This window comes from Equus asinus, chromosome 7, assembly GCF_041296235.1.
Source record: "Equus asinus isolate D_3611 breed Donkey chromosome 7, EquAss-T2T_v2, whole genome shotgun sequence".
Taxonomy (NCBI): domain Eukaryota; kingdom Metazoa; phylum Chordata; class Mammalia; order Perissodactyla; family Equidae; genus Equus; species Equus asinus.
Window position 1 is genome coordinate 54,349,043 of NC_091796.1, and position 144,179 is coordinate 54,493,221.

The 144,179-nt window shown below is 44.9% G+C and overlaps 1 protein-coding gene and 1 long non-coding RNA gene across 13 annotated transcripts; one reads left to right on the forward strand and one right to left on the reverse strand.

Annotated features, from left to right (window-relative positions):
• Positions 1–22,070: 22,070 nt before the first annotated feature.
• On the reverse strand, positions 22,071–56,630 carry LOC123287080 (uncharacterized). 9 transcript variants are annotated; one of them, XR_011504526.1, is made up of 7 exons: positions 53,684–56,630; positions 52,898–53,556; positions 46,344–46,468; positions 27,609–27,730; positions 24,195–24,240; positions 23,776–24,071; positions 22,073–22,967 (listed from the first exon to the last, which is right to left on the reverse strand). It is a non-coding gene; the product is annotated as an uncharacterized lncRNA (long non-coding RNA). The 9 variants fall into 9 exon arrangements; XR_011504525.1 differs by having other exon boundaries at positions 22,071–22,967; positions 23,776–24,240; XR_011504527.1 differs by lacking the exon at positions 27,609–27,730 and having other exon boundaries at positions 22,076–22,967.
• A 951-nt stretch (positions 56,631–57,581) lies between these two features.
• On the forward strand, positions 57,582–93,545 carry GATA6 (GATA binding protein 6). Of its 4 annotated transcripts, none has more exons than XM_070513388.1 (8): positions 57,582–57,855; positions 59,233–60,395; positions 64,829–64,995; positions 68,644–68,769; positions 69,683–69,770; positions 69,864–69,967; positions 85,995–86,126; positions 86,289–93,545. In XM_070513388.1, the coding sequence occupies exons 2-8, from the start codon at positions 59,270–59,272 to the stop codon at positions 86,340–86,342; spliced, it is 1,797 nt and encodes a 598-aa protein (XP_070369489.1). In that variant the 5' UTR covers positions 57,582–57,855; positions 59,233–59,269; the 3' UTR covers positions 86,343–93,545. The 4 variants fall into 4 exon arrangements, with proteins under 4 accessions (XP_070369489.1, XP_044629481.1, XP_070369491.1 ...); XM_070513390.1 differs by lacking the exon at positions 57,582–57,855 and adding an exon at positions 57,866–58,505; XM_070513389.1 differs by lacking the exon at positions 57,582–57,855 and adding an exon at positions 58,517–58,725.
• Positions 93,546–144,179: the final 50,634 nt, after the last annotated feature.

Below are 144,179 nucleotides of genomic sequence, written 5' to 3' on the forward strand. Positions count from 1 at the left end.
GCCACCTCCCCCTCCAGGCTGGAGAGATAAAAGGAGGAGGTGGCATTACTTGAGTGTAGGGGTTGGGGTCATCTGACAGAAGCTGGAGCTGGAGGAGACGCATCTTCTACCGGCAGACCCCAGGAGAGAAGTGCTCCTCCTCTCCACCTCCCGCTGGAAACTCTCACCGCCATTGTTGAACCCAGACAGCAGTGGCTGACACAGGTTCCAGGAAATGCAGCCTGCAAGGGTCAGCAGCTCTCTCCCCACCCTTAAGATTTAAAGCAGAGCAGGGGACAGTGGGAAAGTTCTCTGGCTCCCAGTGTCTGTGAACCTACTTTGGGACCTCTTCCTTCCCTGAAAACCAGAAAGCCAGAGGAGGGGAGAAGGCCAGAGTCCCGGAAGGAGAATGGTATGAAATTCTGCCATGCCTGCGCTCAGGCAGAGCTGCACTCCCGCAGGAGATGCTCGCCAGGCACCAGTGTCCGCACAGAAACACTCGTCCCTAAATAACTTCTGGAGCTCCCTCACCAGTGACTGTGACCCACGCCTCTGTGCTGAGAATGGCTGGCTTAGGCAGGTGGCATTTCCAAGAATGCTCTGGCTGGGATTAGCAGGTTATGAATTCCCTCAGGGGGTCACTGAGAAATGTGACTCTTGCATGCCTTGATAACTAAGAGCCACAATTGTTTGGCTTCTTATGGTAAATGCTGGGTTGTGGTGACATTTTGGGCATGAGGACCTTGTCGATTCTGGGAATCTGCAGTCTGTTCTACATCTCTTATTTGATTACTCTTATACAGCTGTACAGACACTGCCTGCTTTCTTATCTAGATGCGTCCTGTTTGTGATGTGTGAGAATGTATTTATTGAGAGGTTGTAGGGGGCACGGGTTGCCAAGCAACTTTCTAGAAATGCCGGGCTTCAGAGTTTACACTTCTGGGTCACCTTGGGGAAGATGCCCTGCTCCCTGGGCCTCAGTTCTCTCTCTTTGGCAAATGGGAGCTGTAGATGCTTCCAAATAACCCTACCACTCTCGAACATACCCATCAAACACACACTTTTTGATGGTGTTTAACAATAACACATTTTTTCCTCATTTGCAACCATACGTTCATCATAGAAGATTTGGGAAACAGAAATATTTGAAGAAGAAAATAAAAGTTGCCTATTATCCCATAACCCAAAAATAACCATTGCTAATAATTTTGTGAATTTACCTTCAGCTTTTTCTTTTTTTTTTTAAAGATTTTATTTTTCCTTCTTCTCCCCAAAGCCCCCCGGTACACAGTTGTAGATTTTTAGTTGTGGCTCCTTCCAGTTGTGGCACTTGGGATGCCGCCTCAGCGTGGCCTGATGAGTGGTGCCATGTCCACGCCCAGGATCCGAACCAGTGAAACCCCGGGCCGCCTAAGCAGAGTTCGCGAACTTAACCACTTGGCCACAGGGCCGGCCCCATCAGCTTTTTTTTTCTAATTGAGTATACATATTTTAAATTGAGGTCATAACTATATATTTACTTATATACTTTTCAATCTAATATTCAGTGGAAAGGTATATGTGTATTTTATTTTTATTAAAAACCATGTTTTAAAAAGCATCAATGAATAACATTCTAGTCAAATGGACGCACTGCATTTTATTTAGTTATTCCTTATTGCCTTAATGGAAAAATGGACAGGCAAATTAAATAAAAGACTTATCCAGTACCAGTAAATACATGAAAAATGTTCAAAGTCACTGGTAATCAAGAGATGCAAATTAAGACAGCAATGTGACCTTGTTTTTGCCTGTAAAGTTGGCAAAGATAAAACCAAAACAAAAACCAGAAAATGCAACACTGGGCACAGTAGTGATGCGGGTAAGAGAGATAGCAGGTTCACAAATTCCTCGTGGGAGAGTAAATTGATATGACCTTTCTGCTTTAAGAGAGATTTTGTTTATTCACTTACTAGTCAATAATTATCAACATCCAAACATGTTTTTAGGTGCTGGGAGTTATATAAAGATATGTGGGATATAGCTCCGATCTTTATGGAGGTTATGATCAAGTGAGAGAGATCACAGACATCCAATAAAGATAATGCAAAGTCAAGTGTGCTGACTGTAAGAGATTGGATTTGCAGTCAGAAGAAGAGGGTTCTAATCTTGACTTTGGCCTCTTATTAGCTGTGTAACTCTGGAACAGTCACTCTACCATCTTGGCCTTTAATTTTTTCACCTGCAAAATAGGTTGTAGGAGAATTAAATGAAATCAGAGATCTCAAAATATTTTGTAGATTGCTCATACTTTTCACATGTAAAGCCAGTATCTCCGTGATTCCAATGAAGAGGTCATCGTTTCCTGTTGGGGAGACTCGGAAGGCTGGTGGAGGAGGAGAAATCATCCTAAGCATTTTAGGGGGTGGATTTTGACATTATGAGACTGTAGAGAAAGGATGGGCCGAGTGGCAGGAGGCGAATGAGCAAAGCTGGAGTGTAGGACCCTGTGTGAAGAAGGTGTCTGGCTGAGGTTCAAAGACCTATGACCTTGGGGAAGCTGGATGGGGAGCTAATTGTGTGAGAGCCTTGATGCAAGGTCAAGGAGTCTGGACTTCGTTCTGCAATAATCAAAACTACAGAGAATTTAAGTAGAGGAGTTACTGAGAGTTAGGGTTGAGGCCTAGAGCAGGAACAGAATGATAGGTGAACACAGCATGCAGATCTTGATTTCTAACACCCTTCTCCAGTGAAAGGAACGAGAGTTCCTCGGAGAAAAGGTCAATTCTAAGGCTGCAGCAGGGAAACACAAGATATGCCGGAAGTGTCCTGTAGTGCTGGAAAGTAAGAAAGCACTAAAGCAAAACAGAACAAAGTGGGGGTGGCATGTCAAAGGGACACAGGGGCCAACCTGAAAGAGCTCCCAATGGCTGAAGCTGGAACAATTTGAACAACAAAATAAATAATGTAGTACTGGATTATAACCCAAAGTATAAAATAAATATCCATGAGTCCATACTAATATAAATAAATGAGGGGAGAAGAGGCAAATCTTTCTCGTAGAATTCCAAATAATTTACATAGCTACCCCTCCTGCCAGGAGGTGGAGCTAAGTTCCCCTTGGTCCCTCCCCACCTTGAGTGTGGGCGGTGCTTAGTGACTTGATTCCAAAGGATAGAGTATGGCAAGAAGAGGGTAGGGGAGTAAGTTTACAGTGGAGGAAGCTGGCAAATACTACCTTGGCTTGGTGATCAAGGTCAATATCATCAGCAATACATTGTGTTGATAACATGTACCCTTGATGATGTAATGTGATGAGAAGGGCACTTCACCTCTGTGTTGTCTTACCTATAATCCCCGTATAACCATAAAAAATGATCAGACAGACCTAAATTGATGGACATTCAACAAAATACCTGACCAGGACTCCTCAAAACTGTCGAGGTCCTTGACAAACGAGAAAAGTCAGATAACCTGTCACAGAGCAGACGAGACTAAGGAGACATGAGGACTAAAGGCAGTGTGGGATCCTGGATGGGATCCTGCGAGAGAGATAGAATACTGGTGGAAAAACTAGTGAATCAGAATAAAGCATGGAGTTTAGTGGACAATAATGTACCAATGTTGGTTTCTCAGTTGTGACAAAAGCAACCATAGTGACACAGGATGTTAACAACAGGGGAACTGGATGGGGAGTATATAGGAACTCTCTGTACTACCTTTGCAACTTTTTTGTAAGTCTAAAACTATTTTAAAGTAAAAGTTTATTTTAAAAAAATTTTTTGAGTGAATCCTGGAAAATTCATTGTACAAGGTGATGGAAAATTCTGTGGTGACTGAGAAGATGTAACTAGCTAAGTTTCCCTGGACCTTCATCTCTGTAACCATCTGTTTCTTTTTGGAACTGCAGGGATAAAATATGACAGGCACGTTCTACAGGCTCGGGTTAACTCTGTAGCATCTTTTATATTACCTTCCATTCATGTCCTCCTTGAAGCCTATGATTCTTCCACTGAAACGTCTATTTACCATTAAGTTAAGGGTAACTTTTAAAAAATTAAGGTAATATAATTTTTCCCTTAATCCTGCTACCACAACTTTTAAATTTCTTCCTGCTTCCTCCCAATGAAGCGCTGAGTCAAACCCAAAAAGTGTCACAGGCAGCATGAATGTGTTCTCCGCGCTCACCACCTTTCCTTCCAAGAAGAAAAAGACTCACTTCCGCCAAATTTGTATTTCCAGGTATTTTCTGTTTAGAAGCTGGCCAATAATGCAAGGTGACTTGGGGCCTTTTTTCCTTTCAAAGACATTATTTGATAAGCACACTTTGATTTTGCCCTTCCATTTTCTTGTCAATGCCCTGCGCCTGAGAGACAGGACTGCCTACATAATTTGCAGGGCCCAGTGAAAAATGAAAATGCAGAGCCTCTTCTTGAAAAATAGTGAAGAATTTCAAGACAGCCATAGCAGAGCATTGAGCCAAGCATGGGGTCTTTCTAAGCACCTGAATGGCACAGGTCATGTGCCCTTGAAGCTGGCCCTGCTGAGGGGACTTTGGGTTAAGGGGCTTCTCACGTTGTGCCTTGAAGCTTACTCCAGAAGAAAAGGGGAAGAAGAACCTTAGACCCCACCGTCTATCACTGATTCAGAGAGGCTGGTAGGAGTTGGCCAACCAGGAAGGTGGGCTGCGCAGAACCGGTGCCCTTTATCCAGCAGCTCGGCCTAATCTTTGCGATTAGAGAGGCTGGGGTGTTAAAGGAGGGGACGCATGGCCTTAAGCTAAGTGTCTGTAGACAGGTGATGGCACTTTCGTCACTTCAGTGAGGGGAAGAAGAAGGGAGGATGAATCCCACCTCCGACTTGGAGAACACCAAGGCTTCCTCCTGCTCCTCCAAAGACATGTGGAGGCCTGCCGGGACCATCTGACCCGGGGCCTTCCAGGACTCAGACTAAAATTCAGTTCAACAGTTTTTGAGTAGCTACTGAATGCCTGGGACAGAGCAAGAAGCTAGAGGTAAATGTGAATGGATGAATGAATGAACAAACGAATGAATGATTTACCCTCAGGGAGACAGTCTAGTAGGGCAGGCAGATATATAGATAGACAATATCAAAATAAACGTGTTAGATGTTCTCAAAGCCCTCCTAATTGTGCCTTGGTCTTGGGGACCTGAGAATCCTGGCCTGACCAAACTAAAGGGACCCCCAAGTCTCCACATGTCTCTGTTCAGTCCAGGGTGTGGCAGGTGAGAGATGCTGTCCAGTCCGTAACATCAGCCAGGAGAAATCCTCTCCTGGGGGCATACAGCAGAGTTCCCCAAGGAAAAACCCTCGTGTGATGTTTTATGTAAGTTCTGGCTAACTATATCTTAAAGTCTCTAGGTACATATATGACTAATAACCTAACACATGCCAGAGTTTTTAATGGATTAGATATATTTTAAAATTCACCAGTTGAGATGATTAAAGACTTTATTGCTTTTTTAAAATAGCACAGTTAAGAATCTCACGATATGCGACAAAGCATTGCCCATGAGTCTCTATCACAACTTTAAATGATCTTCTCCAGAGTTATCCCCAAATCAAATATTTCTCTGAAGCGACTAGTTGGACATTTCATATCATATGATAGGTTGGGGCTGTAAAAAGAAACTGAGGGATGACTCCACATCAATCATCATAAATTCAGTTGGCTGACGAAGATGCCCGGATCCACAACACAGCAGAAGGATCATCACTTAGGCCGTGGCGCCCAAGTTTCCCCTTGGATACTGATGGATAATGATGATTTTCAATTTGACAATCATTTGACAATGATAAACACACTCACAGGGACAACAGTTCAGAGGGTTTAAAACCAGGACCGTTGCTCATGCAGAACTTCACCTGCCTTCACAGCTGGGGCCACTGGAAATAGTCACCTCTCTCCTCCCCCGTGCCCTTCTCTGACCTGATTGAGACGCATTCGATGACTCGGCAAGACCATCTAAGGTTCAAGGCCCCATCCCATCTCCTCATCCCTGTGTCAGGCACGTCAGGTCAACACCCACACGTCAGGTCCACAGGAAATGCTGATTGAATGAGTAAATGAATGATTCCTGTTTCTTTCTTGCAAGCACTCTTCTATTAACCTTGCAATGGCCCTGAGCTGAGGGTAGGCAGAAAGAAAGTCCATTTTTGCATGAAGAAACAGAAATCCAGTGAGCTAAATGAATTGCCCCAAGTGACACAGCAAATTGAGATGGTGCCAAGCTGCTGACTCAGTCTCCTGCTTCTTCTCCATCGCTCTGGCCTACAGACTGGAGCCATTGCCTCATGTTAAACAACCAAATTATAGTTAAAGTAACAAATGTTGGCTATAAACTCTCTTGATACAACTGGTTAATTATGGAACTTGCTAACTCAGAGTAGCATCAGAAGTATTTGACAATTTACTGTGAACCTCCCTTGAGAACACATTTTTGGAAACAAGATGTTAAAACCCTCAATGAGATAGAGAAGAGAAATACCAGCTGAAACCCAATCTATGCTTAGATATGAAAATCTCTCTTACTACCTGCCCCGTCTCCACTTATCTTTTTTTGTAAACAACACATAAATACCAGGAACGGTATGTCTAGGATTAGTGACTCAATTTTCTATGATTTAAGAAGGGTGTGAAAAAACCAAAAAACCAAAAAACCTGGAAGATAGTTTAAGGAAATCAAAGTGTTTACCTCATGAGAGAAGAGGTCAGTGGTGTCTACGAAAGGGGAACTAATGCATCCTTGTTATAAGGAAAAACAAAAGGAGAACCAAGTTGTCACTGTGCCCTGGAGGGCAGGAGAAAGGCCAAAGCTTGTAAAAATGAAGAGTTGGCAGAAAAAACTAGTCATCACAGAAAACTGTACCTGGGGGGAAAAGAAGGAAAAAGAACGAAAATCTGATGCTTAAAAATTTTTTTCCATCAGAAGACTGAGAGCTTTGGTAGACATGACCCTCTACAACCTTTCTTTGACACCCTAGAGCTTTCGAAAAACCAAAGCTTTTAGACCAAAGCAACTGGATGATCGTGGGGTGACGCCCAGGTAGGTGCTGCTGGCTTTATGCCCGGCAGCTTACGGTGCAGCTGCACGTTCCAGAATTAAAAGTTAAAAATGAAGGTTCACCACATTCTTCCCACCAAATAGGAGAAACAGGCTTGCTTTTCTTGAGTTAATTTTTATTTTCTCGTATCTTTTTTTGTCTGGACATATGAAGTATCTTGTGTGAAATTCAATTCAGATGAAAGGTAGCTCTCCAATTGAAAAAGTGGAAGAGAATAGTAGAAATTCCCCACTTCTCGAGATATATTTGACTAAGTCATTCTGAGCTTTCCAGACTTTCAAAAAACCAACCACCACAAGAAGAATACACCTATGAACCTCCCGTTTCTTGACATTAAACCTGCTGTCTTCTTGGGGTGATTCATTTCAGGTTTGACAGTCCGATTCGGAGCCGCGGTCTTCCCGTAGGTTTCAGGGCACACCAGAGCACGCTATGGAGACACACAGGCCGGAGCACTGTCATCACAAGCTGGGTCAGAGGAGCTCTTGAGCAGAAAGTCCTGGTAAAAAACCCTGCAGGTTTCAACCCTCTTTTCCTAGTTGCAGAATGGGTGGACGGGGAAGAGGTAAAATGTGTGTGGAATGAACGGTGACCTCATGAATAGGTTTAATTTGATCTTTAGGAATTTATTAACTTATTATTGGGGATTGAAGTTCTAACCTGAGATCTAAGAGTCTTCTTCAGTAATATGCATGATTGGGGGCGGCGGGGTGGGATGGGAGGCGCATTAGATTTAGTTATTGAGAAAGCTCAGAATTGGGCTGGGAAAAAAGGGTGGCTCTATGTGCAAATGTCTCCCGCCATCTGTCTGCTTGATACTTGGACTTCCCATTGTTCTCCTGGTGAGAGTACACCTCCCCACCCACCGCCTGGTGCCCTTTAGAGTCTCTCTTCTCAAATTCCTCTGGAAATAAGGCTCCCAGCATGGCAGGCAGGCAGCTATGACATCTGGACAGCTTACTTCCATGCTCTCTTAGCCAGAAGGTGGTGGGGATACTAGCAGTGGCCACCTACCCCGCCCTGCCTTGGTGGAGCCGACCTGACCTTTTTGGCTGAGGGGACAGCTGGCCGGTGTCTGGCAAGAGCAATAAGGAAGAGGGACCTAACACGCAGATCAATTGAGTCACGCAAACTCTGGCCAGCAGGACTCTGTCAATTACTCAACTCTTCCCTTTCTTCAACTCTGAGGGACAAAAAGTTCAGGCTTTTCATGTTAGAATTCTCCTCGTGTGGGTCTCAACCCCTGGACTCCCCTCGTTGCAGCTGCAAAGTCTCAGCGAAGATCCAGACAGGACTCTAGTTTTGGAAGGCTATGACTTGTAGGGATGGTAGAGGCTGCTTCCTGCTGGCTAATCTAGTGCCCATGCTGTGTGGAGGTGAGGGTAAGGATGACAGGGCCAGAAAGAGTCCCCAGGGCCCTGGGAACCAGCTCAGCGACGGCGGCAGGCACTGGGCAACAGCAAGGACTGTCTCCTGTGGAGGGAGCCCTGTGAGGGGCCTGGGCAAGATGAAAGGTGCCAAGTTGAAAGGGAGTTCATCTTCAAGCAGAGTCTGAACGATCATTTGGAGGAGGGGGAGATACTGTGCCAATTAAATCAAGACAATAGCATCTTGTTCCCCCTGCACTGAACCTGTTAAATTGCCAGTCCAGGGGAAGGAAAGTATTTCATTATTGTACCTTTGAAAAGAGATAATCCTTTCTGTATTTCCTCTCTAGGGGAGGGTGTCCTTTGTTCTTGTGCCTCTGACCCTTAGCTACTCCCCTCGCTTAGTTTCGGGGGGAAGGACTTGGTAGGTAAAAAAAAAAAAAAATTGAGTGTGATTAAATGGTCGAACTGTTAGACAAGGAAGGACCCATCTCAGGGACTCTGATCAGCAAAGCAGGAGTCTCCTTTCGGGCTGGGGTCGCTAACACGCGGGAGGCAGCCTCCCTGCTGGGTGGGGATTCCCGGGGGGGCCCTTCATCACTGACTGCTGCGGGGCAGGCACTCTGAGCGCAGCGGACAAGCTACTCTGGGGAAGACCTTTTAGATTCTGGGGGCCACCAGTTTCCACTCTGATGACCTCACTCCAGGAGTGAAAGCATGATGGGGAAGTAATTACTCTCACGGAATCACAAAACTTGGAGGTGGAAGGGATCATAAAGCTCCTCCAGCCCAACGACCCCATTTTACAGCTGAGGACACTGAGGCTGGAGGGGGTGGGTGATGGAGTGAGTTTCACAAGGCGGAGCTATGCGTCTGCTGAAGGAGTCCAATGCGCTTTGCAGCACACAGGGCTTGTCCCCAAAATGTCATTGGCTCCAGGAGCCTTAGAGGACAAGAGGGAAAGTTAGAAACCCTGCCTAACAGAGCTCCCCAAGTCATTGTGTTCTTAGTGGGGCCAAGAAGTTTCAAGCATCCTTTCAGTAGTCCTAAAAGTTGTTTTAATCATGAAGTGTCTCTCCCTGAGGACGAGAGCCTTCCCAGGAGGGACTGAGGAATGTCTGTTTTCAGAGTCCTGCTTCTCCAGGATGACCTTTTCTTTCAGGTGAAATGCAAAGACCTCGCCTTTCCTTGGAGGGGTAAATGATGAAGACTATCTTTTCCAGACTCCGGTCATCACCTTATTGTGGTCCTAACTCCGAAAGAGTGGTGACAATCAGGTTTCAGACTAGAAAGCTAGTGGTCATCCCACTACTGCCGGGGGTGGGGGGCAGGGGGATTTTTCTGGGAACACACTGGGTATCTTCGGGAGACTCACTAATTGATGTGTGTTGGGAGCAGTGGCGTTCCTGGAGGACCTGAGCACAGGCATCTGTGCCAGTCCTCCCTGTAATGTGAAGGTGCAGGAGGGCTGATTTTTGGATGAGCAGCAGGCTACCAGGTTTGACAGTACTCGAGGGTGGAGTCTGGGGGGAGGGGAAGGGAAGCGGATACTAGCTTGGTTCCGGACTAAACCTCTCGGGAAGGACATTTACTGGAAGCAGTAGTGGGATGGCGGTGCGCTTGCAGAATTACCCGTCTAGCAGCAGATGTTCTCTGAACAAGATGCAGAGATCTCCAAGGACACAGGGCTACCCATCGGCTTCAGTGCTGTAGCCAGGCTGGCCTGTTGCTTAGATTCTGGAGAATACTCGGAACCTCTTACGGCATTTCTCCTTGAGCCTCTCTCATCAAAAATCCTACCAAACTGGGGCTGGCCCCGTGGCCGAGTGGTTAACTTCGCGCGCTCCACTGCAGGCGGCCCAGTGTTTCGTTGGTTCGAATCCTGGGCGCGGACATGGCACTGCTCATTAAACCACGCTGAGGCAGCGTCCCACATGCCACAACTAGAAGGACCCACAACAAAGAATATACAACTATGTACTGGGGGGCTTTGGGGAGAAAAAGTAAAAAAAAAAAAAAAAAAAAATCCTACCAAACTATCTTCCTTAAAAACAAAAGGTGGGGGGGCTGGCCCCTGACCCCGTGGCCTAGTGGTTAAGTTCGCGCGCTTCGCTGCCGGCGGCCCGGTGTTTCGTTGGTTCGAATCCTGGGCACGGACATGGCACTGCTCATCAAACCACGTTGAGGCGGCGTCCCACATGCCACAACTAGAAGCACCCGCAACGAAGAATATACAACTGTGTACCGGGGGGCTTTGGGCATAAAAAGGAAAAAATAAAATCTTTAAAAAAAATAAAAGGTAAAATATCTGAGATCCCAGTTTTCCTTTCATTTGGAGTTAATAGTAATTTTGATACTTTTGATATTAAGAGGATAGTAAAGGACAAAAGATGGAGAAATCTTCACTACCCAACAGCTCTCTGATCCCCTTTCCAGCTCAGAAATAGAGCAGAGGGACCCGGAGATGAGGAAATGCACGAGAGTGGCGTAGCACTGCCAGACAGGGTCACGGTGCAGACCACCTGCCACCGTCCCAGCCAGAGGCCTCTGCATTGATTAGACTTCTTTAGAATGAAAGACAGCAGTCCCGGGAGGGGTGGGGGGAAGTAGGGGGAAGCTGGAGAAGGTTGATAGGATTATTTCTCGGCTGCTCCTTGCACAGTGACAGAGCACCAAACTGCTCCAAATTATGGACAGTGTTGTTACCACCTCGGAGAAGCCCGAGTGAGGCCCCGGATGGTTTCTCCCGGCAGAAAGAGCCCCTCCCATTTTCTGAATCTTACAGAATTCCAGGTTGCCTTAAAGCACCAGAAAGAGCTATTTTAAAAGCCTAACGCATCAGCGCAGTGCGGCCGCCGCCCTAACCATCTTAAACCCTCTGCCCTCTGGCATGTGACTAGCCTGCGAGAGGTGAAAGATCAGCCTTTTATTATTTGTTAAAGCACTCAGCAACCCAGAAATAAACATGGACGCTGATGTGGATGTGAGGACTAAAGGATATCTTTCAAGTCTAATAAATGTGGTAAAAATAAACAACATCCTTTCATAAATTTAATGGAGCATGGCCCTGTTTATCTTGTGTCATGTACTTGAGATTACCCCACTGGAAGAAGAAAACGCTTGATTAACGCAGGGAGTCTATTTGTAATCTGCAGTGGTTCGAAAATAGTTGTCTACTTCCTGCCATGCCCTTTTTTGCTTCTCTAAGAATGTTATTAATGGTGTACTTTATAATAATGATAATAATTTCTAGTGAGAAATCCAGCAGATTCGATGTAGACACTCTTCCATTTGGTAGTTGGTTAAAAAAGGATTCCATGTGCTTTTTCATCTACCCTGTGGCTAGAGAGTTTCACTTTGGGTGTTTATGACATCTGAGAATAATAATGACGACAACAAATACATCTAGTACTTATAGAAGTACTGGGTAAAGCACTTTCTACAAATGGTTTAGCCACACAATCCTATGGGGTGGGTGCTGTTTTCATTCCCATTTTACTGATAAGCAACTCAGGTTTGGAGGTTAGGTGTCCTGCTCAAGGTCATTTAGCTGGTAAACAGTGGGTGATGGGATCCCAGACTAGTCCTGTCTGACTCCCACCCATTGGAATGACTGTGTCAGCCCCCAGAGGACCAAGGCATTGAATGAAGGCAGTTCAGTTTATTCATTTATTTACTGAGCTCAAATACGATTACAGCATCTAGTGGGTGGCAGGCATTGTTCCAAGCACTGGGGATGGGGACAAAGGCAGACACAACTCTGCCCTCCCAGAGCTTACGTTCTGGTGAGCTTTTGAGGTGACAGGTAGAATCAGTAAAATAAATTATCAAATATATACTAGTTAAGTGGTGACATATGGAGAAAAATAAATCAGGAAGTGTGAATATGTAGGATATGAGAGCAGGAGTTGCAATTTTAAATAGAGCAGTCAAGGAAAGCTTTTTTAAGAAGGTGAGATTTCAATAAAGAGCTGAAGGAGGTAAGAGTGAGCCATGTGGCTCTGGGGAAAGAACCATCTGGGAAGAAGGAACATGCAATGGCCCTGAGGTAGGACTATACTTGGCATGTTTGAGGAACCAAAAGGAGACTAGTGTGGCTGCTGAAGCACTGACAAGGGGAGAACAGTAGATGAGATGAGATAGGTGCATGGAGGCTTGCCTTGTAGGCCATACAGGGAATTTATCCTTTACTCAGAATGAGATGGGGAGCCATTAAAGGGTTTTGAGCAGAGAAGTGACATGTTCTGACTGGGATTTTAAAATCCCAGGGATCCCTCTGGCTGCCATGTGGAGAAAGACTCAAGAGAGGCAGGTAGAAGTGGGAGCCCAGTTAGGAGGCTCTTGTAAACCAGGTAAGAGCTGGTGGTGGCTTGGACCAGGGCAGTAACGATGGAGGGGATGAGTGGTGGTAGGTTCTGCAAATAAATGGAAGCAAATTAGAGTCTGCCAATGGATTGTGGGATACGAGATACAGAGAAGCGTTAGGATGCCTCTGAGGTTTTCATTTCACGTGAATCCCATGAAAGGAGTTATGAGGCAGCGACTCAAAGTCAAACTAGAAACCTCCTTTACTGTGGAAGAGGTCAGAGAGGGGCTGAGGAAGGAAAAGGAGATTTATGTCAGATCTGAAAACTGGTCTTCTGTGAATAACTTTTACTCCGTGCAGCCAGCTCGTTGACAAGTGGAGCTGCTGAGAGGGGCTTCCAAGAGTGTGCTTGGTGGATGTTAATTGACAGGAGGTTATCCCGTGTGATAGAAAAGTCGACAAAGATAAGGCCTTTTCCGGTCTTCTTTTTTCTTCTTGAGAATATCTTGTCTGACCCAGCCTGACGGAAGAGCATTTGCCACAAACCATCAAGAGGCAGGAACCTACAATTGTGCCTGCAGTGGATTATCGAGGTGCATATGCTGAGGGTGAGGGTGGGTGCCGAGATATGCAAAGCCTGGCTGGTATCAGACCAGGATCTTGGAGGTTCCTAGAGGAAGTAGGGAATAAGGAATGGGGAAGGTTTAGGGGTAGCTGCAGTGGGGCAGGAGGACCTTTATCTACTTTGAGAGGCCTAATCCAGAAGCCATTCAATACTCTCAAAACCAAAGATGAATACTCTAAAAGCCAAGGCGTAGGGTGGGGGGAAGGAAGAGGATCATTTCCACGGGTCAACACAGACTGGGGACGGGAAACTAAATCAGGCTAGAATTTCCTGGAAACGCTCTTCTATCCCCATCCCTACCCTCACCTACCAAAGTGCTCTAGACTGCAGCATGCATTTTAAAATTCAGTCTTTCTCGGAGGGCTTTGGGAGAATTTATTGACACATGGTTGGGGTAGTTGCAAAACTCTGGGGTGTCCCAAGTTGGGAAAACCAGTGTTCTATGGTATAACGGTAACAATAGCTTACCTTTTGGAATGCTTGCTAAATGCCAGGCCCTGTGGCAGGCGACTCAAGTGCATTTTCTCATCCAATCCTCACACAATCTGAGGAGGCAAGTGCCATGATTATCTGTATTTTTCAAATAAAGAAATGGAGACTTGGAGACTCAGGTGATTTGCCCAATCTCCTGGAGTCTGGTAAGGCAGATCTGAGAGCCTAACCTCCATCCAGTTGACTCTCAAATCTGTCGTCTACACGGATCCAGGCGGGGGACACAAAAGGGGGCCGATGGGCTTCTTCTGGGAGGAGGAATTTCTTTTCCCTACATTCTCAGAATCGGACCACAGAAGGTGAAAGCCAGTCCACCTGGATTTCAAATCAAGGAGTCATTAGTTTTCTCAACATTTGACTCAGAAAGAAACACCTCCCTTCTTCCTTCTTGAAGTAATTTAATTTTCACATTACTCTTCAAGGGATATCCTCTATTTACCTAATGCTTTCCCGTTCAGTCCTTTCAGACTATGAATCTTGTATATTTTATACACACAAAGGTGACTTTTCCTTCCTTGAATGACCAGCGCTTATCAGCACAAGCAACCGATACTGAGCTCATAAATATGTCACTCCGAGTTCAGTCTCAGCCTTTCTCTTTCCTAAGAGTAGTTCCCATCGAACATTTCTTCTCCCCCTTTCTTTTCCTACCCCCGTAGAGACTGTGTTTGTGCCCCAGCAGCACCCTTGGAGTTTGTTTTGCTTTCACTCCCCTCTGGCAGATATAAAAATGAGTGACTGGTGCTTATACACCAAAGTCATTTCAGCAGGAGCTGCAGACGGTATAAAACAAGGCCCATGGAGCCAGTGCCTTCCGATTCTAATGAAATATTTCCTGCAGGTCTGTGCCAATCGTGCATCTTGTAAGAACATTTGAAAGCAGAAGTTTGAACTCAAAGAGACCCCGTTGCCTTAAAAACCTGTTTCCTGTTTGACAAGATTTTACTAGTAGGAGCAAAGTAGCACATTCAGCAACAAAAGTCATTGTTAGTGGTTCAGATGTGCAAAGGTGGCGGCTTCCTCTCCCCAGCGCCCCCGGCACGGCCGTGCTGAGCTGCCGGCTTCTCTCTGCCTGATAAACCTCTCTGAACATTAGAACCCGACTCCCAAGGGCCCGAATGACATTTCCAGGATTACAGGAAATACTTGCTTATCTTCTTATCTGTGCATCCTGCCCCGCGCTATCTTGCAAAGTTTGAAAAGCTCTTCAAGACAGCCCTGTAGATGTTATCTCCTTTTCACAGATGAGGAAACTGAGGGTCAGGGTTTGTATGTTATTGAGTTTTGTATAGAGTATTTTATTTTTTTAGGATTTTTTTTTTTTGAGGAAGATTAGCCCTGAGCTAACATCTGCCACCAATCATCCTCTTTTTGCTGAGGAAGACTGGCCCTGAGCTAACATCTGTGCCCATCTTCCTCTACTTTATATGTGGGATGCCTGCCACAGCACGGCTTGATGAGTGGTGCATAGTCTGCACCTGGGACCCAAACCAGCGAACCCCAGGCCGCCAAAGCAGAATGTGCGAACTTAACCACTACACCACCAGGCCAGCCCTTGTATAGAGTATTTTAGGCGGCCAGTGACCAGGTGTTCAAGGCACCTCCTGTGTCATGACTTCGCATGAGTTATGAAAACATTTGCTGTCTCAGTTTCCCAATCCTGAAAATGGGGTAAATGGCAGCAGCAATTTGACATCAGAGATTTTAAATATCTTCAAGTTGGTCATAAGAAAGGCACTACAATAATCAAAAAGTAGTATTATTGTTAGAGTATCATCATCATTATTATTATTATTTTATTTTGCTTGAGGAAGATTTGCCCTGAGCTAACATCTGTGCCAATCTTCCTCTCTTTTGTATGTAGGATGCTGCCACAGCATGGCCACTGACAGATGAGTGGTGTAGGTCTGAAGTGGAGTGCGCTGAACTTAACCACTACACCACGGGCCAGCCCCTCATTATCATTATTAAAAAACAGTTATCTTAGGACTGAAACTCAAAGCACTCCGTGATCTGGCCCTAGTCTACTAGTCTACCAGCCTTTTTACCAGCTGGGATTCCCTCCTCCCACTCCCCCGTCACACCCTCACACACACGTGCACACATGCTACCCTTTTCTTCAAACTTTGCCCTCTGGATCTTTGTCCACGTGGTCTCTTTGAGCTGAGACGTGCAGTCCTCTCTGCTGTGGTCCCACCCCTTCCACCAGGCGTTCCCAGACACTGGGGATCAGGCTGATGTAATACAGAGCATTGGTTTGAAGGCTAGTGTGCTATCAGTGTGATTTAGGGGAGTTGCTTAGCCTCTCTGGGTCTCTGTGCTCATCTCCAAGATGGGCTAGCGCCCTTCACCTCACAATGTTGTGAGGACTGAATGAGATGACCCATGTCACACAAGGGGCCCAAGGCACAGAGTCCACGGGAGCCCCACCCCAGGTAAAACTCCTTTCTCCCTCCCTTGTGCTGTGAATGTAGTGTGCTTGTACCTCTCTCATAACACTCACCAGATTCTAGCTTCTGTCACTGTCCCTTGTGTTTGTCTCTGCCACCCACGTGAAACTGTGGGCTCTTTGATGGCCAGGAAAACGTTGGCTTATTTCTGTGCTCACCATTGTCCTGGTCTCCTGCTGAGTCCTCAGTGCTCCTGACACAACTCCAGGGATGTTATCAACAGGACCTGCTTGCCTTGTGGGGTGGGCCGGTGACTAATACCTGTGGCTAATTTGTCAAGCATGGGAAACTGAGCCATAAATGGGCAAGTGAGTCAGAAACGAGGCTCAAACATTCCAGAACTCGTTCCGAGGCTCTGCCTCCAAACCGCCTTCTCCTACCACGTCAGCTTCACATACAATTAATCAAGTGAATTTTCTGCATGACCATGTGAGGGATAATTTGATAAAGTGAAATAAAAGCATTCATTTAACAAATACACAGTAATACTTTTAATGGACAGGTACTGCATTCCAGGCAGCTAGATCTCTCACTCATAGATCGTAACCTTATGGAAATCCTGGGAGGTAGTATTGTTTTTCTTCATTTTGCAGCACAGTGATGCTTATCCAGTACTTGTGATGCCCTGTGCTGGGTTCTAGAGGTATCCGTTAGCAGACACCAAGTGCCTGTTTATTAAGATCGCAATGTAGGGCCAGCCTGGTGGCACAGTGGTTAAGTTCGCATGCTCCGCTTTGGAGGCCTGGGGTTCGCTGGTTTGGATCCTGGGTGCACACCTACACACCACTTACCAAGCCATGCTGTGGCAGGCCTCCCACATATAAACTAGAGGAAGATGGGCACAAATGTTAGCTCAGGGCCAATTGTCCTCAGCAAAAAAAAAAAAAGGAGGATTGGCAGCGATGTTAGCTCAGGGCTAATCTTTTTCTTCAAAAAAAGATTGCAATGTAGTGGCAGAGACAGGTAAATCACTAAATGCATTGTGAGGTACGTATACTAAGTTGTGAAGGGGGGACACAGAGAGGAGAATAATTAACATTATTGGGAATGAGAAAATATAAGGAAAAGAGGTAATATTAAAACAGAATCCCTAAGGATGAGAGTTCAGAAGACAGAAAAAGGAGAAAGGGCTGTTCTAAGAATAGACAACAGCCATGCTCAAGGTTCAGAACGAAAGAACAGAGCCTGTCCAGTTGCTGTGGAAAAAGGAGGTGACACTTAGGCTGGGGCAGGACTACGTGCCCTGCCGAAGAGCTTGGTCCTTGTTTTGTAGGCAAGGGGGAGCCACTGTGGGTTGTACCCAGGGGGAATTACTTTGATGTTTTCTGACAATCACTTTGGTGGCCATGGAGTAAGAGGAGACAACGAAGATGCCCTCAGCACATAGCTATAAAGTTGTATCAATGTTAGAAGTTATTCTAATGAAAATAGAAATGAGTTGTGATTATTATTATCCTAGGATATAATCAAATTAAACTTCTGCTATTTCAGTGCCATTTCTCCTTTGGCAAAAATTGAGGTGAAATATTTATCTAAAACACCTCCTTACAGGAGCTGAAGATCTCAGAGAAGCTTCTCTTTGTGGAGTGCTTTGACCCAGAGGGTGGTAACGCTGACTCTTCTGAATGACTGTGTTTCTGTCGTCAGTGGAAGTACAGTCTGTCAGAGGGCGTCTCTCAGGACAGTTTCCCGGCAGCCTCTTCCGGGCGCCGCCATCCCAGCCCCTCTGCGGGCAGAGCGCCCCGTGGTCTCCAGCCATCCCGGCCCAGCCCGTTTGCCCGAAATGAATGAAATCACCAGGCACGTACTACGTATGCAGTGTGTGCCCTGTGCACATTTATACATATTTTAAGTGGGAGTGGGGAAGAATGTGTAGGCTGTGGGGGAAGATCATCCAGAAACTTTTTTTGAGCTGAGTTTCCAAAGGTTTCGCTGCCCTGGCCAGGCCAATTCCTGCCCCAGCAAAGCCCCCTATCCACAGCACGTGCAGCTCTCTGTTCCACCCCAGGCTCCTGCCCCTGTCGTCCCCTGTGGCTGCCTCATGTGACCAACCCTGCCCAGGGAAACGTCCTTGAAAAACATTTCTCTTTTTTTTCTTTTAAACAACACCTGACGGATCCCATGTGAAATGTCCTTAATTAAGGGAGCTCACCAACAGATGGTGCTGCTGGAACCGGACTGTGCACACAGCCTCCTCGCCCCTCGGCAGGGCTGGCTCCTCGCCTCTCCACGCCAGGCTGTTCACGTCCCTTCCATTCCCAAGTGCTTGTGTGCTCGCTGACTTGCACCGTCCTGCAGTGACCCACGAGGCAGGCCAGCGTGTGTATTAGGGAGCGCTCCCTGGGAATGTGACTTTCCCAAGGTCACCTGGATAGGCTGTCTCCTCCTCTGAGGTCCCCACCTCCAAACCCCACTTTCCCCACATGTGGCCTGAACAGACCATCACAAAGCTTTAGAGGCTTCTTCCGAGGACACCAGGCATTGGCTCTGGGTCAGTGGAGCTTCCAGAACCTTGGAATTCTGCCCTGGGCCACGTGTCTGGAACTTGCCCATCTCCTGGTGGTTGGCAGATCTGATGCAGGCCTGAGAATGTCTTCACACGGTGGAGGAGGCTTTTGGGGTGACTGACCACTGGGCTGGACATTGCCCCAGGTGTGGTTCCCGTGGAAGTGGTGAGTCACAGCCGTGGTTGCTGGCCTGCTGCTGTACCCATCCGCCTGTCTGCAGGCGTCTCACTTCCTCCTGAGATGGAGAGAGACAAGGGCCCTGGGTGCTGGGGCACCAACTGCTTCGGCCCTGCCTAGTTACTTCATCTTCCTCAACTCACTTTGCTGTTCACCACCCATCACCGTTACCACCTGGAATCACCCGGAGAAGAGTGGAAGGAAACGTGAAAAGTATGTGTGTCATCACGTCAGGCTCAGGGGCTGCCCAGGTGAGTACTGAGATCAAAGAAGCAGGAAGAAGAGAGCCTGAGCCTGGTTTGTTTCTTGCGTGCGTTGGGAGGAGGGAGCTGGTGTGGGGTGGGGGAGGCATGGATGTTGGTGTTGGGCGGGCATAAATTGGAATCCTGGCTTTTCTACTAATGAGCCCTGTGGCCTTGGCAAGTTACTTGAGCTCTCTGAGCCTCAGTTTTCTTTTCTGTAAAGTGAGAGTTACAGTATTTTCTTCATAGATGGCACCAGGTATATTCCCTCTATTGTTGGTCCTGGCTCCAAGTCAGCCAGTGCCTTTGGGAGCATGGACAAGACCATGGGGGAGAGCTCCAACCACCTCTGGTCTGCACCAGAGCTTTATGAGGCTAAAAGGACTTAAAGGTCATCTGGTAAACTTCCCGTACACAGTAAGCACCCAAGGTAACCTGTGAAGGGGAGTCAGGATCCTGTTAGAAACGGGTACCAAAGATGAGTTAGGAGGGTGGAGTGGACCAAGCAGGCCAGGTGATGGAGAGACATCTGTATGATGGTGATGTTCTTGCTGATGTCTCTCTGTTCACCATCCTCTCTAGAATAATTTAGAATAATTACTCTAGTCTTCCTTCAGATTTCTTTTTCAGTTCTGCAGAGTCCTTCTCAACTGCAGTGCCATCTTTTGGATGCCCTTTCTTAAGCTTTTACACATCTAAAAGGCTTTTAAACATCTAGGTATATTTATTTAAATGACAGACATGAATGTGTGTGTAAATGCAAACATTTTTTAGCTAGAAAAGCTAAGTCGAATTGACTGAATAAGGAAAACACTCAATATTGCATTAGATAATTCACTTGATTTCTTAGAAGCCATATTTACTCAAGAGCAAAGATCTAGTGACTGCTTGTTTAATTTTTTTTTTTTTTGCTGAAGAAGATTTGCCCTGAGCTAACGTCTGTTGCCAATCTTCCTGTATTTCGTTTGTGAGCTGCTGTCGCAACATGACCATTGACAGATGAGTGGTGTAGATCTTTGCCCAGGACCTGAACCTGGGCCACCGAAGTGGAGAGTGCCAAACTTAAGCACTAGGCCATTGGGGCTGGCCTTTAATTTTGATTTTTCTAATAAAAGACATTAAAATTATAAGCAAATGAGCTAATAATGAGTTTTTAAAATTAAAAACAACAACAAAACGTTGCAATGCTCTGATTGTATATAAAGAAGGTAACTTAGTAAACACAAATATGGCACAAGAAGGCTGTGAAAATAAGATGTGGAGCCAGGGTGGCAAGATGAGAATGTTTTTACCTAGACGATTTAGGTTTGGGGGAGATATATTTATGTTAAACATTTCAAAGAGCCTGGAGAAACAGTATTTTCTGGAGATATTCTTAAAATTTTTTCTAAATATTATAGCTTGGCTTATCTTGTTTTTACCATCTACCCTATCTGGTAATTATTCTGGTGCTGCTTTCAATTAACCCATTGTTCTGTGAAATTTCAAGCAGAAATCTTGTTCTTCTGATTACCATGCACCTGTCCCGCACTTGGAATGACTTCCGGGTCCTCGCTCATCCTTCTCTGGCTGTGCCGCCTTCCGTGAGCCTGGCTGGCCTGCCCTCTCCCTGCTGTTCTTGTTCTGCCAGGATCTTACCTCTCACTGACTCACAGGGCTCACTTGCACCCTGAAAGGAGGAAATGCAGTGGCTCAGGCCCAGCGATGAAGAGCGTGGCTTTTGTGAAAGATACATGTCCCCAAATTGAAACCAAGTACTCCCTTTCCTACTGTCATCCTAAGGACCCTCACATTATAAGGATCAGTGGGGACTTCATCAAGGGAGGTGGAAGGGGGAGCTTCTTGTGGTTTGGGGGAGTGGCAGTAAGGAGCAATGACGGAGGGGACAGTTCCTACCCTCCAGTGCCTTCAAGGCCAAAACTTGCCTTCAGCACTGGAAAAGTTCCCAACTGGATCCAGGCTTTCTCAGCAACGGGACAGCAGAAATGCCCGTCTGAGTCCAAAGCTGCTGCTCTCCTCCCATGCAGAATCCAAGACTAGGAGGACAGCAAGATCACACAGACACTGCAGAGCAGGGATGGACTCTCCTGGGCTTGAACATTTATTGTTGCACCCTCCATGGATAAGGGTGGTCATTGTTGTGTGGGGGAAATACTGCTAGAACTCTCAATTGCAGGTCATTTTTCTAATATCAAATTTCATAATAAACTGAAGCATGATTTCCTTTTATTTTTTGGCTGAGGAAGATTTGCCCTGAGCTAAGATCTGTGCCAATCTTCCTCTATTTTGCATGTGGGTTGCCACCACAGCATGGCTGCCAGGGAGTGGTGTAGGTCCACACCTGGGAGCTGAACCCAGCTGCCACACCTACCTTAATCACTAGGCCATAGGGCTGGCCCCTTGTTATTTTTATTAAGACCTCTTAGCACAACAAAAAGGTATATTTATGGGATGTTTAAAAAACCCATTGGGTAAAAAAAATCCAAAGGCTAATGAGGATAAAAGAGTAAGCCAGATGAAGAAAGTAAGGAACTCATATTTCTTGGGTGCTCACTACACGTCAGGTGCTCTAAAGGACCCTATTTAAGCCTCAGAGCAACTCGGAAAGGCAGACGTTTGCATCTCCATCACAGAGGAGGGGTTTAAGCCATTTGCATGAAGATGGTGAGCCGCAGAGCAGGATTTGAACTCAGGCCCTCCAGCACTGAGGCTGTGCTCCTCCTCCAGGTCACCTGCTAACCAGGCAGGATGGGCCAGGCGAGGCATATGTGGGCACATGGGGGCACAGGCATTTCTCTGGCCCTCAATGTCCTCCAGTGGGGTTCAATGGATACTCCTTAAACTGTTTTCAAGACATAAAAGTATTGCCCACGTAGGTCCTCAATAAATATTGATTGAATCACACTGTCTCGATCCAGAATTATACAACAGACAGCTGAGGTGGGCTCAGCCCGGGGAGGGAAAGGGAAAGAAGCTGTGACCACACTGACTTGCAGTTAAGTGTCCAGTCACGTGGACCTCAGCCGTAGCGTAGTTGTCAATTTTAATATATACTTGGTCATATTAAAAATACATCTGTACAAAAGTAGAGTTTGGGCATATTTTTTATTAAACAAGTATGGCTGCTCCTTTGTAATACTCCTAAATACATGTCGGGGGTTGATATTATAAATCAAGTTGATTTCTGCTCAGGTGTATATTTTCAGTGGTTCCTACTTCCTCTGAGGAGTGAAAGGTCTCGGGCTGGTGTTAACCTTTACATCATGTTTAACATTACACGTGTGCAGGGCCCGGCTTCCTAAATACACTGGAAACCTCCCCGCATGTCTGGGACGCACGGCTGCTCTGTGGGGAGCGTTTCCTACACTACGCTACGGCTTACTTTGTATGAATTGCTGCCACGCTTATTTTATCTAGAGTTATCTGGAACATTTGGGCCTCCTTGATTTATGTGAGTGAATGAAAGAAAACCACGAATATATCTAAACAATAAAAAGATAGCAGATGAGATAGCCGAGCCCAGGAATGAGGAGACCAGATTCCTCCAGTTTCCTGCCTGCCACAGACACACTGGAGGTGGCCCTGTGCGGGGGGTGACTGGCATGGCTGCTGGTCGTCAGTCCGGAGCCCTCTGGGCATCGAGGCTGAGGCTGGGGGACCTGCTTCCAGCAGAGCTGCACCGAGAGCTTGTGTGGCTTCGTGTGACATGGTGGCTCATTCTCCTTAAGAGATAACTGGTACCTGGCTTCCCTGGGGTCTAGAGAAGATCTCAGAGTTAGCTGGACTTTCGTCATTAAGCTCAGGGGGAAAAAAGATAATATGTCACTTGGAGTGCCAAAGAAAGCAAGAGTGAAATTCTGAGGTTTCTCTTTCTGCATTTGAATTCCTACCCTGCGGCAGCCCAGAAAGGGAAAATTACGGGGTTCCAACCAATGGGTTCCTTGTGAAAGACCTACAACTTAATATACACAGGCTCATCCCACAATAATCAGGACCATGGTCTGGCGGTCAAGGGCAGGAGGCGAGTGCCCCGTGTTCCCCTACACCTGTCGGCTCAGTGCTCTTCTGAGACCTCTCTCCTCCCTTTCGGCCCAGAGCTCACTTGCAGCGAGTTCACCTGTAAGAACATATTCTCGGGAAGCAGGAGGAGCGGGCCCGGGACCCTGCCCGCGACAGCTGCTTCTCTGACACACTGGCTCCAGGGCTGGCAGTGAGTTCCAGATAGTACCTATTTGCATATGCTCAAAGCATGTAGACTGACTTAATGCTCTTTTATCAAACATCTTTAAAAGCCTTTTTAATAAATAGAATGCTTCCTATTTGGTAGGTGTAGACCAGTGGTTCTCAACTCTGCCTTTTTGTTAGAATCATCTGGAGAGCTCAAAATCTCAGGGATTTTATAGCTCCTTTGATGAATTGAAAACACAGAAAAAGAGTCTGATTCTAGCAGACTCTTGCTTTCTGAAACCAACCTCCAGCTCCTTGCTTGCCCTTAATTAATTTTATCAGAGTTGACCCAAATAAAAATGTACTCATCTCACCCGCCGCCCCTGTCTGCCACTCACCGAGCAAGGAAGACGAAGGGCTTAAGAAGCAGATCTGATGACGCACAAGCCGATGTGGATGCTCTGATGAATCAGGAGCAGCCCTCCCCTCACTGCAGAGTCCTCCTGCAGAGTCCACGGTACTAGCACTTCTGGGCCACCCCGTCTCCCAATCCACACACCTGCTTCCAGGCACTTCAGTGGGAAGGAAAGTCAAGAGCAGGAAAACAGCCCCTTTCTCTTTACAGGGCCTCTTGGTGATGGAAGTGGAATTGCCTGGATGTCATTCTGTACTTAGCTACAAAGAAAAAAGAACCCTGGAATGTTCCAGAGAAGAGGGGCACATCTCACTGAGATGAAGATTACGGCATCCTCGCTGAGAAGGAATCTCCAGGGATGGATGACTGGAGAATCAGAAGTAGGGAGAGCTGGGGACTTACTTGTCCTTCTTGGCGGCTGATCTTTAAGTGTGTTTGGCTTGTGTTTCTGGAGAGTAAGATATAAGAAGAAAGGAGGGGAGGGAGAGTTAGTTCTTGAGAGAACTAGAGGCTCGAGCAATCACTCTTGAGCTGTTGATGCTGCGGGCCGTTTCTTTACGGTTAGTCCATAAGAGAAGCCGGGGCATTCACCCTAACCGCTCCGGCTTTCTGAGCAGCCTGGTTGAGTGGAGCTTCCGCCGCTTGCGGTGGAAACGCTCTTTCACATGGGCTTGCGTCTCTAGTGGGTTTTTTTTTTCACGTTATCTGTTGTCATTCCTCTAAATTACTGTGGTTTGACAGATGTCTCGGTGGTAATGTTGTAAAGGAAGATCTGAGAGGCAGACTGCTCAGCTTAATTGCTCACAATGTTCACGTTACTTTGAAAGTGTACGAAATTTAGGAAAATCTTAGTTCAAGTCACACAGAGGACAGTTTCACACCCTGTCCTCTTGGGCAAGGTCGGACCATTGACAAGGTTTGATCTTATCATAGTTACAGATATATTACAAAAAACAAAACTAATTCGAAAACAAACAAAAACAAAACCAAAAGCAACTTGGGAGCGGACTTGAGGAAGGAATATAAAAGGGCTGCAGAGGCTCTGTGCTCCCGTGACTCTGCAGCTGCTGGAGTCTGTGCTGGTGCTTTGTGAATATTTAGGTAGGAAGGAAGGGTTTGGTGAGGCTGGAGGGGAGACCAGAGGAAAGGGCTGGGGAGCTGTTCCTCGCCTGGGAACATGAGAGGAGAACATGGCCAGCGCCTCCCAGGCTGGGGTCGGGGAGCCAAGGCAAGACGCAGGTGCAGGCGCAAGTCTGGTATCCTTGAGACACCTGTACTGTACTCTGGGGAGGGGTGAACTGTGCCAGGCAGGATCTGAAGGTGTGCTGGGGACTGGAGACCTTGGCCTCCTCGAGCTGCCCAGCACCTGCCTCTTTCTCAAATACTTTCCAGGTTCAAACATGAATGTGTTCAGAGGAGTTAACCTTTTTGGGGGACGAATTTGAACTTGCTTTAACCTTTTAGACATGGAAACTTTAAGAAAAGTATCACCATGATCACAGATGCACAGGGAAGGTAGACTTAAGAGTCTTCATGCATCTTCCAAAGTCATCCCTTGCTCCCTGTTTTACGATTGGAAACTAGATTTAATCGGTTGGGAAACGTTAAATAAGGAAACCCATGAGCCTCTTTGAGTGTTTAGGGGGGCAAAATAGAACAAAACAGTCAGCAGCAGTTTCCAAAACCCCTTCGTGTCCTATTAAAAAACAGAGCTTTTCCGGGTTCAGGATGTGTTCCCAGAGTTATGAAGTAATGTAGGAGCACGTGTCCACGTGAAACAACTCCATTCAAGAGAAGAAATAAAAATCTCCTTTAGGAATGGCAGAGGAGGGAAGCTGTGCCGGTGTCCACGCACAAATGGGCAAGATTAGCATTACTAAAAATCACTCCCAATGAGACAGCGTGGCCACCACACATCTGAATAGTTTTCACTTCCACCAGTTTCCTCTTCAATATTCGGATCTTCTAATTCATTTCAGGAAAGAAAATGGAAAGTAGATGTTGCATCTGAATCCCTTTAAACTCACGGTCTCATGTCCAACCAAAGCTCTAATACATAAAGATAAGTAATAGGTTCCTCCAGTGTCCTGACAGCGTGTTTCAGGCTTGACCAGGAGGACTCAGCCACCAGCCCGCCCCTCTGTCTGCCACTCCCTTTAGGTGCTTCTGGTCCCAAGAAGGACACAGTATCTCACCAGCTTGCCGACGCACCTGCCTGCCATGTCGGTGAGGCACGAGTCACTGTGCACCTGTCCATCAGGAAAATGGCGGAAGCTGAGGAGCACATGATGCCCCTTGGACAGGCGTCACTTTGCCTTCGTGTTTCTCTCTTCTGTTCACAGTTTCATCACCTCAGGACCAGTGGAATTTCAGGAATCCTCTATTTATTTATTTATTTATTTTTAATTTTATTTTTTCTTTGAGGAAGATTAGCTCTGAGCTAACATCTGCTGCCAATCCTCCTCTTTTTGCTGAGGAAGACTGGCCCTGAGCTAATGTCCGTGCCCATCTTCCTCTACTTTATGTGTGGGACACCTGCCACAGCATGGCTTGACAAGCGGTGCATACGTGTGTTCCCCGGGATCCAAACTGGCGAACCCCAGGCCACTGAAGCAGAGTGTGCAGACTTAACTGCTGCACCACTGGGGTCGCCCCAGGAATCCTCTATTTTAATTCTTGTTTTTAGTATAAGAACAGAAACTCTTTCTTCATTTCAAATGATAAAATCAAATTGTGGTGCTGGCCTGTGGCTGAGTGGTTAAGTTCGCGCGCTCCACTGTGGCGGCCCGGGGTTTCACTGGTTCAGATCCTGGGTGTGGACATGGCACCACTCATCAGGCCATGCTGAGGCAGTGTCCCACATGCCACAAGTAGAAGGACCCACAACTAAAATATACAACTATGTACTGGGGGGATTTGGGGAGATAAAGCAGAAAAAAGAAAAAAAAAAGACTGGCAACAGTTGTTAGCTCAGGTGCCAATCTTTAAAAAAAATAAATAAAATCGTTTCCTGGATTTTTTTTCCTTCTATTTTACGATCATCATTAGCATTTAATGATTTCATCATTAGAGTTTAATATTACTTTTTAGATATAAATTTTATTTTATAACAAAAATAAAAATTTAGGAAAATATTAAGAAGTAAAAATAAGGAAAATATCACATATATTTTCACCAAAGTATCAGAAATGGTATTTTGAGATTATTTGTGCTTTTTTCCACATAATGATTTTTTAAAAACTCAACATAGACGTAATATAGAGAGTGAAAAGGCAAGACGCAAACATTTTTTGGAAAAGATATTTACAATAAAAGTATCTGTCAAAGGACTCATATTCAGAGTATTAAAAAGTTCCTACAGGCCCGGCCCCGTGACCCAGTGGTTAAGTTCCTGTGCTCCACTGCAGTGGCCCAGGGTTTCGCCAGTTCAAATCCTGGGCGTGGACATGGCATTGCTCGTCAGGCCACATTGAGGTGGCATCCCACATGCCACAACTAGAAGGACCTGCAGCTAAGATATACAACTGTGTACTGGGGGGATTTGGGGAGATAAAGCAGAAAAAAGAAAAAAAAAGATTGGCAACAGTTGTTAGCTCAGGTGCCAATCTTTAAAAATAAAAAAATAAAAAAATAAAAAGTTCCTACAAATTAGTAAGAAAAAGACAATGTAATAGAAAAATGGGCAAAACACTTAAATGGGCACATCACTAAAAAAAATATTCAAATGGCCAACAAACATATGAGAAAGTGTCCAGCTTCATTAATCATAAGGGATATGCAAATTAAAACCACAATAACATACCACTACACACCTACCAGAATGACAAAACTTAAAGTGACTGATGATGCCAAGTGTTGGTGAGGACACGGAGCAACCGGAACTCTCTGGCACTTCTCAGGAGAGGGTAAACTGCCACAACTCGCTGGAGAGCTTTTAGCTGGAATTTACCAAATAAGAACACACAGACACTCTCAAACCACCAATTCCTCTCCTAGATATATACCCATTGCATGTATCTGTGCAACCAGAGGCACGTATAAGAATATTCATTGTAGTACCATTTGTAATAGCCAAAAACTAGAAACAATGAAACGTCCATCAACAATAGGACAGATAAATGTGCTATCTTCATACAAGGGAACAGGACGCAGCAATAAGAAGGGAGTACTGCTAAATGCAGCAATGTGGACAAATCTCGTAAATGTAAATTAAGCAAAAGATAACAGACATGAGCATGCATTCTACGGTTCTGCCTATATACTTCAAAATTAGGCAAAACGTTGATGCTGATGGGAGTTAGGTTAATGATTACTTTTTGTGGGGTTGTGACTGAGAGGGGCTCTGAGGGGGCTTTAGGGGCGCTGGCAATGTTTAATTTCTTGTTCCAAGTGGTCCGGACTTGTCTGTGATCACTTAGAGAAAATTTATTGAGCAATAAACCCATGGTTTTATACTCTTCTGTATGTATAAATGTCAAGAAAGTTTCATTTAAAAAATGTCATTTCAAGGAAAAGATACCATTTTCAAGCTGTTTGTGAAGAGTTAAATTTTTTTTCATAAAATAAATGGGAAAAAAGCAACATTTCAAAATTGCCATATTCTTTTATATAATATGTAATTGTAAACACATGAAACAAAATTAAAATTAAATATTATAAATAAACCTATATAGTCGCAAACCTTATAAAAATATTGTACCCAAGTTATTTTAGTTAACATATAAAAGCATGTTTCATGTTACTGAAAATTCATCATAAATATCATTTCTGATGTCTATTATAGTATCAAAATTTGTTAACCCTTTTACTCCCGCAGGACTGGGTAATTTTAAATTTAGGGATATTGTTAAAAATGCTGCAATGAATATCTTGGTGCATAATTTTTTCTATAGTTCAAATTATTTGCAGATGTGGAATTATTGGGTTAGAGAGTATAGAGATTTTTAACTCTGAATGTATATTATCAAATTGCTCTCCTAAAGGGTTGCTATAATATATGCTCCTACCAGCAACGAGTGATTGGTTGTTCTCACTTCACTAAAATTTCACTGATGCTATTTTTCTATGTTTATTTGATCTCTGCTAATTTTATTTGTGAAAAATGGTATCTCATTGCAAAGATCAACACTTTTTCCAAAAATATTGCATTTGGTGAAAATGTCTTTTGTGTTTGTCTGCAGAATGGATATACTAGCCACATAAGACTTTTACCCAAATAATGTCACCCAGCTTTAAAAATGCTTATGTTGACCAGACATTTGAAGAGTCATTTAAAATCTTTTTGTTTCCAGTTAAAAATTATTTGTAAATATTCCAGTATGCATCCTAAAAGATAAGAATTCTTTTTAAAAAAATACACAGGGAAAACAAATTGTAACTATGTGAGGTGATGGATATTAAGTAAACTTACAGTAATCATTTAGCAATATATATATATATCAAATCATTATGCTGTACACCTTAAACTAATACAATGTTATATGTCAATTATATCTCAATAAAATTGAGAAAAATTAATTAATAAAACTAAAAATAAAAAAATAACCACAATACCGTAATCACATCTAAAAGAGATAGTTATTTAATTTCATTAAATGCCTAGTCAGCATTCACATTTTCCTAATGGTCTTTTTTTTTTTAAACATTTTGTTTTTCCTTTTTCTCCACAAAGCCTCCCGGTACATAGCTGTGCATTTTTAGTTCTGGGTCCTTCTAGTTGTGGCATGTGGGATGCCACCTCAGCCTAGCCTGGTGAGCGGTGCCATGCCCATGCCCAGGATCCGAACTGGCGAACCCCTGGGCCATCAAAGCAAAGTGCGCAAACTTAACCACTGGGCCACGGGGCCTGCCCTCCCAGTTGTCTTATAAATGTGTTTTTTAAAAAAATTCAGGGGCTGGCCCGGTGGCCCAGTGGTTAAGTTTGCATGTTCCATTTTGGCGGCCCAGGGTTTGCCAGTTCAGATCCCTTGGTGTGGACCTACGCACCACTTGTCAAGCCATGCTGTGGCAGGCCTCCCACATATAAAGTAGAGGAAGATGGGCACGGATGTTAGCTCAGGGCCAGTCTTCCTCAGCAAAAACAGGAAGATTGGCAGCAGATGTTAGCTCAGGGCTAATCTTCCTCAAAATAAATAAATAAATAAGATAATTAAAAAAAAGTCAAGTCTAAATCTATACATTGTGATTGTTGATATGTCTTTTATGTCTCTTAATTTATGGTTTTCTGTTTAATTCCTTTCACACCCTAGATTTATTGTTGTGCACAATGTTGAAGAGAGTAGTTGTTATCCTATAGTGTCACTACACCTTGTATACTTCCCTGAGAGGGTACACGATGTCTAGTTGTCTCTTTCAACGGTGTTTGTAGCCATCAGTGGTCATTGCCTGCAGAATGAATTCATTAGGGCTTGCAGAACGGTGATGAGTTCCATCACTCCCTCTTCATTTGTCAGTTGGAATGCCTCAATACACAGATTCTTCTCCCTCAGCTGCTTAGTTACCCTAAGACACAGTTTAGGTAGGAAAGGCAGATTAAATGCTTTGTCTAGCAGTTTTCAAAATGATTTGGTTCTCTGGTATTTTTCACAGGTGAACAATGAGTTTTACTTGTTTTTTAGTATCATTATGACATCAAAGACCTAACCACACTCAATGTGTTTCAATCCAACGCAGTTATCCTTTTGATGCAGAAGTGGTCTCATCTTTGGCCAGTTAGGGCCTCTTCAGACTGGCTTTTATGTCCTTTTAACATGGCCTGAATGTTCCTTGATAGCTTTTTTACTTTCTGATATGACAAGATGTTCCAGGCTCTTTTAAAAATGTTTTAAATTGAACTTATCCTTAAAGGATAAATATTTGCAGCCATTGAAAATACTCAGAAAGGGAACCTTAAAATCTGAGTACAAATCTCACATCAGAATCCCCCCAAATATTCTGAGCAATGGCAACTTCCTCTTCCTTCAGGAGATGGAGAAGGTGTCGATTCGAATGACATAAGCCTCATCAATTCGTAACTTTCAGCATCTGTGTTTTAAAAGCCCTTTACATTCTTTCCTAATTAGTCACAGGCAGTTTATGTGTCTCCCTCCCTTGCTAGTCTATATTCTGAGACAAAAATCTTATCTTATTCATCTTTGTATTCCTAGCACAGTGTTTGTCACTTAGTGAGTACTCAAGAAATATATATTATTATTATTATTTTTTTGCAGAAGATTAGCCCTGAGCTAACTGCTGTCAATCCTCCTCTTTTTGCTGAGGAAGGCTGGCCCTGAGCTAACATCCATGCCCATCTTCCTCTACTTTATATGTGGGACACCTGCCACAGCATGGTGCCAAGCGGTACATGTCGGCTCCCAGGATCCGAACCGGCGAACCCCAGGGCCGCCGAAGCGGAACGTGAGAACTTAACCGTTGCGCCACCAGGCTGGCCCTATTTTTTCATTTTTGACTTTATAATTAATATAAATAAATTTAGAAGAGCTATATAATATGGGGAAGCCCAATAAGGTGAAGAAACGCCTCATTCCCAGAACCACACACACTCACCATCAGCGCATCTGTCTGTCCGGGTGACTGGCTATGCACAAGAAACAGGAGTTTAAGTTTTGCATCAATATAACCTGTGATTTATATAGTAGTATCTATATACATATTTAAAAATCTATACAATTACTTTAGTCTTAAAATACTTTTATAGTTTTTATACGGCTTTTTAATCCTCCAAATGACTAGCAAGATATGTAACACGAATGTAATCAAGGCCATTTTGTCAGTTGGGAGCTAAGGAATAGAAAAATCAAATGATTTAAGGGAGGCCGCAGAGGCAATGTCGGAGCTGAGGGGAGTGAATGACTTGTGCTCAGCCCCACGATTACAGCTCCTGGGCACTCTTAGGCCCAGGGCCTTTGGGGCAAAACTGTGGGGTTCCCCAGCCCTCAGCCTCGCTTGCAGCATTTGGCGGTTTATGGAGCAGCATCGCTGACCTCACCTCTTAGGACAGTATTACCGTTTCAAGAAAACAAATAAAATGTGGTGTTTTTCAAGAGAACAAAAATGCCACACTTTTAGGGGGCTAAATTTTGCCCACTTTTCAACACTATTTTAGAACTCAAGTTACTCATTCCACTTCAAATTAAATTACTTAGGAAAAGGCACTTTAGCATAGTGTATGAAGGGCACAGATTATGGAAACAGAGACCAGCTTCAAATTCTGGTTCTACCACTTGTTAGCTTCTCTCCATCTCAGTTTCCTCATGTGTAGAATGGAGATAACACTCACAAGAAGGATCTATGTTAGGATTCAATGGGAAAATGAAGGTAGCACTAACCACAGTCCCTGTACATAGTAAGTACTCAATAAACATCTCCTACTATGATTCTTATTAGCGCTCAGCAGAATGTCAGGCTATTAGAACTCAATAGACGATAGCTAATAATTTGGTTAGGTGAGACTTCCCAGGGTGAGTGTTCCGATTCCTCACAGGCTCCTCTGTGGCTGCTACTGACAGCCACCAAAGAGAGGCCACTATTTGGAGGAAAGACCGACATTAGGAAGGGCCTGGGGGTGTGGTGGGGCCCAGGTCACAGGGACAAGGTCACCATTTGACATTAAGAGAAGAAGAGGTCGAGTCCTGGGGCTAAAGATTTCTAAAATGTGGGCAAGGACATACTGTGAATTCTCAATTTCTCAAGTGACAAACAATTCAAGCGCTCCCAGTCTCCACAGTGGAGGTTCAGGGGCGAGGTGGCGGGATGGCCAGATCAAGGCCTTGGGCGTGGTGAGATGAAGGTCATGACTTACATTAATAGGTGTAGCCTGGTACCAGAGGGTTCTGAACCTGTGGTGGAGCCGGGCGAGGTGCTGATACCCCTGGTGGCGGCTTCCCGGGGCGGATTCAAGGCCCCCGTTAGCCGGGTATACCGCTATTGCTCCCAGAGGGCGGAGCGGATGGAGCTCTGCATCTCACATTTTCGCTCCTCTTACAATGTCCTCATTCAAAGCTTCCCCGGGCAGACCCAAGGCTAGAGAGGGACCCCGTCCCCTGACAGAAGCTGGGATATTTTACTCCGGGAGTCGGGTCCTCCCCGAGCAGCTCCTGCCCATTCCTCCTGCCCCCTCCAGCGCGCACTCACACACAGACAGAACCACCTGTAAACACCAAAGGACTTTTGGATCCCGGTAGGACCGCTGCTCTTTGGGACGGACTGAATTCATCACACTTAACATCCTAGGTACTGTGACGCAAAGATTTAGTGACTTCCTTTAATTCATCTTGTCACCTCAACTTTTTTTCTTGAAGAATTTCAAACCTACATAAAAGTGGAAAGAATAGTACAATGAACACCATGACGTCCTTCACCTGGACTCCTCGATTCTTTCAGCTGACATTTATTGAGCACCCACTATGTGCTAGGCACTTTGATAGCCTCTGGATAAACAAAAGTGAATGAGTCCTGCTTCCTGAGCTCAAACTGCTCATGGCTTGCTGGGAAAGAACCACCATTAAGCAGAAAACTATAATATGTCCTGATAATGGTGATGGTCCAGGGAAGTGTATTTTGGGCAAAGGGGGCAGCACAGATGAGGGCATGGGAGTTTGACAAGGCCCGGCAGATTTGGGGAAATGAAACTCAATGGTGAAGTGAGTGATTATGACTGAGCAGAGAGAAGCCCAGGGACCAGGGCAAGAGCCATCCACGATGTGTGGCTGGCTCTGGAAGATACTGAAGCCAACTACACTAACAGCTTTAAGCCAAAAATGTTTTCTGAAATTGGTAAAGGGGTCACCTATGCTCCTTTGGGAAAGAAAAGTAAAATGCTTGCCAGGGCTGGTGGCTGTCAGGGATCCTGCTTGAGGAGTGTATTGGCCTCAAAGGCAGTTGAGTTCTTCAGAATTGCTGTGCTGATGTGTCAGCCCTGGTATTGCTAACGCACGTGTTGGGAGCCCCTGGGCTTAGTGAGCTCTTGGGGCCCCTGTCTTCTAGCAACAACTTGCTTCCTATTTCCTGGAATCCATCAGAGATGACCCTAGTAATATAAGTAAGCTAAATTGTTACAACTGAGTTTTGAATGAAAGGGAATGAGCCCTTTTTATTTATTTGAAAAGAAGTGAAGGAAGACACTTGAAATGTAAGGAAGACTTTTAAAAGGATGCTGGACTCATTTCTCCTTCTAAGGAGAACATCATCTTTTAGCTTTTCCGGATGGCTCTGAAGTGATTGATGGTACAGGGTGGCCATGGCTATGGTTTCTCTTCTCTGGGGAAGATTTAACTGCCTTTCTCATACTGCAGTCAAGAAGACTAAGTCTTCCTATGCATGTCCACATTTGCTTTAACTTTTTCATTTATCACTTGAGAAAACAACTCATAAGGACTAAAAGCTATGACCTCTATCACTTTGCCTCAGATATCTAAATTTTATAATCTTATTGTGGAAAGGGCTGGCTTAGCTTGCTTAATTTATTTAAATATACTGCAGCCTTTTTCTTGGTGTCCTTCAGGTAGGATGGCGACGTGCTCTCACTTTAGGAGGGGCTGTGACAGGGAGTGGAGCAAGGGGTGCTGGGAGAATCCCCACTCTTCCCGCTTCTGGGGGTCATAGAGAAACTCAGCTGCATTGCACACGACCTCTTCTCTGTATCTGAAATTTAGGTCCGCCACCCAAGCTTGGGGTCTCACTGTGGCCCTCAAGCTGTAGCACCGGGTCTTGCTGGGCACAGCAGAGTAGATTTACTAGTCAGATGGCAGCTCCATACCCACAGGGAAAGGCTGCTTAGCATTAGAATGTCTGCTTTGAGAGCACAAATCTTCTCTCCTGCACCATGCGTCTCCAGGCAGCAGAGCGGAGCAGCAAGAGATGGAGGCCTTACCTAACTAAAGACAGGCTGGCAGATAAGAACAAAGCATTGTTCTCATTTCCTGACTTGGGCACTGCGGTACCCTGAGAAAATTGAAGTTGCCCTTTATATAAAAAATAAAGAAAAAAAAGCCCCAAACATACTTATTATTGTTTGCATACTTTCATAACTAACGGTATAGTTAGACAGCACTGGATGATTCCTAGCAGGCTTTGTACCAAGAATTAAATAATTGACATTTTTGTGCATGTGGGTTTTTTTTACTTTATTTTATTTTGTCCAGCTTTATTGAGATATAATTGACATATTGTGTAAGTTTAAGCGGTACAACATGATGATTTGATACACATACATATTGCAAAATGATTACCACAATAAAAGTTGGTTAACACCATCACCTCACATACCTACCACGTTTGTTTGCGTGGTGAGAACATTTAAGATCTACTCTCTCAGCAACTTTTAAGTACATAATACAATATTAACTATAGTTACCATGCTGAACATTAGATCCCTGGAGCTTATTCATCTTAATGAGGGCCTGTCCAGTACAAAATACAGACATTTAAAGTATAAATGATACCTTTCTCCAAGTAACTTAGAATCTTACTAACATAAGGCACACCAAAGTTAGAAATGATGTGGTGGGTGCTGAAGGAGGTCAGAAGAAAGTCACAATAGTGATGGCAGGAGCAGTCTGCGAAGGCTTCATGGATAAGGGACAATGAGCTAGCAGGCTTAAAATCAGCAAATATTATAACACAGAAAATGTGTGAAAAGGGGTCTGGAAGATACACACCAAACTGTTTAGTTCTGGGGAGGAGCCTGGGGTTGAGTATGGGGGTTAGTAAAGAGAACAGTTGATTTCACTGTATTCATATATTACTTGTGCAATCAGTGGTGGGCTGGTAAATGTTTAGGAAGCAGCTATTGCTTCTTAAAAATAAAACGTTCCTATTGTAGTGTTGTCGATTTCCACGATGCAAATACTTCCACCATGGCTACTTTCAAGCAACCAATGTAAGATCAACTAGCTCGCAAATTCTTGGAAATTTAATAATTCAAGCCCTTATTACATGCCGGGCTCTGAGTCAAGGGCTTGGGAAAATGGAGAAAATATTATGATACAATCTTTATCTCCCAGGTGACAGAAATATAGTGGGGGAACTCAAGAGGAACTAGAGGAAGGAGAGATTAACTTTGGCAAGGTGTGGGGAAGGAAGAGAGTCACAGAAGGTTCTGTGAATGAGCTTTGAAAGATGGGATAATAGTTATGTAACTAGAGAATGGGGACAGGCCCCAAAGCACGGAACTAATGATACATTCAGGGAATTGCAGGTTGCTTACTTTGCACAAGATTATGGGCACAAAGTGTAGGATGAAGCTAGAAAAGAGGATTGGGGCCATATTGTCAAAGACGATGAATTTCATTGTGTAGTAACGAGAGCTATTGACAGTTTTTGAGAAGCATCAGGTAATAATTCTGATGGCAGTGTGGAGACTAAACTGTAAAAGAGACCATTGCAATGTTTCAAACAGGATCCATATAATGAGGGCTTCAGTTAAGGCAACGCAGTAGAGATGGAAATGAGGCAGATCCAAGAAGCATTTATGGAGGAAGAATTAACAGGGCCATGGGTTGGCTGAAGGGAGTGTGAAAGACTGGTTGCTTGAAGATAATACCTGGAACTTTGAAAAATGATCACTCTGCCTCCTGTGGGAGTGAATGACTTCACCAGAAAAGAAAGGAAGCATTTCCAAGAGACTACAGAGTTTAGGACTTGGGAGCCCAGTTGGTTATTTCCTTTGTATCTTACTACTGACATCTGTAAGTTTGAAAGGGAGAAGGTCTGAGACATGAGTGGCAGGCCTTGAAGATGGTTTTGTTTTAGTAAATTAAGATTTACGGGTCTTGATTTGGGGTAGTTATGCTATGAAAATGAGGGACATTTGGTTTGGGATGGAGGGCATCTCACAAAATTGGGAAATAATAGTTAACCCAGGAGTTTACTGGATAAATAATAACTTACCCATGGAGATTGAAAAGAGAATAAGTAAAGGAAGGGAGGAAAGCCCCCAAATACCTCTGTGAATCCAGTTACTCTGAAGAATAACAGGCATAACATAGAAAGAATAAGGGAGCAGGGGGCGCCTGGTGATTCACAGGAGAAAGCAGCTGGGAAGCAGACCAGAAACAATGCTTAGGGCCTTGGATGCCTGTGGACAAACACACAGGGCAGAGGAACAAGCAAAGTCAATTTGGGATTATAATACCAGGTGTAAACATGATGATCTCATTGAAATCACGTAGATTGGACTCAAGGGTGACACACAGGGATGAAATATAATCTACGCCCCACTGGAGAAAAGCACCTCTGTGAGGTGGGAAGGAGATCGGCGTGTGTTGTGGAGGAGCCCGTTGAAGAGCATAAAGATGATTATTTAGAAAGAGAGGATCAGAACATTATTTATTTATTAAGATTTTATTTTTTCCTTTTTCTCCCCAAAGCCCCCCTGGTACATAGTTGTATATTCTTAGTTGTGGGTCCTTCTAGTTGTGGCATGTGGGATGCTGCCTCAGCGTGGCTAGATGAGAGGTACCATGTCCATGCCCAGGATTTGAACCACCAAAACACTGGGCCGCCTGCAGCAGAGCACAAGAACTTAACCACTCGGCCACGGGGCCAGCCCCCAGGATCAGAACATTAAAACAATTATTACGTACTATTTGGTCAGAGGGTAATAGGGAAAAATATTAATTATCAAATTTGTATAAAACATCCAAATAAAATTCTTTCAAAATTTTTAATGGGAAATCTGACTATTTCATGAATATAAAATTTTTACATTCACTTTTATGCTTGAAATAGCTACACGTATTTCCTCAGCAAGAGTTTTTAAAAAGGATCTCTTCAAATCCTCAATAATCGCCATCAAGAAAAACATTTCTTTGTATAAGTGGTGACAAAAAGATTACAATGTTTTTTGTAACTATTTAAAAATGCACAACAGCTGAGACTATAGAGAATCAAATGGTACTTCCTTTTTTTCATTGACAAACGTAATGTTGAAATTCATGTGATAAGGCAAATAGATTCTTTACAATGGGCAGATACTTGACCATCACTCATGGGGACAGCCCTCCAGCCAGGTTAATAACCCCTGTAGCCAGGGAGTATGAGTCTGTTCAAAGGGGTCTGATAGAACATTCAACAGTGGGAGTCTCTAGAAAGTATCAGACCAGAGGTCTGTGGCTCTATCAGAGGCCGGTGGTCTAACGTCATGGAGAGCCATACTCCATCAGTACCTGCGGATGTGGTGTTAGGGGTCGAATTGTGTCCTCCCTCCTTAAATTCGTATGTGGAAGTCTTAACCCCCAGTACCTAAGAATGTGACCTTATTTGGAAATAAGGTCTTTGCAGGTGTAACCAAATTAAAATGATGGCCTATTGGGTTAGGCTGGGTTCTAATCAATGACTAGTGTCCCTTTAAGAAGATGCAATTTTAGGGGGCGGGCCTGGTGGCATAGCGGTTAAGTTCATGCGTTCTGCTTGAACAGCCCGGGGTTCCCTGCCCGGATCCTGGGTGTGGACCTACTCATTGCTTGTCAAGCCATGCTGTGGCAGCATCCCACGTATAAAGTAGAGGAAGATGGGCATGGATGTTAGCTCAGGGCCAGTCTTCCTCAGCAAAAAGCTGAGGATGGGTGGCAGATGTTAGCTGGGGGCTAATCTTCCTCCAAAAAATACATAAATAAAAAAAAAAGAAGACACAAATTTAGACACAGAGACACACAAAGAGGGAAGACAATGTGAAGAGACATAAAGAGAAGATGGACATCTGCATGCCAAGGAGAGAGCCCCGGAACAGATCCTTCCCACACAGCCCTCAGGAGGAACCAACCCAGCAGATATCTTGATCTTGGACTTCGGGCCTCCAGAACTGCGAGACAGTACATTCCTGTTGCTTGAGCCACCCAGTCTGTGCTTTGTTACAGCAGCCTGAGCAGACCAACACACAGGAAACAGAGTTCAGCTCCCAGAAGAGGAGGGGACACTGGCAAGGACCAGGCACTATGTTAGAGTAACAGACAAGCCGGGGGGGTGAGACTTCAGCCCCAGGGGAGGAATGAAAATGAAAAAGGGGAACTGAGACAATGCCTTGTGAATTTTGGGCAAAGTCAGTGAAGTTACAGCTGTACTCAGGGGTTTTCCCAGGATTCATCCCCCAAACATAAAAGATCTTACACCAAACGCAGGGCAGCGAGAGCCTAGGAAGGCTGGTTGCTTCCATGGGGAGGGGCCCAGTGGCTGGCTCAGCGTGGCACGTGTGTGGAAGTCCCCACTATCTATGGCTGAAGGAGTGTAGGCAAGGCCATTGTGTGAAAGAAGCTTTAGAATTTATCACACAGGAGGATAAATTTTGGCTCACAATTAGAACTTTCACTGTTTCTTTATAACAACATTTGAAATCTAAAATATTATAGGAAAAAGGAAAAGAAAAAAAATCTCCCTACAATCCCACCATCTTAACTACATTCACCGTGCATTTGCTTTGTCTTTCTTCATGTATGTATATGTTAAGTAGTGGGATTTAGAAAGTGTGCATATAATTTGCATCCTTATTTTTAAAGGAATAAAATTATAGTACAAGCATGTCCCCATTTTGCTACACGATTTCTCACAAGGATAACATTCAAGGGTTGCGGAAATCCATGGAGTGCATGAAGCATGATGATTGATTGATTCCCCTGTTGTTGGATGTTAAGGTTGTGGCTGGTTTCTTTCTTATCAATATTCTCTTTAAGGTTCTTTCCAGCACTGAGATTCTATGATTCTGTTTGGCAAAGGGAAACGAAAACCACTTCTCAAATTATCTTCTCCATCTCTAATTCTTCTTAAGAGGGGCACCTTTTAAGTCAGATTTCTGTTTATTTCCTCTGAGTATCACTTTCACAAAAATGGCTTTAAGATATTTCTACCTAGTTACCTATCTTGGACAGTTTTTTTTTCAGATGTACCAAAAAAAAAGAAAAAACGCAAAATTAGTACCAAAAAATTCCCATATACCTTTCACCCAGATTCCCCCAAATTTAACATTTTACCTAACTACATCACAATGATCAAAATCGGAAAATTACCTTTGATACAATACTCTCATCAAATCTACAGACCTGATTGGGGTTTCACCAATTGTTCCACTGTGTCCTTTTCCTGGTCCCAGATCCACAGAGGGATCACAGGTTGCATTAGCTGTCTATGTCTCCTCAGTTTCCTCTAATCTAGAACACTTTCTCCATCTTTCTTTGTCTTTCACAATCTTGATATTTTTGAAAACTACTGGCCAATTATTTTATAGAATGACCGCCAATTTGGGTTGTCTTTTATTTCCTCATGAATTTTTCGTAACCCCATCGTGACGTTGGGTCCTTCTCAGAGCGTCTATATGGGGAGGCACATGATGTCAATCTGTCCCATTGCAAGGAATGTCAACTTTAATCACCTGGTCAAGGAGGCATCTGTCAGGTTTCTCCACTGTAAAGTCACTATTTTTTCCTTAGTAAGTATTGTAGAAACCTACTTTGAGACTACGTAAAATCTCATTTCTCATCATACTTTCAGTGACTAATTTTAGCGTTCGTTGATGATTCTTCCCTGAACCAATTATTACTGTGGTGTTTTCCAGATGGTAATTTTCTATTTTCATTATGCTTTCTATGGTTATTAGTTATAATTTACCTTGGACAGGCTTTACAGATTTCCTTAACCTTACAGCCCTAGATCATACTTCCATTAAAGCAAAAGAAGAGAATATTTATCCACCACTCATTCTGTGTTGTTCCTGTTATCAGAACACATGGAGACCGACACAGGTGGAGCTGCCTAGACAGAGGAAGGGAGACGGCTGAGCATCTTTGCTTATCTGTATTGACTCCTAATTTTCTGAGTCTTCCTCAGTTAATTATGCCTCATTCTGCCAAGGAATCAGAGGCACCTTTTAATATATTATTTATCCTTAAGTCATGTCTGTAAAGTAATAAAGAAGCAGCAACTGCCACTTCCATTCTACAGATGAGAAAAATGAAATTGAGCGATACAGATACACTGTGCCAGATCAGATAGTGGCACAAATGGGACTCGTTTCCAGTGCCTGAAGCTTCTCACTTACTATCTGGGACTGCTCTAAAAATTATACGACTTCTATTCGTGTATGGATAACATGATATGTCTTCAAGAAAAGACGTTGCTTTTGAACGAAATGTTATCAATAGGACAATCTTTCTTTTGGCTAATTATTATGTACATTTTCATCCATTATAATCCAATGTATTACTTGCAGACAACAACAATAATAGTTATTTAAATAGAAACTTCTTGCGACATAAATTAAAAAAATTATTTTTATCTCAAGGTGAATTCCTGATGACGAGTTTAAATTCTAAACGCAGACTCTTCCATTTATCCAGAATAGTTAAGAGGTGCTGCTTGACTGACATTACTATATGTATCTGGATCACCGCCCTTCAAAGAATCCAAATGCAAAGACAAAGAAACAGTATTTGCTTCTTTAAAATTGGACAGTACCTCACATTAGAATGAATATTAACTCTCATTGCGTAATCCTATTAAAAAGGAGGTAGAAGATGAGCTGATTTTTTAAAAAATTCATCTTCTATCTTATTTTGTCATTTGTCTGTTTCTCCTAAAAATAGCACGTAAAAGAAAGAAATTTTCGATTAAGTGGACTTTCTGGTGATTGGTATCTTGGATTTTAAAAAGTTACTAATATGTCTGTTGTTAAACTGGCCTCTTTTCCTTAGGGCACCAGTAATTTGAGTCAAACAATGGGGACAGCAAGCAGCCCCATTTGTTCACACAATTAAGACTCACTGTGAACTCCGAGGGCCTCGGCCCAGGCGACCCTCCGGGCTGGTGTTGCTTTGTTTTATTTTTAAGTCATTTGTGTCTCCACTGTTGGTCCCTGTGCCTGGCACAAAGTAAGCAGTGGATAAATATTTGCTGACGGATCCCCTGGCCCACTGACAGCCAGACTTCACACCCAGGGCGAGGGTCCAGCCTGCGCCTTCCTGAATTCCTGGAACTTTTTTTTATTTCAAAAAACAGTAGACGCTCACTATAGAAAATTGTAAAATAGAGAAATGCACACACACACAAAAGAGAAAATAAAATTCTCCCTATCTTACAAGCCCTAGACAAAATTATGCCATAAACATGAGCATTTTCTCATTTATTAAATATTCTTCAAAAACATGTTTTTAATGGCAATAGAATGACCCATTGTGTGGATGTGCTGTATTTAACCATTTCCTTATTGTGGGGCATATAAATTCTTTACAACATGCCACCTTTGGAGATAATGTGGGAATGTTACACAGTAAACTCTGACTATTAAAGCCGATTAACAAGTTACTTTCCAAAACGATTATATCCATTTAAGTCCACTTGCTAGTGCCCCATATATTTTAAGTGCTGGCAGTTGAGAAATGAGGGTTTTGAAACAACTCGTCTCCCCTGAAACAGCCTCCAGTGTGATGGGAGTGAACTAACCTTTTCCTCCATACTTAACACTGGGCCCCGAGAAGGGTCGGGTAAACCACAGGGGAATGGATAATTCCGAAAACATGCCTGGAAACGTCAACCCAAATTGGGGAGAGAGCATTCGTCCTTCAAAAAAAGCTTGTAAGACAAAGAGAAGGAGCAATGATACCCTAAACTGAGCGATAAGCAACACAAAACAACTAATATAATTAGGCTGATTGCTGTCACTTTATTCATGGCCCAACATTAAAACCTATTTTGTCTTTATAAAAGATAAAATCATGCTAGTTAAGAGGAGAAAATATTTGGGAGAGGAATCAGCCAAAAGGATAGAGTACTTTAAAAAAAAATTAACATTCACTTCTACTCAGGAATATATTTGCCTCACTCTGAAACAAAAACTTCATTTTTACAAATAATACATAAGGAAAATCAAGCTTAAAAAAGTTATTTGCCATTATCACAAAGAAAATCCCATTCTAGTGCTTGTCTTTTCCTGCCACTGTGTATCCCCCTCAGCGAGTGCGGGCCAGGTGTCAGACTGGAAGCCTGCTCGGCACCCACAGCAGACATCCTTCAAATCCTGCAGACAGCACGTGCAGCGATTTATTACGTCAGCATTTCACATGACCGTGAGCCACTACGAACACCTAAAGTGTTATTATTATCGCAATACTATACCTAAACTATTTAAAATTTAACCCTTAATAGGACTGTTATTTCCAGGCTTCCAGTCAAGCAAAGCCTGCATTACTTGGAACTCTGTGGAAAGCTCTAGAGATAGAGGCCTGGGCTATGAGCCAGTCTTTCAGTGGGAAACCACCATTTTAGAAAACGGGATTTTCGGAGTACCGTGGGAGTGAGATTGAAATCAATCTTTATGTGGGACAATTTTGCTGAGAAGCCTGAGTAACTGACCCTTTCTTTATTTTATTTTTGTGTTTTCATTGATTGTCATGAATCCAATTCCAGCTTATTTTCCAATCACGAGTCTATTTATTACATTTTCCAGCTTGATGGCTCATGAATGAACACTGGAATCACTATTAGTCAAAAAGAGGATACTCTGAAGAGAGTTGGGTAAATGTACTTTTATTAATGTGAGGGTAATTGTGAAAGCAGTGTTAATGCCACTTTCTTTGTACATTTGTTTAGATAACCTCACGGTTAACCTTGCAGTTCTCAATGCGTGAGTGACTAAAGGCAGATCATCAAAAGTGGATTCAAAGCCACCATAGTTTCATCCCAAAGCATGCTGGGAAATCAGTGGGTACCAAAGCGATTTTGTCAGGGGACAAAGAATGAGTCATATTTCTAGGGCCTTTAAGTTTCCCTTCGACAAGGAAGTGGGATAGAAAGGAAACAGAAGACATGTAGGCACTTCTAAATGATGCAAGAAAAGGTATATTTTTCTTTTGATATTTTCCTTTCTAGTAGTGGTTGCAGATCCAAAAGTTCTAAGCTGGAGTGAAGGTCTCAGTAGTTAGGACTTGAGACACAGAGTGGGAATACATGGTCTGGGGCTTCTAGAGGATGGAGGTAGCGTGTGCTCTAGGATGGAGTGAACAGAAGTAGAACATTTCCACTTCCTCCTTCTGATCTACACTTGTGTGCCTGCCCCTGCTAATCCAGCTTCCTTAGCTCCACCATGCCACATAATACCTTCCCTCAGGGGCTGGGGCTGGGGTCAACAGGGAAAGATGGTTTAGTGGATATTGTTGGTTTCTATCCATTTTCTCCCCTTCACACATCTCAGTGGACCCACATTTTCCTTTTAGTTTACATCATCACCCATACTTTGAGGGGAGATGATCTCACCCCTAATGCTTGGTTGGCTTAACTGACTCAGCCCATTCCACTCTCAAGCTAAGGCTATTGGTTCAGGGGTGGGCATATGACTTATGGGATCCAATCAAGGTGATCCTCAGGATTCCTGATTGGAATCCTGTGGCCACGGTTTTCTCTCTCTTCTTCTGGATGCCATTACAGGATGTACAAGAACCACCACAGTCCTTTTGCCACCTGAGAGAAGTGACCTAAAGATGAAATCAACAAATGGGTAAAGCACGTAGAAGGGAGTGGCAGAGAAACGGAGCCGGAGATCCTGGGTTAACCCAACTCTGCAGCTCGCCCCACTCTAACTTCCATTTACACAAACACATGAACGTCCTCATTGTTCAATCTACTTAGAGAAGAGTTTTGGTGTCTTGGAACCAAAAATATTCTAACCTTTACAGAGAGTTGGAGGTGTTTTGTATCTAGGCATCAGATGGCCCATTTCTAGGGGCTGTGTCTTCCTTCTGACGTGATGTTATGTCAACTGCTCATATTAACCAGGAATGTAGGTTAATGGTGTACACTTGCAGTGAAGACAGAAAACAATAGTGTCCAAGCATACAGTACTGTGTAATAAGGTGGCGGGGGGGCGAGGTTTTTTGGGCTCTAACCATCATTTATCACATTATTTCTATGAGAAAATGCTCCAAGTTCCAAATAAGCAACTTACAAATCAACTTTTGGGGACCCTCTGGGTCTCAGGTTTCTCATGAGGATGTAATATTAGATGAAGTTTAAGGCAGCTTCTGGCTTTAACATTCTGTGATTCTTTGTTACTGGCTCATTTTAAGTAAGTACAATGCACTAGGGCAGCATTCTCGAATAACACAGCATTTAAAGATTGTTCATTTCCCATTCAGCAAGCTGTATCTTGTTTGTTTTCACAGCAGTTGAGAATTTGCCATCATGATTTTAACCATTTTTGAAATTCTAGCATAGTGCTCACATCGCGCCCCTAAATATTTATACACAGAATACCTTATCTCCTACAGCTAACTCATTTTCTGATTTGTCAGTTTTATGGAAACCTGAGAGATCCAAACAGGCTCACATTTCTAAGCAAAAGCAAATAGTAATTTTCTCCTTCTCCACCCATGGGTTAGTCAAAGTAGGGACTTTTTCTAAGAGTAGAGATATTTGCCATCTTTAGATGGTTTCAACATGAAAATGCAATGGTTCATAATACTTTTCATTCAACTTTTAAGTTGCAGATTGAAAAACAAGTGATCAAGCAAGTGCAGAGAGTGCCTTGAAATGAAAAGTTCCATGCTTGGCACCAAGATTAGGTGAACCCCCCTTACCTATAGGTGTGGTAGGTGGTGGCCTACCTGGCAGGAATGAAATATTACTAAGACTCTCCCCTCCACCCCCCAAATCTCTCCCACAGGTCTGCCAAGGAGTCCGAAATTCCACCTCTCACTCCTTTAAGAAACCGTACTACACAAAGCCTCCACTGAAACACAGTATGTCACCCTGACGAGCTGGTTACTAGCCCATTAACTCCCGGAACACACTGGCTCAGAGCAGCCTGGTGGCCACCTGTCTGCGGGTCAGTTGCCCGGAGAGGGAAGAAGGGAAGGATTGTGTGTGGAACAGACTGATGAGAGTCCCTGTTGGTTACACAGCACCGGCTATAGGAGCAAGGGACCAAAGGCCTTTTCACCTATTTCATAGCATTGCCTTGGGCTTTCCCTCCATATCTTGATTCAAAAGAAGTCAATAGATCTCATTCTCCTTCATGAGTCTCACAGTGGTGCAGATTGGAATAAATCTTCCTCCCACATCATTCCTATTCACCGCCCTGTTGTTCCTCATTATATGGTCACCTACAAGGAAGTTGAACCAGAACCCCTCTGCTATGGCCTGGAAGTTGTTCTGTAGGCAAGAGAACAGCTGTTCGGATGCGGCTTCTCTCCCTGAATGACTGACTTAGGGTTATGTCCAGAAATAATGCGCTTCAGTGAGCCCCGGGTTTGGTACGTGGAGGGAGGAAGTGAGAGACAATTCTTTTGCTTCTTTCTTCAGCCCACAGTCTGTATCAGTGTGAGAGATGAAGCAGATAAGAGAAAGTATGACACTGACCTTTGTTCTTAACGTTACAGAATAGGAGAAGGACAGTTGAACCGACGTGCAGCTGGGTCTGTGCTGTGAATCTCTTTGGGGTGCATCTATTTAGGTAGGATATTTACAGTGACAATTCCGTAGGGCAGAAACTTTATCCACGGTATTCTTGTAAGATCTCCACCTTTGTAGTGTTGTGTGCAAGTGTTTGAACTGAATTTCCTTAGCATGTCTTACCCTGTTTCCTATGTATTTGGGGGCTTCCAGGGAGGGAGGACCCTCGGTGTGGACAGTGGCTGGTTTTCTTCAAATAGGGCATCAATTCTCACACATCCCCCGCAATGAAAAGAAATCTGGATTACCTGGAACAACACAGTGGAAAACATAAACGATAGTATTCTTAAACTGAGTTCAGTAAAAATGAAAGGAACTTGACATTGTATTTGAATGAGCCCTTCAGAGGTGACCCTTGTTTTCTTGTACTCTTTTCCCTTTTTTGGTGTGACCTTATCCTATTTTCAGTAGGTGCAAGTCATAAATCTGTTCCTCTGTTAAACATAAGGGCAAAGGACAATTGCTCTCCATTCTAAAATCTGTTCCTTGGGGCTGGCCCCATGGCCGAGTGGTTAAGGTCATGTGCTCTGCTTTGTGGCCCAGGGTTTCCCCGGTTCGGATCCTGGGCGTGGACCTAGCACCCATCATCAAGCCGTGCTGAGGCGGCGTCCCACGTGTCACAACTAGAAGGACCCACAACTAAAATATACAACTGTACTGGGGGCTTTGGGGAGAAGAAGGAAAAATAAAATGTGTTCCTTGATATTAAAATGCTGGAAACAGAAGAGGAGTGTACCTCCAACACGGAAAATGGAAGTCACCCCTCTGCTTTGTGTTCATGGTGCTGGAGATGCCGTTGATGGTTAATTAATTCTTGCTGATTTGTACTATTAGCTGTTAATTCTTCTTTTAAAGTGCTCTTTCTAATGGACTTAATAAATTATTGGCTAATACAGAATTCTGAATACAGACAATATAGTAATCTTAAGTGGCTGAATTAGGAGGAAAAATGTGAAGAGTATTCTGAGGTTGGAGGTGGCAGAATGTAGTGAAATATAAAGTCCATAAAAACTGAGACAACGTGTGGGAAGCCAAGGCACAATGCCCGGCTGCAACAGTAGTCACAACAGCTCCTCTGGGAGTCAGTTGTACAGCGCCTGGGATCAGCCAACTGCTACAGGCTGTGGTCAGCATTTGTTTGTACTAGGGTTATTGGACCAAAAATAACTTATAAAGACATCATTTGATAATCAGTTCTATTCAATGTAGAATTCCCCCAAAAGTTGACGTTCAAACCTTCTTGTTGAGGATTCTATTTAGGAGGATATAGAAGAAAAAGACCTGAATTTTCAAAAGTCATCTATAGAGAACATTGTCTTTGGTGTAGAATGGTACGATATTGATGATGTTGGAATTCATGCTTCGGGCTTGGAATATTGTATCTTAAAGCATTCAATCTTATCACACTCCACAGTTTATTCAACAACATGAGTGCCATGTGCTAGACACTGGCTGTGTCAATGGGGATACAAAGATGAACGAGACATGATCCGTGCCCCTCAAGGCTCACAGACTAAGGAGCACAGGGATGCAAGAAAGACGAGGCCCCTGTGATCCACCCCCTGTCACAATGACCACAGTGCTGCCTGAGCATAGAGGGGGCAGCCATGATGGGAGTGTGGTGGGGTGGGTGGAGAAAGAAGAGGCCCACTGTGTGATGGAGAAACATTCACAGATCAAATTATTGGCACATTTGTCATTGTGAAGAGAGCACACAAGAAGGTGCCAAATACAGAAAGGGTGAGTTTATGATCTTAAATAATCCCCAATAAGATATGTCTGGCATTCTCAAAGGCTTTTTCCATATCTGTTCTTTATGCCTTTGATCATCTTCCTACCCAACTTTTCTGAGCCCCTGTTACCTCCTCCCTTCCTCTTCATCTCCCTTCCCCTTAAGAGGTGGCCTGAAATAGAAGTTTGTGTTTTTACTTATTTATCAAACAGTGCCAAGAGCCTGCATGTTGAACCAGGCACTCTTCTAAGCATTTTATAAATATGAACTCATTTAGTCTACATAACAATTCTTTGAGGTGGCTACTGTTATTACCACCCATTTTTACAGATGGGGAAAATGAGAAGTAGAGATACTAATTTTATTTTTGAAGATTGGCCCTGAGCTAACATCTGTTGCCAATCTTCCTCTTTTTTTTTTCTCCCCAAAGTCCCAGCACATAGTTGTATGTCCCAGTTGTGAGCCACTGTAGTTCCTCTATGTGGGACGCTGCCATGGCACGGCCTCATGAGCCGTGTGTAGGTCCACACCCGGGATCCGAACCAGCGAACACTGGGCTGCCAAGTGGAGCATGCAAACTGAACCACTCGGCCAAGGGGCCGGCCCCAGAAGTAGAGATATTAAGGAACTTGCATAAGGGCACACAGCCAGAGAGTGAGCGAGCTGCAGAGTTGGGATTTGAATCAAGACTTCTATCCTCTCAACCTCCAAAGCCAGGGCTTAACTAACCTAGCCACAGTGCTGAGACGCAGACAGATTCCACCGCTGGCCCATGAGCTCATCCAGTGGGCAGGCTCCTTGCTATTCACCAAGCCTGTTTCACTTCTGCCCAGAGCATGCTGAGCTCTCTAAGAAAGATGCCTTTGAAATGCAAAGGTTGACAGCTTTATTTGTGGATCCACACTGTGGTTTTTGGCTAGAGTCTGCTGGGCAATGGCTATGTGGTAGTCAGTCTTTAAAAATGGTGAAATATCCACACTGTTTTGGTTGGATAATTGCATGCCTTTAATTTGTGGTATTATAAACAGCAGTAATCTGGCTCAGGAGTAGCCAGAAAAAGTTATTTGATATCCATTAAGTCAAGTTTCTATTTTTACTCACCTCTGTAGAGGTGTATTATTATGGTCAGGAAAAAGCAACATCGTAATATATTCTACTGGGTGTCTCCTGACAGGATAGGTTAAAAAAAAATGCCTTTCAAAGAAGGTAGGCAATAACTTTGCTTCGTTCCCGGTGGTGAATACAATTTTTCCCTTAGATATTATGACAATTTAGCCTTCTTTAGAATATGAATTTTAAATGGAAAAAAAATCACACTGTTTTTAGTTCATGGACTTGGAACAATGATTTAAAGAAAAAAAAAAAGACCTACTTAAACCGCTGCTACCTAAAATGTTTACCTTACTCAGGAAATTCTGACAGTGCCAGATAAATGAAAACATTAAATCATGTAAAATAATTACCTATTTAGTAACTATGAAGTCCCCGTATAGCAACCATATTGGAAATAAGGGCATTCGTCGTCAGTAATTGCTTTTTGTCAGTGTTCTGTGATTTAGTTGGCTTATTATATATTTACAGGCAAGGAATAGTTTATTCAGACAGCATCTTCCTTCAGAAGACATTTCAGTGGCTTGAAAGTTGAGCCTAAGTTAACCGTTTAGTCTCTAGAGATGAATCATTCCTGTCGTTTAGCATATTGGTATAGTATTTAGATTAACTCGCAGGTACGTACTTAACCCGACAGAATCCAATGAGCCAGCTCACACACACGCTAGAGGTCTTCCTGGAGCCCTGACAGAGCTCCATGAGGGGAGGAGGACCCAAGTCATTAGTTGGTGATTAATGCATGTAGAAAGTAATATTTCTACCATTTTATGGATGGAGCAACTGAGGCACTGAGAGGTTATGTGGCTTGTCCTGGACCACAAGGCTATTTAACAGATCCAGGAAAATCAGGCACTCACGCAAGCTGACCATGATTTTGCATCCAGTACTCACCAATTCTAAATTTTGCAAATTACAGTTCCTGTACCTGCCTGCAGGGAGGTTACAACTGGATGGTAGAACTAAAATGAGAGGATGCTTTCTAGGAGGAAGCTCCTAAGGTTCGCTTTGGCTAACACAGCTGACATGGGGGCTAACATTCCCCATGGACTCAACCCTCTTGGACCCCCCCCCCCCCAGGCTCTCTGCTGATTCCCCAGGGCTTCTGTCCATGCAGATTCAATCAGCCTCGGGACCGCGTGCCAGGCTGGGGGGCAGGTGGACTGTAAATTTGGGAAAGCGGCAAGTATTCAGGGTCTTGAACTTTATCAGGTCTGAATGTGTGATTGTGAAAGTAAAGAGCAGAGAAATGACAGCACTCAGTAAATCAAACGTGGAGAAGATCAAGATTGTCCGAGATGAGAGAAACAGGCTCTGGGCACAAACCCGGCTGCAAACCTGCAGCGAGAAGCTTTCAAGGTCCCTCCAGACTCTGCCTTTGAAAAACAAATCTCTTTCCCTGTCATTTTATCCAGAGAACAGTACTCTTTGTTATGTCCCACTGACTTCTTTTTTGAAGTTTTTATGATTGAAGTTTAGATCTTGTTTTAGAAGATGGGGTGCTATAAGAAAAAAAAAAAAGGAAATCAGTTGAAAAATGTCTGAACTGGCCTAGATTTTCCTCTATCAATAGTGTGTTCCATTCTCAATAAAACCGGGAACAAAACAGTGTGTTCCATAGCTTCTCGGAGATCTTTACTTTTTTATTCCCTAACAAAATGTGATTAAAGTAAAATAAGTCTTCTGTATATAGAGTGGAACCAAACTGAACGATAAAAAGCACCAGAAAAGTACTTAGATGACCAGATCAATTTAACTAGTTCTTTTTTCCCCTTTATGTCAAATGCCAGTCCTCAAGGTTGCCCTCCTTCGTGGCCCCATCTGTTAATTCGCTCCTATCTACCGCCAGAAGGAAGCTCCCAGAGAGGGGTGCTGCTGAGGGCTGGGACTCTCCTGGAGCAGAGGATAAGCTCCAGATTACTATCTTGGTCCTGTAGAAGATGTTGGTCTGCTGTCGGCATTTGCAAGGGGAATAACAAGGAATGTTTCCTCTTCAAAGGAACCAAAAGCAAGTAAAGGACCTTTCTGTCTCGACTCCTCCCTCCCCCCCTTTCCTACCATAATGCAATAAATAAAGTCCTTAGGGCTGGTACGTAGAAAAAGCATGGGGCCTCTGGTGAATGCAGTCTTACTAAAGTTGAATGGGTGCTCAAAGAAGTTCTTCCCTGGGAATTAATTTAGCTCCAGGGGACAGTTGAGTCACACGAGAAATTACAATTTGGTGTGGTATATGTGAATCTACTACAATATAGATATTGATAATAACAGTTCACACTTAAATAGTGCTTACTACGTGCCAGGTACTATTAGTACTTTACTTACAAAGTGCTTTACTTACTTTTTAATCTTCTCAATAACCCTATAAGGAAGGTACTTTTTTTCATCCCCATTTTACAGAGGAGGAAACAGGCACAGAGAGGTTAGGCAACTTGTCCTGGTCACACAGCTCGTAAGTGGCGGGGTCAGGATTTAAACCCAGGCAGGCTGGCCCAGAGTCTGGGCTCCTGGAAATCCCCGCAGTGTGTGAGCTAGAGCGACTCCCTTCTTTTCAAACTTACTGTGAAGCCTAGGGGCAATCTGAGCCTGGGTGCTTTACTAAGAGAAGGAAAAAGGCTCAGGCACCTCTCTCCATCTTGGAGGTTGTCTGTGATACTTTGCCTAACCGGCTTTACAGAAGTGCCAGCCTTCTAGACTGTAAACACTTCAAAACTAGGGGCTAACTCTCCAGTTCTTCTTTGTGCCGTGCATGCGCAGTGCTGTTGGGCAAGTGCAGGAGCCTGGAGGGCTGCACGTGGGTAGACAACCCTTTGGTCCTAATTCTCTGCATATTTGCAACATAGCTGAATGGAGAAGTCATATTTCTGGGTGGCAAATGCAGTAATTTTTTATTTCTTGGACACTTTTTTGTTTAACTGACTCAGGAAGGAGTGTTACTTGCTTAGCCAATCTCCAAGGTTATCACCTCCTCTTTCTGCTGCCCCTTAGCACTCCACCCCCTGCAAAACAAAACCAAACTAAACCAGCCAGAAAGGACTCTGAGCTGACAGCTCTGGGGCAGTGGCATCTGGACCCTGACCCTAGAATTGGCATTGCCTGCACACCTAGTGACACCAGCAAAATCCAGGGAAAGCACAGGTCCTGCCTGTCTAGGAGGTTGGAACTTTCTGCCTCTCTTTCACCTGCTTGGGAGCAGAATTGATCCCCTTCCCTCTGACCCATCCCAGAGGCTGGGTGAAGAGGAAGCATGAGATAAGGTGGATGGGTTTCGGAGTTCACCTTATTTGGAGGGGGAGATGAGAAAAGAGAGGCGTCTTTAACTGCCAGAGCCCAGCATGAGGCGGCTGACAGAAGCTGAAGATGCTAGATTGACTTCTGGAATCCAGAGCCCTGTCTCCAACTTCACCAAAGTACAGATGGGGCGGGCAGAAGAGGTGGGAAGAAGCGCCGCCGCCGAAGGGAAGCCAAGGGGGCTTCACCTACCGCCCGCAGCTGCCTCTCCTGCCGTATTCAAAGTGGTGGAGAAGGCTTCCTCAGACCTGAGGTTGGGGCAGTGCTCTACCTACTTCACGGGAGGACGACCCACTCCGTAGGGGAAACTCCAAAACACGGCATCTTACTGCCCAAGCCCACTTTCCAGTTCTGGATCAGGAAACTGGATACTCCCTGCCTCACCTTTGGGGAAAGGGAAGGGATCACGCCCGGGGCAGGGCCTCGGCCCAGCCGGCAGCCCCGGGCTCTATGTAGTCATGCCAGTAGTAATTAATAATGATAATAAATACCACACTTCATAACCAGGCCCAACCTGAGGATGACTGAATGATTGGACTCTGCCTCCCACCTGCACGCCGTTAGCCTGCGAGTCCACACCCTCCGCATTGGCCTCAGTTCCAGCGGCCGCGTTCGAACTGGGGTTCCCAGGAAGGGCCGCTCCCGCTGACCAGGACGTGGAGCAGCACGGCCCCTCGGCAAGACGGCGGGGAGCGGGGGCGGGGCGGGAGCGGTGGGTCGGCTTTGTCGTACTAGTCGTCGCAGAAAATAATCCAAATGGGATGGTGATTTAGGCCCCACTGTTTCGTTTTTCTGCGCAGTGCAGGGGGGCTGCATCGGGCGCCCAGCTCCGGCCTGGAGCTGCCCGGCTCCCGCACCCCGGGCCTGGCGCTCCCAGGCCGGGCAGCCTGGCGACTGCCACTTCCCCGGTGCCGCGGCCCCAGGTCCCGCCGGGCCCTCCGAGGTGGGGGCCGCGGAAGTGGCCGTCTCGGGGGTCAGGGCGCAGCCAGGCCGCGGGGAGGCGGCCGGCGCCGGGGAGGAATGTCTTTATCGGGATTCCGCAGCCACAAGTTTCTCCTTCGCTTCTTTAAGCGACCACGGAAAGACACCTTTCGATCTTTTGTCAGACATCTTGGCCTTTAACAGCTAAATTTATTTGGTTTAAAGCGGCCTTGGGAGAAGCAGGGAGGGAAGATCTTTCGTCGGTCATTGGGTGGCCCAGATAACGAGCTTTAAAGGAGAGAGGGGAGAAGAAAGTAGAAAGGTTAATGGACGCGGGGAGGGCCAGGAGGCGCCCAGCGCGCGGCTTGCACAGCGACCCTCCCCCGGCCGCCGCCTTATCGCGGCCCCGACTCACCCGCAGCCCGTGAAGCGCATTAAGTCACGTAAACAGCGCGCGGGGTGGAATGCCGCCGCGGGGACCCCTCGTGCGCGGGCGGCCGCCGACGGCGCGGGGCCGGGGGGCTGCGGGGCGGCGGGCCCGGCCTCCATCCCGCGCGCCCGGCGGGCCGGCGTCGGCGCTGCCCCAAAGGACCGGCGGCGGGGGAGGGGCAGGGAGCCGGCGCGGGGGGCTGGGGCGACCTCCGGGCTGCGCCGTTTTCGCGCTTCCGCCGCCACCACCTGATGTTTCTAAGGAGTATTTGTGAGTTTTCGAGAGTTAAAAAACAAAACAACAAAAAGCGCACCGTCAAGACTCTGAGCGATGGTCTGCGTCGGATTGACAGCCTCTGAGTGGGGGGGGGGGGAGGGGGGGACACGCCGCCCCGACCCCGGACGCGGGCGGGGATGCGGGGCGCCGAGGTGACCCCGTGTCCTTTGGCAAAAGCGTCCCCGGGACAGGAAGAAATATAGTATGAGAGAGAAGGCCCCATAAATCTGGTTTTTAAAAAACTCAAGTGAAAACTATGTTTTAAATCAGAAATTGTATTTTTTTCTTTCTGAAACGTCGCTGGAGCAGCCAGGAACTTTGTGAAATGACAATCTCACGAGCTGAAGTTTGCCGGGGTGCAGGCGGGCCCTAGCCGGGGTGTCGCGGCTCCTTCGGAAGCAGGGCACGCCTGGGTCCCCAAATATCCTTTCCCGTTTGGCAGCAAAACCCCCGCCCCCTGCCCGCTTGGCTGGTGTGTTCCGGGCTGGATTCAAATCGCGAATAGTGAAGTGGCGCGACCCAAATAAATCAGCCCTGGGGACAGGCCGCGCCCCGGAGCCAGCTCCTGTCGGAGGGTGAGGAGGGCAGCTCGGGGAGGGACAGCTCGCTCCGGAGGGGCCACTCTTTGGGTCTAAATAGTCTGGAGAGAAACGATTTCGTTCTAGATTAGCAAATCCCAAGAGACAGGAGAAAAAGAAAAGGAAAAAAAAGAAAGGAAAAAAAAAAAAACCCATAAGGAAAACAGAACACCCTCTGAGAGCCTGTCTGTCTACCTGGAGCACTATGGGGGCCTTGGGTTTCCCCCTAGTTTGGGGTGCACTTCTTCTTCCGCACCCCTATTCTCCCCGCCTTCCGGGACCAGCTGGGGAGCTTTAGAGGAAGCTCAGAGCGCCCGAGCTAGGGGGCCGGGAGAGGGGGCTTCGAAGATGTGCCTCTCCCTCAGGGTGTTGTCCCCAGGGCCAAAGCCAGATGTGTTGGGAAAACTGCAAACTGGATCAGACTATCTGGCTTTCGGTCTGAATAACTCCAGGGGTTAACCAGTTTTGTTTATTTTTAAGTTAACTGACAAGAAAAAACATTTAACTATCCATTCTCTCCTTTGGTTGGAAAACCAGTTTAAAAAAACCAAAAAAACAATTTGTGATCCTGCACAGGAGCAGTTACCTTTTCCCCTCCTTTTTGTTTCAGGCCATATTATAAAGAGACTGGGAATCTAGAGGGTAAACTGCCCCAGCCCCGAGAGCCCGCACGTTGCGGAGTCGGTGAGCGTCGGTCCCGCCGCTCCTCGGTCCCAGCCGGGCCGGGGCCAGCGCGCCTTCTCCCCGCTGCTGCGGAGCTGCGGGAAAAGCAGGTCCCTGGGGCTTAGCTATCGTCCAGGGAAATTCACACGGACGTCCCGGTCCTTGCAAATATAAAGACACACACACAACAGGAATTAGGTTCACGCCAGGGCTCCGTCTCCTCGGGCTGTTCACAGGCTGGATTCGAACTTAGCCAAAGGATTTGTTAACTCGTCTGCATTAGAAATCGCCTCACTGGAGATGTGAATTTTAAAAAGAAAACTTTGCTTTTAAGAACAAACCTGAGAAACACTTTAAAACAGTTGGACTCGGAGGAAATCAAATGCCCACATTTCTGGAACTGCTTACAAATGAGCTTCTGCAAAACTCAGTCTACTTAAAAATTTGGTCGGAACTCATGTAAAAATCAAAAGAAAGGCATTCGAAAGTCTGGTCGGAGGCAAGTGGACGGCAGACGCAGGGCTCTCTCTTCTGTAGTCGCATTCGATCGAACTCAGGTTAAATTTTAAAGCCCCCGGGATCCTGCTCCGGTCGCCAGTCCCCGTTCCAGAGTTTTCTACCTTCAGTCTTTCGGAACTGCGGCCACATGGAAACTGGGAGCCGCCGCAGCGATTGGGGGAGGCACAGAGGAATGTAATAAAAGTGACTAAATGGGATGAGAACGGTTTATGGACCTTCTCAGTAGCCATTTAAAATTCAGAAGTGTTTGGTAGCAATTCACAACGAAGAATGAAAAAAAGAAAAAGAATTATCGCCAACTTGCTCGATTCGGTGCCCTCCTGCCCCGCGCTGCCAGGCCCTGTCCCCTTCTCCCCCAGGACACAGGTCACAGCTCACAGCTAGACTGAGAGGACGTTCAAGACGGGGGCTTTCCGTCTCTCCACACCACATTTTACGGTGCCCCTGCCTACCCCGTTCAACTCTGCTTAGGCTCCTCTGGCCTCCCCAACTGGAAAAACACAAAAATTAAAAACAAAAAACAAAAAACAAAAAAAAACCAAACAGCCCAAACGCTTTCACGGAGACTGACCTTTAGAAAATCATTTACTTCTATTTATCTGAGAAAAAAAAAGCGTAAAAATCCATTCCCACCAAACAACCCCTCCTGCCGCAGTTAGAATTCTCTCTCGGCAGCCTTCTGGGGTCACGTCTGTCGGAAGAAATTCTCTCCGTGAGCGAAAGGGAAGGAGACGTACATCACGGCTCCCGCTGCGGACGAACTTGCGGCCGCTCGACTCGCCGCTGACAGATCGGCGCCGATAACCCCGCGACGTTCACTTCCAGTCCCTCTGCCCGCTAAGGACCGTGTCAGTTTGTACACAGTTGTGATAACCATTTGGAGGCAGCGAAGAAGGGGTGTGTATGTGAGGGTGAGGGTGGGGGTGGGGAAGCCGTATTTCGCGCTGGGTCCAGGCAAGGTGACCCCCTTCTTTCCACGGACTTATCTGAGACTTACCTGAAGCTCCCCAGGGAAAGCTCAGAGCAAACGGGACCCCAAAACTCGGGGAGCATCTCTGGGCGCGACTGGCGGGGCAGCCCTTTTTCGTTCTGCGCACCTCCTGAACTAACCTTTCCGTACGCCGCGACCCCGAATTGAAAGTTCCCACAGGTTGGCTGGCTGGGGAGTGCCGACGCGAACTTCCCGAAACTTGCCAGGCATTTAGGATACTTCTAAAAGGCAGGGCAGAGAGAGGGAGCTGCGCACGCGAGTTCCTTCTTTCCTGTATCATGGGAGACTCGACCCCCGACGGCCACCACAACCTGAGCCCCAGGGTCTCGAGAGGGCGTCGGGGAAAGTTTAAGGTCGGTCACACACAATTGCAGAACAAAAAGCTCATTTAATGTGGAGGGAGGCACGGGGAAGGCCGGCGGAGCAAAGCACTTTCCCCCTCATTCTGGGGGCGCGTTGACCCCGGAGCTGGCGCGTCCCTCCCGCCGCCGTGGCTGCGCCAAGCAGTGCACAGCCAACTCCTCCCGTGTCACTCCCCCACCCCCCCCCCCCTCCGTGAATGCGTAACTGGAGGCGGAGGAAGGTGCTCCGTCGCAGGATGGGTGTGGGTCGCCAGCCAGGTCAGGCGTTCTGCCACCTTCGCCCCTCCCCCAGCGTCCCCGGGCTCGGCGCCCCCTCGATGGACCTGCCCCCGCTCCCAGTACAGTGCTCGCGGGTCAGCCCACACCCGCAGGCTGCACGGCGCTCATTGTCTGCTGGGGCTGCGCGCTCCCCTCCCCCCACCGCCTGCCGTCCCCTCCCCACCCTCTTTTCTCTCCTCCCCTCGCTCCCTCCTCCTCCTCCTCCTCCTCTTCACCTCCAGCGCCCAGCTGCTCGCAGAGCGCAGTTCCGACCCACAGCCTGGCACCCTTCGGCGAGCGCTGTTTGTTTAGGGCTCGGTGAGTCCAATCAGGAGCGCAGGCTGCAGTTTTCCGGCAGAGCAGTAAGAGGCGCCTCCTCTCTCCTTTTTATTCACCAGCAGCGCCGCGCAGACCCCGGACTCGCGCTCGCCTGCCGGCGCCCTCCGCCGCTCTCCGCGCTCGGAAGCACCCTCCGCCGCGGCCGTTCTCCATGCGCAGCGCCCACCCGAGGTTCGGCTGCTTCCTCTTGTTCATGCTTCCCTCTCTCCTCTCCTCTACCCCCCCACCCGTCGCGGGCCCCTTGGCTTCGGGCTCTTCGGCCCTCTGCGGGCCGCGGTCGGCTCCGAGGGTGTCTCCCTTCTCCATTCCCGGCAGGCTCTAGCGGCTCCCTGTTCCCAGGACACCGCGAACCAACTTCTGGTGTCTTTTCCTCTCACCGAAGCGCTTATCTGTGTGCAGCCTTATCTCCGAGTTATCTCGGCGCAAAGGGGCGGGAGCCGGCAGTCAGGCGGGCAAAGAGACTTCTTTCCTGCTATCTATCCTGGGTCTGTGTGTGGGCATTAATTTTAGTGTGGTTATCTCCGATGAGCCGAAGCGGTTTGGAAAAGCAGCCCAGAGGAGGCCAGTTCGGCTGCATTTCGCCTCCCTCCCCCGACCCCTCCGAGGCTCCCTGTCATTCCTCCTGCTCTCCCCTTTGGGGTGGCCTCACGTCCCCCCTTGCATTTCCCCCTCCTTTTCTCTGCGCTCCGCTCCACCCCGCTACGTCCGATTCCGGAACGGTCTGGCCTTTCCGTGGCTGGGGATGACCGCGGGGTGGGCAGGGGTGGCCCGGCCGGTGTGAGCGCACGCGCTGGTGGCTGTAGACGCAAGCCGGGTCTAAGGTGTGCCAGGGCCGCGGGGCCGCGGGTTGGGCGTGACTCTGGCCCCGCGGGCACCCCTCTCTGTGCCCGGAAGGTCCGACACTGTCGTCCCGCCCCGGCGCCCCACCTTCCTTGGGCTGAGTTGCATTTCTCTGGGGCTCGCGTTCCGTCTCGTCAGCGCAGTCCGGGAAGCTCTGGGAGAGCCAGTATGGGAACGCGGCGGTTTCGTTTTCGGGGACAGGTTGCCTTCCTTGCGCTAATGATTTTCACTCGGGCAACCGTCACTCTGAAGCATTCCGGGCGAGGGACACCCACAGGAAGGCGGGATACGGCAGCGCCGACACGCACAGCCACTTAAAAAGTTCTTTTGTGTGCCATCGGCCACGAGGGAGGTGATGGGGCAAAAGGGAAACCTCGGCCAGCCTCGTAATCACCCTTGGGATCTGGCGCGCGCGCGGATGAAGGATGCTGCGGAGTGGGTGGGCGGGGAGGGCGAGGGGACCCAAGCGGTGCGGGTGAGGGAGGGCGGGTATCCTGGTCCTTGCAGGACCCTGTGGCGACTGCGCAGGCTCCATTCCCTTCCCATCTCCTTCCCCAACCCCCGCGCCCAGGGCAGAAAAGGGATCTTTGAGGAGTCTCCTTAGCTAGAAGAGGGAGTGGAAGCGAGATGTACATCCTGCGCTTTTGGTAACTCCTTTTTATTTCTCCTGCCGTTTCTTTATCCCCCCCGGAACCCCCTCCGTCTCAGGAGCTAGAAGTCAGCTTGGAGTGGTGCCGGACCGTGGATGGCCTTGACTGACGGCGGCTGGTGCCTGCCGAAGCGCTTCGGGGCCGCGGCTGCGGACGCCAGCGACTCCGGAGCCTTTCCAGCGCGGGAGCTCTCCACGCCGCCTTCCCCCATCTCCTCCTCTTCCTCCTCCTGCTGCTCCCGGGGTGGGGAGCGCGGCCCCGGCGGCGCCGGCAACTGCAGGACGCCGCAGCTCGACACGGAGGCGGCGGCGGGACCCCCGGCGCGCTCGCTGCTGCTCAGCCCCTACGCCTCGCATCCCTTCGGGGCTCCCCACGGACCTTCGGCGCCCGGGGTCGCTGGCCCCGGGAGCGCCCTGTCGAGCTGGGAGGACCTGCTGCTCTTCACTGACCTCGACCAGGCCGCGACGGCCAGCAAGCTTCTGTGGTCCAGCCGCGGCGCCAAGCTGAGCCCCTTCGCACCCGAGCAGCCCGAGGAGATGTACCAGACCCTCGCCGCCCTCTCCAGCCAGGGGCCGGCCGCTTACGACGGCGCGCCCGGCGGCTTCGTGCACTCGGCGGCCGCGGCGGCGGCGGCAGCCGCGGCGGCCAGCTCCCCGGTCTACGTGCCCACCACCCGCGTGGGCTCCATGCTGCCCGGCCTGCCGTACCTGCAGGGGGCGGGCAACGGGCCCGCCAACCACGCGGGCGGCGCGGGCGCGCACCCCGGCTGGCCCCAAGCCTCGGCCGACAGCCCCCCGTACGGCAGCGGAGGCGGCGCGGCGGGCAGTGGGGCCGCGGGGCCGGGCAGCGCCGGCTCGGCCGCGGCGCACGTCTCGGCGCGCTTCCCCTACTCGCCCAGCCCGCCCATGGCCAACGGCGCGGCGCGGGAGCCGGGCGGCTACGCGGCGGCCGGCGGCGGGGGCGCGGGCGGCGTGGGCGGCGGCGGCGGCAGCCTGGCGGCCATGGGCGGCCGCGAGCACCAGTACGGCTCGCTGTCTGCCGCGCGGCCGCTGAACGGCACGTACCACCATCACCACCACCACCACCCGAGCCCCTACTCGCCCTACGTGGGGGCGCCGCTGACGCCCGCCTGGCCCGCCGGACCCTTCGAGACGCCGGTGCTGCACAGCCTGCAGAGCCGCGCGGGAGCCCCGCTCCCCGTGCCGCGGGGCCCCAGCGCAGGTAAGGGCGCGCCGCGCGGGCGGGGGCCGAGGGCCGGGGCGCCGGCGGCCGTGCGGCGGCCCCTGGACAGGGTCCTGCGTTCCGGGCTTTCCTGCCTGGGTGCCCAGAGGCGGCGTGGCCCCAGGCAGGATTTGCGGACCCGTGGCGGGGCAGCCCGGAGTCTGGCAGTGTGGATGGGGCGCTTCTATTTTGCGGACTGTCTCAGGTCTTTCCCACCGAAGAGGCTAAACACGCATATCTACCTCGGCGCGGTGGAGAAGCTCGAGGGACTTAATAGACAGTGAATGAGGTGGGCAGTTGGGAAAAATGAGCCCGGGAGCGGAGCGACAGGGCCGGAGCCCGGTCCCAGACCCTAGTTCGCGCGAACGGAGCAGAGAGACTCCATGGGGGGTGAGTTTAGGAGAGTGCTGGGCACTGGATTCGCCCTCTCCTCAGATCGCACACAGCCTCACCCCGTTTAACTCTCCAGAGGTGAGCAGTTGTGTGCGTTTTCCCCAAGGAGCGTATTAAAAGAGCTCCACAGTGGAAGAGGACCTAAGGACCCCGTTGGCATCCGTCCCCTCCCGCGCGTGAGGGGGGAAGAGAGAGGACACCTGGGCTGGTGGTCAGCCTTGTGGCGGTCCCAGGGGAAGCTGGCGGAGGGGCCCTTCTGCGTGGCCCTAGCTGGGCCCGGGTTCTGGGGCTGCTCCTGCATGCCCTGCCAGGCTGGCACCCCGGGGTCCTGGAGCTCCCACATCTATTCTTCCTGGAGTTCAGTCCACCAATTTTTCCGTTTCCAATTCCACACATACTTTCATGTCTGTGTCTGGGGTACACTGGGGCAACACAATTGCCACAGTACCTGGAAACACCCCATTTTGAAAAGCGTTTTGTTCTGCTCAGGTAGGGAGGGAGTGACTGTGTTGTCTGGCCTGACAAAGGCGCTCAGGCTTCTTTTCTCAGCCGCAGCATCCGGCGCCCTTCTCTATGCTTTCACAGGTCTCTCCTTATATTTAACATGTTTGATAATCTGTCTCCTAAGATAAAACTTTCTTGTGTGGCTGTTTGAGGGGAACTGTGGGAGTCACAGAGGTGGCAAGGACGAAGGAGGCACATGGGCCTGAAGTATCCAACCTGGGCTTTTCCTGGAGCCTCAGCCCTCCATTTAGGGACAGCAAGTCTTTTAGGAGCCCTGATTAGTTAGGACAAAGCCCTGATTAGTTAGGCATCGCCAACTGTGTGTTCAAAAGACATACTGGACACACTAGTGGCCTGAAAGTGAGAGATCTGATTTGCCCAGCCCTCCTGGTAACACTGGGAGGGAGCGCAGGCTTTCTGATGACAAGCCCTTCCTTTCTTCCTCCACTGGCCCTAAGATTTGGCTCTCAAAATTCCCTCTTCTCTCCCCTGCAAAGCTGCCTCTGGAGTCGTCTTCACTGTCTGTAAAGTGGGGGTGGGGGCCTGTTGAGGTTTGCCCTCGGGAGTAGAGACTTGAGACAGCACAGCACTGTCACTGTTCCTGCCACAGGAGCCGGGAGCCGGGAAGATGAGGACTATTCAAAGGTGGGAAGGAGCTGGTGGTTAGGGGTGGGGCTTTTGTCCGTCAGGAATCCAGCCGGGAATCCGAAAGGGCGTGTGAGTTGGGTCAGGGCAGCTGCAGTTGGAGCAAGATCCTGCAACTCTGCCTGACCGAGACGCACCCTAGCGGGATCTCTGTATTCCTTCCCCCGTCTCCCAGCCTTTCAGGAACTGAGAAAAAGCAGTAGTCTGAAAGCCATAATTGGAGTCTTTGGATGTTTAAAGTAACTGGTCTGCATGGAAAATCCTTTTAGAGGTAGTAGGGTGCAACTGTAGGCGAGTTATAAATTTCGTTTTAAACTTAGCCTGTCCTTTCACTCATTTCCTCACCTTCTGGGTACGACGCTGCAAAGGTAAAAAAAATCTTCTGTAGATCCAGAGTATGTTTTAAAAAATACCAAAAACCAAAAATGGGAAGGGGTTTGGGAACACCCAGCTTTTGCATAAAGAGTCTTAAAAAGGCAGGAAGCTGCTGAGAAAAAGCCAGTGTGGGGATGGGGGAGGTGAATGACCCTAACTTTGCTTGTCCTCACAGGTGTTCTTATGCTAGAGAGACCTCGACCCCCAACCCCTCTCCTCCTAGCCTTCTAACTGGACTCCCTGGTTCTCCACTTTGATTTTTTTTTTAAACAAACCGTTTTTGGAGGCACTCTTTAATTGATTTGAGCAAACAGCAGGGCTAAAACCTGAGCACGGAGCTTTCTCAACCTGCACACTGTGGAGGCCTCTCCTGATGCTGGTGGTGGAGAGTCCTGGGGCAAGCTTAGGGTCCTCACAGCCCTTCGGTCCCCTCCTAAGCTTCTGCTGAACTGGAGGAGCTTCCATTTTCGGGGCCCTGGGACGACAGACGACGGTGCCTCTCTCCCCTGAGTCTGTCACTCTCTAGGGGCACCCAAGGCAGCCAGGTTAGGAGAGGGATAATGAGTAGGGGAAACTGATGGGTGAGTTTGTAATTTTTGTAATCAGCTTTTGTAATTTTTACTGAAAAACTGTTTTTAAATTTTAGTCAGCTATAGAAGTGTAGCTGCTGAGTGAGGGGTGGGAGAGAATGGGGGCTATAGATTTTATTTAATTAAAAATAAGCAAATTTCCTAAATTTTATTTATCCCAAGAGTTCAAGTTTTGTCTTCGGGTTTTCAGATGACTGGGAGATTTACCTGGAGAGTTCCCACTGTCTTCTCCCGGGAGTCTTTATTGTCCCAGCCTGGGAAGAGGCGGCCCGTGGAGGGCTGGTTCTCCAGGGAATGCCTGGCTCCTCTATGGAGAAGGGGCTCTGATAGGTAACATTTTAAAGTCAACAACAAAGACAAATACCTTGTTTAACTTCAGTGTCCTTGAAGTCCTGAGCATTTTACTGATTACCGTAGTCAATAGTGGCTTTTAGGGCGGAGAAGAATAAATCTTTGTGATGTGTTGTAAGTTGCAGTGTCCCCATGACAACTTTGAACTCAGTTGTGTAGGATGCTAGTTTCTTTTCAAGTTATTTCTTGAGGAGGAAGGAGACTTGTTTTGTAGGGCAAATTGTATTAATGGAATTAAAAGAGTGTTTATGCCAAAGACACATTTAAGTATCTTTCCAACAAACAGTTGATGGTAGAAACAAGTTGCAAAGTGCTCGGGCATCAGAAGGAGTCGAAAGTGTTGCTAGCTCACATAATCTCCAAATTAAACTCTAAAGTGTAATGTTTGTTTACTTTAAGCATTGATTCAGAAATGCTCCTTAAAGAAAGCCAAATTAGAACATTTAAACTCGCTATAATATAAATGCGGCTAAACAGGAGATATTTATTTTTTAAAGTGCTTATTAATAAGTATCTCATTTTAGATAATATTTATTCATTCATATTTAACCGATTTAAGGGAAAGTGAAAGAGTTGTTGCAACCATTGACTCTTAAGATTTTTTTTTTCATTGACAGGTTTAGGTTGTGAACTCCGAAAACTAACCGAATAGCAAAATGACGAAACACAATTTAGATAGTGTAAGTTGAAATTTTAGACCAGGAAAATAGGAAATAGCTTTATTTGGCACGAGGACTATCTCAGTAATTTTCTGAGTCAATAAAGTACCAGCCATTTGTAGAAATTTTGCAAATAGAAGCCATTAGACCCACTTTGAAATCGGAATATTTTAGTGTTTGGTCCTTGTGGTGTGAAAATCACACCTAACATTTATCTCGATGCTTATTAGTGTTAGTGCTTCCCCCCCCCCCCCCAGGAGACCTGAGTCACTTTCTAATTAATTGACAAAAGTGCCCAAGAACAGTACTTATAATTTCATTTGTCTATTTTTTATTGAGGAGAAGGATGACAGATGTAGCAAGTACTTTTAAATATTACTTGAGATAAAAGTGAATAAGGCGGCGTCACTGCGTCCGGGGATGTTTGTGGGGTGGAGCGGGGTCAGTGATCAGTGCTAATAGTGTATGGTCTGCTCCGCTTTGGCAAGTGGCATATTGTAATTATGATGGATTTCAGTTTCGAAAAGCTTGGGGACAGCCGGAAAGAAGGGGTCAGAGGACCCAAACCGACCTCCTCACAGCTCATCCCAACTCTGAGGTCCTTGGAGACACAAGGCAGATGATTCGGCTCGGCTTCCAGCCCTGTCTCCGACTTTCCTGGGGATTTTACTGGGCGCGCCCAGGGGTGCAGAAGTGTCGGACAAATGGTCAGCAGATCAATAGCGACGACATCCACAGCCGGCTGCTGGCGTGGCTGCTGGGCTGAAAGTTCGGTGGGGAAGGGCGCGGGCTGGGGAGCGGGCGGCGCGTCGCCAGCCCAGGGACCAGGGAGGCTGGGGTCTTGGGGGGGGGGGGCTGCGGGGAGGGGCGGGCGCGGCGCGGCCTCACCGGCCTCTCGTCCCCGCTGTCGCCGCAGACCTGCTGGAGGACCTGCCCGAGAGTCGTGAGTGCGTGAACTGCGGCTCCATCCAGACGCCGCTGTGGCGGCGGGACGGCACCGGCCACTACTTGTGCAACGCCTGCGGCCTCTACAGCAAGATGAACGGCCTGAGCCGGCCCCTCATCAAGCCGCAGAAGCGCGTGGTGAGTGCGGGCGCCGCCCCCCCTGCGGCCCGGCCCCGAGCCGCGCTCCTCCCGCCGGCCGGCGCTCCCCGCGGGGACAGGTGTGCGCGGCGCGGCCCGGGGCTGACCCGAGCGCGGCGACCGAGCTGTGCCCTTCACTCCCCGGCCGTTTCAGCGCTCGCCCGCTGGCGCCCGAGCGAGGTTATCCCGACACCACCTTCAGGGGAACGAAGACAGCCTTTCCTCACGTTTACACGTAGGGAATGATGTCCTTACGTGAAAGGGAGGGAAAAAGGAAGGCGTAGGGTGCTACCATTTTTTTAGGTACAAAAATCTATATTTACATACGTCTAGATGTACTTGTAAACGCACTGAAATAATTCAGGCAGGAGACATAAGAAATTAGTAATAATGGTAACCTATAGGGAGAAAACCCGAGTATACGGACCCAGGTCAGGGAAGGAAGATATTTTCACTGTGTACTCTTTGGTCTGGTTTGGATTTTATTCTTGAAAAACCATGCTCCTTTATAACATTCTCCCCCAAATAGGATATGACAACAATAAACCCACATCCCCTTTCTCCCCAGAGCACAGCCTCATTCTGGGCTACTTTGATTCAGTCCCTCTGGGTCCCTTCTAACCTCTTTAGCATGGGACAGGTTTTACCTCCAAATTCCATCCATCTTTTGGACTGCCCTTTAGTCTGGTGAAAATTTATTTACTCTAACCTTTGTTATTTTGAAATCTGGCTGTTCAGAGAACTGCATAGAACTTGAGAAAAAATGCAGCCTGTATGTTCTTCTCCAGTTGAGGATTTTTGCCAATCGAAACATGTGTTACTATGTTTCAAAGTATGGGAATTCTGATTTTCTTCAGGGCTTAATCTCTTATTGTCATTGTTATGTGTGTTTTTTTTAGAAGGAGAGAGTATTTACTGCTGTAATGATTAGAGAAAATAAAGCTTTCACAAGCCCCACTGTAAGGCTGACATTTGTTTAGCTGAGCACTCACGCTCTAATACCTTTTAAAGTAGAATATTTTACAGTTAGATGCTAGACATCTTAAGTATCCCAGTAATTTATTTAATTGTTATACTCTAATTAGCAGGAACAAATGCTACACATGTTGTTTGTGTTAAATAGATTAGAGTGAAATTGCATCACAATGTAAGTCTGACACCTTAAAGAGAAGCAATTAGTTTTATGGTTGTTTTGTTTTTAATGCATTTAAAATAAAGTGGCCAAGGTTAATTTAATGAGTGTATGTGCCTTAAACTTGTTACAACCTCCCACAGCTTAAAATTTTCTTCAAAGGGCATCCTTAACTTTAGTGCCTGACTCCCTATGGTTTTCATTTTTCTTACATGCATCACATTAAAAAAGAAACAGCAGTGGCTAGAAAATATTCCAGGCAAGTTCCTTGCTTTCGTGTATTAGTCAATGTATGAGCAATGATGCTGATTATTATTTTGTTTGGAAAGGCACCTTGAGCTGAGACCTAGCTGAGCTCTCGGAAAGGTAACATTTTCTTGGGATCGAGTGAAAAACTGGTAGAATAGTAACCATTTAGGTTCTAGTTGCATTATAAATTTGCTCTAGTGACATCCATATTTAGCTAGTGCCATTTGTTTTGTGTGCTTACCAGTAAAAATAACTGTTACCAGAAGAAAACAGTTTTTACCATCTCTGAATCTGTTTTCCTTCTGTGTGGCAGGTGTCTTGGCAGCGGCCAAGGTCAGCCAATATGCTTTGTAAATGGGTTATAAATGATACCAATTGAAGGGTGTGTCTATCAATTAGTTCTCCTTGTGGGCTTCTTATTTATAGTTTCGATGGATCCAGCTTAGTTCTCAGAAATAGAATGTTGAACCCCAAGTTTGTTTAGCCAGCAGTACAGAACCAATCACTGTGAATTTGAACTTGTAATACATTGCAAAATAAGAGATTTATGGTGTAACTTGAATTCCTTGTCAGCAATGAATATAACTGAGATCACTTGTTACAAGGAACTTTTATAACCTGTTCACCTTCATTTCACATGTTTATGGGGACTGGCTTCACTTATGATCTGCAGTTGACAGTCATAAAGTTCTTTGTTAATAATGGCAGATTCTGATAAGAAGTTTGCTTCACATTGGCTCCAAATTCCACTGGAAACTGTCATAAATGAGCTGTTTATAAAATGAACCTTCCTGTCCCTAGTTTACTTATTTTATATTTATGATGAGAAAGGAGTGCTCTCCCAGGAAATTATTTTCTTTGAGCCATAAAGAAAAAGAAAGAAAAGAAGCCCTGATATGTAACGTTTTATGTTTTCATCATTTTAGCAAAGCAGTTCCTCAAATAATTCTCCTGTCAGCCAAGCATATTCATTTTAACCAAAAGTCAAATTGATTCTTTATCAGCACTGACTTCTTAAAAGTTGTTGTAGTGCTAAGAGGCTTACCAGGCTTTCTTGGTTTTTATAATTTGTCTGGAAAGAATAATGCTAAATTAATATAACGAGATGTGAATTGTAAATGCAAAATTCAATTTTATATTTTAAATTTACCAGCAAAGGATTTGTAAATCTCTGTCCTTTAATCTGTGAATATTCAATACATGCTCAATTTATATTTTTGTTGTCCATTCTGTACAAGAATTTTTCTTAAATTAAACTTAAACTTCCCTTAGTTCTGTAACATTCAACTTGCTTTGGTCCCTGGACTTTCCCCATAGATTTTTTTACTGAAGTCATTGCATTGTTTTTAGTTGTCCATCTAGGTAATTTAAAAACAAATGTAGATTTTCTGGAGAGGAACTTATACTAGTTTAAATTGTCATTCTTTATAATTCACACATAATAATTTGGAGGAAATAAATTCCGTTAAAGGATGTTAACGGATGGGCATAAAGGGGACATGGAAATCTGAGTGACAGTGGCAGACAGTTGGCCTTTTCTGATAATACCATTTAACCCTTTATAGGACAAAAGTTGAGTACCATACTGACAGGGTAAATAAAATATATCAGTATCACTGTATGTAAGACAATGCCAGTGTTAAAGCAATGCCGTGAAATTTGCTTATCGTTCGTAAAATGAATAATACAAAGATTCAGGCAGCAGGCAATCATGATGATAATTATAGAATGTATTAAAATATATTTCTTTCCAAAAGTTTGATACATTTTCCAAAATCCATTTCTATTAATATATATATATAAGCCCTTCTAAAGTTTCTGGTTTGTTTCTCTGCACATATCTGAGAAGTAGACCTGATTATCTCCAGTTTTCAGGTGAATCAGAGACTGCCCAAAGCCACTTAACATGTTTGTAGGCTGTTTGTGATTGCATTTCATGACTGTTAATACCTGAGACCTCTGGCAGCAGTCAGTTAGTTATTGGCCAACATTGTGACTGCTTCCCGGTTATTCTATAATCTACGCTAACGTGCTGGAGCAAACCAAATGTATGTATGGGATCCAGCACACGCTGTAAAACTCAAGTTGCTTGGTCTAGGAAGGTCAACCCAATTACACTTGACATTTTTTTTATCAAGGGGCCTCTTACTTATAATAACCAGGTACATGCTTGTTGATGACAGGGACACAATACATTGATGTATGTGTGTGAAATATACATAGAAATCACTTATTCTGTATTCTTACTTTCTTGTGCTGCTTTCTAGCCTTCCTCCCGGCGGCTTGGATTGTCCTGTGCCAACTGTCACACCACAACCACCACTTTGTGGCGCAGAAACGCTGAGGGCGAGCCTGTGTGCAATGCTTGTGGACTCTACATGAAACTCCATGGGGTGCGCCACATGTTCTGCTCATGTGTCTACACATTTAATATCTTGTTTGTACATGGTTTTAGTTAAGAAAAAAGTCAGCAAAGGAGAGGGGATGAAAGTGAAAAATCTGATTTTCTAAATGCACATTATTGAATCTAGATTGTTATTAATTAAAATATAAATTATCTTACATACCAGTAAGAAACAAAAAATGCTGCCAATTGAACTGTCACACACAACCACTGTAAGACATTCCAATTTTAGACATACTAAAATGTGACAAATTTGCATTTTAGAATTGATAAAATGGTAGGGACCCCCTTTTTAAAAAAAAAAACTGCACACTCAAAGAGAAAAATAGCATAGAACCAACTAGAAATGCACAATAACTAGTTTATATCTTAATTTTTTGGATACAATCAAATACATTTATACAAAGGAGTAATAATATATTTGATAGTTGTAGTTAGAAAGATTCTATATTTTAAGGGTACCACAAAATATTATAAACATCCATAAATATAGATGTATAAGTATATATTATTGTATATAATAAGATTATAAAAATCTTAAAAAGGAAAATAACCTTGTATATGTAGGAGGAAGAGAATACATGATCTCTTTGAAGTAAAAATATGTATTCATTGGTTTTACTCTATTATAATCGAAGTTGTTTAAAACAATAAACGTTAAGTTGAGTAAATTCTCCCTGGCAAATCACCCCGTTTTCTCTGAAGGAATCTCTGCATTTGATGGGGAAAGCGTAGTCTCTGTGCAGTTGCAATCTACTGAGTGTGTATAAAAATCAGATTGAAATTTATGCCAAGTTCTTTTAAATGAGGGCTTTCAGTACTGATGTTGGTTCAAGTTTGTTTTTTCTTCAGTATAATATTTATTAAACTTATGGCATGGCCTATGTGAACATTTTTTTTAGGTGCCTCGACCGCTTGCTATGAAAAAAGAGGGAATTCAAACCAGGAAACGAAAACCTAAGAACATAAATAAGTCAAAGGCTTGCTCTGGTAAATATAATAAAATGCTATTTGATTGTAAAGTATGCCAACCTTAAGAGCAGAGTATATGTATATTTATGAGGTTAATTTTGACTATTGCAGGTAATAGCAATAATTCTGTTCCTATGACTCCAACTTCCACCTCTTCTAACTCAGATGATTGCAGCAAAAATACTTCCCCCACAACACAACCAACAGCCTCAGGGGTAAGTGTGAAAACAGTAGACACTCTTTCTAAACTAGTCGGTTAATCTCTAGTATACTATCTCAAATTTTATCTTATCTGCTAGTACAATAATCTAAACCAACAGCTCAGTTTAGTTAGCTGATACCTAAGAATAGTTTTTAGAGGAAATTACATTTCAATGTCAATAAAATGACAAACTTAAGTACTTTACAAACCTCTTAATTAAGATCTATATCATTTTTTTATGGTTAAATTAACCCAAGTAAAAGCAAGAAGTTTTGCTTTGGAGTACTTCAAATTGTTTTATTTCCAGGTTTTTATCTGAGTTGCTATATATTTGTATTTCTGATGTAGATCAGAAAAACTACCAGCTCCGTGGTTTCGTGTGTCCCACTGCCCGTGACATTTAAATGGCTTTTGCTTATCATATGAACTCCTGCTTTCTTTTTTCTCTCCTCTGCTCTTCTGTTCTTCCTTCCTTCCTTTTATTTTAACTATCAACCCCCAGCAAAGCTCATCATAATGTCCTGTGCTGCTGTATTTGCTGATCTTCCTTCTTCCAGCTGTCCTCTTGCTAGGGCGCCTTGCCTTCTTCGAATGCATGCCAGTTGTGCCCAGGCTTATTTCAGCCTTTCAACAAACCTGTGAGCAGTTCGGTTTGTGAGCGACTTATGCCTCTGTGCACTGGGATGCCAGGGTCTTCGTGAAGATCCCAGAGTTAGTGTCTGCAAAGCTGTGATTGAAACTCAGTTTTTCTCAAGTGAAGAGCATTTTCCCATCCTAATGCTTCCCAGATTTACCTAGAATGCTCTTTAAAAGTGACCAGGTCTCACCCTTGACCTCAGTGAGATTCAGGGCGGGGCCTGAGCAGCAAGTCTGTACCGCGTGCTCCCTGGGCATTCTTAGGATTACAGTGAGACGAGTTTGGGACGGGACACCAGCATTAAAATCCCAATTTACTTAGTAATTGTTTTCAACATTTAGTTTTGCCCTCTTTGGGGTACTTTGAAATACTGCAGATTCCTGGGCCCCACCCTGGATTCTCTGAGTCGGAGTCTCTGGGGGTGGGGCTTGGGAATTCCTGTTTCTGAACAAGCGCCTCAGGTGGAGTTGAAGCTGCCGCCCCGAGGTGTCTTCCTTCCAGGGTTTGGCAACCACAGAGGGGGTTTGATCCCGTAGTATTTGTACTGGCTTAAACGAACAAAAATTCAATATTTTAAAACAGTTTTAAACTGTGCTTAAAATTATATTTGCTGTTTCTTTTTGTCTTCTGACATTCTTTTGGGCTTTTTCTTTAATGCAGTAAGAAGTTTGTTCAGAGTTTCACAAGGCAAAAAGCCTTTCAGTTGTTTCTGTTTGTTGCAGACGCGTTAAAGAATGTTGCTAGACCTTATAAAGGTGGGCTCTGGTGTACGATGTTTTTTACAGGGGGCTTAGACGTATCTTTAAGGATCTAAAGTGGTAAATAGAACAGTTCCTTGTGGGGAAATGGAAAGGTCAAAATTATTTAGGAATATTCTTTATGATGCCCTGAGTCCTCAGAAGTGATTATGTCGCTAAGTGAGGCAAAGCAGTGTTCTGGTTCCCAGAGCACTGAGGGAGCAGCCAGGTTTTTGGCCTCAGTGTCTGTCTCTCTGGCTGAAGTGAGGATGGCTGCCAGCTCCAAGTCAGTTTTGTTGGTGATACAGTCCAGCTTAAGCATGGCAAAAGCCAAATGTGAATGATAAATGGCGCAGAAATAGAGATGTCAGCCCGACAATGGGCTTCGGGGACTCGGAACCTTCGTGGGTGGAGTCCGTTTTGCTCTCGTGGTTTTGTGATGTAAAATCTCAAAATTGGCTGTTTGCAAGTCCCACCAGTTGCCCTCCAGGGGAGGGACAGTGAGGAGGCAGCGACGGGGTCTTGCCTCGGCCTGTCTGGGAGAGGGACCTCGGGAGTTCTGCAGCTTGTCCGACCGCTGCTCTGGTGTCCCGGCACCTCTCACCTGGGACCCAGCACGCTTTAGGTGGCTCACTGGCTAGTGCCCTTCGGAGGAGTGCTCACTTCCCTCCTAGCGGCCAGGAGGCAAAGCAACAAGGAGTTTAGAGATTGGAGGATAGTTTGAGAACAGTTCCACACGAGCCCCCATCACTCCCGTAGCCCACGCAGCCTCCGCGAGAACCAGCTCTGAGCTGCAGAAAAATCGGGCGGCTCTCGGGGCCCAGGCCGTCTCAGGAATGCTTCCCGACAGCTTTTCCCGGTGTGCTGTGTGTGCAGGGGGATCGCCCGCCTCCTGGCTCCGCAGGCACTCGGCACTGGGTTTGAGGGTTTCCTCCCCATGGCGAATCCATCACGGATTCTCCGGATTCTCCGTCAGCCCCTGGCTGACGTGGCTGTTGTGGGGAGCCAGGCCTACTTGATAGAGCCTGTCTGCTGGCTGCCTTTGGAAACTGTCCGCCTCCAAGAATCACTGTAGTAGACTCAAGTGGTTTTCCCGGGTTAGTACCAAGGAGTGCCCTGTGTGTGCCTGTTAGTTCCTTAGCACTTTACAGAGCCTTCTCTGCGTGCACTGAGTCTTGTGCACGTGGCCAGCATGGCAGCTGAGGAGCTGTGAAGAACATGCTGGAGGAGTTATCTGTGAGCAGCTGGCAGAAGCATTTGTGAAAGGCGGCTGTGTTGACAAAGATGTGTCATTTTCCCATTTTGGTCACAGTTTACGATGTTGGAGGGCAGCTGGTGCTGTGACTGACTGCTTATGGGATTTCATGGAGTGCTGTAGGTGAGGAAAACGTCTCCACAGAGCGAGGTTGTCTCTGGCACGTAGTACACAGCATCTTCGTTGGCTCGGCGTTTAAAACCTCTGATGATGAGTCTGTCCCATTGATCTCCGGTGGCCCCTGTGACTGACGTGGTGGAAATTAGTAGTGCAGAGTTATCCTAGTTAAATAAGGAACAACGGAGCTACCAAACAAAGGGCAATCTTAGGCGTTCTCCCAGTGGAGGACAGGAACTGGGGCCCACATGTTCTTCCATTTAGAGATGTAAGTGGCAACATAACTGCTCATCCTCCTTTCCTTAATGATCCTGAGTTACAGCAGGGAAGTCTAAGACTGCTGCAGAGGTCCACGTCAAACTTACTGTTCGTTTTAATCCTCTCCTGAGAACTCAGCTGTAGGAGATCGCCAGTAGACATTTCCAGCAGCTTCTTTTAAGTCCTGATATTCCTGCCCTGCCTGTGGGCATGGTCACGTGGTGGCAGCCAGCGTGGCAGGAGCTGAGTGTCCTGGAGGGAGGCACTCCTAGTTGTCTGCTGCTGTGAGTGGGTCTCAAGGTCTCAGTGCCCAGCAGGAAGGAAGGTGCACACAGGATTCTTAGCACACGTTATTCTGCATTCTTTTAGAACAAGTGTCTGAGTGTCACAAAAATCATTTTTGCACTGCCCTGAAACCTTGTTTCTTTGACTTATTTGCATGTCTTAACTTTATGTACTTGTTGCTAGTTTGTGTTTTGACTAGACGTCTGTCTGGAAAAAAGGAGACGTTCCTTCTGGTGGTCATCAGGTTGCTGACCCACCTACCTTATGACTCGGTTTCTCTTTGTGGTGAGCTGTGCATATGTGTGGTGTGTATGTGTTGGATGTAGAGGGAGGGCAGTTTGTTTCCTGTATGAGGTCGGGAAGACCTGAAGCCATGCAGCCTGGTATTACGTTAACGCCTGTCTTCTTCCTTTGGAATTCTTTGTGTTTGTTAAGAAATGGGTTGAACTTAATTTCTGATAGGCAATTGATTAATTTTTGTGACTTTTAAACTTCAAGATAAATTTCCTAAATATATTCTTTCATTCTGTCTGAAATTTTCTTATACACACATGTAGATTTACTGAAAAATCTGGGTTTAGTTGACCTAAATAGATCAGATTTTCTTTGGCATTTATATTCTCTGTGGGTTGTAAAAATACTTAAATCTTTCATTGAATTCCATTTACTGACTGTTTTATAAGTTTGTTGTTGTTATTGTTACTTAGGAGGGAAATACGATAATATATTCTATTTCAGCAATTCCCAAATAAGATTTAAGTAGTCTGTAAATGGTCCTATCCTTCCTATGACTTGTAACTAAGAATTTGTGAAATTAGACGGTTCTTTATATATATATGTGTATATATATTACATAGTATGTATACAATATATATAAACTTTATAGCTCAGTTGCCAACTTTTGTAGATAAAAGGTATTTTCCTAAATTTCTTTTGGGACACGAAGGATTAATTTGGGGATGAGATTAGCAGTAAGATAATGTCTGAGAATAGGAAGTCACTTGAACGTATTTTGCCTGCCTAAAAATAATTCCATAAATAATTATTTAGGGACTGGCCCCGTGGCCGAGTGGTTAAGTTCGTGCGCTTTCCTTTGGCGGCCAGGGTTTCACCATTTCAAATCCTGGGCGCGGACATGGTACCGCCCGTTGGGCCACGCTGAGGCGGCGTCCCACATGCCACAACTGGAAGGACGCACAACTAAAAATACACAGCTATGTACTAGGGGGCTTTGGGGAGAAAAAGAAAAAATAATTATTTAAAAAAATTAAAATCTACTTAAGTTTACATTAAACCTGCAAAGATAATGTTGAAATCATCATTAAATGTACAGCCTTGAAATGGAGATGACTTGGGTCTGATGGCCCTTTCTCTGTGGTCGTTGCTCCATTTAAGAAGCATTGTGCTATGAGAGGCCCTGTTTACAACTGAGTAAAGTAAGGTCCCCGACCCCAAATTGTTCATAAAGTGGTGGTAGTGGTGGGGGGCAGGTATAGACAGATCTTAGTGCTGGTCAGATCTGGAAGTGCTTTAAATGAGTGACAAAGTACGTTAGGCATTGGAAGGAGGGAGCAGTGAATTCTGACTGCAAAGTTGGAAATGGATTCAGAGAGGAGAGGAAACTTGAATTAGTTGTGTGGGAGTTTTGCAGAGGGAAAGTTGGGACAGAGGTGTCTGGGAAGAGGAGCATGGGTGTCTACAGTGCTTCAGGGACGTGGTTTTAGGAGTTCCGTGTGGCTGGAGTGCAGGGTGTGTGAAGCTAAAGGCAGATAAGACTGCTAAAATCGGCGGAGGGAGATATTTGAAACTGTTTCAAGTCAGTATCAAGTCAGCCTTAAGCAGGGCCCAAACTCCTTCATTTCTAATTGATGGACTTTATTTAACCCCCACGGCGGTGACAAATGTGTTCCTGTCTTTACGCTGGAGTCCAACAATTAAAACATTCCTAACTGGGAGTATTTTGATAATTGATATAAACAAACGCTAGCCTGCTCCTACTTGTACATTTCACAAGCAGGGTTTTCCCTCACAATCAGTAAGGAAAAATACTTACTCGGAGCTGGTGACGTGCGCTGACCGCTGACCTCATGGCTTACAATGTTGAGTTTTTTGGTCCCCGGGGCTCCTCAGTGTAGGATGGTTTGAGGTAGCTGTCTGGTGACCTTCCGGATGGAAACATTAGGCATGGTGTGTTAGTGATAGGAAATAAGTTTCCTTCCCTTTGTGGTTCGTTGTTGGTGATAGACAGCTTCACAAGGAGAGGCACATGTCCTTAGAGGGAGACAAGGACCTCATCTCAGATTCGCCTCTGCTTTTTGGTGGCCTTACCCACTCTTTGGTCACTTTCTTGCTATTAAATATGTAATGTCTCGTTCCTGCCTCACTCACTCTTCTGGGACGTTCTGTGCCTGGCTAGACCTGTTTCCCTACTGTAGCTACTCTTGGGTGATAACTTTATTCAGTGACTTTGTCAGAAGACGTACTTCTGAGCTGCGTTGTGCTGGATCTTGTGCTGGAAGTGGTTTGAAAGAGTTAATGCGCACCCCTGAGTGCTTGCAGGTGAGGGCAGTGATTAGGGACTGACACCTGTTAGGATATCTGGATGTCTTTATAAGGCTTTCTGAAGAAAGGTTAGGCACATCGCAGGTTAAGATATAAAATTATTTTTATAGTTTTCATTTTATGTGTTAATATTTCATCCTGTGGTGAAAATTGGAAGACACCACTTTAATCATGTAGTTACTTTTTAATTGGCAAATATATGCCTCTGTCTTTTTCTCAAAGTAACTGAGTCGCTTTGGATTTACCTACGGCATTAAGATTGTCACAAAATATAGTTTCCATTCTTATTAACAATTCCTATAACAGTTAAATAGCTGAAAGGTACATTCAGATAAGACTTAGATACAGTGTGGGTTGCTTTTACTCAGAGGAACTTGACTGTGAAGAAGAGCTCTGATTCAAGAGGCTGCTGGAGCCGGGACAAAATATTACCACGTCACTCTTCTCTTGAATCTTCCACGAGAGCCTTTAGGGCACTTGAGAGCCAGGCATTAGTGGATTAGTCTTGCATTTCATCATCCGTACTATTGCTTTGGGATGATTTCTCCTTTCCCGTACTTTCTCCTTTATAAGGTAGTAGACACAGGAAGGCAGGAAGCCAGCTTCTATCAAGTGCCTTTTATGTTCCAGGTGTTTTATGTACGTTTTTTCTTTTTATTCCTAATTATCTCTCTACAAATGAGGTGTTTTTATTTCCAATTTTCCATTTGAGGGAGTGAGACTCAGAATGTAAGTAACAGGCCCATGGTTATCTATCAAATTAGGAGGCTGGGCTTGGATGTGGACCCGGGCTGGCAGAGGCAGACTCAGTGTTGTTATCACTGCGGCATACTAGATTAATATGCGATAGCATATGGGATATTGAAATCTTTAGAGAGAAGAAATAACATTTTCTGAAAGAAATCTGACTAATTTTGATGAATAATTTCAGCCTCAAATATTGTCCCGCTGAAACATTTGGGAAAGTAATGTCAGAGAAGTGATTTGCTCTTGATAAAATATATGTCACATTGTATAAATTCTCTTGTTAAATATTATTCTTATTAATAGAATGTATTATATTTCTAAGACTATGTTAATTGAGTAATAGAAAAAATAGTAAGTGGTAAAATTTGCTGTTGTCCATGTACCTAATGTGACTATCAAAAGGCTCTCTTAAAATATTAAATACAAGGTTGCACTAGTACAAAAATCTTTCTAATGGTGTGATTTAAATCCATACACAGTGAGTGCTAGGTGAGTTGGAACTTTTCAGAATGTTCAAATTGCCTTCATTAATTTTTATGAAATCATTGGAAAGCGTTTCTTAATAGGCAAGTATCCATTTCTTCCCCAGAGTTTATAGTCCAAGGTACTTTTTTCTAAATGAATAAAAAAAGAGTTAAAAAGTCATTAATCTCCCACAAGGGTCTGTGAGAGAGTTGCAGCTAGGTATTGTTATTGCCTCATTTATAAACCAGGACTCGGAGCGACTCCATCAGGTCACAAAACAAGCCCACGTTGAAGCCGGGACTGGAACCGATGTCTCCTACCCCTCCCGGGGAGTTGGCCAATCATCACAGTTATTAATATCCCACTTGCCACTTGCTGCAAGCCATGAACATCAATATTTTGTTGGCGTTTTATCTTCACGCTCCCTATGTGCCAGGCTCCCTTTCTTTCCTCTTTCACAGCCCCTTCTAATAACTCACGTTCCTGTCTGACCACATTGGCCTTCGCTGTGAAAGTCACACGTCACCCTGGCAGAGAATGTTTAAGCGTGTGGAGTTTGCGTGCTTTCATTTTGATCTCAAGGCCTTTTCTAGACGTCCCTCTTCTTTTCGTGTGTGTGTGCGCACTCAGGCTCGTGCATGTATCATGGGGTGGATGGTAAGAAGGAGTAGTTAGAAATACATTGTATTACATTAACATGCAATGTCTTTGTATGTATATTAGGAAACAGTACAACTGTATTGCTCTTTAAATAGTTTATAATATGTATGTCCACCCAATTTATCACAGGATTGTGGTTTGTTTAATAAGTGACTCATTATCACAATCTGAAAGCCAGAATTCTGGGTCAAGAATAAGTGCAGGCAGTATGTCATTCGCCTTTTCCTTTGGCCTCAGGTTAGAAGGCTTCATCTCAGAATGCAACTTTTCTTTGCAGATTACAAATTCTTTGCAGTTTTTTCCCTGCCTCTGTAAGAATATACAAAATTGTCACAAAACATGAAATAATGTTACGGGAAAACATGACCAAATTTAAGAAATCTGGCTTAGAATGCTCTGAAATGTTATTGCTAAATGAATCTTCGAAGAAAATGAATTCCTTTACTGGAACAAAAGTAATTTATTATGCATTTCATGGGTGTCTGCCAAAAGAGTTACTAGCAATATGAAGATCTAGTGGATGTGAATTAAATCCAATCTGTTAGCTCTGTTCACGCTTAGACCTACCTGTTCATTTTCTCTGAAATTTTAATAATTTTAAGAAGCATCTCCAGAGACAGGTGTTGGCTTACGTGATCATTCATAATTCAGCAACCTGTCATATCCAGCCCAGTACTCAGAGTTTGTGAGCCTGAGGACAAAGGCATTATTTTCGTGACCTCAGGTTTGAAGGAGGATTTGAACAAATAAACAACAGGTATGGATTTCAGTGTCCTGTTGGAGTCTTGTGAGTAAACAGTTCCAGGTCAGTAGCTGATAACATTTAAATGCTGATTTATTCCGTGTGCTGTCTGATTTGGTAGTTGATAGCGTGGCTTGGTTTCACCAGAGCTGGGGTACGTGCTCCAGAATCATTGTTTTATCTTATTAAAATATTTATTATAAAGCTCTTGTTAAAGTTAGTTGCTTGATTCGTGCTGAAGCCTGAATATAGTCTGACGTTTATTCTGGGGGTTCATGGATTAGCGGCTGGAAGGAAACAGATTCAGGCAGGCAGGCGCTAGCTCCCGCTCCACGTGTGACTGTAGCATGCTGCCAAGGTTTTGTACAGCCTCTGTCTCCTTCTGCTAAAGGGGAGAAGTAATTCCTACCATCTGATCCTTAGGAGTATTGTGTAGCCTAAGTGGGAGATGCCTGTAGACCTCTTTGAGGCTCAAGAAGAATAGTGCTACTTAAATATAATCTTGAAAGTTAATAATGATGTACTCTATTTGTATGGCATTTTTTTCATCCCAAGACATTAGAAATAAATCCTTACTTTCCTAATGGGGGGAATTTAGAGATGTAGAGCTGTTGTATTAATGAAGTAACCATATTTAAAATGTTTATTTCTCCAACAGCAACAATTTTTCATTCTTTACGATACTTAGTACTTTCATAATACTTTCTTATAAATGCTGCTTGGTTCTTGGACCACAGTATGCTTTCTCTCATTGAGATGGCCAGTTTTAAGATGCTCGTCCAATCTCCTAAAAAGCCAGTTTTTAACAGTTAAGATGAGCGGCTGGCCCCGTGGCCAAGTGGTTACGTTTGTGTGCACTCTGCTTCGGCAGCCCAGGGTTTCGCAGATTTGGATCCTGGGCGCGGACATAGCACCGCTCACCAAGCCATGCTGAGGCAGTGTCCCACGTGCCACAACTAGAAGGACCCACAACTAAAAATATGTACAACTATGTACCCAGGGGCATTTGGGGAGAAGAAGAAAAAATAAAATCTTTAAAAGTTATGATGATAATTCACCAGGTTTTAAATCTTGCCTCATGAGCCTTTACCACTTAATTTGAAGACTGGAATAGAGTCATCCATTTTGATTCATTTTGAAGATAAACTTTTCCTTTAGTATACTTATCACTTAGAGTTGTGGGACAAACCCTACACCCCTGCAATTTGTATTTGTACATCAGCATTTTACTGATAATCCCACGGTACTTATAAACTTTGAGCCAGGCCTTTCTTCACCACAGCATGCTTGCTGTTGGAGTGTGTGCAGATGCATAAAACAATTTGCTCCTTTGCCCAGAGGAGACTGTGTGTGTAGCATGGTTCTTCCTCCTGGAAAAGGGCAGCATCTCCAGGTGTGGGTATAACCTGGCCTTCTCAGGCTCAGAGGGGCAGCCAGGGAGCTCCTCAGGAAGGAATTTGTTTGCAAAGTTACAAAATATAAGAAATTACTTTTCTAATTATTATAATATTATTCTGCTAAAAACTGAGTTAGGTCATCAGCTTGGGTGACCAGCACCCTCCCTTCTTGTAAGAGAAGGTGCTCGCATTCTCCTGCTTTACTGAGCTGTCGTGGGAGATTGGGAGAGTTTTGTTGTGATTGATGATTTTCATGTGTCCCGGTGGAGACAGACCTGTGTGTACTATTGAGTCGCTTTTGTGTCTGGTCTTGTTACCTCCATTCAGACTGAAATGACGATAGCTTTTAGAGTGAACGTTAAAATTTATCTGAAAGTGTTTCTCCTTAGTTGGCACTTGCACAGTTTTTAGTTTTTCTTCTGAGGAAGGCACAGCTATAAGGCCCTGCAAGAGTCTAACCTAGAGGTTACGCAAGCAGAGAAGAGAGCTTTGGCAGCGAGGGACGGCTGGCTTCCCCTCACCCGAGTAAAAGCTGCAACCAGAGACTGACTTGGATGTGTAGGAAGGGCAGATGGGAGGCCGCAGGGGCCGCCAGTCTGAGCTGTCGCTAAGGGAGGCAGTGTGATCCTCATCAAAGTCCGCTCTGGGAATGATCACACATTCACCCCCGTCTTCCCCGGCCGCAGGGTTTCGTTTCTTTGGATCGAGGCTGCATTGAGAGATTACAGCACGGAGGACTGAGCACACCCGTGTCCACTCCTTTTGGATTTTCTTCCTCAAAAATGAAATTCATGTTTATAATTCACAAGCCAGAGAACCTATGTTATTCTTCTGGAAGGACCGCATCCTTTAAGGGTTTCCTTTGCTCGGATATGTTCTTTCCAGAGCCGCCCAAGTGGGCATCCCCTTTGGAAGCTGTCTCTGGGCCTGCCTATTATGGGATATTCGAAGTAAAGGAAAGAAATGAGAACTGACATTGTTGGTGAGCCTACTGTGAGCCAGACACTGCTGGGCATTGGCTATGAGGTTTTATCAAATCAGAAATCCTTGACGTTTCAGATATATGTCTGAAAATGAGCAAAGGCTCCTTCTCACAGGAAAAATCTTCGGGTGATCTAAAGATGAACTGTGCTGACTTCACATGTTAGTGGATATTTTCCATGTCCTGGTCTGCAGCAGCCCGGGTTGTCCCTGAAGTCATTAATTCCTTTAGGAGGGAGATTTCCAGCCCAGCCGCTCTCCCACCTACCCGGGGCCTGCATTAGTGCTAAGCCCAGGCTGGGTCTGGTGCTGATAACACATTCTTTCAACAGGAAGTGCCTCCATTTTCAGTTGTCTGTGGGAGGGTGGAGGGCAGATAAGCTGTGAATGGAAACACAGAACAGATTTCTGCTCCACCCTCTTATTGCACTTTGATCAGGGAAAGAGCATGAACCTCCGCCTGCCTCAGCCGCCCGCTGCGGGCACTCCAGAGTGCTCTCTTTTACTTTCATTCCGGGATGTTTGTTGGTCTGGGTTGGTTTAGCTTAGTGAAGTGCCTGTTTTGCTATTCTGAGGTGTCTGTGATCTGAACTAAAGTCATTGGAAGGATTTAACTAGATGTGGGAAAACATATTAACCAATTGAAATTTATACTTGTATTTGTGTGTGTGTACTATGTCCACATATTTTCTCTGATTTTCTCCCCAAATTGGACTGATTCTCAGTAAGTAGCTCTTGAATATCACCAGTGAAGGAAAAGCCTTAAGATGAGCAATGACGTGACAAGACAGATTGTTGTGCCGATCCCAGACTTCTGTAGTTAGAATACCGATTTCGAGAGCTCAGGTTACACCAATGAACCCATGTAGTGTGTTTGGTGTTTTAGCTTCTGTACAGCTATGTTTCACCTGTGCATGGCTGGCCAGGCTCCAGCCTGCTCCAGGTGGCATGGAGGTGACTTCAGGGGTGCAGGGGGCCCCTTCTGATTCTCCCTTCCCTATGTTACTCTGATTCCTCCTGTTTTTTCATGCTCCTTTATGACTCCGACCAGGTGGCTCATCCCTCAATTGAGTGCTTGTGTTTCATGTTTCTAGTGCTAATCTATGTCTTCTACTCTTCCCCAAAGTTAGACTGTACTATGCCATTCAATGAAAATAGTCAAAGAAAAGTATAGATGGCTAATAGGTTGGGCCCTCTCCGATAGTCCCCTGTCCCCACCTGCTCCTAGGTTCCCTTGAAATACTTTCGCATGTGCATGGGTAAGTTGTAATCGTAAGATTATTAGAATTTATGTCCTGTTTTCCCTTGACAGTGCATTATAGGGCTTTTTTCCATTTTGCTACATGATCTTATTTTTAATAATTGCATAATAGCTCACTGAGCGGATGTCCCTTGCTTTTCCAAACATCCCCGTATCATTAGACATTAGATTATTTCCATGGTTTCCACTATTATAAGGAACCCTGCAATGATGTCTTCCTCTGTGGATCCTTTCCCTTCCTTTGATTTCTTTCCTTATAAGACATTTCCAGAGGTGAAATTACAGAGCTAAGTAGGATATAATATTCTTGATGGCTCTGTGAACTACCTTCTAAGGCGTGTGCCAGAAAATAACCCCACCAGCCGTGGATGAGGGTACCGTGGTCATCATGGTGTCATCACATCTCATCATTATGTATCGTTGCATAAAAGTTTTAATTAACTTTTTATTGAGGTACTATTGACATATAAAAAAGCTCTACATCGCAGTATTTCATGATTAAATAGTGTGTTGTCTTTTAAAAATAGTAAGTTCTCAAGCCTTGGGCACAAGTAGTTGTTCTGTTTTTTTCTTACAGATTCAGATCTTGCTTTATATTTCAAATGAACTGTTTTTTCAGGAGCTTATCACTCATAATTTGGGATTTGCCCACCCTTTGACAGCAGGACTCCTGGCCTGCCATAGAGCTTAACAATTTTGTCTGAAAAAGAAAATATGTTTTTCAACTGGTGGTTTTGGGGGTTATTGTTCAGGAGTAAGAATAATATTCAAGGTATTAAGATTTCTTTAATGTGGCTTATTTGAGAAAGGACCAGTGTCCTTTCGAAGGGCTGTGGACACACCTTGCTTTCTCTTCGCAAAGAGCTGTTGGTAACAATTAGAACGGGGTCCTTGTTGAGGTGGTGTCCCTTAGCTCTGGATGAGTTCCCACTGCTGCTCCACCGGGTGATGGCAGTCGCTCACCTGGGCCCATGGATGGAATTGGGGGGATTAAATTAGGTCCATGCTCCTTAACCTTAAGAGTAAAATAAAATACTAACAGTAGTGTACACTTCTGTAGTCTTCACTACTGTCAGACGCTGTTGTAAGGGCTTTACATGTATCAGCTAATTTAATTCTTGCGACAACCTTACGACATAGGTCCTCTTCTTATTTCCATTTTAAAGGTGAGGAAACTGAGGCACAGAAAGTTTCAGGTCACGCCTTCCAGTTTACCTCGCCCGTGTTGTCTCTTTGACTCGTTTGCTGGCTTTACGAACAGGCCTCCCCACACCGTGCGTGCCTCTGGTTTTGAACACCCTTTCCTCACCAATGATAATAGCTTCCCTTCGTGGAATGTTTAACATGGCAAGGCCTCATGTGGATGCTTTTACAAACATTATGTCATTTAATTGTCACAACGAAACATTGTCACTTAATTGTCGCGGCCACACTTGAGGTAGGGAATACCAGGGCCAGTCACTGAGGAGGAGGCTCGGGGAGGTGGCTGCACCAGGACAGGGTTTGAAAGCCGAAGCTGTCCCCACTGTACAGGCTGCCTATGGCCATTGCGCACAAGACTTCCCCTCTGTGATTCCTTGTTTGACCTCTCGCTTCACCTCCCTGTCCCAGCCACTCATTCATCCTGCAGGATGGGGAGTTGAGCGGTCTTATTTTCAAGTGTGTATGTATCCTGGCTCCCCTCGCAGCCTGGGAGCTCGTCCAGTGAGCGACTGTCTCATTGGGGCTCCTCGTCCCCATGCCTGGCTCTCATAGGTACCTTGCTAATGTTTCTCGTCGCTGACTTGTGGTGGTGACGACAGACCCTCTGTTATGTCAGCACTGCTGGCTGTCCGAGGTGGGCTGCTACCTGGGCCAATGCAGCCCCCTCTTCATTCCATGAAACAGCGCTTGCTGTGGGGAAGTCAGATTTCATCAGATAAACGCAGATGGCAGATGCGCTTTCCGGGGAATAGGTGGATCAAGTCAAAGTTGGGTGTGACTGGAATCATTTATAAGGGAGCTCACATCCTACTAATTGTATGATGGCTCCTTTTGTAATTGAATATGACCCTTTTGTTTATTTCCTCAGGGGTAGTAGAAATTATGGAATTAAGGGCTAAAGTTAATCACCATATTTATACGTGTAGCCAAATCAGTAGCTTTAGTTTGCTTGACAGGATTCTTCAGCTATTTCAAAATTTTGAGAGGAAGCTATTTAAAATATTAGACAACTCAGGGGCCAGCCCCGTGGCCTAGTGGTTAAGTTCATGCGCTCTGCTTTGGTGGCCCAGGGTTTTGCTGGTTCGGATCCTGGGCGTGAACATGGCACCGCTCATCAGGGCATGTTGAGGTAGCATCCCACATGCCACAAGTAGAAGGACCCATAACTAAAATATACAGCTATGTACCAGGGTGCTTTGGGGAGACAAAGCAGAAAAAAAAAGAAAAAAAATTGGCAACAGTTGTTAGCTCAGGTGCCAATCTTTAAGAAACAAAAAATTTAGACAGTTCAAGGACTTTGTGAAATTTGCTCTTTTATGCACCTAAAACCCTCGGTTTAAGTCTTTAAGTTTGTGTTATTTAAAAAGAAATTTGAGTGTGTGTTGGGGGTCCTGTCGTTGCTGGATTTTCACAGCCCCTCATTTTGCTAGGAGACAGAAGGCTTGGTTACCTGTGGAGTGGCTGGGTTGGTCTGTCCGGTTGGGAGGAAGTTGGGATGGGCAGACAGGAAGTCACAGGTCAGACCTCCTGAAGCCCCACCACCCAGCCTCCTGCGGTTAGGGTGAGGATTAGAGAGAAAACCAGATTTTTTCCAGGAAAGAGTAGCATGGCATTTAGTTCCAGGCCCCCAAGAGGAGCCGCGGAGGCTCGGCACAGTGTGCTTCCATTCAGTTTAGCCTGTTTCTCTGAAGTGGATGTAACTCGGCCAGACTAATGGATATTTTGGGGATTTAATGGGACTGTGTATGTAAAAAAAGAATGCTTTGAAAAGTACAAAATGTTCTACCTGTGTCAAAAAACAAGTATCCAGTAATTTATGGGATGGAACCCTGAAAGCTTGGAAGAAATAATGGGCTTCTGAGCTTTTGGAAGGAAAAAGGCATCATTAAAAAGTATGTGATTATGGCTAGATTTTTTAAAAAGTCAGATACAACTGTTTTCTCAAACCATAGTCTAAACACGATTTTAGTTATTTTGGTTTGATTCTACTAAATTATATCATGTTTTCTATATGGTCTTTTTCATTTGGATGGAAGGAATGAATGAAATGAGAGAGGTGACCTTTTGCTTCAAGAAATAATTGCTGAGATCATGACAGATATAGGATGCTAGCATTTTCTTTATAATGTGGTCTGCTTCAAACAGGGCCTGTTCTTCTTGGAAAGAATTAAGGTAAATGAGGTAGATATTAAAACCTGTGTATGCATGGGTTAATTTTCCATGATGTCAGTGCTTAAAAATTTCATTTATCAGGCCTTGCTGAACTGTGTAGCTTTCCTTTTTAGATTTTGACGTAACTGCTAAGCCTTGTGGGTCTGCTCTGTGTGTGTGTGTGTGTGTGTGTGTGCGCGCGCGCAGGGTTCTGCATTTTCTCTTTTGAAATGATTAGATTGTGTGGGCATGATTAAGGCCTATTTACCTGCGTGGTATGGTTGGTTTCACTGTCAGAGATCTGAGAGTTGGGTACTTTTTACAAATAGGCTTCCTCCAGTTCCCCTTTCCTACCTGTGTCTGGCTGCGCATCATGCCGGATGGCTCCTGCCATGAGTCCTCAGGTTAACAGGAGAATGTTTCTAAGAGCTGAAATTGCCAGGTTTAGGTCAATGGCATGCTCTCCCAGGCTGCCCTGCCCAGCCCCTGTGTCTACCTAGCCCGAGTGGGCCACCTGACAAATGTCATCGATAACTGTCTCTCCCATTCTCTTTCTCTTTCTGTCTGTCCCTCCTCCGCCAGGCGGGCGCCTCGGTGCTGTCTGGCCCGGGAGAGAGCACCAATCCCGAGAACAGCGAGCTCAAGTACTCAGGTCAAGACGGGCTGTACATCGGCGTCAGCCTGGCCTCGCCGGCTGAAGTCACATCGTCCTCGGTGAGACAGGATTCCTGGTGCGCCCTCGCCCTGGCCTGAGCCGGCTCTGGGGAGCGGGAGGGCGCACGACCTGCGGTGATTTTGTCCAGCAGTCCAGACCGGGGCGAGTATGCTGACAGAACATTCCTCTGACGCGTGATTTCCGTGCCTTTATTTTGAAAGAGATGCGTTTCCCAAGAGGCTCGCTCGGCCTTACCACCCAGCCGCTGTCTCTGAAGAGCCAGAGAGAAGATGGAGCTTCTGGGAAGGGCCGGTGCAGCCCACGCACGTCGCCTGCTCCCTGGCCACGGCCACTTCCAGCCAGCCTGCCTCTGGGTCTGCCAGAGGATGTGGTGTCCGCTGTGCCGCTGCCAGAAACCGGGACTTGCCGGCTAAAGAATATTGAGAGATTTTTTAAAAAAAGGTTTTATGTGTATTGCCCCGAATCACGTGCTTCTTCTGATCGATTTTGGTTATTCCAGAATTTCTTCATACCTTTTCCACACCCAAATTTCACATGCGTTCACGGAGAAGACCATTTGAGGCCATTTGGTACACACTTCTGGAGGCTGAGTCGGTTCATGAGGTCTCTTGTCAAAAATATTACTCAGTTTGCAAGACTGCGTTATAACTGTAATGTACACTGTGACTGATGTTTCTCAAAGTTCATATTGTGTGACTGATCTGAAGTCAGTCGGAATTTGTAAACAGGGTAGCAAACAAGATATTTTTCTTCCATGTATACAATAATTTTTTTAAAAAGTGCAATTTGCGTTGCAGCAATCAGTGTTAAATCATTTGCATAAGATTTAACAACATTTTTTATAATGAATGTAAACATTTTAACTTAATGGTACTTAAATAATTTAAAAGAAAAATGTTAACTTAGACATTGTTATGCTTCTTTTACAACTACATCCCATTTCTATATTTCCAATTGTTAAAAGAAAAATATTTCAAGAACAAATCTTCTCTCAGGAAAATTGCCTTTATCCATTTGTTAAGAATTTTTATACAAGAACACCAATATTCTCCCTTTATTTTACTGTGGAATATGTGCTGGAAATTTGCAACAAAGCTTTACTACCTAACAGGTAACATTTGTAAATACTCTAGGCGTCTGTACACACCATGATGAAGTCTCTGTAGTGTGACTAACCCACAGGCAGGTTGGTTTACATTAATTTTTTTTTAATGGGATGTCCTATGGAAACTATTTCACCAGAGTTTTAAAAATAAAAAGGGTATTGTGTTGTTTCTGTACAGCGAGTTCCTTCCCTTTCAGTTTCATTTTGATACTGTATGTGGCTATAGATATTCATATAAAACAAGTGCATGCGATGTTTGCAAATTGCTTTATGGCCTTCCTTTCAATGAATTTTCCTTTTGGGGCTGTTTTATACCTTGGCTTGTTTGAAGTTGGTACATGGAGTTCGTTATCATTGTCAGTTTGCATTGGGGACAATTTTTATGAGTGAAAAGGACCCAGTATTATATGACATTATCTGAGATTATAAGCATTCTGTTTAGGATCAATCTTTATAAACGTTTAAAAAGTCCAGAGTTTCTCTCTTTCTCTGAATGAAACATGCTCTGTGACCCAGAAACAGAATGGTTTCTTTTCTGGTCCTCCCTTTTGCAAAGTGCCACGATGTCTCAAAGCTTGTCTGAGGCTGGAGTCCTTATGCTCACCAGAAGATATAAAGTGATCTGAACAATCTCTGCTTTTTCGTCATTGTTGGGTGGATTTCAGGAAATCAGGAGGCTGTTTCGCACGCAACACAGAATGGTGGCATTTCATTTTGGCTCCCTAAGCATGGGGGATTTTTGCCTTATTTTCATGTACTGTTTACAGCCATTCTATCGGGTCCAGTCTGAAACTTTTAAGAGGAGGGAAACCTTCCTTTGTGGTGAGGTGGTGTTGGAAGTCAGACTCAGGGCTGGGGGGTGGGCGTCTGGGGAATTCACCCAAGCCCACATGGGCCCTGACATCATATGGCGGGCTAGATCAGTGGTTAAGAGAGCTGGGTCTGGGGTCAGACCACTCACCTTCGAGTCCCTGCTCTGAATGCATGGGCTCTGTGACCTTGGGCAGTTAGCCAACTCTCATTTTCCTCGTCTGTAAAATAAGGTCAATAACATGTAACTTGGGATTAAATGAGATAATCCATGTGAAGTGCCTGGGGAAGTGCCTGGCTATAATTAGCGTTAAGTGTTAACTTGACTTTGAAGGAGGGTGGCCAGAGCTCCTACCAGATGAGTGTTTTGAATATCTTACTCCCTGTGGAGTATTGGCAGTTTATGGTCTGTGAGAGTCTCATGTCCCTTGGCTCTCCTGTGCTTCTTGACCAAGGCTGGGGAGAATGAAATGAGGCATCCCTCCCAGCCCAGGGGTGGCTGAGATGGAGGGAGGATGCTTGAGAGGTACCAGTCTGAGTTTAGCTGATGGTTTTATAGAATAGGGTTGGTGTGACAGCAGAAGGAAATGATGATCCCCACTTACTCTTGGTTTCCTTCCCTCTTATGATTCTCGTTACTTTGAGCACTTTCTGGCGGGTTGGGAGTTGTTAGAGTTAATATGCTTTGATTGGAAAATGAATTTTTCTTATTGGGGCTTCCAAATGATCTTTTTTCTGGCCATGGTCTCAAATGTTGAGGTCTTTCCAATCCTAAGACGCCGTTAGGTTGTTAAAACCCCTGTTCTTTTGTCAGAACACAAAGGGGAATGAATTTTAGCTTTCACGAAATAAATTAACAAGGGGCAGAAGGAGGGGGAGAGCTGCTTGTAGCCTGTGCTAACACAATGAACTCCGCTAATCTGGGCCTTTTCAACAGGGACTTTCTCACCTGTGATTGTAGAAAGGAGAAGTTGGATAATTTGTTCCAAATACACAATCTCAGCACCCCTCCCCCAAAGTATGACATACAAAAAAAAAGTCATTCCTCACTAAGGAGTGCGTTTAAATAGATGGTGCACCTTAAAGAGCCCGCAGACCCATTACTGTGGGCTGCGAAATTTATGTCCTCTGTCACCCATGGCTGATTTTAGGCCATCTTACATAACTGAAGGCTCTGTCTGGGGTCTCTCTTCAGGGTCACTTCGTGTTGTTTCCTGGTGCCTATGGGAGGGTCAGGAAAGCAAAGGGAGCCATTCATTTCCCCCTGCAAATAAATTAACTTGCTCATGGGAAATGTTTTCCCCAGTCCTTGGAAATTTGATGTCATTTCAGATCATAGATAAATTAGCTGCCGGGAGGGCAATACAGCAAGTCTTTGGTGGCTATGCCAGACTCCAGGCTGCTTTCAATTTTGGGCAGTGTGGTGGCTTCGGTGTGTTAAGTTCTCTCTATGTGCTGGTATTGTCCACGGGGTCTTCGGATCCCCTGGACTGAAAGGGAAACAATAGGTGTGTGTGTGTGGAGGGTGGGAAGGTGGAGCAGGGATCAAACATTTATTCAGGATAAGGCAGCTCTAGCTGCTTAGAATGAGTTTTGTTTCTGGGTTAAAATAGCAAGTCAGTTTGGCAACGCTAGTTATCTCTCTGACAGGTAGTGAGATATGAGTTTGATTATTTTAAATGAGAAACAAATGATAAATTTGCTAGACCAGATCTTTCAAAACGGGGTCCATGCGTAAAAGTTTGGTGCCTGCAGCTCTGGCCAGTGGAGGCCTCGGGATGGATTCTGTGTGGCTGACCCTGTAGCTGGAGCTGGATTCTGAGCAGACCCCACTGCTCTGGTCTCTGCAGGGGGCAGGGGGCAGGGACAAGGTGATAGCTGTCTGCGGGGCCTGCAGAGGAGAGGAATCACATGGTGTCTTCAGTCGGGTCCACTCTAAGATATTAGGCTGAACGCCTAATAAATTCTTAGAAACTTTGGATAAATAAATTATGGTCGATAAGTCCAAACAGCTTCTAAAGGAAAGTTAGGATGGTGCGGGTACACGTCAACCTCTGAGACTCACGTCAGAGCCTGTCACCACGCTCCCACCAAGTGCTCTCTGGCTTTCCCAAATCTGCACTGGGCACTCACGGGACAGCGGCGACTTCACTGTTTTTGCTCAGTGGTTGTCACAGGGAAGTGATTGTTCCACAGCTGATGTCACTATTTAGACAGATAGTTATTTTGCTTGGTGGCTTTTTTTTTTTTTAAAAAAAGAATGAACATTTAAAAAAATGGCTAAAATATAGCAATTAAAGATGAGATCATGTTTAATTAGTAGGAGGGCTTATATTTCAGACATCAGGGGTTCCCTGTGGTAGGATAATCACCTAGATATCCCTTAGCTTTTGGGCACGTCGTTTCTTCTCCCTGGAGCTCGGTCTCCACAGCAGCCATGAAACAGAGAGACCAAGCGGCGTGGTCTTGAAGGTCCCTTCCACCTGCACTTGCTGCCCACAGCCCGTATGCAGATTATGTGCAGTGAGGCGATGGTGGGTCTGCGGTCCGGTCTGGGTCCCCCGAGTCTGAGGGGCCTCCTGAGATGCTTCCACGACCAGGGGGGCTGGTGGGATTGGAGTCTCCCAGCTCGCTTCCGGGTCCCCTTTGACCGCAGGTTTTGATCTGTGGAGGCCGAGTCCTCCTGTTGCCTCAGGCCACAGAGGATGAGGGTCCTGGTCACATTCAGGAACAGAGGCGCTTGGTAAGAGGTGCTGCCACCCGCTGAGGCCAAACCTGCTTGGTCTGGGGCCCCTGATACAAAACTTATGCAGTGATACGGACCCAGACCGGAAAATGGAAATGTCTGGCAGCTGAGCAGTTCGCAGAACAAGGAAAAAACAGCTTTGCTTTGCTTGGCCCATTGCTTCAATATCTTGTAGTTGGTTTTTTATTTCTCGGAAACAACCAACTTTTCATTGTTGCTTGCCTTCTGTGTCTTCTGGTTAGCCACCATAGAGTTTTCCTCCCTGTCTTTCTACCCCTTCCCTGGGTTTTACTCTTATTTTTGAGAATTCTATTCCTTTAACGCTCCAAGACTGGTCTGAAATAATAATAATAGCCAATATTTATTTAGCATTTACTATGTGCTAGTTTCCATACAGAGTGCTGCACAGACATCGATTCATCTAATCCTCATCCCAAGTGAATGAGGTGGTGCTATCTGCATTTACAGAAGTGTCTACAGAGAAGTTAAGTAACTTGGTCAAGATTACACAGTAGCAGAGTTGAGTGAGCCCTGGCAGTCTGGCTCCAGAGCACGTGCTCTTTAATCACTCCACCATATTGTCTTGTCATCTTAATTTAAAGGGGAAGAAATCGAAGAACGCAGATGGGGAGCTGGAACTGAGAGTTGAGGCTACGCCCTTTCTCTCTGCTAGCATCTCAGAAATACACAATTGTGATTTGCAACACAGCTGTGCCCAGACGGAAGAAACCTAGCAAACGTGTGTCTCTTCTACTTACAGGTTTCTTTGGAGCACGTAAGGTAGGGCATAGTTGTTGGCCGGAAAGTACTAAGTTTGCAGGTGCTGCACTGTCTTTGAGCAAGTCACTTCTCCTTTTCATGGACAGCTTGTTATGCTCTTGTCTAGCTCCAAAGATTAGGGTAAAGCATTTTGCAAAGTATAAAAAGCTGGTGAAATTATTAATAGTGGTTAAAACTAAACACCAGAGCGAACAAGGAATACTTGGTTGTGGTGTAAAATCTTTCTATGCTTCGTTGTGCCAAAGAATTTTTTCAGGAAAACTTGTGCAAGATTTTGGCAGTGGTGTCTTCAGCTTTATCTTATTAAATAAGTGTTCATTACTGCTTACATCACTGTTGGTATTATTATTTTGATAAGTGTGCATTACTAATGATGCTGTCTGTCAGGGCTCCTCAAACTTTGTGCATGAGAATCGCACACGGTGCTTGTTAAAATTGCAGAGCCCCTGGCTCCTTCCCCAGAGAATGTGATTCTGTGGGTCCTGTGTAAGGCTGAAGAATCTGCATTTTTTTTGCTTTTTCATTGATTAAAATGTCTTGAATAGTACAAAATTCAAGAGTTACAAATTGGAATACAGTGAAAAACAATTGCCCTTCTCACTCCTGTTGCCCAGCCACTCAGTTCTCTCCCAGATGTAACTTATTTCTTGCACTGATTATATGCGTTGACTATCGATGCATGTACAAGTATATACAAGTATGTATGTTCAGATTTTTTTTTAAACACGTGGTAGCATACTATACACATTGCTTTGCATTTTGCTTTGTTCACTTAGCTTATCTGGGTAGTTCATCTTTTCTTCAGTGTCCCATTGAAGACATTTGTTTCCAAGCTTTTGCCATTTAAGCAATGCTGCAGTTATTATCCCGTATCTGTGTCATTTCACTCATATGCAAATCTATCTGCCTATGAGATGAGTTTCTAGAAGTGGCATCACTGAGTCAAGGGGCAGCTCTAGTTTTAATTTTGATAGATAGTGCCAAATTGTTCTCACAGAGGTTGTTCCACTTTGCACTGCCATAGGCGATGTACAAGGGTAGCTGTTTTCCGTTAGTCAAATCAGTTATTACCAAATATTCTGATCTTTGTCAATTTTGTATCTCTGAGTTTTGTTTTGCATTTATCCTGTGGTGAATGAGGTTGAACATCTTTTCCCGTGGTTAAGAGCCATGTGTAGTTCCTTTTATGTGAACTCTGCCCAATTCTGTTCATATTATTTACCTGTTTTTTCTATGGGGTTATGGGTCTGGTTGATTTGAGTTTTTTGCATATGAAGGAAATTAACCCTTTGTCTGAAATATATTTTAAATATATTTATTCCTGGCTTTTCATTTGACTTTGTTTATACTTTTAAAAAATCATGATGATCTTTTCTTTTTTTAAGGTAATTCAATTTATCAATCTTTTATGGCTTTGAAGTTTTGTATAATATTTACGAAAGCCTTCTCCATTGTTAAGACTAATTTTTAAAACCCCATGTTTTCTTCTAGTACTTTTATGGTTTTGCTTTTGAGGTTTACATTTTGTTTCTATCTGGAATTTTTGTTTTTGGTTGTTGTAACATGTAGAGTATTTTCAACCTTATGTTTTTCCAAAAAACAACCTAATTGTCCCAGCATCATTTCCTGAATAATCCATTTACCTCCCACCGATTCAAAATGGGAATTTAAAAAATGTATAGATTCTCATATGTATATGTCTCCTTGTATAAATTCTTATGTGGATATATATTTAATATAAATTTTTATATATATTTGGGTCTATTTCTGGATTTTTCTATTCTGTATGAATAATCTGTTCATTCACACTTTGATACCAAATAACTTGGGCTATTATACTTTGCAACATATTTAGAGGGTTAGTCCCTTCTTATTAATCTTTAAAGAACTAAGAATTTAATCACTATTTTGCTTATTTATTTTTCCATATAAATTTTAGAATCAGCTTGTTCAGTTTTCAAAAAACACTTTGTTGGTATTTTTATTGGGATAATATTAAAATTTCTAATTAACTTAGGGAGAATTAATATCTTTATTTTGTTAAGTCTTCCTGTCCAAGATGAAGTATGTCTTCTCGTTGGTTTATGTATTTTTCTGTGTCTTTCATTAGCGTTTTAAACTTTTCTTCATGTAGATCTTCTGCATATTTCCAGTTAAGTTTATTCCTAGGTGTTTCACACTTTTTGATGTTAGTATAACTCTTCTAATTGGTTGTTATGTATGCTAAGAGTATATTATGCTTGTTTTCCAGAATCACTCTGAGTTTTCATATCTTTGTTTCAGTCGATTCTCTAGTGTTTTCTGGGGGAATGTGCAGTTTCTATTTGCACTGCTGGTGGCTTGGGTGTTGGTGGGAAACCCTGCTGTTAGTGTTGTCTGATTAAGGAAATACATACCTCCTGGTTGCACTTATGCGCTTAAATCATGGATTCATATAACTTTAGAGCTGGAAGGGACCTTGCCGAGGTCCAGCTGAGGAAACTGAGTCTCGAAAGGTTAAATCCTGCTGATCAGTATGGAACTCAGGTTTCCAGACTCCTGGCTCAACGGCCTTGGCTCTGAGCTAGGCTGAGGGGTCACTGAATGAAACTGAAGACCCAAACACTGTGAGCAAAAGCTTGGCCTTTGGCAGAGGCTAGTACCTTACTGCTCTGAGCACTGCTTCATCAATCAGTTTAGGAATTAACAAGCTACCGAGACTTGGGCCAATATGGTTTTTCAAAGATTGCATATGTCCGCAAGCGCCAGGTCTGAGATACCTCCAGGGAATAGCGCAGATGACCGTTGGTCTCCAGTGAATCATCAGGCTGCATTTGCTGGAATAAATGAAAACATTGTGAGAGCGGGAAATCAGGACAAACACCTACATTTGCTAACTCAAACAGCTTTCCTTTCGGAGCCCCTGGAGATCAGTTATCACCAAATGGATAGATCTACTCTGCAAAGTTTTTGCAGGCCTCACAGCTTGTAAATAAGAGACTGCATTCTTCATGCTCCCCTCTTGTTGAATCTGGCAGAGGGAAGACCTCTGGCTCCAATCAGCTGGGCAGTGACCGGTAGCTGGGCTGGCCTGGAGAGAGTGACGACTCTGGTTGAATGAATTTTGTAAACCAGTGGGTTTAATTCAGAGTACCCTACATTTTGAGAACACAAGGCATTTTATTCATGGAAAATTATGTTGGGAGCACCTATTGTGTACTACTTACCATTTATAAAGCCATACAAATACCAACTGGTTTGTGTGGAACACACTGGCATAGATTACACAATATTTAACATTTCTCTATCTCTTCTCCTCCCCTTTCCTCTGTCTTACACACTTCTTATTCTTTGTACTTTTACTAGGACTTCCTTTTTGTCTATTCTTCCATTTACATTTTGTTCATTACTTGAGTCTACAACAAACATTTCTGACTCTCTGATACCAGTAGGTTCAGTGGTGGAATTTCTAGTTGTGTCCTCCCGGGAGAGTTCCCAAAGGTAGCCCCTCTCCTTTGCAAATGGGTGAGAGGTTCTTTTGTTTTGGAACTGACCACAGGAAGCCTTTGGTTGGTGGTTATATCTTGGATCAGGGCAGCGGAAGGAGCTGCTCCCCAGTTCAACCAACCTCTGAAGCATTTGACATTGTGGCCCACTCTGTTGTTCCTGAAACCTCCCCTTTTGACTTTCATGATGTTATAGATAAATCAGGGATGTGATGAGTGGAAAGACTGTGGACTTTGGAGCCCTGCAAATGTGGATTTGAACCCTGGCTCTACACATCAATGCTGTGACTTGACCACGTTACTTAACCTCTTCAGGCTGCAGTGTTCAGGGTTCAAAAAGGAGAGCAATGTTACCACCTCACAGCCCTGTCATCAGCCTTGAAGGCTTATTCGACTTTAGATTTTTGTTGTTGTTGTTGAGCAAGATTGGCCCCGAGCTAACATCTGTGCCAATCTTCCTCTATTTTTTCATATGAGGGATACTGCCACAGTATGGCTTGACGAGTGGTGTGTAGGTCTGTGCCAGGGATCTGAACCCACATACCCCAGGCCACCAAAGTGGAATGTGTGAACCCAACCACTACGCCACTGGGCCAGCCCTTCAACTTTAGCTCTGAGGAGCAGCATTTGTAACCCTGGCCATGGTGCTATTACAGTGCCTTCACAGGACAGACACTCACTAATTTAGTTGCTTTCTATTTTGCATCAGCAGCTTAGAATAACATTCATTCTCCTTCTATCAGAGTTCTCCAGAGAAACAGAACCATATACATATATATTTATACATAGATATATACATATGTGTATATGTGTCTCTCTCTATGTATACGTATGTGTGTATATCTTTATCTCTCTCTCTCTTTCTCCCTCTATATATATATATTCAATGGTGAAAAGCTTAAAGCTTTTCTTCTAAGATCAGGAGCAAGATAAGGATGCCCACTCTCACTACTTTTATTCAACATAGTATAGGAAGTCCTCACCAGAGCAATTAGGCAAGAAAAAGAAATAAAAGTCATCCAAATTGGAAAGGAAGAAGTAAAACTGTCACTATTTGCAGATGACATGATATTATTTATAGAAAACCCTAGTGCCTCCATCAGAAAACTGTTAGAACTAATAAACTGATTCAGTAGAGTTGCAGGATAGAAAATCAACACATAAAAATCTGTTGCATTTCTAAACACTAATAATGAACTATAGAAAGAAAAATTAAGAAAACAATCCCATTTACAATTACATCAAAAATAAGAAAATACCTAAGAATAAATTTAACCAAGGAAGTGAAAGACCTGTATATTGAAAACTATAAGACATTAATGAAAGAAATTGAAGAAGACACAAGTAAATGGAAAGATATTTTGTGCTCATGGATTGGAAGAATCAATATTGTTAAAATGTCCATACTACCCAAAGCAATCTACAGAGTCAGTGCAATCCCTATCAAAATTCCAATGGCATTTTCACAGAACTAGAACAAATAATCTAAAATTTGTATAGAACCACAAAAGACCCAGAATAGCTAAAGCAATCTTGAGAAAGAAGAACAAAGCTCGGAGGCATCACACTCCTGATTTCAAACTATATTACAAAGCTTTATTAGTTAAACCAGTGTGATATTGGCTTAAAAACAGACACATAGACCAATGGAACAGAATAGAAAGCCCACAAATAAACCCATGCATATATGGTCAGTTAATCTATGGCAAAGAAGCCAAGAATATACAATGGGAAAAGGACAATTTCTTCAATAAATGGTGTTAGGAAAAGTGGACAGCCACATTCAAAAGAATGAAACTCGACCACTCTCTCATACCATACACAAAAATTGACTCAAAGTGGATTAAAGAGTTGAATGTAAGACCTAAAACCATAAAAGTCCTAGAAGAAAACATAGGTAGTAAGCACCTTGACATAGGTGTTGGTGATGATTTTTTGCATCTGACACCAAAAGCAAAAGCAATAAAAGCAAAAATAAACATATGGGGTACGTCAAACTAAACAGTTTCTGTTCAGCAAAGGAAACTCAATAGAATGAAAAGCAACTGAGTGGGAGAAAATCTTTGCAAGTCATATATCTGATGGGGGCTAATATTCAAAATCCAAAAGAACTCATATAACTCAACAGCAAAAAACCAATCTGATTAAAAAATGGGCAGAACTGAACAGACATTTTTCCATGAAGGCATGAAGATAGTCAACAGGTACATGAAAAGGTGTTCAACATCACTAATCACCAGGAAAATGCAAATCAAAACCACAATGAGATATCATCTCACATCTGTTAGAATGGCTGTCATCAAAAAGACAAGAAATAACAAATGTCGGCGAGGAAATGGAGAAAAGGAACACTTGTGCAATGCTGGTGGGAATGTAAATTGGCACAGCCACTTTGGAAGACAGTATGGAGGTTCCTCAAAAAATTAAAAACAGAACTAGCATATGATCCAGCCATTCCACTTCTGGGTATTTAGCCAAAGAAAATGAAAGCACTAACTCAAAAAGATATGTGCACCCCCATGTTCATTGCAGCATTATTTACGATAGCCAAGATATGGAAACAATCTAGGTGTCCACTGATGGACCAATGAATAAAGAAGATGTGGTGTACATATATAATATGCAATATTACACACACAGACAGTGGAATATTACTCAGCCACAAAAAAGGATGAAGTATTGCCATTTACAAACACGTGGATAGAACTCTACGGCATTATGCTCAGTGAAATAAGTCAGAGAGAGTCAAATACTGTATATATAGCATCTAAAAGAAAAAAACAAAACGAAAAAAGCTCCCCCAGAAACCCAAGCTTGTAGATACAGAGAACAGGTTGGTGGTTGCCAGAGGTAGAGGGTGAGGGGTGGAAGAAATAGGTGAAGGGTGCCAAAAAGGTAAAAAAAAAAAAAAAAAATGAAAAGAGTTGATGTTGGAGTCTAGAAGTTCGGGCAGGATTTCTCTGTGGCATTCTTGAGGAGGATTTTTTTTCCTTTGGGAAACTTAAGTCTTTGTTCTTAAGGCCTTCCACTGACTAGGTGAGGTCCACCCATATTATGGAGAGTAATCTATTTTACTCAATCTACTGTTTAAATGTTAATTGCATATAAAAATTGTCTTCAGGGGCTGGCCTGGTGGTTCGCATGTTCCACGTCGGCGGCCCAGGGTTTGCCGGTTTGGATCCCAGGTGCGGACCTATGCACCGCTTGTCAAGCAATGCTGTTCCAGGCGTCCCACATTTAAATAGAGGAAGATGGGCACAGATGTTAGCTCAGGGCCAGTCTTCCTCAGCAAAAAGAGGAGGATTGGCAGCAGATGTTAGCTCAGGGATAGTCTTCCTCAGCAAAAAGAGGAGGATTGGCAGCAGATGTTAGCTCAGGGATAATCTTCCTCAAAAATGAAAATAAATATCTTCAAGGGCCGGCCTGGTGGTGTAGTGGTTGAGTTCACGTGCTCTGCCTTAGTGGCCTGGGGTTCACAGGTTCAGATCCTGGGCGCAGACATAGCACTGCTTGTCAAGCCACACTGTGGTAGCATCCCACGTAAAATAGAGGAAGGTGGGCACCGATGTTAGCTCAGTGACAATCTTCCTCAGCAAAAAGAGGAAGATTGGCAACAGATGTTAGCTCGGGGCTAATCTTTCTCACCAAAAAAAAAAAAAAAATCTTCACAGCAACATCTAGACTGGTAGTAGACCAACAACTGGGTGCCATAGCCTAGCCACTTTGACACATAAAATTAACCATCACATTCCACAAGCTTGGCCATTCATCCTTAGCAACTGGGCCTCAGTCTGAGGTTAACGGGCTTAACTGAAGTGGATGTTGTGATGACACAGCTTGGAGGGGCCTTGTGGATCTGTTAGAACTCACTCAGGATCGGTAGGCTCTGTTGATTATTTCTTGGGGACTCTCTTGGGGGTTCTTACTGGGAGGTGGGGGGCAAGTTTCCTAGAAGGGGAGCCATCCTGAAGTGCAGGAGCCGTTTACTCCCATCTGCTCAGTCTGGGCTCAGCTCGCCATGGTCGAGCTGTGTGACCCGGGGCAAGTCACTGGGTTTTTCTGGACCTCAGCTCACTTGTCCGTAAAGGGGAACATTTAGACTTGATGCGCTTTTAGTTCCCTTCTCAGTGTTTTGGGTTTCTTTGCTCATCTTGTTTCTTCAAAAGATTTGTGGAAACTTTTTAGGAATTTTCAACTTATGATTGCTTCACTTTTTTGGAATTGCTCCATGTTTTCAGCCAGCATTAAGAATTGACATCACGTGATTATTGACCAGAAAAGTGACGCCTTTTCTTCACTGTGATGTGATGATGTCATTCATTGAGTGAGTGCTCGGTGGGTGTTTTTGGATAAAAAAAATTTTTTTAAAACATATGTCTCATTAAAAAGACATGTTCACATCAGAAGCACCAGGGGGATGATAGGTAGATTCACCCTGTGCATTAACTTTCTTGAACTTTATGGAACTGTAGAGTTTATTGCAAAGAACCAAAGCTTTGGAATAAGACAGATCTTGACTTAAATCCTGACTTTTCCACTTACCAGCTGTGCGACCTTGGTCATAATATTTATCTTCCCTGAGCCTCAGTTTACTCATCTGTGAAATGGGAGTAATGGGATATCTCACAGGGTTGTTGTGAAATGAACTGAAATGCTCTACGTGAACTGCCGAGCATAGCGCTTGACACAGAGTGAACTTGAAATGAAAATGAGCTCCTTTCTCTTCCCTTGATTGTTGCCCTGCAGTGCCACTGGCGTGTTTGAGGCTAGAGGCTCACTTTCAGAGGTGTCCAGGGGCTTATCTGCCTTTTTTTTTTAAACCCCACCAGGGTACGGTCACCTTCTGAGGTTGTCAAACGTGGAAGGGGAGGGTTAGGCCACGTAGTGCTTTGCTTTACTTTTAAAACAGACGGTCAGTACTCTAGGAATCACAGTGCTTCCATTCTAGGAAGAAGTGATGAATCATTACAGGAAATACTGTGTTTTTTCTCAAGTACCTTACCGACGAAAGTAATTAAAAATAGAATTTTCAGTTGAGACAATTTGGGGAGGAGTGAGATGGAGACAGACGTCCCAGGGTTGGAGTCAACATCTTCGAGTTAGCTAATCCTGGCGTTTAATCCCTGTCACTCTCTCTCCAAGGTCTTGAAAGGCTTGCATATTGAAAAAAAATAATTAAATACAACTTTATATCAAAAGACAGAATATCGTCAGTGATAGACGTAATGGTAAATAATGTTCTAAATAACTGACTAAAAATAGGCCTCTCTGAGTTGCCAGAGAAGAGCTTTCTTCCAGCTGCAGAAGACAGCCTGGAAGGGCGGGGCTGGGGCGCTGTGGCCGGCCACTTGGCCGTCTGGCAGGAGTGAACACAAGGGTTACTGCGTCGTTTGTTCTGGACCAGGATGTACTCACGCTCTCTCTCCACCTGGTTTCATTCAAGCCCTAAATTGTTAATTACCATTAACCGGTTTCTTTCAACCGTTCTGCTCTTCAAAGAAGATAGGTTCTCAATTATTCTTTCCTTGAATTGCATGGGGGGGGGGGGGTCACTTTATTATGTTCCAAATGTGATGTTAATTGACACTCCCCAAACAGCCGCAGTTGGGACTTGGTGTCACGTGTGCCCTTAGACTCATTTCTTCTTTGGGTTGGTTACTGCCAACCAGCCAGGTCAGCACAGCCACTTGTCTCAATTCCACTTTCACACGGAGTGAACGAAGCTGTGTGCGACAGGGCTCATTTTAGCCAAGGGTTGGGGCTCCTAGCTCTTCTTTTCCAAAGGGGAAAGCCAATCTCCTTTTTTCACCTGACTCTGGATCTTACACCTCAAGCTCGAGCAGCTCTTTCGGAACTGGTGGCTGACATTTATATGTGAGACAGAGGGGATGAGAAAGGAGAGAGGAGCATTGCAGACAACAGAACAGAGCCTGCGCCCTGTGGCCCCCTTTCAGTGCTGGCCTGGGTACTGGAGGCTGTGGTTGGTTGCCTGTCAGACAGCTTGTTGTCTCTCACCTGGAGCCCAGACCACTCTAGGTGGCCCTCAGGAGGGAGTCCTCTGTTCTACTGACCTGAGCTGTCTCTCCCTTCGGGCAGGGAGGGCAGCGGTCCCTGTGGCCCAGCCTCACTCCTTGAACACAGGAAGGCTGAGACTGGCCCGAGTCCTGGTCACAAATTCTCTTCTTGAAAGTTTGCTGCTCACATTCCAGCAGGGTCTCGAAACAGGGAGCCAAACAAAGGAGAGAAGCACAGAGGGAGCGATCTAAAGAGGCAGAGATGAGAAAAGACACTTTCGAATCTGCTCTAGTAATTGTCTCCTTCTGCTGTTTCAGGTGGAGTAGGCAATGGGAATAGAGAAGACTTTTTAATTAAATATTTTCATTGTTATGAACTCTACAAACAAAAGAGCATATTTATTGCAGATACTCAGTTTAAAGAATAATAATCATGCGAATACCCAGGTGCCCACCACCCAGATTAAGAAAGAGAGTATTACCAGTATCTTTGACCCCTTGTGGGGCTGGAGGGGCAGTTTTCAGTAACCAATGACTACTTAATCCACAGCCAAATGTTTGACTGCACCATACATCTACATTTAAATATGTCAAATTATCACCTCTTTTGGCATTCTCTAGGTGAGAACTGGTTTTAGTGATTTAAAAGATTCCCTACATCCCCAAAGCCTTCTCCTGAACCTCTCCCTGACCCCAGCCACCATTAAGGATTTCCCCCAACTCTTCTGCAAAAAACGAGTCAACGAGCCACATAGGGAGACCTCTTTCTATGAATCACATCCATTTAGCTACCTGATTCTTCCTAAATTCTGCAGATATTAGAGCCAGGAATCTTTCTAGACTTGAAGAAGCTGCAAACACAGATAAAGTACCCTATACAGTCATGGGCCATATGACGATGTTGCTGTCAATGATGGACCGCATGTAGAATGGTGGTCCCATAAGACTAGTACCATACGGCCCAGGTGTGTAGAAGGCTATACCATCTAGGTTTGTGTAAGTGTACTCTATGATGTTTGCCAACGACGAAATCACTTAACGATGCATTAAGTGACACGTGACTGTATTTTCAGGCCTTTCAGGGTGGTGGGGGAGAGGGATGGTAGGTTGCAAGTATGATTCTTCTCTCTTTAATACACAGGCTTTGAGACTTGCAACAAAGATCTTTCTTCTTCCTTGTCTGACCTCTGCCAGAGGAACATGGTGGAATGATTTCATACTTTCTGTATTGGGGACCTTGGGAACTACCAGTGGGGTGGATGGATGGTGCAGGTAGGTTTGATCATTTTAAGACAGACGCTACTGCGAAGGCATTTTGAGCAGTACCAAGCGTCTACCTGCACAGAAGGTCAAGAAGCATCTTACCACTGTTCATCAACTGACAGAAGACTGTGATGATATTGTCCCCCACATACACCACGGTGTGTGGGTACTTGCCAATTCATCATTTCCTGGGTGTCACTAGATACTGTTTCTAAGATTTTTAGGTGCCTCCCCACCCCATTGCTACACCCTTGCCCACTGGGCTGAACCTGGACCACCTTTTGCTGCCTCCATAGTGCTTTGAGAATGATCTGGATGTGAGACTTAGATGGGCCTAAATCTGCATTCCTTGGCCTTGTTTCAGAGTAGCCCTCCCTTTTCCCAGTCTGTTTCCCAGAGTCCCATGACCTTACACCACTAGGTGGAAATTTTTGGTTCTTGACCTGGATGAACTGGGCTTGGGGCTTTTTTGGGGGGGATGGGGGACCTTTCTGGATTTGGCAGTATGGCTGATGGGCAGAGTCCAGGCAAAAGGAGAAGAAGCTCCTTCTTATTCCTCTCATGAAAATTCATGCCACTTGGAAGAAGGCTCGTCCTGAGAGCCTCAGGGCCTGAGTGTGAGATCTTGTCCTGCGTCTCCTACAGCGTGTAGAGGACCTCAGAGCCATTAGTGAAGACCAGAGGACGAAGTCACTAGTGGGTCACATAGAGCCTCAGTTGTCAGCTAAGTGCAGGTGATCTTGACCTGGGGCCTCCAAATGTCTGGGCTTATTTGTGAAATTTTGTATATATGTAGGTATGTGTATTTTTCCGGAGAAAGGTCTATTGCTTTCATCAGATTCTCAAAAGTACTTGTGACTCAAAGTAGACTAAGAACCAGTGATCACTTCTGATTCTTGGTTTGCAATAAAATGAGAAAAATAAAGAGATATAATTGAGTTTTTCATAAACCTAAAATTATAAGAATGCCCTTTATTCTGGGATTATGTATATTCTTTTTTTTTTTTGGCATTAAAATACTTTCCTTTTATGGGATGATGGTGATAGTGAGTGGTAACTACAGAAAAAGGTTTTTTCTTGACAGACACAAGTTGATAACACCCCGAATTACAATTTACTTATGTATTTTTTCAGGCCTGTGAAATCCCACGTTCTGGAAACCAACCACTGATCTAGAGGATTGCCCTTATACTTGTACATGATGCTGGAGTGTGCTGTTCTGTGTCACTCTCCCCCAACTGTCGCTGAACGTGAGAGTTGCTTTTTATTGTGTGCAAACCTGTCATGAAGAACGTGTTAAAAGATAAACTGAGGCATATTAAGCATTTTAAGAGTTTATTTGAGCAAATATCAATTTCAATGGAGCAGCACCCAGCCAGAAGTAGTTAGGAGCACTCCACCGATGGCAGCTTGGGGCAAGACTTTTATAGAGAAGATGCAGAAGCAAAGCAAGGAAACAACCGATTGGCCGTAGCTTAAGTGGTTGCCTATTGGGGAAAGCCTAGTTGGCTGTGTGTGATTGGTTGTCTTTAGGTCTCAATTTCTTAACCTTGAGGCGTTGACAGGCTTAGGTTTTGGTTTGCTTACAGAGGCTGCTAACGCATTAGAACCACCTCGGTCTAATTTCCTCCTTGCTTGATTAATTTAACAGATGTAAACTCAACTTCTCCTGGTTCCCAGAAAACATAACTGTCACTTTGGGCAAATCACCTAATATTCTTGGGGCTTAATTTTCTTATTAAAATGAGGGAGTTGGGCTGGGACCTCTCAAAGCTCTGTCCTAATCTAGCATTATACAGTTCAAATGAACCCATGTGAGGCCGAGTGGGGACTGCTGAAGTACACATCGGGGCCTTGAGGAAGAAGATCAGGGCAGAGAGAGAACCTTGTCTCTTGATTTTTCACAAAAACTGGGGTGGAAGAAAAATTTTTGGAATGTATTTAAAATTCTGGGTTCCACAATTCTGTTAACTCATATGCTAATCTGGTTTTATGAGATGTTCTTAGATTAAACGTGGAATATTTGCAAAAATGCATGGCTGTTTTTCTAAAAGTGGTTGAAATGCTTTTTATACAAAGATGGGTAAAGGAGGAACTGATCAAAATCAGATATCCTAATGATAGTAGCAACGAAAGGAACACTAATAATAATTACTAATTGGCTCGTTGAGTGCCAGCTCTGAACTGAACTTTGTATTTATTATCTCATTGAATCCTGCAAGATAGATTTGATCATCCCCCCCCTTTTTTTTTTTTTTAGGAAGATTAGCCCTGAGCTAACCGCTGCCAATCTTCCTGTTTTCTCGGGAAGGCTGGCCCTGAGCTAACATCCGTGCCCATCTTCCTCTACTTTGTATGTGGGACGCCTACCACAGTATGGCATGCCAAGCGGTGCCATGTCTGCACCAGGAATCTAAACCGGTGAACCCTGTGCCGCTGAAGCAGAACGCATGCACTTAACCGCTGCGCCACCGGGCCAGCCCCTGATCATCCCATTTTTATAGATCGCATCTTTGGCTGGTCAGCCAGTAAGGGGAAGAGCTATGATTTGAATCCAAAACCTTTTAACTTGAAAGTTCCCACTCCTGCGAACATACCTTGAAGCCAGAGCTTTGCTTCTCAAAGTGTGGTGTGATGTCCAGCAGCAGGGGTGTCGCCTAGGAGCTTGTTGGACCATCTTGGGCCCCAACCCAGAACTATTCAAGCAAAATCTGGATTTAACCAGACTCTCAGGGGGAATGTATTCATGAGAAAGTTTGAGAAGCACTGGTTTAGATGACTGGGTTTTTTAAAAACTTGTCCCAAATGTGAGGGCACATCACATGTTCCCTTGCTTGAGTGTTGAAGAAGAAAAGCTCCACAGTAAGGATGAGAGAGGGACGTGCTGGTGTGGAGAGTGGAGTCCCTGCTTACTGACTGGCTGGTGAGTGTCTGAACCCCTCTTATCTGTTTCCTTCCTTGAGAACTGAAGATGTCATTGACGGCACAACACCGAGAGCGAATCCTGATGTAAACTAGGGGCTCTGGGTGATGAGGAGTTTCATCCATTGTAACAAATGTGCCACTCTGGTGCGGATGTCCTTGTGGGGGAGGCTGTGTGGGGACAAGTGGTGTATGGGAACTCTCTGTATTTTCCATTTAATTTTGCTATGAACCTAATACTACTCTAAAAAAAACCCCAAACCAAAAAAACACAACTGAATATGTGAGCCTTGGGCCTTGCCAAAGATGGGGCGGCCAGTAAGATAAAGCCTGTTAAATTCTTTTTTTATCCATTTGGATAAAAGGTACTTTTGAAAGAGAGGATTTTGTCAAGTGCCATGATCTCATCATCTGGCAACACCAGTGGGAGAGGATCCAAGGGAAACCCAGGGCGTTGACGTGCGGGTGACTCAGGGGCCTGCATCGCTGACAGTGAGCAGCCCTGGTCTGGGAGTCGGTGGGAGGGGTGGGGATCTGCCGGGCTCTTTTGGGCTTTGCTGATCCGTAATGAGAGCCTCGAGGTTCCGGCCGTGGGCTCCAGCCTGCCCAGAGGGCCGGGCGCTGGCTTTTGCATCTCTAGGGTTTTCTGGGCTGTTTCCCCCTTTGTTCTTCCACAGATGGCTGTGGCCTGCGGTGGTTCTGTCAAGACCTCTGCTAACGCTGGGCAGCCCTGCACCTCTGTTTACGGACAGTGCAGGCCAGGTCTCATGCTGTGCCCTCGCTGTCAGTTCCTGGGGGCAGTTGACATGCCTGAAACATACCCTCTTATGTGTTTTGCTTGGTTTTCTGGTTTATTCGCTAATATTACTAACATATGTGTACAGCTTTTTAAAATTTTTTTATCCCTGTATCTTGTCTGATTCTCACGACAGTGTGTGGTAAATGGATGGGTGAATGGTAGTATTAGGGAGGTCCGGTGGGCGTGCTCATCCTCTGGATAATGAAGAAACAGAAATTCAGGAAGTGAAGGACTTGCCTCAGCTCCATGCTGGTGGGTGACGTGGGCGGCGTGGGCCAAGGTTCCCGGGACTCTTCCTCAGGCATCCCAAGGTTTCTGGCCTTCTAAGCCCTGGGATCTCACTTGTGCTGCTTAAATACTGACGTGGTCAGCAAAACAAGTGGTGCATTTCTTGTTAGCCACTGAGGGAGGAAATGAACCCTGTGTGTGTTTGCATTTGCGGAATTTTTCCAAAGTTAGCACTTTCATAGGAGATTTAGGATCAGGGTGGAATACAAGATGACAAAGTGATTCTTTAAAAGGACTTTTTTTTTTCATTTGGCTGTGTTGTTGTGGCTGAGCACTTGAATAAGCCTTTCTTATTTTTATCCACAGTGTTAAGTGTTACAAAACAAAATACCCAGGAAAACAAGGCTGAGTGAAATGATTAGGCTTGGCTTCGGAATGCCAAGGTCAGGTCTCATTGGACAGGGAGGCAGCTGGGTGAAACCTCGATGCCCTGGGGGAAGCTGGGGCTGTGGCTGACAGGAGGTGTTATCAGAATTTGAGGCAAATGGTCCAAGTGGCTGTTTAGCATCTTCATCTTTCACAGCTTCCATTCCAAGCCAATAACTGACTTCGGGGGCCACCCGAGTGACCTGTGTTCCCACTTCAGAGCAGTTTTCCTGGAGGTGACTTATGCATTAGTAAATGTGAGAAATTACTGATTAGCAGCCGTCTGTTGTGTTAAAGCAGTCTAGGTTATAGGTGCGTATTTAAAAAGGAGAACAACCTCTCCTGCTACCCTCTTCCCTTCCAAGGTACTTGCATTAACACTGGAAGGATGCCTCCATGAATGAAACCACTGTAGCGTTCAGGACTTTTTAAACTGAAAAGATGGATATAAAAAGAATGCCAAAAAAGCCTGAAAAAATTAAAAAACCCATAACACTACCACCCTAATGTGATTGCAGTATTTTTATATTTGTGTATTTCCTAGTCTTTGCCCACATACACATTTATTTGGCATTGTGGCAAGCACATTGTAATGTACTCATTTAGTATAGTGCTTTTTTTTACCTAATATTATATTTTACGTATTTCCTCATGTTTTTACATTTGTCTTTCTTCATAATGATCATTTTCAGTGTCTGCACGATATTCATCATGTTGACACCCTCAATATACTAACCAATCCCTTTGATGGACATTTTGATTGTTTCTACGTTTTTGTTATTGAGGTGGCCAGGAACATTTTGGTATGTAGAGACTTTGTCTTCTTCGAAATTGTTTTTTTTTTAAAGGAAATACCAGCAGTGACAACTGAGAACAGTGTTGGGAGATGATGCCGCTCTTCTGCCTCTGTCCCCGCTGGAGGGAGATGCTCAGTGCTCTCAAGCCGTCTTGCCGGGGCTGCTCTTTGAAATGCTTCCTCAGTCTCTGGAAAATATCCCTCCTTGGTTCCAACTACGCTTTTGCCTTCATTGCTCTCTGCTCCCTTTCTCCCTCTCTTTCCTCAGCCCAAATCTGCCCCTTGGACTCCTCCTGAATATCTATCTCCTTACCCCTGGAAGGGTCTCTTCTGAATGATCCATCTTTTCACTCCTGGCTCCTTTCTGAGGATCTACCCTCAGAGAGATGGAGAGGAGAGGGGAACAACACACGTTTGAATCTTATCAGCCTCTGATCTGATGTCTTATCTAAATATTACTTCTTGTCCTCCTTACCTCACAAGCCCTCCAGGCAAGGGTCATGCCTATACATGTGCCATGGAGAACAGAGAGCACTGCTGGCACTTGGCAAATGTGGGGTGTTGTCGTCGTAAGGTGTTAACCATTGGGAGATGTGAGTAGATGCTCTGGGGAGGTAGAACCCATCCTAGAAACGAGTAGGGATTCCTGGGAGAACACTGGGGAAAGAGTCTTCACAAGAAGGGGTGATTCTGGACTTTCACCCGTGTCTTCGTATAAGTGTCTGGGGCTTCTGCTGCTGGGAGATACTGGCATCTGAGCACGTGCTTGAATGGATGCTGTCCCCTTGAACGGCACTTCATGGAGTGTTTCGAGTCCTGCCAAGTTAAATTCAGGGCTGTAGACGAGGGAGTGACATGTAAACACCTCTGGGATAATCCTCCAGTGGCGTTGGGCAATGAGGCTGGAACTCCTTGACAGTTCCTACATTTTAATGTTTGAAGTTTCTGAATGGAGGGGAAACTTTAGAGAGGATTTTTCAAGAATAAAAATCTCTTGTTGGGACAATCCATTCTCTATGACATCAACAAAAGGTAAAAATTTGTCCTTTTTGACTTTATCCTAAGATATTAGTGATATATACCTAACCTCCCTTAATAATTTTAGCTAAGGTCTTTCATTAGCTAAATAGAAATTACATCAAGTAGGATAGAAATCAAAATCCTATCTGGTAAGGGTCTTCCACATCAAGTTTTAAAACAACTTAGATGAGTAGGATATTTCTACAAATGGGTTCTTTCTAATGCAGAATCTGTTTTTGTATTTGAAATGTGTTGATGTTTATGAATTTATGAAATTTTTTATGCAAATTTCATAGGAGTGTTACCTATAACTCTATCTACATATTGTTCTGTAGTTCAACAAGTGCTTTAATATACATTTTCTCTTTATTATCACAGCAACTTGTGAAGTAGATAGAGGTCTGCTTCCATTTTACAGAGGTGGACACTGAGGCAGAAGAGGGTAAGAGATTCAGGCAGTTAAGTTGTTGAATCAGAATTTAAAGTCAGGCAGCCGGCCCGGTCATGCAGTGGTTAAGTTCACACGTTCTGCTTTGGCAGCCTGGGGTTCGCCGGTTCAGATCCCTGGTGCGGACATGGCACCGCTTGACACACCATACTGTGGTAGGCGTCCCACATATAAAGTAGAGGAAGATGGGCACGGATGTTAGCTCAGGGCCAGTCTTCCTCAGCAAAAGGAGGAGGATTGGTGGCAGATGTTAGCTCAGGGCTAATCTTCCTCAAAAAAACAAAACAAAACAAAAAAGAATTTAAACTCAGTGTTACGTATGTATTTGTCTAGTGTTGTGCTGCAGCTCTGATATGGGAAATGATGGTAATTTCTGGTGTAATCTCATCCTTGTTTGGTCTTTATGAGTATTCTGTGATTTGTTTCCTTTCTCTGTCTTGTGTTCCATTGTCTGACTTGTAGGTATCATTCTTGTGTTGTTAAAATTCCAGAGAACCCATTGGACTTTGTATTGGAGAAATAGTCAATACATGAGGCACAGAAATGGCAGCCTCAGGTGTTTTCAGGAAACAGAACTAGAAGAGGGGAGGAATGAAAGCCCGGTCAGCTAAAAGCGTCCACTAGGCACCGTGGGAAGCCCACATGAGGCGTTTCGACAGAGGGGTTCTGATGTGTGGGTGGAAGGAGAGCTGGCACTTCTCAGTTGTTTTTGGAATGCGGTAACTGCTCCAGAAAGGCTGCGAAGCTGTGGGGTAACGCTGATGCGAATCTCCAGGAGATTTAGGCTCTCCTTGATACACATTTTGGTGCCCTACCAGGAATGAGCATTTTTGTAGATTTTCAATAGGTAAACATAAATGTTTAAATTACCTTTTAATTAAATTACATGAATTGCTTATCTACGTCTTTAGTGTCTCTTGGTACATCCGCTATTACTACTGTGTGACTTCGGGCAAGTGACTGTCTTTCTGTGCCACAATTTCCTCATTTATGAAATGGAGATAATATCAGTTTCTGCCACATCAGGTTCTTCTGTGGATCGACTGTGTTTAAATGAGAGCCCTAGTGAGGGCTCAATAAATGTTAACTATTATTATTATAATAAAAGCTAACTTGTCCTCTACTGTATTCTAGATGTTAATGAGGTCAGATGTCAATTGGTAATGAGTACATGTCTTTGTTCATTTTTAAAAATTGTGGCAAGAATATACATAGCATAAAATTTACCGTTTTAACTATTTTTAAGTGTACAGATCTATGGCGTTAAGTATGTGCACACTGTTGTGCTGAATGCATTATTTTAAGTGGGGAGTGGACCAGGGAAGGGACAGGTATGGTGCTGCGTGTACAGCGTCCAGAGTGAGTGTCAGCTCCACGTCTGGCTGCCTTTCCCAGCTCAGCAGAGTGCAGGAGGGAGCAGGGTGACCGGGCCATGCAGAGGAGAGCCAGACAACCATGGCCAACGGTGAGCAACCGAGAGGCTGACTCAAGCATTTATGTCGTGTTATCTCCCCACTTTGTTTTTATTCACTTCACTGGCTTCTTTTGCTCAGTTCTCTGACCATGGGAAGTAAAGGCCTGAGTTCAGATCCATTTTGTACATATCATTTGTTTGAGATGTCAGCAGATCAGTGGCTGAGAGAACCATTTGAAAGTGCTGTGTACCAGGATCAGGGGGGCATGACTCAGGTCTTCTAGGAACGGAACTCAGTGATTTCACTGCCTTCCTAGAAATGGACAGGGCTGGAAATTTAAAAGCTCAATTTCTTTTTTTTTTTAAAAGATTTTATTTTTCCTTTTTCTCCCCAAAGCCCCCTGGTACATAGTTGTACATTTTTAGTTGTGGGTCCTTCCAGTTGCGGCATGTGGGATGCCACCTCAGCATGGCCTAGATGAGCGGTGCCATGTCTGTGCCCAGGATTTGAACCGGCGAAACCCTGGGCCACCACAGCGGAGGGTGAGAACTTAACCACTTGGCCATGGGGCCGGCCCCCAAGAGCTCGATTTCTGAAAGTCATAAAGATGTGGGAACAAATAGACTTTAATAAAAATGAGAAGTCCGTTCCCCTATCTTTCTGAGATTGTTTCTTCAAGTTGGTGGTACCATGAAGCTGGTGAGCATGAGCGTAGCTGGAAAAGGGACTGACAGGAAGCTTGGCACGTGTGTCTGCAAATTCAGTCTCAGAGTGATGGTTTGAAATTCGTTTATTCTTTCATGTGTTCCTTCAACAAACGTGTATTGAGTATGTGCCAGAATTGTAGTGGTCCCTGGAATTCTACTTAAAATGATGTCATCCTCCCCCAGAGAAGGTTTATTGTAAGAAGTTTCTAATGTGTAACTTTTCTGGCAAATGCCTGTTATCTCGACTGCTGAATTTGCTATTTAACTCTTCTGGGCCTGTTCAGCCTGCAGGTGTCAAACAGACACAAGCTTTTAAAGATATGTGAGAGATCTTAGGTTGGCAGACTATTAAACATCAAAGAGCATCGGCTGTCTCCGACGTAACTGTGTCGGTAGGTACTTAGCGCTCACAAAGGGAACTGTCGGTAACCTAAAGGTTCCAGCTGGACAGACCCAGATGCAACCACCTAGGGGCTAGAGATTTTTATTTTATTTTCCAGCTTTATTGAGATATAATTGACATATAACATTGTTTAAGTTTAAGGTGTACAACATAGTGAATTGATATATTTATATATTGCAAAGTGATTACCACGATAAGGTTAGTTAACACATCCATCACCTCACAGAGGTACGGTATTTTTGTATGTGTCGAGAACTTTTAAAATCTACTCTCTTAGCAACTTTCAAGTAATAATATACAGTATTATACAGTATTGTCACTATAGCTACCATGCTGTACGTTATAATCTCCAGAACTTATACATCTTATAACTGGAAGATTGTACCCCTTGACCGACATCTCCCTACTTCCACCACCCCCCCTCCTGCCCCCAGCACCCACCAATCTGTTTTCTGTTTTATGAGTTCAGTTTTTTTTTAGATTCCACATACAAGTGAGATCATTCAGTATTTGTCTTTCTCTGTCTGATATATTTCACTTAGCATAACGCCCTCAAGGTCCATCCATGTTGTCACAAATGACAGGATTTTCTTCTTTCTCATGGCTGAATAATATTCCATTATTATTTTCTTTATCCATTCATCCGTCAATGGAGACATTTTCTTTATCTATTTGATAGTCGATGGACATTTAGTCGATGGACTTGGCTATTGTGAATAATGCTGCAATGAACATGCGAGTACACATATCTCTTTGAGATAGTGATTTCATTTCCTTCAGATATATACTCAGAAGTGGAACTGCTGGATCATATGGTAGGTCTATTTTTAATTTTTTGAGAAAACTCCATACTGTTTTCCATAGTGGCTGCACCAATTTATATTCCCACCAACAGTGTGCAAAGGTTCCCTTTTCTCCACATCCTTGCCAACACTTATCTTATACATTTTTGATATAGAGATTTTATTTTCGCCATCCATCCAACCATCCATTCATTCATCTATCTATCTATCCATCCAAAAAGCATTGAATATGCTCGTAAGCATCAGGAATTTTCATGAGAGGGAGATCACATGTAGCATTTGCTTGGCTAGTCTGACTATGGAACCCCACGTATTCTGTGGAGCAAAGCTTTGGAAACACTAAAAAGTGAACTGTGCAATACTCTTCAATTCCCTTTGGTCTCCCTCCTATAAAAGCTTACCTGACTAGCCTTTATGTCTCCTGGGGTATTTTTGAAGAGGAAGATTTTGGTAGGCTGTAGCTAGAATTTGTTATATTCACAAGGTGTTGTGAAATCCTATCTTTTCCATGATTGAGGAGTTGAACTTTCAGTTTGGATGAAAGGAATAGAGAAACAGGTATCTGAGTATGCCAGGCTTCCCCTCCTGCGTTATCTAGATAAACAAAATCTGTCACCTTTCTTTCATGCAGAGCCACCTGGCCTCTCGCCTCACACCTGGGATGTTTCACGTCTAAGTATCTGATTGACCTGCCTTTCCACTCTCTGCCTCCTACTCCCAGTTGGAACCTGGGGAGCTGTGAATGTGTGTTTGGGGAGAAGGCAGGAATTGCACTAGCACCTGGAGGTTGGGCAGGCACACCCTGCAGTGTTTATGTTTGTGTGAAGGTGTAGAGGTCCTGGCTGGAAACTCTTGGGTTGGGTCTAACATGCTGGTGAGGCTTGGCGAAATCAATCCCAAATTTCCTGCGTCCCCAGCTTCCACCCTCTGCCTGAAGTCCCTTGCCTCATTCCGCCCTAAATGGGGAAATGGGTTGTGGGGGAGGGGCTGCAGAGGGCTGTCTCCCTTTATGTAGTCCTTGAGGGTCAGAAGCGTCATAGCATTTCCTCTGCTGAAGAACACTGCTTCCTGACATGTTGCTTGCCTTGCTATCAGGTTTCTTAGCAGGAAGAAATAGCTTCTCCTTCCCTCCCACAAGCATTCCAAGATGTGGAGATGGTCGTATAATAAAAACTAAGATGAGAATGGCTTCAAGTCCCTTTCTGCCTAGCTAGAGGAAGTGGAAGAGTGAATCTACAAACAACATAGCGGTTTCCCTAAATTTGAAAAAATTACCTTTAAAAAAACCAACTGGCCTCATTGTCCTGTATGGTAGCATGCTGAGTGTCATGCTTAAAGAGTCACTTGGCTTCTAAGGTTTTATTTTCATGCGTATGTCTGTATCATCATCGTTATCAAAATAAGATAATATATGTGAAAGTGGGTTGTAAACAGTAAAAGAAACATGTCCAGGAAAGTGATTCTTGTTATTATTGTCCTGTTACTAAGAATATCTATTAAACTCTGCGCTTTGTGGGGTGTCATGGCGGGCCCTTTTAATGGCTGACTTTAACACTTAAATGATGTAAATGGATACTCGCCTCATGGACCTCTGCAGGCTCCTAGAGCCAAAATGTCTCTCCTTGTGGTGTTACTTCAAGTTCCCATTATTTGTCCTGCTTTTATGTCAACTGAGTGGGAGAACATAGTAAGGCATGCTCATTATTGTGTAGCTTATTTGAAAATTTAGCAGACAGCAGAGCTTAGAGGTGCTGGAGTAAAGGATGATGCATTTTGAAATGGGGAAGGAGGGAGAAGAAGCAGATGACCAGAGGTTGGTGATAGCCTACCGACTAGGTGTCGGAAAAGCAGCATGCCAGAACAAAGGAGAAGGAGAATGAAAGCTCCATTTGTTTATGGTTTTCCTTGTTGTTCAATTTAAGTGAATCTGGTGAGATCCTTGCTGTTCAGAAACTCACAATGGATGATACAATACAGATACAGATAAACATATTGAAGACATTGACAAATACCTATATTAAATAAAACATTTCCATTATGGTAAATGCAGTCTGTGGGGTGTTGAGTGATGGGGAATTCTGTGAAGTTTATTTTCAGATAGCGTGCCTGAAAATGTCCCTGTCTCCTAGAGAATCAGGGACTTCAGGAACCCTGAGAGTGACAGCATGGAGAAAGTTCTAGATGAGGAGTAGGGGATTTCAGGCATGGGATGAGGCTCAAGAGAGGACTTGGCACTTGGAATAGAAATTTTCAGATTGATCACTGAAATATGCAGGAAATCTTTCTTTCTTTCTTCTTTTTTTGAGGAAGATTAGCCCTGAGCTAACTACTGCCAGTCCTCCTCTTGTTGCTGAGGAAGACTGGCCCTGAGCTAACATCCGTGCCCATCTTCCTCTGCTTTATATGTGGGACACCTACCACAGCATGGCGTGCTAAGCGGTGCAGTGTCCGCACCCGGGATCTGAACCGGCGAACCTTGGGCCGCCGAGAAATGGAACAGGCAAACTTAACCGCTGCGCCACCGGGCCGGCCCCTGCATGAAATCTTAAAGAAATTACCCAGACACTGCCCTGGTTTAACACAGGAGAGTTTTAATGTGTTGTAAGAAATCCTGATAAATACGTCTTTCCCTAAGCTCAGCATAGATGCTGGGACCTTTAGTGCATGTAGAGTCTTACTGATGGCCTCAGGAGGATGTGGGGGGCTTCTGAGCAGGCTTCCTGTGCATGTGAAAATGCATTCGCTAAAGATGTGCACCACTGAGTCTGGTCAGAGTCGATCCTTGGAATACAGACTATACGGTGCTGCTGTGTGCTGTGATTTTCTCAAAGGCTTGGGGTGCTTCCGAGTATTTTGCTTGCTGTATGGTTCCTGAAACAAGATAATGTACCCCCTGTGGGATAGGAGGCGTTGCTCTCTGACCGGTTGCTTGATTAAGCTAGTGTTTATTTCTATCTTGGACTTTGGAGAATTTTCAGCTGAATTTACCTTGAAAGGATTATTTCTTCAAAGTTTGTTAATATGATCATTAACGCTATGTTTCCAAATTCAATAACACATTTATTCAAAACCACCGAGAGCCTACAAATGTTGGGGTTTTGCCAGATGCTGCCCCTGTCGAAGATGACTTTTAGGAATACAGAAGATAAGATGGAGGAGAATGTTCAAATTCCCCGAGGCTCAGAGTTGTAATTATAATCATGACTCCCAAATGGTTAAAATTCCAGAATATCCAAAGCCATTATTTTCATTAACTAATGATTGTTTATTGATGGGTGTTTGAGGTCAAACTAACACTCGGGGTGAATGTACAAAAACCAAGGGCCTTTACTTCAAGGATCTTGTAGTAACAAACCAGCCCATTGTTGAACACTCGAACTCCTGCCATATATGCAGCGTTTCCCAAGTGCTGTGGGAAGTACAAAAGAAATCTAAACCTCTGCCCTTCAAGAATTTGTGGTCTAGTTGGATATTGAGATCAGTACGTAGGAAACAATGGGGCCTGTATCAGTTAGAATGCTTTTGACAGCGAGAAACAAAAACCTCAACAGAAACTGGCTTAAGCAAGGAGCTGGTTAAGTAATTAGACATCAGAGGTAGGACTGGTTTTAGACTAGAGATCCAGAGGCTCAAAAACATTATCTAAGACCCAGGTTCTTTCAGTCATTTCCCTCTGCCAATCTCAAGGCCACTTCCTTGGGCTGTAGGGTAGCAGCCGGCATCATTCAGGGTGAAGGCTCCTTCTTTACGTCCAGTAGGAGAGAGCTGGCATCCTATAACTCTCTCGGAAGAGCAAGGAAATTACTTTCCCAGAAACTCTCAGAAAGTCTCCTGTCACTTCTCATTGGCCCTAATAAGTTACACACCCATCCCTAAACCAAGCATTTTGGCAAAGGTGATGGGAGTACTCTAATTGGCTCAGATTCACCAGGGTTCACCACTGGAGCTGGGATAAAGGTCAGCTTCCACTGAGGCATAGCACTGCATGGAGAAGGAGATACCAGGAGGGGAATATGGGTTCAACTGAAATGGGATCAAACAGATGCTGGGTTGACCAATAAGTATGTTCACTACGGGATCCAAGCAAAATGTTAAAATGTATGGGGAAAATTTTGCTGTCTGTAACCACGGCTGCCTTCTAGTGATGCTGGATGTTATTAGATGGACACCATCTTGCTGGCGCCATCTTTCAAAATGAACCAGGTTTGGAATACGAAGTAGTGGGGGCTGACCAGCTCTACACAGTGGAGGCAAGAAGAATTTGAAGGTGGGGGACTGGAAGAAGAAAAATCCAACACAGAAAGAGGAGCCAATAGGACCAGGCATTTCCTGGGGTAGGAGCAGAGAGAGAAATGCTTGGCGTGGTGGAGGAGAGGCAGATGAGAAGCTTGCCGAGAAGTGTGTACTGGAGAGTTTTGAAGTTGCCGCAGGCAGGTGCAATGGAAACTCTTCCCCCGTGAGACCCTGTGAGCCTCTCTCTGAAACGCTATGTCAAATTTACATTATTCAATAATCCTTTTGCTTTAGTGCTAGAGTTTAGGAATATTCTGCAATTATGCGTTTACTCTCCAGTGTGCCTTTTTGTCACTTCTGAGGGTCATTTTTTTCCTTCCAAACAGGCTTCGGCAGCAGGGAGGCCTAGGGAGATGGAGACACTATCTGTGTCCTCCCCAGACCTCAACCCCTTGGTTCTTCTCGGAGGGAAAGGCTGTGGCTGGGAGGATGCCCAGAGGGGTGCCTTCTGTCAGCAGAGATCTGCTCTAGTGTCTCCCAGTGAGCCCGAAGGCTTCTGAGGATGGTTATGATTTCTTCGTGGTGTACAAGGCGTGCAGAGGTCCCTCGTGCTGGCTTGGACTGCGTGTACAGTACAACGTCCTTTACACAGAGAGTCGTCTTTCTCTTCCTCATTTCACAGGGGCAGTGGGATTACACGCCTGCCCTCGTTTATTCCTCACAACAGTCCCATGTGGTGGGTACTGTTTTTATCCCCATTTACAGATGAGATACTGAGGCTTAGAGACATTCAGCCCACATAGCTAGTTAGGGACATCCCGGATTCAGTTGGAGCCCATAGTCCTAACCAGCATACTGCATTGCCTCCTGCATTTCTGGAGGGGCGTACAGGTGACCATCTAGGAAATGACGGAGACGGTAGGCTTGAAGTCCTCAGTTTCCCCACCCCCAGGCCAGCGCTCGTGCTATAGTCACTGTAGTGAGCTGGTGCCTCAGATGCCTCCTCTGTAAGATAAGGGAATTGTACTAAATAAGGCTCCTTGCAGCTGTCACCTCTGGCAAATCCATAACATGGGTGAGCGTGGGGACTTGTGTTAATAAATCAAGTTCCAAGACTGGGGTGAAATTTTACTTTTAAGTAGCCACACTTTATGTGTTAAGTACATTCCGTCAATATTCAACAAAATTTAAACATCTCCTAGGGGCCAGCACTTTTCTAGAAGTGCCCGAGGCAGACAAAACCCCTCGGTCCATTCTGGGTAACATGTTTTACTAAAAGAAGTACAAGGGGATGTCTTTGGGGCAAGAAAGTGAGTTCTCCACTGTTAGCATGCCTGCCTACCCTAACAGACTAACTCCTTGTATTCTTTGGGGGAATCCATACCGTTTTTGCCCTCGTCTTACTTATTTCCCCCCTCAAGTCAGAGATCAGAGCCGAGAGCAGGAGAATTCAGCTGCCACACTCCTTTCCTAAAACAAAGTCCGTGGCAACAGATTCTCATTCACAGGAGTGTTGAGAGCAAGTCGGCAGGTTGGAGTAGGCAGCCCTCTCACCTGGCGGGCACCTCGCATAGCCTAGCACATGCTTTATTGGGCAGGAATGAATGAATGCACTTGTGAGTGAATGATGCGGCTTTCCGGAAATCAGGCAAAGGCAAAATGTGTCCTGAACCTAATAGACAGAAAACATTTCAGAAGTTATTTATATCTTCTCGGGTTTGCTTGGAATTTCAACTCTCCAGAAGTTTGGCATGCTGTCGATCAAAGATCAAAATGAGTGCTCTATTATTATATAACTTTATTGTTTACAATTTCTCACAGTATCTCCTTTATGTTTTGGAATTATATGATACAATCTAAACCTATAAGCAACGAGTTTCCTCCATACTATTAGGACCTAATCAATTTACTTTCTGTAACATACATACGTTAGCAGAGCAAAGAAGCTTGAAGAAGATAGAACATACATTAACTCAAATTGTTTCCCACTCTTTCTTCCTGCTGGACGCTTTATGCTGGCAACAAAATCCACCTCTTTTCTGCGATGGGGGATATCTCAGTAACCAACAGGGCACATGTGTTCTGGCATCTTTCTTTTGTTTAATACAAATATTGACACATTCTCTCTTAAATATTTAAGATGCCTGGTAAAAACCCAAACAGTATTACTCAAATTCCTTAAATCAATGATTAAAGATTTTTAATCTTGTCTTTCAAATAGCACACCGAAAGTACAGCCTGTAAGAATGGCTGACAAGCCTAGTGTTGATGTGAGTTGTAGAGTAACTAAAAAGATCTTTTCAACAAAACCCAAGTTAATTCTTGCTTGATGCTGAATCCCTTTTGTTACTTAACTTATGACTTACAATGAAAAACTATCCTAAAGTCAACTATTTCTTACTTTTGAACTTATCTATTATCTTATAGAGAATAAAAGGGATTTTTTTTTTTTACAGATGAACATTTTATTGTTTTGTTTTGGATTTTTTGGTGAGGAAGATTGGCTCTGAGCTAACATCTGTTGCCAATCTTCCTCTTTTTGCCTATGGGATGCCACCACAGCATGGCTTGATGAGTAGTGTGTAGGTCTGTGCCCAGGATCCAAAGCTGCAAACCCTGGGCTGCCAAAACCAAGTGCACAGACTTAACCACTACGCCCCCAGGCCGGCCCCTCAAAGGAGTTTATTACTGGAAAAGACTTCGGAAACCTGTGGTTTACCTCAGACCTAAAAATTGGAGGTCCAAAGGGATCAAATAACTATCCTGAAATTTCAGAGATATAGTTAAGGGACAGAGCCAGGCATGGAGCCCTGTTTTCCTGACCCCATCCCAGTGGTTCTCCTCCACTAACGTGGCAGTGCCCACTCCAAGCCATGACCCCAACATTCCTTCTGAAGAAAGAAGTCCCAGTCTGCACCTTGAGTTAGGGACGGGCTGTGCAGGCCGAGGCTGACCTGCAGAAGCTGCAGCTATCTACCTGGCTGCCTTAATTGTGGACCTGGTAACAAAAGGGGGACATTTCCCTTTTTAAAACCCATTCATTCTAGAGGACGGACTGATAGGTTATCTCAAAAGTATTTGTCATAGCCATTATCACCATTATTAGTAATAAAAATATTTTACATTTCATTGGATTAACTCTTCACAGCACTTGCCCCTGTGCTGTTTGGTCCTCATTGTACCTTTGAGTGGCAGGTACTAGCTTCCCAGACTGCTGGTGAGGCGCTTGAGGCCCGTGTGCATTTGCTGGGGGTCACATGACTAGTAGGGGTGAGGAGGTAGGAGGTCTGAGCTCTCACTGGAACCCAGGCCTTTTAATTCCTCTCCGTTATCCATGCATTTATATTAAAACTTCTGTTACTGAGATGACAAATGGTCCTGTAACTGTGAAGGAGGAGTTTAAATCTTTTGTGATATGTTGAAAGAATCTTGGATTATTTGATTCCTACTAAGCCATTCTCTTTGGCCTCTAACTTTCGAAAGTCCTCGCCAAAAGGACCGATCATGACTGGGTTCCTGTTGGGAAAGCGCTCATTCCAGGCCTACTGTGTGGCCGGGACAGTTCCAGGGTCCATCGTGGCCCTGGCCTCAAATCCACTTCAGATCCACTTCAGGAAGACCCCATGCTGTGCTGGTGATTGTCCTTTAGTTCCCAGAAGGCATTAGTGCTGGCAATGCCCCAGATTGCCGCTGAGGCACTGCCTCAGATTTTCTCACATGCATTTTCCAAATCCTGAAATCTGTGGATTTCTGGAAGTTTCTCTTAAGATCTCAGGGGCTTATTCTAATGGCTACAAAGGGCTAGTTGGGCCAATTTCCTTAGGGCATGACCTCTCTCTTTGGGAGAATTCTGCACCCACAAATCACGGATAGAACAAGGAAGCGTTTTTATTCACATATCCAGCATTCCCTTTTTTCTTTTGAGTAGTCTACCAAAGGCTCCAGGATTACCCCTCTTGCCTGCTCCTCGCCTCAAGTGTAAACAAATCATAAATTCTGCAGTAAAGCAGTGCAAAGGTTTTAAAGACTGTGTTTACAACCAGGCTTGATCTTCTAAAAACTGAACTTTACTCAAGATAGAGAAAAATCCAAGGAAGAAAGACGAGAGAGAAGGAGCGCGCACTTGCATTGCGTAAATCTCTCTTTTCACCTCATCGTCCTCCAATCTGAGAGAAAGACATTCCTGGTGTTCAGAACCTGGTGTTCTCGCCTATCGACATCTGCGATGCCAGTTAATGGCAGCTGGGAGTTTGTACGGGAGTACTGCCCACAAAACCTGTTCCTCACGATGCATGGTCATTAAGTGTTTCAGCTCTGCAGGATGGCTTCTGTGGATAGGAGAGAAGATTCTGAGCTTCAAACGTTTTTGTTCTTTTAAGAAGTCTGTCCATGGACTCAGAGGCCCTCTGAGGACCAATTTTGGCACCTGGGAGGCTGAACCCAGGGGCTTGTGACTCCCACAGGGCACCTGGTCCTGCAACCACGAATCGGAAACGTGGATGCAGAGTAGCTGTTGGAGGTGTCCTGGCCATCGAATCTACTTGCCAAAACCTCCAAAAGTCTCCTTTTCCTGCTTCCGTCCTTGGTGGAAAGATCTTCATAGAGACAGGCAAATCGAGGCTGTTAGCTATCCCTGGAAAGAATGAAGGGCTGAACCTGGGAATCTGGGGGTGGCTCAACCATTTAGACTCTTTGGGGAGGTGTCATCAATTTAAACAAAATTGAGAGGGTTCCTGATGACCACTTCAATCTTGGCAAGAGGATCTGACATAACATTTACCTTTCCCTTTGTTTTCAATTAGCAGCAAGCAACAATGGCCACTGGGGCTGCTACCAGCTGCTCCCCCCACCCCCCGCCCTGACTTCTTCCCCATGAATCCCAGCTGGCCCCATCCCTGCCCTCATTCCCGCAGCCCCTCCCCCAGGACTACACAGCTGTGGTTGGTAGTACACCTTCTTTGGATTTGGGTTGACTTTATTTCTCATGTGTTTACTTTGTCTCTGGCTTTTGAGCGTAAGGGTCTCAGGATAGACAGAGTACCACATGACAGCACAGTGAAGGCATAGTGACTGACTCTGCCTTGTCATTTGTTGAGAGCTGAGTCTAGAAGTCTCTAAAATCCAGCTGGCAAGACAGAGGTGGGCCAGCATGAGAGTCTGCTGTGTGCCAGGTACTGGGCGGAGGATAGTGACTCAGCCAAAAGGTGGCTTTGTCATCCTGCATCGTCTCCATCAGCCTCTGTAAAGCTACCTGGTGATAATGTTAACAGTCATCTTAATAATGTCTTTTGATCGGGACAATTGTTATTTTTCAATTCTGTGTGAAATTCTAAAGGAACTTTGCTATTTTTCTAGACTTGCCTCCAAGGTGTGCCTGCTATATAAACACTCCTTCAAGACAAGTTCCTGAATTTTCCCCTTTAACCTCATCCTCTCCTGAAGAGAAATTCTGGACCCACCACTGGCTACATCTCTGTGAGTTACAAAGACGGGATCTGAGGGGCTCATGGTCAAGAAAACTGGCAAGTCAATATTGGTCAGTACTGAAACCCTATCACGAGGCTGGCAAATGTCAGAAACAGACATTTTATTTGAAATGTAATAAATTTCAGGGTGTAATAGAGGGACTGTGGCTGACGAACACTCGTTTCAGAAGTGGATGGAGGTAATTTTGCTGTGCACATTCTGCCAAGCACAGGGTAAATAAATAACGTTCAGCAAGTTACGAATTTGTTTAAACAGTGGGTGTCTCACTGAGTATCACAATCGTAAATGTGCCTGAGGTCCCTTTTATACCATCCTCTGTGTGTAACAATCCTGATACCTAAATGCAGCAGTTTTTGAATTGCTTTATTTTCTTTAAACGCAAACTGTTAAGTGACAAACTCAGGAGTGAAAGTTAAGCTTTCAGTATTCAAAAACTCACTAACACACAATGTAAACCCAAAATAATAGTGAGTTCTCAGGAAGAACTTTGCTTTAACCACGGACCCCCTGAGCTCTGCTCCTAGGTGATCTCCCCAATCTTCGTCACAACCTGTGAGATGTGTGTGATTATCCCCATGTCATACATGAGGAAACTGAGGCTCGGAGGTAGATAACGTGCCCGGGAGCACAGAGCCGTAAGGGCCGCATGGTGTCTGCACCCAGGTCTGCCTGACAGCCCCTGCTTGTCGTACTGCACAGCGTGAATACACGGAGTTGGGTTTGGCATGCACGGGAACCAGTTGGAATTATATTTCAGATATTTTCCAACCCATTTAGGTTAAAAAGGAACAAGGGGGAGCCAGCCCTGATGGTTAAAGTTCGATGTGCTCCGTTTTGACGGGCTGGGTTTGGTTGCTGGGCATGGAACCGCACCACTCATCTGTCAGTACCCCTGCTGTGGCAGTGGCTCACGTAAAGGTACTAGGGGGGGCCTATGACTAGAATATGCAACTACGCACTGGGGCTTTGGGGAGGAAAAAACAAGAGAGAGGAAGATTGGCAACAGATGTTAGCACAGGGTGAATTTTTCCCAGCCAAAAAGAAAAAAAAGAAAAAAAAGGAACAAGGTGGAGAAGGTCATAAACTGCTTTCTTCTTCTCACCTCCCATTTCATTGGCTTTTTTTTTCCCATTCCCATTCCTCTCTTGGTCACTTCAAGTCCTGCCTAGATCCTGTTTTTTAAAAGTAATTTATTTTAAAATAATTTTACACTTGCGGAAGTTTTAAGAACAGCACAAAGAAACCTCGTATTCCTTTTACCCAGATTCCCCAATTGTTAATATTTTATATTTGCAGGCTCTTTCTCTTGCCTTCCCTCTCTCTCTGTAGATATCATTTAATATATTATACATATTTAAATAATTAACGTATAGTCTCTGAACCACTGGAGAACGAGTTGCACACGTGCTGCTCCATCAGCCCTAATTATTCCAGACTGTCTTTCCCCAAAGCCAGGTGCTCTCCTACGTGCCATCACACAACCATCCAAGTCACTTTCGTACATTTTCGTTTCATCCGTAGACTCTGTTTACATTTTGCCAGCTGTCCCAACGATGTCACTTCTTTCTTTCTTGTCCAGGATACAATCCAGGGTCCTATGTTACATTTAGTGGTCAAGTCTCTTTTGATCTGGACTTGTTGTTTTGTCTTTCCCCTCTCTTTCAGGACCTCAACTGGAAAGACTACTGTGCTTTCTTCTTTAGGATGGCCTGCCCCTGGGTCTGGCTGATAGCTCTCCATGCCCACACTCAGGCCGTGCATGCCCGGCAGGATCCTATAGAATGCTGCCGTGCACTGAGAAGTTGTCAGCTGTCTCTCCACTGGACATGTTAGCTTCCATCCTCTGGTTTCTCCACCGTAAAGTTTCCAATTGCCTTTCATAACTGACAAGGATTTTCTGAGATCACATCAGCTTGTTCCCAGCAGCCTAAGCCTCAACTGACGACTCTCTTCTGAATCAGCCACCACTATGGTGGTGGTCAAATAATGGTTTTATTTTTTTTATCATTCCTTCTGCTTAACTTTCCCTTCTCCATTTATTTGCTCGATATATATATATATATATATCTCAACCATATAAAAATATGTCATACATATATGAATGCATGGAGTCCTATTATTTAATGGGCTATCTGTTACCGTCATTATTTTTCTTATGCTCAGAATGAAACATATTTGCCCAGTGGGAACCTCTTCAAACTGGCTCCAGTCATGTCCCCATCATTTTTTTATCTTTTCCTTACTTTCTGGCACAACAAGATATTCCAGGCTCATTGCCTTAGTCTAGGAATCAGCCGTTTCTCCAGGGAACTCTCTGGTTCCTTTTAGTGGAGGGTGGTGTTTAGAAAACCAGGATCTGGTTCATACACAGACACACATATACGCACATCAATATCTATATACAAAATGAGTGCACACTGATACATCTAATTCTAACCCAACACCTCAATTTTCTTTTTAACCTTCTCTCTTTCAATATTTATAAATTCCTTCTCTGATGATGAGAAACAGGCTCCCGTGAGCCTCAATATACTCATTTGCTCAGCCCACTGTATGTCATCAATCTCCCCACTACTCCAACTACCTCTTTGATTGGCTGTCTCTGTGGTCCCCATTTTTCCCTGCCTGCCTCCAGCTTGGCCACTGGGCAGCCACCACATCTGCACTTGCCTTCCTCTCTCTGCTGCTCCCGTGGCGGCACACCGCTGCCTCCCTGCCTGCACCCCGCCCGCCCGCCTCCGCTGCTCCCCAGCCACTGGGCATGCTGCTGCTTCCTCACAGGGAACAGAGGGCCTCAGTCCTGGTGACAAACCCTCAATCTGAGCCCTGAACAAAGCTATGTAAGAGGGGCAGCAAGCTTGATAAATAAAATGGAGCTTTTTTCTTTTCTTTTTTCTTTTAGATGAGTAGTGCTCAGTATTTTTGATAATGATGCTGTGCTGTTGTTTAAAATATATTAATAGCCACCTAATAAGCTAGTGCATGAAACTACTCTCCAATCGATGAAGCAAACAAAAGGACCAATTTTAATCTATTTTAAGAAGAAATTTGGGGCCAGCCCAGTGGCACAGCGGCAAAATTCACACATTCCACTTTGGTGGCCCAGGATTCACGGGTTTGGATCCCGGGTGTGGACTTATGCACCACTTGGCAAGCCATGCTGTGGTAGGCGTCCCACATATAAAGTAGAGGAAGATGGGCACGGATGTTAGCTCAGGGTCAGTCTTCCTCAGCAAAAAAGAGGAGGGTTGGGGACAAATGTTAGCTCAGGGCAAATCTTCCCCAAAAACAAGAAAGAAGAAGAAGAAGAAATTTGCATGCAGCTGTGTGGTACTGTTTCTTAATACGACCCACAAAATGTTTTGAATTTGGTTTTAAAAAGCAGATACCATTTCCTGACAGCCAGAAAAGCTCAGTGTTCACATTTTTTTGCCTCACTTTTTATAAGTGTACAAAGAACGTTTCTATAAAAATTCTCACCTGGCCTATTTGGGAGGGCAGAGGGAAAGAAGACGGTAAAACTCATGTATGACTAGGGGAAAAGTGGAAGTTATAAAGTTATAAAGTTGAAATCATATCAACCATGGAGACCTCAGACCTATTTTCTACCCATGCCTTTACACTGTTTTAAAACCCCACTTCCCCAGCTGGATTACTTTAAATTTTAGTAAAATCGGTCATTTCATTTTGCAATCTGCTTATTTTGAGCGTTATTTCTTGTTATTTTGAGGGTTCTCCCATTTAGAGCGATCAGTAAAGAGTTTTGAGCAAGTATGGTTGTCAAGGACCTGGGGTGGCACAGGAGGGACAGAGTCTGGAATCACAGTTCAACATAGTTAAGCAAGCACCTAACAGAAGAAGGTAGGCCTGCTGGGACCTCTTGGGCCAATTACTTTATTTCTCAGAGTCTCAGTTTCCTAATCTATAAAATGGGGCTACTATTGTGTAGAATTGTTCTGAAGAATTAAACGAGAGAGAAAGAATGGGCCTAGACCTCTTAGCGCATGCTTAGCACACAGCGAGGGGCCAGTCAGTGGAGGTTATGATTATGAGTAAAGTCTAACACTGGCCTTGACTCTGGCTGCTCACGGTCCAGTTTAGTCAGCGAGGCATAAGTACAGGAGATGTCAGAGCACCGTCCTGTTAGCTGCATCTCCTAGTGTTACCACTACTCCAAAGCACAAAAGAACTTGGATAGTTTAGGAAATTAAAAAACAAAACAAAACCATGTTGCTTCCCTTCCCTGTGTGCCAAGGGCGTTCCCCCAGCCCCCACCTCTCCTGTCTTAGGTCAAGCTCTACAGCAGCCCGCCCTCAGAGGAGGCCTCCTGTGCATGTGATTTACAAGGACATGCTCCCTGGGGAGACAGGCAAGGGAGCCGCAGAAGCAGGACAGGAAGCAGAGGTCCCCAAGCAGAGGTGTGGTTTCAAGAAAAGTCCCCCAGGGGGTAGCTTTAGCTCATTCTGCGGAAGAATGCTGGAATGTAAGTTATGTCTTGCAATTATCCCAGCACCTGTGGGTCACTGGGCAGGGCCGCCCTGGCAGGAGAACTCCCAGGCCCTCTGGCTCTCTGGTCTTTGGGTCAAATGGCTCCAGTAGCCCGAGGGCTGTCATCCGGAGAGGAGCCTGGGGGCGCTGCTGTGGAATTGAAAGCCCTTGAAGAGGGGCGGGAGAGAAAGTAGGGACAAGGGTGGAGCACGGACGTTTCTACCACTAGACTCCACTTCAGCTCTCGAGGTTGTGGAGCACTGAGCAGGTCGGAGATGACCCATGGAGTCGATGCTCTCCCGCCTCTCTCCCCTCCTCTCCACTCCATGGGAAGGTGGTGAAAGGGCCTTGGTGCATCTTCCTCTCTGCCAGGCTGTACCACCAGAACATGACTTCTGTCCTGCCAGGCCACTTCTCTTCCTGCCTCCTAGGCCCTGGGTTCTTCTCATGTAATTATTACCAGCAAATGTGAGTCATGGAATTCACAATTAGAAAAGAGTCATCTGTCCCAGGAGGGTGCACAATGAATTGTCAAAGTAGTCAATATGATGGAAACACTGACAGTGTGGAAGAGCTTAGAAGATGGGTGGCTAGAGAAGAAGAGAGTTGCTGAGGCGCAGGCTGGTCTTGACTACAGGCGTCGGATTGGTAGATGAGAGGGGAAGACCTTCCAGCAGTTGGAATGAAACAGGCAGAAGTGTAAAGCCATGGATCACCCCATTTGTCAGTGGCACCCAATGAAGAGGAGGGAATTAATGGTAGGGGCGAGGATGCCAGTGAAGAGGCTGAGTGGCAGCTAACCCCTGAGAGCCTGGGTTAGGATGGGTGCAGTGGGAACAGAAGGGACCTTCTTCTGGCACTCCTGATAGTTTGGGCCAATTTTAGAGCAATTATTTTAGGAGCTAGACAAATTGTAGACTTATACACAAAATCGTGACTTTGTCCTGAGGAGGGGATTTTGACAGAAGGTACATTCTACCCACTATCCATGGTTGGAAGAAGGTAGAATTGAAAATAAACATTCCATCCAGTAGTCTAATCTGATTTTTAAAAAGTGGGCCTCAATGTCTGTGATACTGACACATTTAAGAGACAAATGGAGGTGTGAGTTTGAGTTGCCAGTCCTGGCAAATAGTAGTCACTCAACAAACAATTCTTGAATGAATAGAATAATTTGCTTAGAGCAAATACTGAGATAGTTTGATTTTAGTCTTGTCCCAATATTGTTTTACACCGGGTGGGGCCTCTAGGCTGGGTGTTACAGGGCGATGACTATGAGATAATCAGAGTTGTGTTCTGGTCTCTCCGAGGGTGTTTTCATGGGCACCTAGAAGTGCCAGCTCCCAAGGAAACACAAAGTTCTCGAATGGGGATCACGAGGCCGGCCCCGTGGCCGAGTGCTGACAGTTCTGCGTGCTCCACTTTGGTGGCCCGGGGCTCACGGGTTCAGATCCCAGGTGTGGACCTGCTCCACTCATCGGCCATGCTGTGGAGGCGTCCCACATACAGAGTAGAGGAAGACTGGCACGGATGTTAGCTCAGGGCGAATCTTCCTCACACGCACACAAATAGAATGGGGCTCATGTATGTGTGTGTTGAGGGATTTCCCCTCAACTTGATTTTCTAAGTTCTTTTAGGCTTGTAATCTTGTTATTGACATAATCCAGTTTAATAAGAAAGTTCTATATTTTTTTAAATTAAAATAACTTAAAAATTTGATTAGGTAGTATGTACATATGGCACAAAATTACAAAATATGCAAGTTATACACCATGTAGAAAAGTTTCCCTATTGATCCATCCCTTAGTCACCATTTTCCTCCCCAGAGGGGACCAATGATGCCAGTTCCACACAGACCTTTCAGAGAGTCTCTATGCGTTCACGGGCAAGTTTCCATAAACCAATGGTTGCATAGGATCCAAACTATTTTGTCTCTTTTTTACCTAACCCTGTATCTTAGAGGTGATAACTGATCAGTACATATAGAGCTGTCTCAGTTTTTAAATTTAGATTTTTAATTACTAAACAATCACGTGTTGTAAAGCCTTTAAATGATACAGAAATATATACAGTAAAAAGTGAAAACTCCTTCACCATTCCTCTCCCACAACTTTTTGAATGTCTCAGCAAACACACACGTGTGTTTGTAAACACACACGTGTGTTTGTACACACACGCAGAGTACATTTAAAAACACAAATGATATCCTACCGAATACATTTTGTGTGACTTTATTTTCATTTCATTTCATTTTATTTTATTTTTTAAAGATTGGCACCTGAGCTAATATCTGTTGCCAATCTTTTTTTCCCCCTTCTTCTTCCCAAAGTCCCCCCGGGACATAGTTGTATGTTCTAGTTGTGAGTGCCTCTGGCTGTGCTGTGTGGGACGCCACCTCAGCATGGCCTGATGAGCGGCGCCACGTCCGAACCCAGGATCCAAACCAGCGAAACCCCGGGCCGCTGAAGCAGAGTGTGCAAACTTAACCACTCGGCCACGGAGCTGGCCCCATTTTTCATTTTAAAATATATGATTGATATGTTTGTTTCTGTAGATATAAATCTACCTTATTCTTTTAATTTTATTTTTATTAATAAAAAATTTATGAAATTTTTTGAATAAATAATATATGTACAGGGTATAAAATTCAAAAGATAGAAAAGGCTGTACAGTGGGAAGAAAGTGTGCATCCACCCCTGGTCCCCAGCCATCTATTCCTCCTTTCAAGAACAACCCTATTTCTATTCATGTGGTATCCTTCCAGAGACAGTCTATGTATTTATAAACATATATTAAAACATTTTTTATCTACACAAATAGTAACATGCTATCCATGCTGTTCTGTCTCTAGCTTTTGTTTTTTTCCACACACAGATATTTTTCATATCCACGTGTATATAGATGTTTCATTTTTTTAACAGCCACATAGTATCGTATTCCAGAACACGGATGTACTGTAGTTCATTGAATCTGTTCGTTAATCATTTGACATGTGGAGAGGGGATCTGCTGGGTAAATTCCTAGAATACAGAGACTGTTTGTCTCCCCGATCCTGCATATTTCCTTATCAGCCCATTCATTCATTTACTCACTCACTCATTTGTTTATTTACTAATTCTTTCAACTCCAAAGCCTGTCATGTGTGCTGCCTATCACTCGAAGTTATTGTCTAATTTAAACCTAGCTTTCTTTTTTTAAACATGATATTATTTTGCAAATAGATAAAGACTTGTTCAACTAGAGGAGAATGTTAAAGCTCTTCCCATCTCTTTATTACTTTTTACTCAGGTCACCCTTAAGTTACCCCAATCAGCTGAGGGGACATAAGCCCTCAGGAGAAGAACATGCCCCAGTGTCTCTGAGCCCCTGGGGCCTTTGGGGGCTCTGCTATTCAGTCCCACCCAAACCTAGTCCCTCTGCCTTGGCTGTGAGTGAGTTCAGCAGTGGCTGGGAAGCCAGTGGATTGTGTTCCAAGTGCCAGATGAGTGGGAGAGAGGTCTCATGCCAGCCAGCCGGTAGGTAAGTATTAGTCAGACGAGAGCACAAACAAGTTTCTAAAACCACATTTAGCCAGCTGTGGCCAGCGGTGTCCCATGGTTGGCTGCCTACAGACACCTCTGTGCCACATTAAGAAAGAGTTCCCACTTGTTGCAGCAACAAAGCCAGCTGCTGGGAATTAGGTGGTAAAGCTCAGAGGAGGGGGTGGCTGCGGAGACTGAAAGGGAAGGCTGAGCCACTCCCTGCGCAAACAATTCCTTCTGCCTCTCCTCCAAACGGGAGCTGGCACGAGAGAGGAAGGTGGGTCAGAGGAAGGGAAGGCGGCTCTCCAAACCCTCACCACTTCTTCAACGAGAAGAGAGGACCATCGATGAGGGACGGTCCTGATAACGCAAACAGGGGCCCCAGTGGGAGAGGTCGGGATGAGGTAGAAGGGCCGCGGCAAATATTGAAATGTGCCAGATTCTTCTCTTGCATGTGAGATGGAAGAGCATTTTCTAAGCTCACCGCCCCAGAGCTCACCGCAGAAAAAACTAGATCAGAAATACCATGCACTGTTTCTCACCAAGACCTTTGGCTTTGGGGCCAAAGAATTACTTTCTGCCAATAGTCAAAGAATCAGTTACCAGTCTTCCTTTCCTTGCTTTGGGTATGATTTCTAAATTTAAATCTGAGTACAGTCTTTATTTTTTCGAATTTCCAGTCTTTAGGAAGTGAATTACTGTATCCCCTCCATTCTGTATCTATTACTTAGGATGTACTCCCGGGAGTAGATAAATATTTCCAAAGCATTTGTAGAATAAAGGCTGTGCTTTCGGCTTGAAAGACTTGTCCATGATTCTCACATCTTTCATTCACTCACTGACATTTTGATTGAATCATCCGTTTAGTGAACATTTATTTAGTGCTTGTTTTGTGTCAGGCAAAGATGTCTCTAAGCTTTTCCTCACTTCCTTCCTCTCACAGTGGTTCCTCCAGAGTGAAGGGTCCACGCGAGGGGGGGGGCCTTTGCCTCTTCCCTTCACCACTTTGTCTCCAGTATCTAAATCTGTGCACAGTACATAAATATTTGTTGAAAAAAGCAAATAACGTTAGTAACATTATTACATCCCTTTTATAGATGATGAAACTGAACCTTCGATGGGTCAAAGACCTGGCTTAAGGTTTCAGAGCTCGTAAGAGGCAGAGTTGGAATTTAATTTCACGTGAGTCCAAAGTCCTTGAGACTGGCTCCGTTCTCTAAAGGACATGGTTTAGGGAAGGAGACATTGTGTGTTCAAATAAGCCTTATACGGGGCAGAGGAAATGAGGTAGAGGGAGTGGAGGGTGTTGTGGGATCACAAAGGAAAGATAATTATTTTGATTGGGGAATCCAGGGAGGACCTTGAGGAGGGGGAGGCATTTGGATCTGGGCCTTGAGGCATAAAATTCCACATTTGATCTCAAGGGTTCATTGCTGGCCAAATAAGGTTGGACCAAGCCCTGATTTAATGGGAAAAAACATGCAACCTCATTTCAGATTGCCCTAATGATGTTCAGACTTCTTTGATGTAAATTCCTACCTGAGACCAGTTGGGCCCTGGTTGTGTATGGTATCCTGTCTCCGTGGGCTTGATAGAAAGCGTGTTGTCCGTGTCTCCCTCCCGAAGAGTATGCCTAAATTGCTCTTCATAGCTTTCTAAATCATGGGCCTTGTATCTCCTTTTCAGAAGTCACTATTTGGATTAAGTTATTCTGTTTGGCTAATGCCTATAAAAATTCCCGTTCCTTCCTAATGGTGGAAAACTGCTCTGACGCTGGACTCTCCCCCTCACCCTGAGTAGCCCCATCCTTCATGTGTGGAAGGAAGGGGAGAGTGAATATTCTTTGCTTTTGATCCTGACATGTCTGCTGCCAGGAGCAAGGAAGGATGTGTAGGAGGGAATGTCTCCGATAATAACAATAACAAGAGTAATGAGTAAAAGTTCTCAACAGGATCTTGAGCAACTGAGTTACCCAGACCATTTATGCGTGTTTACAGAGTGTATGTTTTTTTCTGCAGCGAACAATGGTTCACAAATGCCTTCCTTCCCTGGGCCCCCTCCCAAGCATGTTGAATGGGCCTGTTGGAACTATAGAGGAGCAGCTTTCAAAACTAGACTTTTTCCTGCTTGCTTTTGGCAGTGCATGAAGCGAAGTGGGGCGCAGGGCCTGTGGTCACGAGAGGGCCATGCGCTCACGGAGCCTGGGTTCTGGATCTCATGGCTGGGAGCGTCAAGTGACCTGTTTTGAGCCAATGGCAACTCTTCAACCAAGCAGCTGCTTCTTCGAGTGATTGAGGAGAACTTGCCTTCAATTCCCCCGTCTCTGTCTGTTCTAAGGTAACCGGAGTTGTGATCCTCATGTTTAAGAAACAGCCTGTGACTTCAGCAACAATTGACTGACTTCCTACACATTCCTCCGCACTGCCTCTCGGGTGATTTAAGAGGAAACAAGGTTTCCTCCTCCCGGGCTGTGCTGGACAGAGCCTCCTCCAGGTTGGGTCAGGGGAGCCTCAGCTGTGCGGCAGCAGGAAGTTTCTCTCATCCTCCGCACCCCATTCACATCCTGGTAACAGGAGGATGAGCAGGAAGTGGAAAGTGTCAGGGCAAAGTCTTTCAAGCTCGCAGTCGGCTCCGGGCAGCGCGTGGGCCTTTAGCAAAACAATACAAAACTTTCCAAATGGTGCTGTTAATGGCTCTCTACAAATACTTTACCCAGTTGTGTTAGAAATTGTTAGTCACAAAGACTCTGGGTTATTTATTTAGTTTTTTCTTTTTTCATTTTGCTAAAAAAGGAAAAATCCAGGTTGAGTGTTGCTCTCAGTAACTCTCTGTTTGTTTGGGAAACCTTTGATGGCAGACGGGACAGGCTACCGATGGGTCTCTTGTAGGAGGGAGCAGCCGACGGCAGCCCCTCTGCTCAGGGTCAGCAAAGCCGGTTAGTCCAAGTTGATGCTTTAAATTTAAGAAGACGCCTCCACATGCCAGGGGCCAGCTGCCGCCTTGCTCTGCACTCCAGGCCAGCCCATCACTTTTTCGGGCCTCTGTGTCCTCATGGTGACATGCAGGGGCTGGAACCACTACAGTTTAATATTATCTGAGTCAGTGAGCCTCAGGAGAGACCCCTCAGGATGCTCCGGGGGCAATAACCTTGGGTAGGCCTCACACCCCTTCTCCACAGGGCGCTGCTCTCCATCTTCGTCCTTCTTTCCCCTTCTGTGTGGGGCTGACCTCTGAAGTGCCCTTCAGCAAATCTCCACTACTTGGTGTAAGGCATGGTCTGGCAATGGGGTTTTCACACACAGGTCTTCCAGGGTCCTTATCAGGGTGATGATTTTTAATTTTAGCCCTGGGATCACAAACTGGGCCCAAAGATGGCACCTGCTTGTAAAATCTTTGCTTTTTCATCGGCTTTTCTTATTTAAGCACTCTTGTCCACACTAAGTATTATTCCGCTTCCTGAACAAAGGCCATTTGCAAAATAACCTGGGATGCTCCTCCCTGCCCACTCCCCACCCTTCATCCCTTTTCTTCTTTAGCTGTTGAGGGAGTAATGGGAAAAGGGAGCTCTGTTTTGTTAGGAGGTTGGCATTTACCAAAAATAACATTTTCCCTGACTAATTTCCAGATACTGCCCATCAATTACCTTGGAATGTAAATATATTTGAAAAGCAGACCTGTACTTAGGCATGCCCCAGCTCCCACAGTTGGAGATCTCAGGGCAAGATCTCTTTGACTTGGTGTGAGATTGACATTCAGAAGCTCCATGCGAGATGCAAAAATCCCATCTTCCTTGGATTCCAAGCTAAAGGAATGATGCCCGGCAGAGATACCTCTCCATGGGGCCTCCCTAAATTTAGAAAGTGGTGGATGATGACAAAGAGAAACTATCAAAATGGAAACAAAGCAGATCTTTTGGGAGTTATTTATGTTTCTCACTTGCTAGTGAAGCCTTTTATTCTTTGTTCTAAATGAGGTCATCTATGAGAAGCATCTGGCACCAAATAGGTACTCAGTTAACATGAGCATCCTTCTGTATTCCCACTGCTTCCCATTTCACATGATGGGTAGACGCTTCTACTCAGAGTTAGCATCCTAAAGGGCTGGGGGAATGGGCAGGGAGGAGAGAAGGAGGCTCATAGCTGCTGGTCGAGAGCTTCCTCTCCAGAATAGAGTTGTGCAAATGAAATAGTCCAGGTCTCAATGGATGCCTACGGCAGCCTTCAAGGAGAAGGGGCAGCCTGGGCAATGTGTTGGGAGGTGAGCCGACTTGACCTGCCTGCTTTTCCCTGGTGGCCTGAACGACTCTATACTTGTACACATAGGAGTCCCATGTCCTTTTTTAAGCATCAGTGGGCTGAGTTGTCCCCTTCTTCCTCAGCAACTGTCTTCCCGAGTCACATGTACTTGAGGGCTTCCCCAAGTGCAAACCATAGCCAAGTCATTGAGTGTTTGCAAGGTCGGATGAGGCCTGGATCTATGGAATTCCCTAGGTTAGAGCCTTCTTGGCCAGCTAGTGTCTGTGAGACTGGAGGCCTGGATGACTCAGTTATGGGCTGTCACAGTAAAGACATTAAAGTCAGGCTGAGATGATAACTAATTCCACTAGTTAAAGTCGTTTCTCCTTTCACAGTACTTAGGTGAGAGTCTGTCGCTCAGAAGTTTGGAAAGCTAGATTGAGAAGTACCCAGACAAAACTGGGGGGCTTTGAAGAGACTACAGAAGCTTTGGCTGTGGTGTCTGCATCATTCGGGAATGTGCGAGACTGGTCAGCTCTTGCGGTTCCGGTTCACCTCCGTGTCACCCTCTCCTTGTCTCCTTGGCTTTTACATGTGTCCTTGCTGATCTGGATCTTCTTCCCTTGTTCTTCCATATCTAGACAGAGGCCAGCTGCAGCTTTCTCCCTTAATTGTTACTGCTTCTCTGCTGTTGTGGCTCTTTACTGCATCAGCACATTTCTAAATTTGATGAATTTCTCTATGTCATGGGAGACACTTCTCTCTGAGGAGCCTTCTCCTTGGCTATGTGGCTGGTCACTGCTCTGTGCTGACCACCTTACCCATCCTGGCCAGGAGCCATGCCATCGGCTCTGGTGTTGCAGCCTTCTCAGGCTCCCTCTGATTTGACTCAGATGCTGCACCCAATGCTCCCTTTGGTCTCCACTGACTTCTGGTGCAATGCTTTCTCTGACCGCCTTTGTACAATCTCACAAAAGGCTGCTCATGCTGCCTCATGGTTTTGGATGTGAAGTAGTTGCTTCTAAGCAAAGTGTGGCCAGGAGTCTGTTTTCTAGGTCAAGGGAGCTGAATGTAGAATTGTTGCAGCAGGCACTCTGCTAGGCACTAAGGGTCCACAGAAGAAAGACCATCTCTGCTTTGAGGAGCTCTCAGTCCAGTAGGGGAACCAAACATGAACGTCTCATTTCAAGACAATGTGGTGAATTGAGGGGTAGAAAGAAGAGGTGCTGAAATTCCCTCAGAATGTTGGGTTCAGCCAAACCTGATGCCTGTGCCCAGCCTGCACTCTAACTGTTTGGGCTCCTGTTCTGGGTGGACAGAGCTCAGACAGAACTGAATATCCCCTGGACAGAAGCAAGCAGGGTACTGAGGAGGAAGACTCAGCTCAGTCCTGAGACGGGGGAGGATAAGCACCTCCGAACTGGGGTTACTTAGGTGACAACTTGAAAGAGGGGGAAGAGTTAGGTGAGCGAGGAGGGAAGGGGTGTACCAAGCAGGGGCATCAATCTGAGCCCAATCAGGGAATTGTTAGAAGGCAAGCTGTGCACGGACATCCCTGACAGCTGAGTCCACAGGGTGGAGAGAGCAGTAGGGACGAGGTGCCCTGTTAATGATGGGCAAGCTTGAGAGAGACTTGGTCAGAGTTTTTAAAAACTATATCTGGTGGCCAAGAGAAAGATGGAGTTGAGAGAGGGAGGACTGAGAAGGAAGTCTACTTAGGCGCTTGTTAGAGCTAAGGGATCCAGGAAATGGGCGACCCAGTTCTTGAGGTGTTTTCCTCCTCCCTTCTTTTTTACATTTCCCTCTTCTTTCATAGCTTTGAGGCAAGTGACTGAAGGGCCATCCTCTCCCTCCTCCTCCCTTTTGTGTTGTACTTTTTATTTTGAAATAATTACAGACTCACAAGATGTAGCATAAACAGTACAAAGTCCTCTTTAACCTTCACCCAACTTCCCCTAATGGTGTCATCTTGTGTAACTTTACTACAATATCAAAACCAGGAAATTTATTCTGATTTCACCAGTTTGACACACATTTGTGTGTGCGCAGTTGTATGTGGTTTTACTTCACATGCATGTTTGAGTGACCACTGCCCTACTCAAGGTACGGAACCGTGCCAGCACCCCCAGGGACCTCCTCATGCGGCCCCTTTCCAGCAGCACCCTCCTTCCTGTCCTGACGGCCATTCTGATGAACTAAGCTAAAGCATGTATTCAAACTGCAGCTGACTCAGAAAGGGAAGAAAAGACCCTTCTTGCCATATTTAAGTCTTTTGAGTTTTTCTTCCTTACTCTGTTTGGGTCACATTTACCTCCCTGGAGAGCTTGTGTGTGGGAGGACCCTGCGCTTTGGCCCTGAAGCAGGATTGTTGTCATCCCCTGGAGGGATTCGGAGTCTTGCCCGGGTCCTGAGGCTGAGGACCAGCCCTTCTTTAAAGTACCTCCTTTATGAGATCTCTTAAATCCTCAGCAGAGGACAGAGCTGAGGCTTGGTCAGAAATGGATGTGATGATTTTAAACATGTAATAGAGAGGCACAAGAAATAAATAGTATGTGGCCCAATACGTGCTTATTTTATAGACTTTAAATATTGTTCTATTTCTTTTAAAATACCCATTCTTTCCCAAATGATGAATCAATAATTCAATAACAGCCTCTCATCCTCACTCAGACTATTGTGTACTCGAAGTTCACACGCATCACTTATATGCAGACTGACCTCACGGCAGGTGCATTTCGGACGTTTATATATGAAGTAAATATTTCAATATTCGATGGTAAGTTTAGTGAATCAAAGTAGTTGTAATTTTGGAGATGTCACATAATAGCAGCTTAGATTTGGAATGGTCCTTCATATCATCTGGTATAATGTTTTACATAATCTAGGAATTTGCTTCTCCAAAGCTCGGATGTTTGTGGACGTCCAGGAATCGGAGGGCAGCAGCCCACTTCGTGTGAGACAGCTTGAATTGTTGGTGAATTTTCCTTTTTTCAATCCAAAATCTTCCATCATATGCATTTCATTTATTGGTTATAGTTTGTCCTTGTGAACTACTCAGGATAAATGTAATCCCTTTTCCACACCCTGTCTTGTTGGAGATTTGAAAGCAGTTCTGTTTCCTTGAAGCCTTCTCCTTCTAGTATAAACACCTCCACTTCCTTTAACGGGTCCTTACAGGCTTCGTTTCCCAGACCCTCTGCCATCCCGTCACTTCCTCAGGATGTACTCTCATTTACCCATGTCACTCTTAGAATGTGCCATCCACATTTTCTCTGTTATCACAGAAAGAAAAACAACAACAAAGCTTGACGGTTCTAACTATAAACCCCATGTAGGGTATTAAATACTTTAAACAGTATCCTGCTTTTGTGATGTGAAATCTCTGCATTTAATTCTCCCTACAAATCCTGTAAGGAAAGTTAATCGTATGAAGCCTTCCTCCATATATAAGCATTTGATGAAGGTTTACTTTTATTATTGCTAATTTAAAACAACTAACACTATATATTTTAAGAAACAGAAAAAAAAATTTCCCCAAACAGCCACAAAGTCACATATCAAAGAGCATGAATAAAGGGAAAAATGACTAACCGAGAACAATGAGGCAGCTTCCCACATTAAAAAAATTTTTTTTTGAAATATATTTGATATATAACATTGTATAAATTCAAGGCGTACAACATGTTAATTGGATACATGTATATATTGTAATATGATAGCTGTTATAGTGAGAATTAGCACCTCTATCAAGTTACAAGTTACATAATTATCCTTTCTTCTTAGTGGCTGGAATAATTACCATCTAGCCTCTTAGCAAGTTTGAGCAAATATCATACAATATTGTTGGTCTATATGCACTTTTCTGTGCCTTAGATCTCCAGGGCTTGGTTACTACTCGTTGCAAGTTTGTACCCCTAAACCCCACCTGTCCTGTCCCCTCACCTCGCACCCCCTGGTAGCCACCATTTTACTCTCTGTGCTGTGAGTTTGGCTTCTTTGGATTCCACACTGAGTGACGTCACGCAGTCCTTGTCTCTCTCTGTCTGACTCGTCCCACTTAGCACGGCGCTCCCGGCCACAGCTCAGCAGGTAGGGCGGAGGACTGTAGCACTTTTCCTACATCTTACCTTCAGTCGGCTTATACTCAAACTGTCCTCACTCCCTAAGGAGGCTTTGCCTTCTGAAGGATAAACAATGAAAATCAATTCATTATTGACATGCATGGGCAACAATCTTAGTTCTTTGCATTCCTGAGATAAAGCTAAGTGGACTTTTTTTTTTTTTTTTCAAGTTACTCTGCTGGATGGGGGTCCCACCTGCAAGGCTCTGGGTGGTGGCAGCACGGCCTATTGAAACCAGGATGTCACCACACTTTGAAACCAGGATGGAGACGGTGCTAATTAGGTCTCTGAATCACCTTGGATCATCCTTCCCTTTTCTAGAAGAATAGTGAACGATTGCTGCCAAATAGCTCTATTGTCCAGTCCTGTAAAATTCAAGAAATCCACAGCCTTCATTCATTTTGTCTTTTATTTCTCTTTCCCTGATCCTGGCAGTATTTCTGCTGGTATAATAGTATCTCTTCCTGGCTTCTTCTCAGGTGGCTGATGAAATTCCTGGTTCACACCGGTACTGATCTCCTTTCCAAATGGTGTTTCAGCCACATCCTTGGTATTCTCTCTAGAGCTCTTTCTTCTCATTTTTTGCAATATGAATAAGCTGAGAATTTTCCAAATCTTCAAGTTTTAGTTCTTTTTTGCTTAAAAATTCCCTTAATTTATCTCTTTCTTCTCATATTTTACTATAAGTTGTAAAAGGAAACTGTACCACTCCTTCAAAATTTTGCTTAGACATCTCCTCAGCTAAATATCCAGTTTCACCACTTGCAAGTTCTACCTCTCACAAAACACTAGAACATGATTCACCCAAATTCTTTGCCACTTTATAACAAGGATCCCCTTTCCTCCAGTTTCCAGTAACATGTTCCTCATTTCCTCCTGAGACCTCACCAGAATGGCCTTTAGTGTCTACATTTCCACCAGCATTCTGTTCATGATTATTGAGAAGCTGGAGGATCTTTCTCTAGCTCTCCTTTCTTTCTGAGCTCTCACTCAAATTGCCTTTAACATCCATCTTTCTACCAACAATCCCTGAGTGGCAATTCAGGCTTTTTCTAGCATGGACCTCAAAACTCCTCCCGCCTCTACCCATTACCTGGTTCCGAAGCTGCTTGCCCATTTCTAGGTATTTGTTACAGCAGCATTCCACTTCCTGGTACCCAAATCAAGTCTGCTTGGGCTGTCCTAACAAACGACTACAAACTGGGCGGCTTAAGCAACAGAAGTTTATTTTCTCACAATTGTGGACTCTGGAATGTCCAGGATCAAGGTTCTAGCAGGTTCGGTTTCTGTGCAGCCTCTCTCCCTGACTCGCAGACAGCGACTTCCCTGTTTGCTCTCCGTGATGCCGTTTAGCACGTCCAGTATTGCACACGCTTCCCTTGCTGGTCCTCCTCCTCCATGAGGAGTAAGCGCCATGAGGGCAGAGATGCTGATCCGTGCGACTCACTGATGGATCCTGGCACTTACAACATGCCTCGCGCATGGCAGGTGCCAAATAGGCATTTGTTAAGTGAGGGAATGAGTTGCCACCCCTTTTTGTGAGTAATAAAACAGAGAATATTATTTCATGTTGACTTTGTTCTCACTGCTGAGGAAAGGAAGCCTGGTCACACCTGCTTTTCACCTAAGGGTTTTTTCTTCTTTGTCTCCATGATCTAAAAGTCTTCATGTTCATTTTTGTTTCTTGAACCCTTACAGACGTTTCCTCGGAGCATGTATTTGGTTTTACGTTCCTGAGATGTTCCTCTTGAGAAAACACGGTTTCCTGTTTCTCTCATTATACGTCTTAAAATGGTAGTAAGTAAGAGGCGTATCCTCACACAGATATCATTCAAATCCTAGAAAAGTTTCCCATTGCAGGTGGCAGATAGCATTCCTGAGGTGGGAATCCTGGTGGCCGTAGACATATAGTTAAAAACAATAATAAAGGAGGTGGGAATAGGGAGCTGTCGTGCCATCCAGCAGCTTTGTAGTCAGAAACCCCGCCGAGCGTGAGGCTCATTTCTCAGTGCTGGTGCAGCCACCGTCAGCCCCAGCCTGTGGGCAGAGCCTCACCCCCAGGCCTGCCTGCACCCCCCTCCCTCCCACACTCTGGGGATGGCGACAGCGCACACGCTCCAGGCTTTGGCATGTCCGGGTGGAAGAGTGTTTTCACAGGTGCACCCCACAGCCCAGAGTTGAAATTCAGCCCGTACTGTGTCCCTGAACAGAAAAGTGAAATTTCTTTTGTAATGAATAAAATTCTCCCCCCAAAATATTGAAACAGGTCACAGAGCATTTGATATTTTGGGACCCAACGATGTTCCAGCCTTCCATTGTTACATGGAAAGTTACTTCCTGCTCCGGACAGAAACTAACGGTTATAATAATTTCTGAAATCTATCGTGGAGTTTGAAATATTTAGGAATTGAGAAAAAAGACTCTTTTCTTCCGTCCCAAGCTGACTTTTAGAAGAGCTCCCCAAATCACAGGCCTTCCTGGCCTTCTGAAGGGTAGAAAGGAAGCATCTGAACACGTCACCTAACCATATTGGCGGGGCAGGCTTGGCCTTTGTTTTATTGTAATTGTTTTAAAAACCATTTTAAAATCTGCCTCCCTCACAGTATCTTTAGTCCCCTGGTCTTAGAAGCCGATACATGAACAGATTTCTGACTGTGGTACCGAGGCTTTATCAACGCAGAGATGCAGCAGTGTGATGGTTAGATGAAAATCCTTCTGGAGTCCGGTGGAAGTCTAACTTTTTAATTTGTTACAAACTCTTGTGTGTCACTTTTTGTGTGCCAGGCCATTAAAAAATGTTTAAAATGTTAATATTCATTCATTTCATCCTTGTAAACATTCTATACTCTAGATTTTAACATTGGCCTCCTTCTACAGAGGCAGGGATGGTTGGGGCCTACTACTCAAGGCACGCTGCTACTAAGTGGCAGAATTAGGATCCAAACCCAGGCAGCCTGAGTCTTGAGTCGGCTCTTCAAGACTTCTGGTTTATGGCTGGTGTGGTCGCGGATCACATACATTCTTCCTCCTTCTTGAGAAGCTGAAGTCAGACACTGCATCCTTACTCCTGGCACAGTGGCAAAAGGCCTTGGCCACTTTTCCTCCCCTGATATCAACTGTCACATGCTTGAGGAAAAAAAGCTCCTCTCCATGCCGGGGAGAGAGCCTCCGTTCTCGGCCGTTTCAGGTTGCTTGGGAGTCCTGTGAGTTTCATGGTTTCGGTGCCTCCTCCCACACAGCAAACACCTCAACAGAATGCCTGTTCTCTTTACTGAATGTTTTCGAATATCCCTCACTTGGGATTGAAGGCGAAACTCCTACCTTTCACCTGGTTGGTATTCCTGGCCGAGACGTGCACAGGAGCCACTTAGAGAAGTAGGCGTTGGGAGCGGTACTCTGAAGGCCAGAAAAGCATCCCTTTGTGATGGGAGCAGATAACGTGACATAATCCCCTGGCATCCAAAGCAGAACAGGCTGTACTTTTTAGAAATAGCACCCACCTCTTAACCAGTTATTTTAGGGTCTGTGCATCCTGAGCTGTCACCTGAGGTGACTGAATGAGTCCTGAGAGGCGACTGCATCCTGTGCTCTGGCTGCCTGGGGTCAGGGGGCAGGCAGGCACTTGGAGGCCCGGCTAGCCTGTCGGGGGCTCTAAATAGCACCGGCCAGGCTCGTGCTCTCTCCTTTGAAAGTGCTTTAACCTTTCTAATCAGCTCAAAAGAGGATGAGGCATATTCTCCATAGAGGTGAACTCCAGGCCATTCTGGAGACAAGCCCATGGGAGTTTTTATGATTCATTCAGATCGTCCATCAGGAGAATCCAAAGAGAGAGTCCTTCTTCAGCGAGTGCCCTGCTGGCTGCTGGTGTTGGCCCTGAGTGTCTGGGTACAGTCCTTCTGCCTTGACCTCCAGATGAGCCTGGAAAGTCCTGCTGGCTTTCCATGTGGGCACCACAGACGTGTGATCTGCAGTGGCTTCTTGAAGGTATCATGTCTCATGCCCACAGGGGATGAAAAATGTGGGATTAGAATAATGTGGGTCTCGAAACTGAACTGGGAGCCTTGTGACTGAAGGAGAGTGGTGGGCATGGGAAGAGAAAAGCTGGGATCCCAGCTGGCTGTGCCCCTTCCCGCTGGGTGGTGTTGGGAAGTGCTCAGGGTCCTCCACTGCAGGCAGGAACAGGGGTCAGTGGGGGAGCAGGCTTCAAGGTACACAAATGTTCACAGCAGCATTAGTCATTAATAGTCAAAAAGTGGAAACAATCCAAATGTCCATCAAATGACAGATGGGTAAATAAATGTGGTATATCCATACAATGGAATATTGTTCAGGAGTTAAACAGGATGACGTACTGACATATGCATAACGTGGATAAACCTTAAAAACATTATGCTCGCTGGGACCAGCCTCATGGCCTAGTGGTTAAGTTTGGTACGCTTCACCTTGGCAACCCGGGTTAGGTTCCTGGTCACAGATCTACACTACTCATTGTTGGCCATGCTGAGGTGGCGACCCACATACAAAATAGAAGAAGATTGGCACAGATGTTAGCTCAGGGTGAATCTTCCTCAGCAAAAAACCAAAACAAAACATTATGCTCAGTAAAAGAAGCCGGGCACAAAAGCTATTGTACGATTCGGCATTGTATGATTCCATTTATATGAACCATCCACAATAGGCAGGTCTGTAGAGACAGAAGATTGGTAGTTGCTTAGGGCTGGGGCAGAGGGAGGAGGAGTGACAGCTAATGGCTATAAAGTTTATTTTAGCGGTAATGAAAATGTTTTCAAATTAGGTCGTGGTGATAGTAGTACAGCTCTATGAATATAGTGAAAACTACTGAGTTGTTAACTTTAAACGGGTGAATTTATGCTATGTGAATTATATCTCAATAAAGCTGTTAGAAAATGCTGTGTGAACATAGGGAAGGAGAGATTACTTTTGATCCAGATATCTGACACCCAGATGTATGAAGGCTTCAAATTTGAGGAGTATTTGAATGAGCAAATGTTGAGAGGCAAATTTTCCAGGTGGAAAAGCATGGAAAAAAAATCATTCTAAACAGAAGCAATTGTTTGCAAAGACATGGAGGAATGAAAAGGAATGGCATATCTGGGGAGTGGCTGGAAGGTTGGAGTGGCTGGAGCACAGGTTATGGTGGTAGGTGGCAGCAGACAAAGCTGGAAGGGTAGGGAGGAGCTGGATTGTGAAGGGCATTTTGCGTGCGCCATGGAGTCGGGCACTGTTTTGTCCACAGCGGAAAGTCACTAAAGGTTTCAGTGAAGGGAGTGTCATGATCACATTTAAGTTGTAGAATGCAGTGAAGAGGATGGTTTGTACCAGGGGAGAAATGGAGAGAGGGATATAAGTTACATGGCTTTTGCTATTGTCTAGGCAGGAAATAATAAAGTCTTGGACTAATATGGTGTGAGTGAGATGCATTCAGGACATCTTTGGGAGATAGAATGGTTAGGACCTAATGACCCATCCTTTTCAAATGAGAAGGAGAAGGAGGAAGAGAAAGTGGAGAAGGAGGGTGGGGTGGGGGGAGGAGAAGATGAAAGAGAAGGAGGAGGAGGGAGCGGAAGATAACATACAGTATTGTAGCTTGGGTGACTGGGTGGGTAGCAGCATCGTTAGACAAAAGCAGAATGTAGCAGACAGGGGACGCATTTGGGGGTGTAGATCATATGTTTAGTTTTAGACATGTTGAATCTGAGGTGGCTTTGGGACGTCTAGGTGCAAATGCTCAGAAGGCAGTAGGGATGATCATAATCATCATGAATCACGACAGCAACAAAAGCTACCATGTAGTGTCTGTCTCCTGTCTACTAGC

Coding starts and splice junctions, on each gene's coding strand:
- GATA6 (XM_070513388.1), top strand. CDS start 59,270: ATGGCCTTGACTGACGGCGGCTGGTGCCTGCCGAAGCGCTTCGGGGCC. Junction 64,996..68,643: donor TCAAGCCGCAGAAGCGCGTG/GTGAGTGCGGGC, acceptor GCTGCTTTCTAG/CCTTCCTCCCGGCGGCTTGG. Junction 69,771..69,863: donor TAAGTCAAAGGCTTGCTCTG/GTAAATATAATA, acceptor TGACTATTGCAG/GTAATAGCAATAATTCTGTT.